Raw genomic sequence first — 107,240 nt, 5'->3', positions numbered from 1 at the left:
CATAGAAAATAAATCACCTTGGCCACTGCCTACATCTTCGGTAAAGCTTTCCAGGTCGATGCATCGGGGCACGTGACGTATGAGCACTGTACGAGCAGTTGGGATTGTTGCTGCGTGGAGCCAATGGTAGCCACTCCGGACCGTGTACATCCCTTTAGTTCTCTAAGCCCTTGAACAGTAAGTTTGGGGACTCATTAAAAAAATATATAGTTGTTATTGGGCCTAATGATATATGAGAGAGCACTAGGCTACTTGAGAATGAGAAAGACCAAGATATTGGGCCTACAAGTCAGCCCAAAGACCTCACTACCTCGATAATGAAGATGACTGCCATCGAACAACTGCTCTGAGCCTTATATTGTTTGCCGGCAAGAAGGAGTGCATAACTTAAAGTACTGTCCGACCACTCAAGGCAGTTGGTAATCCAAACAAATTTTCCGCTCTAACAAAGCTCCAAGGGTAAGTTTGCCCAGACATTAACTCAGGGCCACGCGTTGGCCATCGATGAGAACAAAAGTCTTTGAAGATGACATAAATGCTGTCAAAGCCTAACGCTCCACTAAAGTGCTTTTTAACCACTCTTTAGAAGAGTGAAATTACATTACTTTATTTAGAGAGCTATTGCAATCTATATTAGATATACATATCAGACCACTGCAGTGGACGTACCCCATTTCTTAAGGTGAACCGCTTAAAAGTTAAATCTTGTTGTCAATTATCTAGCTTTATAGTCTCAAGCCCATCAAAAATTAAGCATACTGATCATTGCTGATCTCCCCATTTTGAGTAGGCACTTGTCCAACCTTTCCTGCCAATACAATGACATCATTTTCTTCCCTAAACCAGGTGTACTTTGGGCCAGTGAACTCCACGTCAAAGAGATTATTAGCATCGACAAAATCTCTTAAAAATCTTCTTCTGTTTGGGCTCCATGGGGAGCCCCATCCTTCTCATAATACCACTCATTTCATCGAAATCAACCAGACATATCCAAGGACAAGAGATGTTGTTGCCAAAATCTCGACTTTTCTTGACGCCACAAGTACCGGTGGCCATAAACAAAGACCACCTCCAAACGCATCTACTTTGCCTGACTTCCCAGCCAACAGTCGTCCCGCAATTATACGAGCTTTGTGCGCTGTCATTCGGCCAACAGGGATGCCATGGGCCTGTATCCAAAAGGTGGCCTCGCAGGGAACAATTTCCTGCAGTGAGCACTGCTCTGGCCAGTGGCCATGGTTGCAGCGATAACACATCTTCAAGAACAAATCATGTTCCACGTACGATTGCGCAATCTTCAGCCGAGCCACCCTCTTTGGAGGGCAAGTTCAACACCACGTAAGAGTGGGTCCTTCTCAGCAATGTGGAACCCACCAGGCTTACCCGACAGCGAGTATCATGTGGATTGAGGGGGCTTTCACTTCGTACTGGTATGATATGAGGTTGGTCTTACTAATTAGGCACTCAATTGATGAACTGATAAAGTTAGTCTATGTTCAATCTCACCATGTGCTCAACACTCATAGTAGAAGATCGTGCTAACTTTGGTGCAATATACATCAACTTTAATAAAAACATTTTCATTAAAAACGCTTTTGTTCATTTTAAAAACACATTCGAACGACCTAAAAATATATTATCGGTGTATGCCAGAATCTCCGCAATTGATGTCCAAAATAAATGAATGGACACCTGAGGAACGTGGCCCCATTAGAACAACATACAACAAAGTGGCCTTTCTTTCTTTCTTTCCTTCCTTCTTTTTTTCTTTCATTATCACATTCACACACACATATATCGTTGGTAGCAGCAAGACGACGTCGGCGCATCACGTGGAGCTAACCTACGCTTGGCTCCAAGCAACCAATACCATGTGCCATGTGGTGGTCCCTACGTGATTTGTCCGTTAGAACCTTCTAACTAACATAGATTTTTCAGTATGACCGTCACACATAATGGTATATCACATGTCATTATATAAATTGTGGGATATGTGTATTAAAAAGTTAATAACTTAAAAAATAAAACTTTCCACCACTTACTTAAAAACACGTGATGTACCACTCATGTTCCCGTTACAACTAAAAATTTCTGCTAACTATGACTCGTGGTGCAAAATCGCATAGGGGCTATTTAGTCAATTCAACGTTCCTTACATCCCACTATTCCATTTTCCGACCACACCTTTGTCACGCGCCTTTTGTTCGTCGGGTCCAGTCGGGTCGGGTCCCCATTAGGATATTGCGTGGTTGTGTCATCTGTGTGTCATCATGTGCGCGAGCTGCGTACTTTAGCATTTGGTGGACCGTGTAAGTGTGGGCCCACTTCATCATTACGGAAATGAGTCAGATCATATGAGCTGGCTCCGCCATAACAGAAGGATCCCACAAACGATCCGGAGGGGATATGGGTTCCACAAACCATATATAGAACTTTTTATTTTGCACTTTTTGGAAGTAAAATTACCTTTTTTTTTCTTTTTTTTTTGTGTTTAAATTTTAATGCGAATTCAAACTTGAATGTGTAAAAGAGCACATTTTTTCTGATCAATGTCATGTCTAACAACTAACGATGTGTACTTGTATGATTTCAAGCTACTTTCTGTGTGTTTGGAATTACTTTTAAAATAATTGAAATCGTATTTAATGAAAGTGTTTTTAAAACTAATCTTTAATAAAATTGCAGGCGAATCTTAAAATAACACTTGAAGTGCCTCCTAAGAACATTTTGACCAAAAAAGTTTTCAGTAATTTTAAAAACATTTCCAAACGAACCATTTATTTGTTGATACAAACCGAGCGACAAGCAATTGATTTTGAATCCCTCAGTCAACCTCAATAAGGCTCACAAATTAATTGTCCTATTTCTTTTGCGTTTGACGATCACAATTTTTTTTCTTTTTATAAACCATAAAGAATGACCTCTCGAGACTTTCAGTGCAATAGTGAATTCTCGTAATCAACTGAATACAAGCACCTTATAATTGTCTATTTTAAGTTAAGAAGACAATATTTCAATTGAATTCAACTATGGGCGATGCTCATTAAGGCATCTCAAATGCATGAACTTGATCATTGTAATTTAGTAAAATATCCAAATTGGGTTACATTGTTTTCCCTATTTTGTTTTGTTTTAGTTTTGTAAAACACGCTTAAATGCTTTTTATTGACAAATGGAAATATGGGGTCAACCGGTCAACACCAAATTGGTGGCTTTCATTCTTAAAAAAAAAAAAAAAAACACTTAAATGCTTTTTGTTGACAAATGGAAATTTGGGTCAACGCCAAATTGATGGCTTTCACACCAAATTAGGAGATTAATGTTCGCTAAATAAGATCACACTTCAAAAAAGTAGAAGATAAAAAGATCTAAAAATTTCACAAGCCTAAAAATCAACAAGTAACACCATTACACAATAGACACACGGTTGGTCATAAGACCGATTTTTAACGTTGGTGAATCACACAATGTGATGAAAAGAGATTAAAATGCTTATGTTAATTTTCCCAACCTTTTCAAAAAAAAAAAAAAAAAAAAAAGTAACAACATCACCGAACTTAAAGAGAACGTTTTAACTTTTCAAAACACAACCTAAAATTGCAAAGTTTTGGAGCACTATTTTGCAATTTCTGCAAAATAGGTCACGAGCCTCTCTGTGCAAATTTATGGATTTTAATAGCAAACATGCTCTGTACGACTGTGTGGTTCAATCAGTTTAGTTTGGCTCCTTTCTCTTCTTATAATTAAGGCGCTTTTTATATCTTTTTCCTCCTTCTTTGACTTAAATGTGGGTTCATATTGTTGTTTTCTAATGCACTACGTGCCTCAGCACTAGGCAATCACAAACAAAGCAACAAATAGACAGATTGACACGCTAAGAAATGTAAGACCATGTCGGTCAATAAGGCGAAATTTTGAGCGTAATAGTCGCACCGTGAAGTCGTATTATATATTTACATGTTATAAGAACAAGTCTACTAAGTGGTGAAAAGTAAGAGCAAAGGCAACAATAATGTCCTATGGCTCTAAAATCATCTCCACCAGTCTAACAAAGCAAGAGTAAGTGGTGGACCAACCAATGCCTACCCAAAAGTTCGTGCATCTTAGGTCCGGCCTTGTGCCAGCGGCAAACTGATGTCGGCCACGATTTATTTATTTATTTTTTCTGTCAGGCGCATATAACACCTGCACGAAGGAGAGTGGCGCCGATAATGTTGATATATTATAAAGAAATAAACTCAAGCATATTATCCGATATCTATTCATTGTATCCCTAAACCCCATATGCTAAACGTCTAATCGAACAAACAATATGTTATGCAAAATAGTTAAACACGCATGACAGTACTTATTAGATGAAAGTACTGCCATAGCGGTGTCCCAATTGTAGGAAAATTCTTTTTATGGTGTGACACAAGTGAATTTGTAAAAGTCATTTTGTCAAATAGTGAAACAAAAAGGTTAATAGTATCAACCCAAAAAAGAAAGAAGCAAAAGGGAGAAGATTAGGTGGGGTTTAATGTTAAAAGTTAAAACACACCTGTAAATGACAATAAAAAATACTTAGCATATATAATACATATTACAAATTAATTAATTAAAAAAATAAGTAAAAAACTATCAATTTCTTGCTTTTTTTTTCCAATTTCCCACACTCATTCTCTGTCTTTTTGTTTCGCTTCACTCCCAACCAGTACATCTCCTCGCTGGCCATCTCCAATCTCAAGCAGCTTATCTCGTATATTTCTTCCCCATTAGATTTTCTTCTATATTTTCGGGATTTTAATCTGCAAATTAATGGTGCCGTAGCTTATCTTCCACAACCATTAATCCCAAATTTTCCGCTCAAGAAACTAGATGTACTGATTACCCGGGAATCGGTTTCCTTCCTTCTTCTCTCCGATCCCCGAATCGGATTCTGCAGTCGTGAAACCGCGGCTGAATCTTTCTCTGTGTTTTCCCGTCGGATTTGGTCAAAATGCAGGCGTTTTCAGAACCCCGTTAAAGCTCTGATTCTTTCGCCACCTAATTGTGTCTCGGGGTTGTTGGGAAGCCATTTACTGCTGTGATCTTTTTTGGCGAGAGAATTCAATGGCGAGATTCTTGAAGAGCGTCGGGTTCTCACGTGCCTTCTGGTTGCGAATTCTTTTGAGGGATTTGTATTTCCTCGTGGGTTTTTGAGGTGCATGCTCTTTTTACACTCAGCTGTCGAGAAACCCAGAAAGCTCCGCCGCAAACCGACGCAAATACGTCAAGATTTAGGGCTTTGCGCTGAAACCCAGAAAAGCTCCGCCGCAAAGATCAGGTATTTAGCTGCCCCTGTTAAAATCTCCACCTGGGTTCTTGATCTTTGTACTGAATCTACTGTTTTCTTTCTCCTGTTATTGGTCTGAATTACGATAGTGTGATAATCTCACTGCTCAAATTTGACCGTTTGAAGAAGAAAGAGGGGAGAGATTCTCGGGTCGCTTTCAATTTCTATTTATTTCGTTCGTATTAAATGGGTTTATTGCGAAGAATCGGGGTTTTTATTTCTTCGAGCTGAAAAGATTCGAAGGCCAAGCCCTTTGAGTCTCTGAGAGATCTTCTTTTACAAGGATTCCAAAGGGAAAAGCAAAATCTGAAGAATTGCAACGGTTGAAACCTTCAAAGTCGCTTTATAAAAAACACATTATCTGAGCCTGACAAATCATTCTTTCCTTTATCAAGTATCCGGTGTTTCTATTAGTTGGAGAGATATAATGGATTTACAAGTCGAAAACCAGAGGTTTTGAAGCTTGAATTTGCAGAATTTTTTGCACATTCTCAGTTATCGTTCTTTGGATCCGAAGTGTTATAAATAGGAAGTCTTCTGGGTGCATATTGTCATCCGGGAATTGGGTTTCTACCAAATTGGATTTGAGTGGCACTGTGCTGATTTTTAAAGTTTCGAAGCATTGATGGGGCTTCTTTGCCGAAGTCTCTTGATGCTGTTTTTTGTGATATGTTTCTCCCGGCTGCCTGATGTGTCTGCACAATCCTCAAGAGGCTCAGCACGCGGTCTTGATGCGCTTCTGCAAGATTATGCCTACAGGGCTTTTGTTCATCCCAAGACTGGTGTTATATTTGATGGTAGTGTTCCCTCAAATTTGACTGGAATTCAGATTGCAGCAATGAGGCTCAGGAGTGGTAGCTTGTACAGAAAAGGTTTTGACATGTACAAAGAGTTTGAGATCCCCGAGGGTGTCACTGAGAGTCCGTATGTGGAGAGGCTTGTTTTGGTGTACCAAAACTTGGGCAATTGGTCAATGTTGTATTACCCGTTACCTGGTTACTCTTACTTAGCTCCAGTACTCGGTCTTCTTGCTTATGATGCTGGCAACCTATCAGCGAAAAATCTGCCCGAATTGGATATCAGGGCATCTGGTGATCCCATAATGATCGAATTCCAGGATGTGAAACCGGCCCCTGCAGGGACAATGGCAAAGTGTGTTTCGTTTGATTTGGACGGTTCAGTCAATTTCAGCAATGTGGAATCAGGCAATATGTGCTCAACAGTCCAACAGGGGCACTTCTCTATAGCGGTCGAGTCCACTGCTCCTTCTCCAACACCAGTCTCTCCAAGTCCTACCCCTCCAATGCCTAGTGGTAAACGAAAGAAGAAGAGTAATACGAAAGTGTGGATAATTGTTGGGTCTGTGGTGGGTGGATTAGCATTGTTGGCATTGTTGTCGTTCTTAGTACTATGGGCAAAAAAGTACAGGGAAAGGAAGAATTTACAACGGATGGAGAAGGCAGCAGATGTAGGAGAAGCCTTGCAAATGACCTCAGTCGGAGATGCAAAGGCACCTGCAGCAACATTCACGCGAACGCAACCAACCATCGAGACTGAATACGTTCCTTGATTCCTCCCACCATTTTGTACAAGCTTCCAGTTCTTTCCGACCACCATTCAACAATTAAAGTTCAATTCGTGCATTCAGAAATTCGTCCAGTCACACCTTTTTATGGTGGTGCCTCCTTCATCTGCGCTCTACGCTTTGCTCTTCTTTGGTAGATTCTTTGTGTCACTGTGGGTAATCCAGGATTTTTTTGTGTAAATCTGTTGTCACTCACTGATAGTTTACTACGATTCATTGTTGGTGTGAAACCGTGAAATTTAGCCGAAAAGTGATTCCTATATGTCATGAATTTAGTTGTTTCATTGAGAAGAAATCATAAGTTTCATTTGCACATCCTCTTGTTTTCTCTACTGTCTCATCTTTCTAGCATTCCTTCCTTCCAACATGTTGGCAATTTGTAAGAACTTGATTCTGTCTTGCAAGTTTTGGGTAACTAGTTTATGAGCTGTGTGAATTGGGATTTGACTTGGAGCAAAAGTTACGGTAGCTTTTCTGATATCTGAGTAAATTCTTTTGGATGATGCTTCCACTTTCCAGGCAATTAGGGATTTGATGTGGATGTAACATTTTAACCATTAGATGTGACCGGTTCAGCAATCCCCTCCGATAGTACGTCTTACCTACACTCTCGGCACACCAAGTTGCATATAAAATAAATAACGTCATATTATGTGTTTCTGCGCTTTAAAATGACATTGCATTATCGGTTTGGGATGTCGGTAAGTTGCAATCAATCGTTTTCTGCTCCTTTTTACTGTGAGATTACATCTTTTGATTATCCTATGAGATTGCAGATGGCTGCGGAATCCTTACTTTATTTTCTGCCATGACTAATGACTAAACGCACCGTCCAATAATTTTGTAGTTTTGTCATTTTCTTTGTTCAGTGCTGTCAGCTGTAGCTTTGTCTTTGCTCTCCTCCACCTGCCATTATTTTCAATAAACATACAAATAAAAGACTATTATATTTATTTATTTATTTATTTTCCCAGAGAAATATTAAATAATGTAGTATACAGTTTACTTTATTTTTTATATGAATTTCAGGTCCAAAGTTTTGTGTATTAATTGGAATTCTATATTCTTTGGCTCCTCTTTTTGTTTTAAATGAGGGTTTTAATAAAAATAAAATAATAATTAACAAAAGTTTTACTAAATAAAAGTTTCAAAAAACAATAAACAATAAGAGAGCAGTAAACAAAGAATAATGGCACCCAACACCAACAGCTCAAATTGCAAGAGTGGGTGTCAAGGAAGCAAGCTCCAAGCTCCAAAACAAGTAGCACCAATCCTTTCCTTCCACCTCCTCATTTCATAATTCAGATCCTATGATGGATGAAATTTTTTTTTTTCAACTAGAAACTTTTATTAATTAAAAAACGATTACATGAAATAGAAAGCTCAAACGCAATCCAAATACAAACATAGCTCATAAGAAAATACAACAAAAAAGGTAAAAAAGAATGAGCCCACAACAACAAAAATCTTAAATTTGAAAGACTGATGTCTCCATCACATCAGCTCTTTTAAATAATAAGAGAGCAATAAAAATAGGAAATTGTTATTAGCATTCCAAAAATCTCATTTGGTACTCTATACTTTTTATAATTAGAAAGAAAAATACACTTATGTTATGATGAGTGTAGAATAAGACTTTTAAAGTGCTAATAACAATTCCCTAAAAATAAAATAACAATTGAAAAAAGTTGAAAAGAAATAAATAAATAATAAGAGAGGAATAAACAAAAAATAATGGCACCCAACACCGACACCAACACCTCAAATGCAAGAGTGAGTGCCAAGGAATCAAGCTCCAAACACCAAGACAAGGTAGCACCAATCATTTTCTTCCACCTCGTTTCATATCATGTAAGGGATGACTATATGATCAGTTGCTCACTCATTGATGATAACACCATATTTATTACAGTTAGATGCATTTAAATGTTGAAATCTATATAATTTAAACTAATTCAATAGAAGTAATAAGTAAAGTAGTGAAAAAAATGCACCCTCGTTAATGGCCATATTTCTATTTGACATTATTTTAAAAAAGTACTAAAAGCTTTCCGACAAATTTTGATTGCGTCTGGCATAAAAAGTTACAAGTACTTGTAAATTATAGAAGAGCTTTTTGACATGCTTCTAGTGAAAGCACTTGTGATAAAAGTGATCATGCGCAGAAATGCTTCTTACGGAAGCAAATCCCCAAACAAACACTAAGCCAAGAGGGATTCATGACGTGTTTTATTAACATGGAATTGTGAATTGTGATAGTCATGTTCCGAGAAAATTAGAATACGGAAGATACCAGAGAGCGTTCTCTGAATGCAAGAGCAGCTCCTACTCTCCATGAGTAATTATTAGCAACGAACAATCTACCTTCGGCGGCATCATTGTATTTCTACTGTATAATCGTATAGATATCTACGGAGTAGATACGGTCTCACCTACTGCAAATAATTCGTGTGGACGATAAAAATCGCTGGCACTAACTGTGTGACGGGAAAGACATACCCGAATCACATCCAAAGGTTAACATTACAAATAAAATCACTCGAGTACATAAGTTTTCCCATAACCAGTCTGACAGCTTATGCAAGTTCTTATACAACGAAAAGACTAGTGATTGGAGTTGCTCTTAGGCTCTTTCTGAATGGGGTCTTGACTTTATTGCTTCTCCAAATTCCATTCACAAAGGTTCCTGCAGTTTGAAGCACACAGTATCATAAGATTCATAGTCGAGAGATATTGTAAATCATACACATGCTTACACAGAGTAATGGAGGCACTGGAGTTAAACACGAAAGGATCCCGTTCAGTTCAAGTTTCAAGTCCTAGCACATGAAAGCTGCCAAAGCCTCTAAATAAAAGGGTTCCTGAAAGGTTGAAACTATCCCTCAAGAGAGGACATTGGTATATGCATTGCATGTATCCCTTTAAACGTCTCTTAGTTTCTTTAAAGCTGGGCTCTTGTATCGTGAAATCACAATGCTTGTTCCTCTAAAGACCATACACAAGCTAGTAACTATAAATTAGAGGAGTACTAAACATTATTCACACAATATCTGATACTGTTAGACTTGTATTTTGTGGGACGTAAAAATATGTGAAACTTTCCAAAATAAAATTATATCATGATTCTTGCAGCTCTCACATCGACTGGGATGCATACAAAAACCTGAAAAGCAACCCTTGTTGAAGCTTCCTAATTGCATTACTTTTTCAAATTCACTGTATTGAAAACATATATCAATCAACTCCTATGATCATAGTTTCAAATCCTACAAGCAAAGTTTAAAACCCCAAACTATCATCAAAGGTTATGCTGCAACCGATAGCTAAATCAAAGACTAGTGTTCCTATGCAGGAAAGAAAAAAACGAGGCTAGTCTTTGCAATAAGTAGCAGACAAATACGATAGAAAGTTAGAATCACTTATCGAGTTTCCCCATATAAACATTCTGGCTTTGTTTGTTACAAGGGACTGTCTTGGAGTGGACTGACTTGGCTTGGACGACACAAGGCCGATGCACCAAAACACTGGATATTTTTCCTAGCCAAGTAATACCCTCTTTTACACGGTGAAACAAAGAGGGGCTCTAAGTTCTAACAAGGCCCCAAATCCAACCAAGGAAAATACTACAAAGAAAATGCACCATCTGTATCACCTACAATACATGTATATCTAACATCACATTATGTATCGTGCAACTCTGTTGATAGGGTCAAGATTCCCGCACAAATTGACCTTTTTACAATCCATTGCAATTCAAAACAGCAAGCATAAGTCCCATCGTCTAATGTCAAATTCCTATGAATCTACCCAACTTAATAGGATGCATCATGTATATAGTAGCTCAACTTCTCAATCCCAAACGACACAATCCTACCCAACATAGGTTCTTCGAAGCCTCTTTAGTCGAAACACAAATATATGCACCATTGCATCTATAACTTCCAGTTTGACTCATCCTTATACCAAAATTTCCTATGATTTCCTAAAACCATTACGTCTATGCAGTCTTAAACAATTGCATCTATGCAGATACGTCACCTTAATTTGTAGATTAGCATTCAGCTAGAAAGAAACATAATTTACCCTCACAAAGTAGTAATTGGATTTAAGTTTTAACCTCACTAACCACTATAGCAAAGACAGAAATGAAGTATGAAAAACCCTAAATCAAAAGAAACGATCCCAAATCGAAACCCAAAATTGAAAAAGATGAGTACCGGAAAAGGCAATCTACTTCTGGATATGGGCAAACGCCTGCTCCACGAGCTTCTTGTCCCTTCTCTCCATGGCCACGTCCCACATGTCGTTCCCGATGTGCTTCGGCTGCCCAAAACATCACAAATTTCAACTTTCCCAAATCACAATCGCATAAAAAATTTCAACTTTCGAAATCAGAATCACACAAATTCAAACAATTTCTAGAGAGAGAGGGAGGTGGAAATGGATCTGAGAGAGGAACGAACCCGGCCGTGGGCGGCTTTGTGAATGTAATACTGAGCATTCCCCATGACGCAGAGCATTCCGGCTATGATTCCGAGAGGAAGTAGTGCTTCCATCCATACCAGCGACATCTTTCTCTCTCCTCGGCTTTACCTCCAGTCTGTAACAGAAACGATAGTCGATATGCGAGAGACGGAGACGGAGACTCCGTCTATTTTTATTTGTCAAAATAGCACGGAAAGTTTTCGTTTTGTGCAATTACCACCTGAATAAAGTATTTTTTACAATTAACCATCAAAACTTTATGATTTTTGGTTAAAATGGTATTTGAGATTGACATAATTATTTACTTTAATCCGTGAGATTTGAAATGGTCATAACTGGTTCCTAAGTTTCCCATCATCAATCATTTTGGTCTTTAAATAAAGGGCCAAAATAACAAAAGTACTCTCATTTAGTAAAATAGACGGAAATGATTTGACAAAACTTGATTGTATTTTTGTCCTTTTATACATATTAAATGAAGATTTTTCACAAAAAAAAAATCAAAATAATTGATAGTGGACAAATTCATGATCAATTCTATTTATTTCAAATTTCAGGAAGTAAAATAAGGAGTTATATCAATCTTAAAGAGTATTTCGGTTAAAAAAAACCAAACTTTATATAGGTGCTAAATTGCTACACATTTCGACGGTGGGTGGGTGGGTGGTTGTGTAAAATTACCAGTGAGCCCAGTTCGAAAACGCTTGTTGGTCCAGTGGGCCAGATTGTACTTTCCGGATGTCGGATCCTGTTTTCTTCTCATCTTCCCAATTTTAAGTGAGTTGTTCAAGTGACAAGTAAGTTTGGTTCTACGAGTTTCGAGCTAAATTTGGTTAGTGTGTGTAAGTATAAAATTGACGAATTATAGTTTATGTTAATAGAGTTACATCTAAGTAATAATTAAACGTTAACTATATTAATTACGAGTAATGCAAAACTCGGAAAAGTCTTTTGACATAATTAGTTGTTTATGACAAAGCGTGAACATGTCTTATAGTTTGAGATGTGCTTGTGTTTTATAGTGTGTTGTATGATGCGCACAACTCGAATATAAGACAACTGATGACGCACACAACTCATATGTAAGTGAGTGGAGATTTAATATAAAACTGACGAGTTACGACAACAATTACTAAAATCATGTCCGTTACTAACGTAATGATGTAACAACGATAAGTTCTTGTACATAGCTTGTCTTTTTTCCTTTTATGATAATGCTTGAAAATAATTGATTGTTTAGAATGATAAACCCTAAACCATATGCTGAAAGACATAAGAAGGCAATCCTTTTTTATCCTTTCATCTTCTTTCTTTTGTAAATTCTTCTTACCATATTTGGATTGCAACATGCACAAAGTAAATGAAAAGTTCGATGTGCTGTCAATAATCTTAAAACTAATGATCTAATACCAACAAACCTCAATGTGTAATATACGCCGATGCATATTTATTAGGAGATTCTGTTGTCTTTGCATCCATATAAAACAGGTGGTAGACATTTCTTCTTCCTTTTGAGTTGAGTTCATACTTCATTGAGTTGAGTTGGATGCAAAGACTGGTAAAAATCTTGGCCTGCATCAGCATCACAATCATTTTTCATGGAGCTTTCGAGCGCCACTGTGAGTTTGACAATATTTACAGATATTTATTCGTATTTGCGATTTTTTTCCCCTTTTAATTTCATATTATTATTATTATTCTTCTGTATGTTAGGCTTAGTGGCAGAGACAATGATCAATATCTATCTAGGGTTCATGATCCTATAAAAGCAGAGCTAAAAATAATCAAACACAAAAGCGAGCTCAGGTTGTAATGTTCTGTGCCTGCTAAAAATTCAATGTCTTGTCCAGCATGAAAGTAAGGCAGTAGCTTAGGGCATGTTTGGTATTATACTTGAATCTAACTTTTTAAACTTAAAATAATTTTCAAGTTTTAGACCTTAAAAACTTGTTTGGTAGGACTATTTTAAAAAACTGAACTCAAGACTAACTCAAAAATATAGTCTAGTCTCTCAAAACATAAAAAGTGAGTTTTTAAACTTAAACTCACTTATTTCTCTTCTCTTCCTCCTCCCCTCTCACTCCAAATCTATGTCTCTCTCTTTTCTTCTTTCTTTCTCCTCTTTTTTTTTTTTTACCTTATTCGTCTCTCCTCTAATCCACTCTCTTCATTATCTTGGTTTTTTTCTCACTCATCTTCCTCTCTATCTCGCCAATCCTCTCTATTCTTTCTCTTTCCTTCAATCATATCTTGCTTTCTTTCCTCATCTCTCATCTTTCTCCCTCTCACGCGACCCCTTCTTTTTAGATTTTTTTGTTTAGTTTAAGTCGTAAGATTTAAAAATATTAAATCGCAAACCAATCAAGTTTTTGAGTTTTAAAGAAAATTATTTTTAAGAAATGTTCTTAAGAAATGATAATGCTTGAAAATACCTGATTGTTTAGAATGATAAACCCTAAACCTTATGCTGAAAGACATAAGAAGGCAATCCTTTTTTAACCTTTTGTCTTCTTTCTTTTGTAAATTCTTTTTACCATATTTGGTTTGCAACATGCACAAAGTAAATGAAAAGTTCGGTTGCAGCAAATCTCAATGTGTAATATATGCTGATGCATATATATTAGGAGATTCTGTTGTCTTTGCATCCGTATAAAACAAGTGGTATACATTTCTTCTTCCTTTTGAGTTGAGTTGGATGAAAAGACTGGTCAAAATCTTGGCTTGCATCAGCATCACGATCATTTTTCATGGAGCTTTCGAGCACCACTGTGAGTTTGACAATATTTACAGATATTTATTCGTATTTGCGATTTTTTTCCCTTTTAATTTCATATTATTATTATTATTCTTCTGTATGTTAGGCTTAGTGGCAGAGACAGTGATCAATATCTATCTAGGGTTCATGGTCCTATAAAAGTAGAGCTAAAAATAATCAAACACAAAAGCGAGCTCAGGTTGTAATGTTCAGTGCCTGCTAAAAATTCAATGTCTTGTCCAACAGGAAAGTAAGGCAGTAGCTTATGACATGTTTGGTACTATACTTGAATCTAACTTTTTAAACTTAAAAATAATTTTCAAGTTTTAGACCTTAAAAACTTATTTTGTATGATTATTTTAAAAAAACTGAACTTAAGACTAACTAAAAAATATAGTCTAGTATCTCAAAACATAAAAAGTGAGTTTTTAAACTTAAACTTACTTCTTTCTCTTCTCTTCCTCCTCCCCTCTCACTCCAAATCTATGTCTCTCTCTTTTCTTCTTTCTTTCTCCTCTTTTTTTTTTTACCTTATTCGTCTCTCCTCTAATCCGCTCTCTTCATTATCTTGGTTCTTTTTCTCACTCATCTTCCTCTCTATCTCGCCTAATTCTCTCTATTCTTTCTCTTTCCTTCAATCATCTCTTGTTTTCTTTCCTCATCTCTCATCTTTCTCCCTCTCACGTGACCCCTTCTTTTTAGATCTTTTTGTTTAGTTTAAGTCGTAAGATTTAAAAATATTAAATCGCAAACCAATCAAATTTTTGAGTTTTAAAGAAAATTATTTTTAAGAAATGATAAAAATGTTCAAATATGATATCAAATAGGTCCTTAAAATCTTCACATTTATACAAATACTTTTGCATTTTTCTTTTCTTCTTTGAGAAAATTTTGGTTAACAATAACATGGATATGAAAGAGGATATAAACCCTAACACGTGAAGAGGAGGTGTTATTGACCTTTTCAGTTGTTCATATTTTTCATTGTTGCGCACGATGAATACACAGTTTTGAATTTGGTTAATTTTCGTAGAATTAATCTTTCAAGAGTACGTGACCTAAAATTATTTACAAGATGAGAATGAGAACCGAGAATGTCTAAATGAGAATATTGTTGACATTACTTGTACGAAAATAAGTGAGCATCAAATACAAATTACTTCAATCTAACTAGCTACGAGCCAAGCCTAATGACACGGAAGAGAATCTGAATCAACTTCTACCACCAGAGTACTGCTGCTCAATAACAACAAATTGAGTCCCATCAAGAACCAGGGTACCAACGGTTTTTATTTTTCAAAAACTAATAAAATTCTATGTGACATAATTGAAAGGTAAACGTCAAACGAAGAAGTGACGACACCACACACTAATCAAATCATCATAAAAACCAGATTGATTATTTAATATTTGGATACTTCCAAAGTCCAAATACATGGACATACACACACATATACATATAAGGTCCTTTATGCAAAAGAATTTTAATTTTTTTTCTTCATAAAATAGGAATTAGGTGTAGGGCTCACTCCACATCAAATTTTAACGATATAAACCGTCTATTTTGTAAATCTCTATTCATGATTATCCTTGCAAAAATTCAATCCGAAACCATTTGCCTATTTAATTATCAAGATCAAATTTCATTATTTCTTATATAACAAAGTATTCGTTCATTTATTTGAATCCAATTAGATGTCTTAAACATTTCCGATTTGGCTAATATTTTATAAGGATGATCTATGAGGTACAACTTGAAAAATAGATAATTCGGATCGTTAAAATTAAATGTGATGTGAACCCCACAACTAATCCTTATTTTTATAAAAAATAAAATAAAAATCCCTTTCCTTCAAGGCTTTCTATACCTATATATATATATATATATATATATATGAAAGTTGTATAAGTCCTGTCAAACCAAACCAGCATGCATGTGTGAGTGGGGGGTGGGTTTAAGCTTTATACTAATCGCCATTATATCACTAATAAGCTGTTGAATACAGCTGCATGTTTCCTGCAACAAGTCCAACAACCACCACCACAACAATATTAGCAGTAACCTCTGCAGACTGTAGCTGTAGGTACCACCACTCCACCACCATCACTTTTAACCCTCACCTCCACCTCCATTTTATATATCCTTTTTGCTTCCCCACCAATCATCAAAAGTGTTAAATACGGTTGTAGCAATATTACTGTGCATAAATTTGGCCGTTGGACATATTAAAACTGCTTTTCACACTCTTTTCATCTAAAAAAGAGATCGTAGATTAAGTTTGTATAATTTTTTTTTCTAGGTCGCTAATTAAAAATTAAGAGTATAAATTACCACTTTAATCCTACCAACAGTGCCTACAGGGCGATGCTATTTTTTTAATCGTTAATTAAAAATGACTATGTTTGGTGGAGCGAGAAGTTTTATGATGTGAGTAGAGACCGATGAGTGAGAAATAAAAAAATAGGAAAAACAAGTTAAAAAAAATAGGAAAATGACTTTTATACACTCTTTTATTCTTTAAAGTACATTATGTTTAATTTTAGCCTTTAGATTGATTGAATAACAGGAAAATAGAATGGTAGAAATAAACATATGAGTGTGTAAAAAGAGAAAAAAAATAGTGTATATAAATCATTTTCCGAGAAGGATAATGCATGAGAAGTCTTAGGTGGGAATCACGTGGATGAAGAATTCTATACAAAATTAGGTTGCCTATTGTGTGATTTAGCCAAACTTCTACTTTGGTGTAAAAATATCGATGTATTACAAAAAAAAAAAATTTCCGAAAATTTTGAGCGTTGAGGTGAAGGCTATACAAATGCATGAGTGGGGAAAAATATTGTGGTTGTTTAGTAAAAAGCTGTTATTTTAATCAACAACAATTTGTAATCAATAATTGAATGATTCGATGAAATCACATATGAAGAGAGATTTTCTTTTGACAATTCACGTGCATGTTGTTAATAAAATTTCTTTCTATAGGAAATGCTTTGGGAGTTGTTAACATGTGTGCGACCGTTTACTGTTAAAATCTCCTCGAAGGGAAAATACATCGAAACTCATTTTTTATGTCTCTTTAATGAGATTTAGGATATTAAGAGATTGATTTCACAACGTAAAATTGAGATAACAATTTAGTTATAGAAGCTAAATAGGTATCATATGAGGAAGGAAAACGAATCAATATTTCACTTGGTAAGAAACCTAAACAGGAAAAATGAAGGGGCAAAAATGAAAACAAACATTGGCTTTGTATGGATGATGATTGCCTCCATTTTTTCAAAAAAGCAAACACGTTTTAAATACTTGAAAGGCAAGAAGGGTAGGAGGGTCTCCGAGTAAATCAGTGTTATCTCTATCTGTCGAAAATTCTCTATTTCCTTTCTTGTCACATCTGTTTGAAATGTCATTTGTTTTGATTGAAAATATTTTTCTTAAGAGAGTTGAAAATTGAAGAGATTTTACGGCGTATTTAAAAGATTACTATCGTTAATCATGTGACAAATGTTCCAAATACACGTAAGCGAGATGTTTGAAACAGAGTAGGAAGCAGTAAGATCAGTCATAAAAGCAGTCAAACACTCCCACTAAACATGGTAAAGTGTAGAAAAACCAAAACGACGTAGTTGAACCAGCTATGCTTCCGTTGGCAGCATCATGGTTGTCATTGTCCATCGAGGCTATTTGCTTCCCTGGGACCTCTCCGTTGAAGTTCTGCACAGCTTGATTCTCTGCATGGCCGACACGTGTCCCTCGTTTCCATTGGTCTTCCTCCTCGTTACATATAAACATGGAATTTCCACAGAAACTTCAACCAGCAGTAAAAAATGCCTCTCTCTCTCTCTCTCTCTCTCAAGTCTCGGTCTTTCTCTCTCTAAACTGTCTTTCTGAGATCATGGGTCACCGTGAGATGAAAAGTCACCTGTGAATCTTTACCACCTTAAAAACCAAAATATAGAGCCCTATTTTTTTTTTTTTTTTGAACTCACTCATCAGTTTCTCATTGCCCCAAAACTCTTCATTTTTTATTTTTTTCCATTTTATTTAATTGAATTTCCTTTTTCTGCATAGACAAAATAATTAAAGATTTTCTCCTTTCCTTTCTGCAAAATTCAGAGAGAGAGAGCTGTCTCTGACCCTTTTCTTTTTATTTTCCATCCTTTTATTTATTTATATAATTTCCTTTTCGTTTTATTCTCCTATCACAAACCCTCCTTTAGGTTGATGGCTCTTTGTCTCTCCTTTTTCTTCTGCAACACCAGCACCACCAACTAAAACCCTTTTTCCATTTCTTTCAATTTCTTTGAGAAAAAGCCATGTCAGGCTTGTATAATCCCAACTTCTCACCTGCCAGAGCTGCTTCTCCTCAGATTAGAAGCACCCCGGATGTTGACAGGTTTGTTCTTCCCTTCTTCTAGAAAAACCCACCTCTCTAAATCTTTAAAAATTCAACTCCCGGAAGAAAAAAGTTAGTCTTGCCAATGAAGTTTGTTGTAATTTGATTTTTGAAAGTTTTGCTTTGATCTGTTTGTTTTTGTAGTCAGTACTTGTCGGAGTTGTTGGCAGAGCATCAAAAGCTTGGACCGTTCATGCAAGTTCTTCCGATATGCAGCCGCCTCTTGAATCAAGGTTTTGCTTACAAATCTTAGTGTTTTGGATCTAGATTTTTGTGGGGCGTATTGGGTTTGTGCCCTTTTGGTTTGGTTTTGCCCCCTGTGAAATGTGCTTGCTTTACCGGACAGATCGGTCTGATTGTTTTTTACTGGATGACACTTTTGGCTGCTAGTTTCCGCCGTCGAAAAGACCTGTTTTTTAACTGATCCTGCATTAGTTTCTGCATTTCGTTGTGAAATTGTGTCTGCAGCCCTTGTTTTCTTTTCATTCTAACTCTTAATTGTGGGCTCATGTGTTATTAGTGGTTTTCCAATGGGGAGGTTAGAGTTTGTGTTGAAATTAGGCTCGAAAGGTTGCGTATAATTGAGTCATTTTCGATGATTCATATGATTTGATGACAGTTGGATAGAGTACTACTAACCACTCTAAAATTGTGCATCCATTTTCTGGACTCATCAGTGTGCTTGCATCAAGCAAGCATATGATAACAAGGTGAGGACCCATCTAAAGGTCTTTAGGCATTGCCCAATTGTGTATTTGAGTGCATTGAAGTGTGTGTACTTCAATTCGTTTGAACTGCCAATGCCGGTGTATGTTGGTGACTAGTAAAAAAACAAATAATGAAGGGGGAATTTAAAAGTAATATATTTTGAGATATACAGATTATAAAAGCGTTAGGAATGTTAATTTTGATGGCTATTTTAGAAGAAGAGTTGGCTAGGGGTGGATTGGCTTTGTTTCATGAGTAGATTTCCAATTTACAGTGATAACTTACTCTTTGCTTGGGTAATTGGGTAATTTGTTGATGATTGGAATATCTGAAGTTGCAAGTGCAAGAAAGTAGTCATCCCGATGAATTATTCATGATTGCACATCTTAGTCTTGTGTGGTATCCACAATCAAGGTGTGGGTGTGCGTTACATTGCAAAGACTAGGTCCAGGTTATGCTGTCACGGTTTCTTCCCATTTTCTGTTGAAGATGGATAAAATGGCCTTTTTGCTCAGTTCACTTTAGTTTCTTATTTCTCGACCTTGGAACAACATTCTCTCTAGTATTGTCCTTTCTAATAGTGTGGGCCGTTTCTCATGTGACATTCTTCTTCGTGTGCAGAGATTTTACGGGTTTCTGGAATGATGTCCAACCAAGGTTTTGGCGACTTTGACAGAATGCGACATAGAAGCCCTAGTCCAATGGCTTCTTCAAACCTTATATCAAATGTTACCGGGACAGGAATGGGTGGCTGGAATGGACTTCCTCAAGAGGTGATTGTTTATTTCTACTTTTATTTAGACATCCTGTCTTTTATATCCCTCAGGTTGCTGTGATTTTATACCCTTTCCTCATGCTTCATTCAGTACATAACGACCCACCTCGCATGTGATGCTGTCTTTCATGTCTTCATTTAATTGTGTCTTTGGGAACTTTCCTTGCACTGAGGGCTTATTACTGAAAGGTTATACAAAAAATTGTTGGGACCACAGCAATTAAATGATGCTGCCAATCTATTGTGCAAGAATCCCTTAGAGATTGGTCCTCAACTGATATGGCGTCTTTGTTGTTTATGGTTAATCTTCATGGATCGGGGAATTGTTAGAACATCACATTTTAAAGCATTTCCTTGGGGACCCATCTGCTTTGTGTTATCTTGTACCAACTCCATTTTTCATCACGAGCTGAGTTGGCCCCCAACTTCAATGTGAAATTGGGTTCTAGTCCATACAAATTCTTTATGTGAAATTTCAGAAAGCTGTTCTTAAGCATGAACGCGAACTGAAAGTGTTGGAATTACAGATTTTTCTTATTTTGATAAACATTTGGACTCGTATAATGTCCATTTCACCTAAAATTAATTCATAAAAAAACACGGATTCTGCATACCTACCAATCGAGTTTGAAGCTTCTAAGAAGTATGCATGTAAGGTGAGAAAGATAAAGAAATCAACATGATTGTCTTGGGATGTGACTTTATGACCGGCAATATGGGCAAGATAAACTATGCTTATGTCCTGTAGTATGCTTTTGGTTTTGAAGCTAGAAGTTGCAGTTAGTTATTACCTTAGTTATTACCTGAAGTGTGAACGATAATCCTTTGTATCTGTTTTCTTTTTAAACATATATGTACTCCTATTTCTGATTCTGCCAGAGTTTCATACTTTTTCTCATTTTACTTTTCAGTCATCCATCCCTATCTTTTACCTGTGGTTTGTATTACGCCTGTTAAATATCTAAGATGGCAAGATCCTTTATTGTATAACAGAGATTAGGTGGACCGCATGGGATGACGATGGACTGGCAAGGTGCGCCTGCGAGCCCTAGTTCCTTCACTGTGAAGAGGATTTTACGTTTGGAAATCCCTGTAGATACTTACCCCAATGTAAGTCTTTTGCATACTGTCAGCATTAGAGTCGGTTTGATTGGTTGCCATGTAATAAATAACTGAACATTTTGGTGCACAATGGATGTCAGTTCAATTTTGTTGGGCGACTTCTTGGACCGAGAGGTAATTCTCTGAAACGAGTTGAAGCTACGACAGGATGTCGTGTTTACATCAGGGGCAAAGGATCTATTAAGGATCCTGACAAGGTATAACATACTTGTTCATTCTTTTCTAGTCTAAATACTATTGAATTGCCATCAACCAGATCTGACTTTGGAATGTAGAACATTTTCCATCGTTTATATGTTTAAGATATTGGTTCTGGTTTACAAGCTTAATCATTTCAATTTTCGATATCAAGGAGGAGAAGCTCCGGGGAAGACCAGGCTATGAGCACCTGAATGAACCACTCCACATCTTAATTGAAGCCGATTTACCTGCCAGTGTGGTTGACTTAAGGCTGAGACAGGCGCAAGAAATTATAGAAGAATTGCTCAAACCTGTGGTAATTATCTCCAATCTTTTGGTTATCTTGCTGGATATTTATGTAAAACATCAAGAATGGCTAATCCTCCTTACATTTCTGCCCTGTAACTTTTTCTTCGATGCAAATGTACTTGTATCTAGAGAGGAAATATGATAATATTAGAACACCTACTTTTAATGCATGGGAGTCATATTCCCGCTTGATCGGAATACTACAAAAGTAGCTGAATGAAGCTGGAATCTCTCATTCACTGCACGGGAACTTGTTCATAGATGCTAACACTGACAATTCTATATTTATTTTAACTACAAAACACCTTTTTCCTAATTTTGACATTAGCTCTTTATTTCCTTCTTTCTCGATATAAACCTTTCGCTTGCAGGATGAGTCACAAGATTTCATTAAGAGGCAGCAGTTGCGTGAGTTGGCTTTGCTAAACTCAAACTTCAGAGAAGAGAGTCCCGGACCAAGTGGTAGTGTATCTCCTTTCAATTCAAGCGGAATGAAGCGTGCAAAAACCGGTCGATGATTGCTCATATTACTCCTGTTCTAATGTTTGCTACTCCACCTTAGTAACTCCATGGCCTAGAAGGCCTTGAAATACAGATTTCCATCAGCACGGCTACAAGAAAATTGTCTAACAATTCTTGCTGGTGAGCTTTTCTGTTGGTTTTTGTTTGCTTTGTTTATCTTTCTTTTTGGAACAACAGACAGACAAAGACCCGAAACAGAAAAATCTCAGAAAAAAAACCGAAAAGGGATGGAATTTATATGGTTGGCTCTTGAGTAGGTTTGGTGAGGTCAGTTTTCTGTGTAAACCTAATGCATTCATTGGATTTATTCTTGTGTTAGTTACTTCTGAGATAAGTGTGAACATATATGTTAATTAATTGTTCAATCATTAGAGCTTAATTAAGACGATGGGTCCGTCGAGTTTAGTTTTCGTAGCGTATGTCGAATGCCGTTTTCATAAGCATATAAACAGGAGTGTTTGGATTCTTTACAATGTGGATCTTTATTACTTAAATTGTGTCATTTGAAGACAATGCATATGTTGTTGAATTGATACAAGACTACGGTTGGCTTTGTCGTAAAGCAAGCGAAAGCGGATTAATTAAGTGCTTAATGACTTGATTAGTATGATTAGTATGTTTCTGGTAGGGCCATTGCTGGATTCTAACTATGCTACTTGGTTAATGATCCCAAAAGAACCACCCACATGGTAGACCAAGTGGGAGGATTATTGGTTCAATTTTTCTATATACTATTTGTTATTTTGTTGTCTAGTTACATAAATCCGACCGTATTCGCTTTGAAGCTAGGGCGTAAGAGTTTGCAGTTCGTCGTATGGTTAACGTTGTAAAAGTACAACATTTTCTTGTTCCTTATTGATTGATGCAAATTAATACGTCTTGTAATCGATTGTGATCCGCCTAATATGGTTCTTGGAGCATCTCTTAGAGACTCTTCATATTACTATTTTATGAGGTTCTTTTATCAAAAGAGTAAATTGTAGCAATGGTTTAACTTTAATTAAATTGGAGTAATGGTCATTCAATTAAAAATCCACTACCATTGCTGCCTTAACTCTTCAAAATGTATAGCTATCATTTTCGTCAACTTCGTTAGAATTTTGTTAAAATAAGTTATGTTAGAATGATGATTGCTACAATTGAGGTCCCTCAACTCATCAAAAATTGTTGTGACAAAAAAAAAGCTCATAAAAAATAGTAGATATGATCATTTTTGTTAATTTTGTTAGAATTTTGTCAAATGAGTTATATTGAAAGGGTTATTGCTTTAATTGGGTTAAAGTTAAATAACCATTACTCTAATTGAGTTAAAGTTGAGGGATCATTTTTCCAGTTGGATTAAAGTTGTGAGACCAATGGTAATGAATTTTTAGTTGAAAAACCATAGATGCACGTTTTGATGAGTTAAGGGACCAATGATAATAAATTTTTAGTTGAGGGACCATTGTTCCAATTGAGTTCAAGTTAAGAAACTATTGCTATAATTTACTCTATCCAAATTGGTTTATGAGATTGACCAAACTTCTCATTTTAGTCTTTGACAGTGAAAATCGATAGAAAGTTCTTGAGTTTGTTTATAGTAAATCATTTTAGTCATTTTATGAAAAAAAAAATCTTAATATTCTTGTTAAATTGTCGTGTGAATTATCATCTGATCACTTTTTAAGGGTATTTTTGTAAATTAATCCTCACTTATTGAGGGTATTGACAATTTTTTTATGAAATGATCAGAATGATTTACTATAAACAACGATCCATGTTTTCTCAATGCCCAGTTCTTGTCTGCTTTCATTTAATTTTTTTATTTTAGGATTAAAGATTGAAAACTTGTTTGCTAATTAATTCTAGTTTTTGGTCGGTTGCTCAACTCTTGTATTACACCGGTAGCAAATGCCTGGTGGACTGGGGACCTTTTCAACCCAATCCCCTCCCTTTCTTGCTCCAGCCCATGCGGACGATTGGGCTAAGGGGGTCCCGTGTGAGAGGGGAGGCATAAATCCAAGGCCCAATACCTTGAGGGCAAGCTGATGCAAAACTGATGTTAGGATGACGTCAGCAACATTATAAAATTAATAAAAATATATTAAAAAAATGTAAAAAATTAATAAATTTTTTAAAAAATGTAAGCAATTAAAAAAAATCTGATTTAAAAAAAAAAGATTGATTTAATTTTTTTATAAATATCTTATTATTATCTTCCAATTTACACCATAATTTTATATTTTTTCAAATACTTTGGATTATAATTTTTTATTTAATGAAACGTGATACAACGAGACCAATTAAAAATTCTATCCGAATTTTGAAATAAAATTATTTTTTAGTACTTTATAAAATAAAAAATATTAATATTTAATTACCTATTACCATGACTGTTAAGTTTAAGGGCAATGCTAGAAAGTGGGACTAATCGTATCCACAGCCCGACCCGGTGGACAGTGGGGCACGAACCAGGACCAGGCACCCTCTAATTACCAAAAAGCCCCATCACTAACCGAGCCAAAATATCCGCCAACCGATTCCGGGCCCCAAATACCAATTACCAGATTCCGCAATTGCGTCCAAGTTCAACCACAACACGTGTCACCGTCCCAATTACGTCTGGAAATGGAAATTCACACGCGCGCGTCGCAGTAAAACACTAAATACTCTCTCTCTCTCTCTCTCTCTCTCTGCTTCTCTCTGTCATTTGTTAGGGTTTTGGGATTTGGGGGGAGGACAGGGAAGGGGCCGGCCTCAGTATTCCTTTTTGTAATTTTCCTCTTGGTCTTGGAGTTTTTTCCAAATTTTCCACTGTTAGGTTTAAGTTTCTCATTGCATCACTGATCACTCAGTAGGTTGAGATTTAGATTCAGATCAAACATGGCCGCCGCCGCTCAGCTTCGCTGCTCTACAGTCGGCAGACACCACTACAACCCTTCCGACAACCGCAGATTCTCCGCCAACCCTAATTCTTCGATCTCCTTCCCCTACTCCAAGACCCAGAATCGCCCTCTCTCTTTCGTCCCAAAACCCATCTGGGTCCAAAAGCCAGAGCATTCGTTTTCCGGCGGAAATGACGGTGGCGGCGCGGGAGCGGGAGGAAATAGCGGCGGATGGAGCCGAGGCGGAGATGGGAATTCCGACGACTCGTCGTCTTCCTCGTCGGTTTCGGGATTCGGAGTTCTGGGTATGTTTCTCAACGGGTGGAGATCCCGTGTCGCCGCCGATCCGCAGTTCCCCTTCAAGGTTCTGATGGAGGAGGTGGTCGGCGTCAGCTCCTGCGTCCTCGGCGACATGGCTTCCCGCCCCAATTTCGGCCTCAACGAGCTCGACTTCGTCTTCTCGACGCTCGTCGTCGGCTGCATCCTCAATTTTACGCTCATGTATTTGTTGGCCCCCACTCTGTCCGCCTCCGCCGCCACACTTCCGTCGATCTTCGCCAGCTGCCCGGCCAGCCACATGTTCGAACCGGGTTCCTATGGCTTGATGAATCGATTGGGAACTTTCGTGTATAAAGGCACAGTCTTTGCTGCCGTTGGATTCGTGGCGGGGCTTGCTGGAACCGCATTGTCGAATGGGCTGATCAAATTGAGGAAGAAGATGGATCCGAATTTCGAGACCCCGAATAAGGCGCCGCCTACGCTGCTGAATGCGCTCACTTGGGCGGCTCACATGGGTTTGAGCAGCAATTTGAGGTACCAGACGCTGAACGGGGCGGAGTTTTTGCTGGAGAAGGGGCTTCCGCCACTGGCGTTCAAGTCGTCTGTGGTGGTTCTGAGGTGCCTGAACAATGTGCTCGGCGGGATGTCGTTTGTTGTGCTGGCGAGGTTGACGGGGTCACAGAGCGTTGCGGAGAAACCGGTTGAAGTGGAGGTGGGATCGGCGGAGGAGAAGGAGAAATTGGTGGTGGTCGAGAGTGAGGATGAGCAGAGCAATCAGTCGACTTTCAAATGAGGATTTGGTGGTGTTGTTTTTTGTGTGGCTTGCTGTCATTTCTGTTCATAATTTTGAACTACAACTTGGGTGCTTAGTGTTTTTTTTTGGTAGCAAAAATAAAATCTTAGGGTTGATGGAACTTTAGGTGTTTGTACAAGTTTATCTGGAAATGCAAGTGCTGGCTCACAACTTGAATGTGCTTGCGATTTGCATTTGTTTGCAATCCCATATGAGATTTTCCTGTTTGCAATTCTTGTTCGTCAATCTATGTTCTAAACTAATCTGATCTGCCGACAGCGATGTGAGGGGATGTGAACTTGGGCTTGAGGTGGATATGAACTTAGGTGGCAGTGGCACTTAGCTGATTGATTTAATTCACGTAATTAGAGTTTTAAAATTTTTATTCTTATCAGATTTAAAAATTCAAGTTAACTGATTGATCTAATTCACGTAATTTGATTTTTAAAAAAGAACTTGGGCTTGAGAGTGGATGCATTTTGTATTTTCTTAGTTACATTTGAGACAATTTCGCATGAAATGAAACAGTGTTCTTGATGGATGATGAAGTTTTTGTCTTTATTTTTTTTTGTCCTTCTTTCCGGGTTAGGCAGCGCGAAATGGATCTTCTAAATCAGCATAGATTTGTTGACTATCTTGCCGGCCAAAGAAAACATGATTTGTGATGTCGTCCTGAATGTGGTTGGTGTGTGTGGTCCACTTCACCTAACTATTGGTAAAATACTAAACGACATGTCGACCCACATTTGGCCCCTCTTCCGTAAGATTTCCTTCCTTAGCACTTCTGTCTTTTCCACAGAACAAATATTTAAGTTTGGACCCACCGAAGCACTGTGCCAGTCTCTTTCCATTGACGTAGATTATAGTAATTTAGAATATCGCCTTGTTAAAAAAAAGTTAGGAGCGATGGACAATGTCCATCGGCAGTTGCCTCCACTGTTTCAGATCAGCTGTCTGAACAAGTACTGCTTAAAGATAAAAATTCAGCTTCATCCATCTCATTTCTTTTCTGTAACATAAATGAACATAATTTTATTTTCTAATGTTTGTACACGACGAGACAAGCTCCGCTATCACGCAAAACCTTCTCTAATCCATCCTTTGATGTCGGCCACTATTCCGGCCTCTCAGCATCTCTCCAATTTTTCAACAGTACACTTCTCCGAAGCAGAGGTGCCGAACTCGTACGCTACGGAGCATGGATGATGTTCTTTAACCTAAGAAGTTACATTGCATGAACTGCAGCACGATCTCATCTGACGGCCTCTGGTGCAGAATTGCAATAAGGTGTGTGCAAGCACACCAACTTCGTGCAAGTCAGACACAGAGTTGCAAACCCCACACCAATCAGAATCCCACAGCTACTTCTACGTGTATCCAACTTCACCGCTCTCTTTACTACATTTGCAAAACTCGGGAGCAGTCCCCCACAAGCAAAAACCATCACATGGTCTAATCCGCTATAATCAATTCCTGCGAGTATTACTTTAGTCTAAAGAAGGCTTTTCAATTGCACTGTACCAATGAACAGTGTTTTGCACCACATTTCACTCTATTTACGAACATGCCATTATTCTTAGCATTTGGCCTGGGCTTTTATTTTTTCAGGTTTAGTTGGATGGCCTTTTGGGGTTTGGGCTGTGACTTGGTGGCTTTTGTTTGTGGTTGTATTCTTTGGATGGATGGCCGACACGGGCAGCCATCGGATGACAGAGAGAAAAGCAGGGGTTGTGCGATGCCAGAGAGAAGAGAGAAGAGAGGAGAGAGGAGGACTCCTGGAAGGAAAAATTGGAGGAGAAAGGGAGGGGTAGGATGAACAAAGCAATAAGTAGGGTTGCCCGGAATTTGGGTTTTGTTTTTCTCGGTAAGATCTGCTTAGAGAATCGGTGAGGCATGAAGGGACGCCTAAACCTAGGGTTGGATTCAGAGATTTTGTTCCAGCTGGAAGCTATCTCTGCAAGCATTGATGAGGATCTCTCCCAGCTGGCAGCTTCAATTCCTTTCAAAGCTAAGTGTCCCTTTTGAACCGATTTTTTCCCTTATTTCACTGTTTCTGGTTTGAACCTGCTTAGAAACCTGTTTTTTTTCCTGCTTTGTTTTCTATCTGGTTCTGCTTCTGGTTCGGTTATTCAACTTTTAGATAGGGTTGAAAGATTTGTTTTTTAATTATTAAATTGGAACAGAAAAACAGATATTTTGTGCTGCCTTCTTCACTGCCTGATAAAACCACTTCCTCCTCATTTCTCTGTTTCTTCATGTTCTGTTGGTCTTTCGGTGTCATAGCTTCTCTGCTGAAATCAAACTGTATGCATTTTGCCCCTTTTTTTTCATTACCCTATTATTTGTTTTTGTCCTCACCCTGTCGTTTCCTAACAAATATGTTTATATATGTTATTTTCTGTTTGGTTTGATTCACAGGGATAGCTTTTTTTTATGGTTGTTGTTGTTAGAAATAGATTTAATTTTTTATGCCTTTGAAGAAACCCTGTGAATCAAAGGCTCAGCTTTTTTATGCTTTTTTATTTCTTTATAGATAACTTGCTCAAGTCCAAAGGCAATTAAACATGATTAGTAAAGCACCATAATAAAGCATGAGAGATATCTATTTTAATTAAATCCGTTGTGGGCTCACTGTGATTGTACATCATCATCATAAATAATGCACGCTTGAACCCCATTTTAGTTTCATGCCTATCATAATTAAATCATGGATGATCAAGAAGCATAGGACTGAGAAATCAAAGTCTAATTTCCAATATCAAAAGAGTACGAATTATTCAACTTAAATGCTAATTTCGTTACCGAAGATTAAAATAGGCACGAAATCCATAGAATTTAAACGTTACCATTGATTCAAGTTCTGGTAGGTATCCATGGAAACTATCCGTTGCCGCTCTCTCAGTTCCCATATTTTCTGTATATTCCATTAAACAATATAAACTTTCGATGCTCTTTCATCCGAAGCTAAAACAGACTACCAATAATAACAAAGAGGTCTAAATAATAGAAATCAAAATTTTGGTGACTTTAGAGAATCTCTGCAAAATTTAGCCTAACATTATGTGATTGCCTCACTTCTTCAGTAACTCAGAGGAGGTGAATTACTCAAAGTATGGAGGACTTCTGCTAACATATTTCAAGCACTTATAACATTAAATGTAACATTTTTTTTTTGTAAAGAATTGTTGCAAGAAGTTTGACCCTTTGTCTTTTTTATTTCTGTAAGGATTTATAGGTACATATAAAATCCATATTATATATAGTTCACAGATGAGAGTACTTCAAACACCAAATATTTATTCATGATTGGCGAATAGAAAGCTTACAGAGAGGCAATTGCCTTTGTGATGTTTACTTTTGTGCTTATCCTTTGTTTTCTTTTCTGAGGCAAAATATGTCAATGTGATAAGTAATTTCCCATAAAGAATCTCATCCTCAATAGGCTAAAAACACTACAATGGTTAGTCAAATAATGTACTTTCATGTTCACCAGTGAAAAGAAGTGGAGGGGTCATTTAGAATACTAATCCCTAAATTTATTAAATTTATTGACCAGGTCATTTTTCTTTCAATCCCGAAGTTCGTATTTCAGCAACTTGGATCGTTGGGCAGAGCACTTCACCCCTTGGCTTTTGAGGTATATTTATTTGGTGTTATGGTGGAATGTGCAACCGTTATGTCATATTTTAAAGGGGCACCATATCATTTATATTTTGTTCTTTCATTCAAATTGTAATGGATGTTTATAAATTTTTGAGTTGGGTGCTAGGATTATGTCTCGGTTTTTGTGAATTAGGGTCTTCCACTGCTTTAATTTGTTTGTTTCTTGATTAATTTTTGTCTGATTGATCCTTTTTCTGTTTTAGAATTGTTACAATTTTTTTGTTCCTTAATTAAAATTGTCATAGATCTTTGCAGATTGTTTAGCTCACCTTAGGGTTAACTCTTTTTCAGTTTATTGTTTTTAATTGTTGTTTACTGTTTGATTAGCCATTCCATTTATTAAAATTGTCATAGATATTTTTTCTATCATTAATGCTATCATAGATGTTTTATATTGTTTACTTAACTATTAGGGTTTGCTCTTAGTCTTTTCTAGGTTGTTTAGATCGCCTCTAGGGTTAGCTGTATGTCCACATATTTTCCTACAACCTAATCCGTTCTCCTAACAATCATAATGTAGATAAATTTGTGGTGCTCCATTGCACATGGTCAGCAAGCTTCATTAAAGGTGTCATGGATATTTTTAAATTGTTTAGTTAACTATTTGAGTTTGCTCTTAGCCATTGTGAATTAAGGGACTACACTGTCTTCGTATTTCTGTTTTTCAGATATTTTTGTTCCCTTTGCTTATAGGTAAACAAAATGAAAACTCCTTTTTAAGTTTATTGTTTTTAAATTTGGGAGTTTAGGTTGTTTAGTTAACTGTTCAGTTCACTATTAAGGTCAGATTTCTGTCTTTATAAATAAAGGGGTTGCACTGTGCTCATTGTGTGTTTCTTCATACTTTCCCACTAATTGCTTCTCACCAAATCACCTTCAAGGTCTTTTTCCATTTCACATCATTCGAATATCTCTATGTTGGTAGGTTGTTTTTCCATTTCTTGGTTGCTTCTGTATTTGTGTGATGCACTTTTTAATTTTTTTTCTTCATATGCATGCAGATCCAACACAAGCATACAAATCAAACATTTCATTCACACAGCAGCCACCAAATCAACCATTACTGAGGTGTTTGTCTATCCATTTTAAATTTTTGTTAAGTTTTGTTAACTTTTATACAAACAAAATTATAATACAAATCTCTATACTATGTTTGAAACTTTCTAACAACCAGTATGGACAGCAAGTTTAGATGTCTATTTGTTGTTTATAGAAATGATATTTTTTCATTTAACTCGACTTACTATGCATCACAGACTATTACATCACCACAATGGATCTCTTTGTTCCATCCTTTCTCCATGTTCTGCTACAAACTTTTTTGACTTAGTCAATTTAGAAAGTTGGAGGGTTGTACACCTCATTTGCTTTGTGCTAATTTTAGTTGTCATCCGTTTTTCTCATTATGACAATCTTATTTTGAATGTATACTTATTTGATTTGTGGCTTCTGTGTGGTATGTTGTGTATTCTTAGTGTGTACGGTTTGTCTTAATGAATAAGTACATCGTTTGTGTGTACAGTTGAGAATTTGGATTAATGATATGATTATTTAAATTATCCTTAATTGCTTGGGGTTTGGGGGGGGGCGCGGGAAGAAGCAAGACAGAAGGGGGCGGAAGACAGAGAAAAAAAAGGGCGAGAGAAACAGGCTGCGTTCTTTGCTTGGATTTTTGTTTGGATTTGTGGAATCACTATTAATGAATATATATGCAATCATATATATATATATATATATATATATATATATATATTATGTACGAATGTCCATGAAAGCAACAATAACCAATTTGTCGATTATTGCTCCCTGCTTCCATTATCTGTGATTTTATTATTTTTATTTTATAAAACCATGCATCCATCATAACTTTTCTCCAACCTACCTGACCCAATGACAAATAATATTTTGTATATGTTTACAATGATGTAATGTGGCCATTGAAATGCTCTCAGAATGAGAAAGTGATCAATTTTGTTTCCGAAGTTCTGTGTCATGAAAGATAATCCTAAGATTCAACAATTTTTAAACATTTTTACATTTATTTGGTAAAGGATGAATCCAACTTCATTCTTAGCTTTTTCATTATTTATTATGCTGTTTTTCTATTTCCAAGTTCTGATTTGTTTTACTTAGCTTTAATTTCATTTGATTAGCTTTAATTAGATTACATTTAGAGTATGTCTATGCTTTGAAGCTCTAACATTTGCAGGCTGTGATTTGGTTTAAGGTTTTGTACTTGCCTTTGCTTCTGTGCATATAGAAATTTAAGTGTTTTTCTCAATTTGTTTTGTTCTGTACATTCAATTTAATTATTTTTGTCAATTTCGTTTCGTAATTTGTTTTTCTCAGTTTGGGTGATTTGAACACCTAAATTATGTTCTGTTTTATATCCTGTTGATTCAAAGAATGACCCTTTCTTCTGCCAATCATTTGAACCTGAATGATTAAAAACAGTTCACATTTGCTTCCATTTCCAGGCTGTCATTTGGTTTAAGGTTTTTTAAATTTCCTTTGCCTCTGTGCATTTCAATTTCAATGTTTTTGTCAATTTACAGTGCTTGCTAAATCTATTTCAAGGGTGGAAGTACAGCTAAAACCCTCAAGAGTTTTAGTTACTTATACTATTTCCCCATACTTTCTAGATTTCGTTTGGATCTTAATAATAGCTGCTATATTGCTTGAAATTGTCAATGATTTCAGTTATTCGTTTTATTTTCTTTTTGGAACTCATGAGTGTGCACTTTGATCACTGAGTTTGACAAACAAATATATAGAACTTTTCAAATAGACTTTAAATTTATCCCATAGATTTTCTCCTTTTCTTTTTCTGATTGTTGTTGCCATGCTGAGAAAAAAAATCTATTAATGGTTGTTCATTTGCCTCTTTAGTATTTCTTTTTGGAACTCATGACTGTGCAGTTTGATCACTGAGTTTGACAAACAAATATATAGAACTTTTCAAATAGACTTTAAATTTATCCCATAGATTTTCTCCTTTTCTTTTTCTGATTATTGTTGCCATGCTGAGAAAAAAAAATTATATTAATGGTTGTTCATTTGCCTCTATAGTATTTCTTAGTTATTCTAATCTCCACTGGTTCTCTACATGGTGTGGTTTTTCAATTAGTTAGCAGTTTTTAAAAATTGAAACAACATTATAGTTGTAAGCGTAATCATTTGATTAGTCTGCCTTATAGCATAATTCCTGGACACCAAGGATCTAACCATGTACGAGTCCAACTATATAGTTTGTTTCTATTTGCACCTGGTAGGCTTTCATTTCGGTATAGCCTTTCATTTCGTTTCATATAGGTTAGGCTTCTTTTTCACCATTAGCTATCTTCTGATCATTGATAGTTTAATAGCACTTGGGAATTCAGCGCAAATAAGTTATCTACTCTATTTATTTTTGCTGAGCAATATATCTTTGCCGAGTAATATAGTTGCCCGTTTCTCTGTTTCGATTATTTTATCTGATAAGAACTCATAAGTTGCCTATGTTTAAAGCTACTTCATTTGATTGGTGTTTTGGTTTGTGTGGTTTACCTAGAAGAAATCTAACACTGTAAGAAGCTGGATTCTGGTGGAAATTGGACAACTTTGTGGGGATTTCAAGGTCTTTCTGAGAGGTGAATGTTTTGGAGGGTAATATTTTGTGTGTGTTTATATATTCTCATTGCCATGTAATATTTTGTGTTTAATACTTTTGATTCTCCTTTATGTTTTAGTTGATTCTTACCCACTATCACTCTGCCCTAGACTTAAAATGCCTAAAATCAAGTCAAAACTTACGAAAACTCACATATATCACTATCTTTTTAGCTATGTTAGTACCAATCTGTGAACATTTAACAAATACCTTCCTCGCTGCCAGTTTTGATTGATGTTCACCTTTTGCACCAGTGCATACCTAAAGTACCATAAAGATTAAAATTTAAATATCTTAACCCAAGGCATCCAAGGTATGATGGGTGCATAACTCAAGATTTAAAATCATAAATAAGGGAGAGCGGAGAAAGGAGAGGGTGTATATCAAGTTGAAAAGGGTCGACAAAATAGAAAGCAGTAGTTACCTGGGTTGTGGCATGAGTAAACTTAAAGCCAAATTTATTACCATAGAAGTTTAGTAAATCAACATGCTCATAAAAGGATCAGTCCATTACTAAATATATATCTTAAGCATCAAAATTTAGGAAGACTGATGCTTGCTTTTTAGCTCTTGAAGTATTGATTTTAGGTGGTTCCACCTTTAGGGCTTGGGTTAGCAATGAAATAGATGAATAATAGCTTGAGTAATTACAAGAGCTAATGTTAGTGATTAAGACGGGATTACATGCAAAAACTTCCAGTCTTTACAAATGTGACCTTTTTCAGTAGGTATGTTTTGTAATTCATCATATTTGTAAATTTCCTTTGTTTTTTGGTCTGTCTTTGGTCATTTAGCTACAATTTCTTTAGATTTGCTCTTTAAATTTGAAAGTCTCTAAGTTGCTGACGGATTTACATTGTTTTCAGATTTTATAAATTTGGATCATTCAAGGAAGAAGTTGGTTCCATCCTGTTTTGAGGTATATGATTATGCGCCATCATTTTTGTTCAAAACCTATTTAGCTATCTACCTTTTTTAATTTATATTTGTGAAGCTTTGATGCTTAGATTTTAAATATATAATTCAATTTTTTATCGTTTGAGCTTACATTGGAACTGGGTTTCTTTCTATTTAGTGTGCGTATCTGTATCTGTTCATTAATGTCAAGGCTGAGATAACTAAGCATCCATTGAAGTTTGATGAATGCTTATATATACATTTAAGATTTGAAAGGGATGGAATTGTTTTCTTATTTAGTAATCGTCCTACATATATATATATATATAATGTATGTATGTATATATACTTTTGGTAGTGTGTCATTACCATATGCTTTTGGTCCAACGATTCTAACCTAGATTATATCATTTATATACTTTTGGTAGTCTGTCATTGCTATATGCTTTTGCTGGAAATGATGTATCCCTCCTTGCTTTTACTTCAACTACTAAAATCATCTGCTACCCCATAATTTTCACCAATCGTACTCCACAGTGAACCATTATTTGCTCTATTTAACCTATTCCTTCTGAAACCAACGTTCTCACACTCTAACCCCTATACTAATTCAGAACCGACTCGGATACCTCATGCTTGCTTTAGGCCTTTAAATTAATATGGTGACAGATGATGCATTCCCGTTGTTAGCAGCTTTTCTTTCGTGAAATGTAAATTTGTCCTAGATTAAGTCTGTTGAACTCTCACAGGTAGAGTCCATTGCACTGTCGCAGATTGAGTTACTTTTCCTGTGTCCATTTGTTTGCGCTTTGAATTTTGACTCTCAATCTCACTGATTTGTTGTGGTTTAGATCAAAGTCTCATTACAACGTCGTGATCTGCTCTTCTTGCTGCCTTTGATCTAGGGGTTCGGACCTATTGCATTTGAATCAAGGCTTTGGTATGTCACCTAAACTAAGATGCATTGTTTCCCCATGCTTTCCGTTTGAGTTAATGCAGATTTATAATTTTTCAATCGATTGTTTCGTTTTATCAGCTTATGTCATTCGTTTGCTCTCTGCTTTGTTCTCATTCTTGGTTATCTCTGTGATCCTTTGATGCTTCTCGAGTTCATTGGTTTCTTTGTTTTTGTTGGTTTTAATTTAGTCTCAACCATTCTATTATTGTTCAAAGGTGCATTGATGTCATTTGTGATTTTGCTTTAACCAGGTGTTCCTAATTCTTAGTCGAATGTTGTTGGCCATTTTATATGTTTTTTTTGTCAATTGCTTTCTTTCTTTGTTGCGTTTTCAATTTTCCAAACCATTCTTTAGACATTAGTTACTTTGGTTGGTGTTTTCGTTAGGTTTTCCTAAGAGTCAACCCTCTCATCCCTCCCAAAGTACTTTAATGAGTGCTGTTAATAACTACTCTCTTCGAATAAACCTAACTTATATCCAAAAAACTCATAGCTTCTATGTTTGAGTTTTAAAAATCTTTTACAATGTTATTTTAAGACCTACAAGCTAACTAGATTTTTCTTTCTAAAATACATAAATATTAACGTTCTATTTAATTTGTCATTCAGGGTTAATAAAATGGTGAAAGACATTGATCGAAGCGAACAACAAATTCTAGGAGGCGTTTTGGTAAAAAATTTAAGGGAACTGATTAAGGCTCGACACGATGAAAAGAATGAAGGAACGTTAAAGAAATATTCCGATACTGCCCCAGGACCCAATACAAAGAAATCAGTCAAAATAGAGAAAACAAGGTTCGGTTTGCGTGTTTATGGTAAGGGCCCAAACCGAAACAAATTGGTGGTCCACACTATCTATCCACCTGAAAATCGTAGTAATTCACCAAAAGAACAAGTTCCGTTGGATGAAGCGGTTTAGCTTTTGTTTAAAAAGGTTTCTCAGTGGTATCTGCACGTTTGGTTGCTGCAAGAAGATTCTAATTTTTTTGCTCTTCCTTTCCTCCACTGTAAGGGCTTTTTGGGCTTTAACTGTATAAAGACAGAACAATAGTTAGATAAGATAAAGGCTGTGTAATTCTTTTTTGTTGGGTCATGATGCCAATTATGTAAACAATTAACCTTTTTACCGTTTTTATAATAAACTATTGGCATTACTCTTTTTTGCACCTCTTTGTTACACTCCTATCTCGCGAATTAATTATTTTTGCCTAACAAACCTAATCGATCTGGGATTATGATTCTTTGCTTATATATTTTTTGCATTTTTGTTGTTGTTAATAATATCATTTGACTCATGCTTCTTTGTTAGGTATAAACTTTTAAGACAGTTGTTATATTTATGTTTTGGAATTCTTGGTGAACATGCCGTTCTCATAAACAAAATGTTTATTTCGTTATGTGCTCTCATGGCGAAATTGAGAGAATTTGTTTTAAAATTCCAACTTTAGTTGGTATTTATATCAATTCTATTCTCTTTTTAAACTCTTCAGATTTTAGTTAGTTCCTCAACAATTTTTAATTCGTTTCTCCAAAAAATATATTTGTGTGGATCTTTGGCTTTGTAAGTTTTGTTTTTGCAGCCATATCTAAATTGTTAAAAACTATGTTAATTAATGTGGGTTTTCGGTTTGTTTTTCAAGTGGGGAAGAAGTGAGCGACAGATTTATATTGTTACTTTCGGTTACTATGTAATTATTTCAATATGGAAGTCATGGATATCAAGTAAAAAATGCAACAATTTAAAATACAAAAGGTACGTACGGTGTGAAAAAGGTGCGTTTAAAGATGGTGACGTTTGAATGCATGTCAAGATTGATACTCATGGTTTCGTAGTTGTGTTGATAGTCGTAAAAAATGATGACAATGGTCACCTGACTATTCCTTTGTAGTAAATTTAAATGTTTTGTCTTTAGTAACTACTCAACTTAATACTTTTTAACTACAACAAATGTGATTCATAAAGTTGAATTTGATTCTACTCAAGGGTGTCAATTTAAAATATAAATTGGGGGTTTACATTTTTAGGATCTTCACCTATGGTTAAAAAACGGTTGATCATTTTTGAGCGGAATTTCAACTTGAATTACTACCATGATAAAATGTTTAATATGCTTACTCACCTTGCACTGACATAAATCCATTTATTCAACTCTTACAGATTTTCATGATTGTTTTCATTTTTTGTTTTCCTTATAAATGAATTTGTTCCACTCGACTTATGGATGTGTTCACATGTTTATGTGGTGTTGCTTAAACTCAAAACATCTGAGACTATTTCTATCATTATTAATATATATCAAACTAAACGTTTAATAAGAGTCCGATCTAAAGGCGCTTTGTGGACAGGAACGATGAAATCGCATCATGGATTTCTATAAATCTCTAAACATATTTAATGAAACTGTTTTGAAGCATCTACGAAATCAAACATAAATTGAATGCAAACTTTAATCCTCCGACTCTCTAATAATGCATATCCTTTAGGATGCATGACAATTGTTTTCTATGTATGTTGTTAATGTTTGAAATTAAGGCCTTACACTTTACATCTTGCATAATCTATTGGTGTTAAGTAAATCAAACCTAAATCATTTTTTCCTTTTTGTCAATTTTATGAATGCATGTCTTGCAATATTAATGTTGTTGAGTTGTGCATTAGTTTTTATAGTTTGATATTTGTTCTATTTTTGACTTCTCTCTAATTAAATATATTTTTATATTTTGTCTTTCTCTTCGTGTAGGTTCTGTTTTTATCGTTACAGTCCTTTATTCTTTTTTGGTGGCATTCATACACGTCTACGCTTTCGTCTATATAACGGTTAGATTTCTATCACTTTTAAGAAGCTTCACCTTTTTTATTTGCTTTTACTTTTTCTCGATTTTCATGTCCAATTGTTGATGCATGTTTTTTTTTAGATCATAATAACATCGTTATTCAATATTTATGCTGGTTTCATTTATCACAATTTTTTAGCAATTGTCGTTCACTTAATTTGTTCATTTTCCACTCTTTTTACTATTATGTTCACAAGTGGTTGCGATTTTGAAGACCTCTTGCTTTAATGGGCTATGGTTTACCGCTTATTTCATATGGTTAACATAGTTGTTCACCATCACATTACTTTTATTAGAAAGTAAACAACTGCCGTTTGTTTTTTTCCGTTTATGTAGAATTATGTCTAGCAGAATAGGGGTATCCAAGCATAGCAGAATAGGGGTATCTAAGAAGGCCACTAGAACTCAACGCACCGATTTGCCTACATCTACTGAGATTGTTAATCTCAATGATATGGTGTTGCAAGATGTTCCCACCGTTTATGATGATGAATACAACAATACTTCAACCTCTTTAGTATTCTCAAACAAAGGAAACAACAGTCTCCAAACATTTGCACCAACTTTTGAACAAAATACTCATGTTGGTGGTGTTTTTAGGTCATATTTGGCAGCTGGAACGAGTTCTCATCAAGTTTCTGTACCTCTTCTTATCGCTGATCGTGCCACTGTGCACTCTCTGTTGGCCAGAAATACTCCAAGTATTCATTATGTTACAAACCCGCTCATTATTGAGCAGGCCACCTATCAGAAAAAAAGAAAGCGTATGCACTCTTTCAATATAACTTTTTGTATTTCCTTACGGATTGCAAAATTTGACTTTCCTCTGTTAATTAACTTCAATCAATTTGTTTGATGTAGCTTCTATTACTCTTTCTTTTTATAGGGATTGATCTAGAATACATTGATTTTGGATTAAGAAATTACCAATGTCAGTATTGCAGTGCTCTATTTTGGTCTGCAGAACTGACAAAAAAAAAATCATGAGCGTCCTTCTTCTATTTCTACCCTGCAGTTTACTGCGTGTTGCATGACTCAAAAAGTGCAATTCCCACGTCCTAAACCCACTCCCGCTTTTTTGGATCATTTGTTAAACCCCATAAATTCTCAAAGTTTTTTGTAGTTCAAAAAAAATATTAGATCATATAATTCAATGATGGCGTTAACTTCAATGGGGGCCAAAGTTGATGGATCGATCAACAAGGGTCGAGGTCCATATGTTTTTAAAATAAATGGTCAAGTGCATCATTTGATGGGTTCTTTGTTGCCTCTGGAAGGCAACGATCCTAAATTTGCACAACTGTACATTTATGACACTCAAAATGAAGTCAGCAATCGTATCAGTTGTTTCAACAGATCAGGACAATCCTTGAAATTTGTTGGCCTATTTCTATCACAAACTGTTTTTTCTCATGGCCAACTATATGTCGCGCTATCCAGGGTGACCTCAAAAAAAGGTCTCAAAATTGTTATTACTCACAATAGTGACATGCCTTACGGTTATACAAAAAACATAGTTTATAAAGATGTTTTGAAACATTTACATGAAGGTACACTTTCAGCTTAACATTTTGTCCTTTGCTTATTTTTGTAAACATACATCCACCATATATTTGATAAATCACCTTATTCAATGTTTAATTTGATTTACTTCTTAAATTTCATTATTGTAGATTGATGGAGTTCATGCCAATTCGTTTGCTAAAGGCGTATGAACCAGGAAACAAACTGCAAATCAGGGTTTGCAGGATGTGGATAACAAACAGCATAGGAGATGTTCCTCAACCTACAAGTTTTGATGTTGTCTTTGTTGATAAACAAGTAAGATTTTTACGCCCTTTTACTTTTTGTCAAATGCTCATTTTTTTTTATCGCAATATGTATACGATTTGTTGAACACGCTTATATCATCAACCTTATTCTAAAGTTCGTAAACTAAATTATCTATTAATTTCACTACTCAATTATACATCATTTAAAATAATTAATATTTGTTTCATAAATTGTTCTGCTATCTACGATGTTAGGCCTCAACATTCATTTTTATGACAGATCTAACAAATTCATGCAGCTCGACAACAGATTTTCTTTTCCTTACTTTATTTTCTTTGTTATTACATCTGTACAAATGAAAACAAATTTGTGTTTTTACAACGTTGCTTCAATTGCCGGCAATTTTAACTTTAAAACAATGTTCACTATTATCTTCCATATGATCTTACATAATATATCTATAGCCACAACTATGCTACACTAACTACTTACATGCTTCCTACACCATCAACATTAAATGTTCTCCCGCTCATTTAGTATTATGGCCTCCTTTTTCTTTTTTCTTTTTTTTTCCTAAAAGGGGGATGCGGTTCATGCAACCATGAACGCTCGAGACATCCAGTTTTTTAAGGAGCACCTCAAGGTTGGTGAAGCATACGAAATCAACAAATTTCGTGTCATTCACAACAGGACATCAAGCAAGATTGTTCCTCATGCCGCCATCCTTGAATTGAATAGGAAAACCGTTATTGTTCCTATTAGCAAAACAAGCCAAGATATTCCAATGCAGTGGTTCAATTTCATCGAGTTTAAGCAGCTTCACAACAAAATTGATACAGATGTTGAGCTTACAGGTAACCAAGTTAGTTTTAAATGTTGCTTCAAAATCTAAAACAATCGATCTTTTTTTCTTGCCTACAATCCACACTCACTCTCGATGCTAAATATCACATGCAGATGTATTTGGTTGCTTGACGGCTGTGCAGCCAACTGAAGAGATCACCATCCAACGCACAAGAATTGCAAAGAAGAGAAATCTTAATTTGCAAAATATCAGGTTACAACTTTGTACATTAAATTCTAAATACAATTTACACGTTTGATACAATATTCATGGAGTATTAAAAATAATCACCTTTTAAATTACTTACAGAGGTGAAACAATAAGAGTCACCTTATGGGGAGAGACTGCCACAACTTTTGATGACAGCGAAATACAAACATTGTTGCCACCTGTGTTTGTTGCTTTGACAAGCCTTAAAGTAAAACTATACCGAGGTGATAACCCAAAATGCCTTATCTAGCTCTTAAAAGTTTCAATTTCTTTATTCTTATCTTTTATGTCTAGGAAACCCTGTTCTCGGAAGCACAGGAGCAACTGTTTATGTGTTCAATCCAGACATTCCACAACTCTCTGAATATAAACTCAGGCAAACCAACAACCCTTCTTTAATATTTTTCTCATTTATGTTTCTTCATTTTATTTTTATCACCCAAAACATTTACAAAATAGGTTTGAGCATTTGAGATCACCTGTTCGGATCCTGCCTACCTCAGCAGATATGCATGCAGGCCGTCCTACCGGTGGTGGTGCTGAGTCAAAAACGATCGACGATTTGCTTTTGCTTAATCCTGCTTTACACAAGGTTAGTCTTTCATCACCAACCTATTAACAAAAATCATAACTTTTTAAAAACATAAAGTTTGTGATGCATCTTGAGTAATTGCTTCTTGCTTTGTTTCTCTATAAATTTATTCTCCATGTTTCTGAGGTGATGGTTTAATATCTTTGACCATTTGAAAACCTTTTGATTCAATAACAGAATGAAAGTTTCACATGCAAAGCAACTATTGTTGACGTCGACTTGGCTAGGGGTTGGTGGTACAAGTCTTGCCCATCTTGCCACAAAACCGTAAAGAAAATGTTTGAATCATTTGAATGCAATGAACATGGTTTGATAAACAAACTACCCGAACCTTGGTAATATTCTTTTCCATCTATTTTACATTTTTCCGTTATATTCAGTTGTTAAGTCATTTTTACATTTCTTATCGCTATAAAATTCATAACTAATAACATTTTCATACCTATGGTATCTCAACAATATCTTTCTATATATCTTTATACTTCAAGGTTCAATCTACAATCTTTTGAATTCACACTCAGCTATACACACAAACAAAACGGTTTCTTGAACCAACATATACTTTTACATTCCCTCTTATGCCTCACTTCATCTTTCATTCATAATCTCAATGCATACATACAAATAATTTTCGAGTTTTTGCATCTCTATTACAATTTAACTAATGTTGCTGTTATCAAAGATTGTGATAATCTACAACTGCACAGTTTTCCCTAATTTTAACAAAGAAACGTTAAAGTTCCCAAAACAAGCATATTGATGATACATGAATCATACTTCATATATGAAAAGAATTTATACCTAAATAATTTGTCTATCTTTATGGCAATATTCTTCATGCATGCCCAATATTACAATGGTTCTACTACATTTTATAAATTGCTCACAAGATTGGTATTAATAGTAATGATTGCCTAACAACAAGATATTCTCCTCTTGCACAGGTTTAAGATCGACCTTATCGTAGAAGATAGCACGAATCAACACAACTTCCTCATGATAGGAAGACATGCTGAAAAGATGCTTCGTGTGTCTTGCCATACTTTGGTGATAGAGGACGGCTATGACGATCCTTTCATCCTACCACCACTTCTTAAAACTTTGGTCGGCGAGACAAAACAATTCCAAATCTCTTTTGGAAATCAAAACACCGACTTCGGCAAAACGGACTTCATCGTTAATGGACTACTCCATGACCAAGACCTCTCCAACCCAACGATTGCCTCAATCAAGCCACAAACACCGACTACCACCGCAGGAAAACAAGTTATGAGCCAAACAACCCATGCTCCGTTAACGCCTTCCCAGCTGCTACAACAACGACCCCAACCAATTGAATCGACAAAAACCTCAAAGAGAGTGTTGTTCACTGATGAAGCCAACAAATCTAACAGGTAAAGATTACTCTTGGTTGTATGTTTTGCATTTAATAAAAAACTATCAACCAATCTCTTTGCACCATTGTTTCACCCAGTTTTCCATAACTATCACATTTCTATCTATCCTCATATATTTTCCCTTAATTCACAGCAAGAAACCTCACAACGAGCGAGCAGATACAACCAATTTTGTTAGAATTGCTGGTGAATTCCACAATTTGGTTGTCCCCAAAATTGAACCCACCGACAAAGTGCCGATTGCCACACTCAAGACAAAATCTCAGGCAAAAAAATCAAAAGAAAGGTAAACTACAATTTGTTTTCCACCCACACACCTAAATGGCTTCCATGGTAAGAACGTTTCTTATAATGTTATTTCTATTTTTTTGCTGTAGTGTGGAAGATGTCTGCTCTAAGAAGAAATGAACAACCAGAATCTCCGTCATCCAGTCGTACAAAATGTTCTGCATGTTTTTTGGTTTGAAATCTGTGGTTGAAAAACTTCGCTACTAGAACAAAGGCACAACACTTTTTATGTTTTTTGTTAAGTGCTCAAACAGATGGCTCACCTGCAGGACATGTATTTTTCCGCCTTTACTACAGGGAGAAAATATGTGTGACCTGCATGTTGCTTATGTTTTTTATATGGCTTATAGAAACAACCCTTCTATTTGTTGCTTTAAACGTTTTGCCTTCACAAATTTCCTACTTAAACAAGTACAAAACACTTTCTATCATTTTTGTTCCTCTGTTACATATATTTCCCTATCTTCACTACAAGGGCAAAAGATGTGTAAATTGCATTTTGCTTCTGTTTCTCCTGTTTATAACAGAAACAAAGCATTTTTTGTCCCCACATCTTTAAAATAAAAAACGTTCAATTCCTTTTCATATAAGCTTGCTTAAATCAACATAAAAAACAAGTTACTTATCTTATCAACTTCATTCACTTATATATCCCTTTGTTCATTTATTATTATGTTGAATTTATTCAGATAAGTGTTTCTTACTCATCCAGTTACGATTAGTACACTGATTTCCCGCAGCATAGCGCGGGCTTATTTTCTAGTTGCTCCTATTGCAGATATTGGACCCACGAATCCAATTAAAGCAGCTGCCACAAGGGCCGCATGCCAGTTATCAGTAGCCCCAAATATGCAGCTAGCCACAGCTGCACCCCGAGGGAGTCCATGTAGGGAGACAGGAAGGACCATGTGTCGCCCGAGTCCATAAGCTTTTGGTGCAGCGACCCCTAGTGCAAGCCCTTCAGCCAAAGCATGGAAGGCAACTGCTCCACATGACAAGAATGCCTGGAGGGTGTGAATACTCACTGGAAAACCATTTGCTGTGGGTAAGTTATGAGCCGAAGTTTTTTTGCGACCTGCGAGCTTCAGAATACTAGAGCTCAAAATGTGGACGGATCCAGCTCCCATTGCAAGCAGAAATGTAGCAGATAGAAATCCCATCTTTAACGAAAAAAGTAGCTGCAATGGTCTCCAGGCACCAAGGACAAAGGCAATGCCAGATGCTGCACCCATCAGAAGAGCATGCTGAAGATGGAAAGCTAATGCAAAGGCGACAAGAACAGTGCCACCGAGCAATGGTCCAAGACCAAAAAGTAATGACACAAAGAAGCCAGAAGCATCCTCTGAGCTGCAACACAGAACATGTCAAAGGTAAGAGCACTTCCACAGGTCAGGTGAAATGTACATTCTGTATATCAAAAGAGCATGTCGAAAAAGAGGTCGCAAAGTCTAAACTACAACACAAAAGTGACAAAATTTCCCTCAACATTAAATGAACTCACTTGTAATCATGGGTGAAGTTCTGAAAAAGAGTGCTAAGAGCTTCCATGAATGCAACAGAGAGAGTAGCTGCTGACGCAACCTGTGATGGAGAGGCTTCCTACAAGCACAACACAAAAGAAGCTAATTTGTTAAAAATGGAAAATAGAACCTTGCGGAGCTTTGATATTGTAAATGGAAAAGGTTCCAAAAGTCTACTGCAAATGATATAAGCAAGTGAAGAATCAACCAGCATAGAGAAGTCTCGTGAGGAATATTACCTTAAATGCATCAGGAAGCACCTCCGCAACAACCATCCAGATCATACATCCAGCAGCAAAGCCCGTACAGAAAGGAAGGAACTTGCTAAATGCATCGGCGCATATGAATGAAGGAACTGCTACCAGGGGCTGCAACAAAAATATATATGTAGGAGACCATTAAGTTAAGAGGCACAACATGTGATTCACCAAGAGTTAGTTAGATATTCTCAAATGCCCTGACTTTTAAAAACTAACAAGTTACCTGTGGTAATGATGTAATTACGCTCCATAACATGGCATTCTGCGGAGAAACACCCCTGGATGCAAGCACCATACTCACAGCTAAGCCTTCTGGTATATTGTGCACAGCAATAGCCAAAGTAACCAAAAGGCCCTGAGTGAAACCCTTTGAGCCAGCAAAGGAAACCCCAACACCAGAGCCCTCCCCAAATGAATGAAGAGTCATTATTCCAATCACAAGAACGACTTTAGTTGCATCTGCACCTTTGATGTCTAACATACTAACTTCTCCGTATTGCTCAAGAAACTGAAACCATAATATAACGATGTAAAACATAATGAGAACTTGTTGCATTCTAGCATTATGTAGAAGATAAGTCCCTTAATTGATAAAATCCAAAAATTGAAAGCCTAGAAAACATCTTACCATTTTTCAACATGCATGTCCTCCCTCGTAAAATGATAAATAAGTGAAAGGAATGTTTAGGCATATTTATTCAGATTTCTTGAGATGTCGCATTTGGCACCAAAAAATCTATAATTTTTATTTTTAAATAGATAATACTACTGGTTCAGAGAGTAATCACACATGTTAACACTGAAAATAAACATCTTGGCAAAATGCAATTGAAATGTGTATTCGATGAAACAGGAACCAAATTTGGTATAAAGGGAAGAAGCAACTACATTTACCAAAATGGAAAAGACATAAACGACGGAGGAAATAAAGGATTCAATTCAATACCTGTTTGCATAGCCAAATAAAAAGGCCCCCAGCTAAAAGCCCAATAACAACCCAATTCCCAGCACCATGACCTTGTGCACCATGGCCTTGTCCTTCCTGTACAAGATCAAAGCTTGCAGCCAACATTACACCAGCAGCCATCCCATTGCATAATCCTGCCCATTGTGGATCAAGCTCAACAAAGAAGAATGGAACTGCACCTAAACCTGTGGCAGCAGCCATTGCCAACGTAAATAATGCAACAGTAGAGACTGAGACTTTGCTGTTTGCGCTCTTCACCTCACCCAGTCCATTATTTGAAACCTCAAAATTTATGGTATTCTCCTGACCAGTGCCATCAATAACATTACTTCTCACATTTTTGTGTGGAGCAGATCTCAGCTTTTGCGAAACTTCATTTTCAATCTCTGATGTAGCGTACGCAAAGAGAACTAGGGAGAACAGCGAAAATAATAGAGCTTTTCTAAATGTGAACTCCATTTTCACTAGTACAGATTTCACAAAATTGTCATAACTTCAGCCTTCAGGATATTAAGAGATTCCGCCTGTATTCTTCTCTTGAATGCAATCAGAAATACTGGGCTCTATTGAACCATCCGATGCCACTTCTCCACGATAGCGCAGCAATTACAAAGCCACCATTCCTAGCTTGCTGTGTGCCTTGTGGTCAACCCTGCAGATTGCCAAAGGCCTCACTACACTAGTAATGCAATAACACTTCCACATTCCTCAGTCACACACTAAAAACACATTTTGATCCGAAATTTGTTGTGAAACTATAGCTCACAATTAAACAAAATAAAAATCTCCTAAAATACGTAAATTACTGATTAGTTTAGCACTAAACAACACACAAAAGATGAACCTTCACTGATTAACATTACAAAATTCCTAATGAAACCCGAAAATTTAAGGCCTCAGTAAAGGACGTTGGCTTTGGAGATCATCACAAGGTCAGAGATATATAGCCCACCACCTTCACAAACAATGTGATAATTCAGAATCCAATCGATGATCAAACTTTAAAACTACAGAAATTACTAAAGTAAATTCAAATTATTCAAGCACCCTTAGTATCAATGCCCAAAACAATAAACAAATAACAATTAAAGGCCTTAGTTTTGATATTAAGCAATTCATCAAAGTACCCTTTTCCGAAATTTCAACAAATTCCTATCCTTTCTGACGAAATCACAGCAATCAAACAGCGCATTACCAATCAATCAGAACAAAATATAAGAACCCTACATTCAAAATTGGGAATCAGATTAAGGAAATTGAGAAATCAAAAAGCTCACCGATAGAGCAAAAGAAGCTCAGGAAGGAAGGAAGGAAGGAAGAAAAGGAGCAGAGCGCGGGGGCTTGACTGAGACGTCAGTCAACCGCAATTCAGACGGCGACAGAAAAGGTTTCCCGGGAATGAACCCCTTCCGTCGAGTTTGGCTTCGAAATTAAATTAAATTATTTGATTAAATAAGTAAGGCAACGTCGAATTCGGGTATAAAGAAATAAATTCGAATTCAACGTCTTGGAGTTGTGGGAGTAAATTGCTGGTCCAATCCAGTTCCTCTCCGGATCTTGAACCTAGGATCAATTGATTGTTCCGTTGAAATTTAATCAAATGGTTATAATTATTATAACTTTTAATGAAATCTCTATTTATAATCGTTGGATCAAATTTTAACAGACCGGATCAATTCATCTCTGGGCTTAGATCCTTAGATACGGAGAGGATCTAGAACCGTCCTCTTTGGGTGGGATTTGGATTTAATAGCACATAGAAAAAATAGTGGGACTTTATTGGAATTTTATTCAATTTTGTGGGTCACGTCAGGGGACTCAGCACGTTGGTTTTGCCCAAAACCAGGGACTCAGAACATAAACTCAAAAATGTAAATTTCTTTGACGAATGCTGGGACGACTCTTTTAAAGCGGGATTTAAGATTATGCGTAAATTATCTGTCATATTATAGTTCAATATCAATTCTCCTTTTAATAATATAAATATTATGTAAAAAGTAAGATGATCGAGAATTTATAAAAAATCTATCTTTTAAAATAATCCTCTTAGCTTTCTCAAATTCTTTTTGCCAGAACATGTATTTAGAGTAGTCCTTTTTGGGCTAAGTAGTAGATTTAGATTTAGTTATGTTATGGGAATAGGTTTTAATTTTCTTATGCATTTAAAGTTTTGACATTCAACAAACTTACAAACTCCGTTAACTTCGTCGTCTAATTAATTTGTTAACTGCTAATGCATCAATGCAAGATCCATCTCCAAACTTCTATGTGGTACAGTTAGTGGATTTGGAGGAAATTAACAAGTACACATAAATAAAACAAGTAATTTTTTTTTTTTTTATGCCACTTAGTACTATGGTCTAGTAATATTTTTCTTTATTTATAAGTGAGATGTCTTAGGTTTGATTCTCACTAAAAGCGAATTTGAACCATATTATTGTTAGTTCATTGTAAGGCTTAGCTCATCACATTTCCCTTAATGTAGATCATTCTCTTTTTCTTAATGTAGATAATATCGTTTGTTCAAAAAATTTAACCATCGTCAAATTAATTACTCTCTAGAAAACACAAGCAAAAAAGCCCGTGCGACGCCGCGGGTTTACAACTCTAGTTACACATAATTACAACAATGTTTCCAATTCAACTACTACATATATACAACCATACTCACAATCCTATTTACAGATATCCCAATTAGTATTTAAAACTATGTTAAATGGGAGGAGTTTTACCTCAGTACAAAACTTAATAAAATTAAAGAAATCCCCATGTCCTTGGTTTTCACTTTGACCCCTGCTTTTATAAACTGGGCTGAATGCTAACACATGGACCGTCGATTTCCACCGAAAAGAAGGGTTTCTCCTTCGTCACCACCATTGGTGTTCTCTTCCTGTTTTCCTTTGCCCAGACATTGAAAAATCCAATTTTGAAGTCATTTTCTCACACTAAATAGCAAAAAATTAAATTTAAAAATTAGAGAAAAACAAAGAAAAGCATCTAAAACTTATATTCGGAAACGCAGATGAGAACTCACCATAAAATACCGAACTTTACCCAAGAAAACTCTAAAAAAAAAAAAAAAAAAAAAATAGAGACTGAGCATGTTAATTTTATTTTAAAGGATTCATAATTTACCTAATTCTTCTGATTAGCAGTCACTAATTACAAATAGATTTGTAGATGTGGGACTAAATTAGTTCGGGATTGGACTGCAATTCACACAATTACCTATATTTTTCCCAATTGTTATAATTTCCCAAAAAAATTCATAGGAAAAAAAACAGACTTGAATCAAACCCACCTCCCAGCTTGAGTGAAACGACGCCGTCTTCAATGGAGACAGCATCGACGTTACCGCCATCGGTGATGAGATAGGGGCGGACGTCCTCTAGAACCAAGTCGACGTTGGGAACTGTGAGTTCGTACTGCTTGGTGGAGTAGAGTCCCGGAGAAGAAGACTTGGCAGCAGCGCTCGGGTTTGAAGTTCTAATGGCGGTTTGAGAAAGATCGGCCTTTGAGAGGTGAGACGGCGCGAATTCCAATACCCAAAACGTAGCCGATTGGTATTTGAAATCGAGTTTTTGGTTTGAGGGTTTGGATTAGGTGTGAGAGATTGCGAAATTGAATTGGTTGGTTTGAAGGTTTCAGGGGGTTCTTGCGATGGGAGGCAGATTGTCTGCCTCCCAATATCATATCCTTCCCATCTCCTTCTGCTTCTGCTTGCGATGCGATGGGAGGCAGCCTTCCAATATCTTATTTAAATCACGTAAATATTTTTATTACTTTTTATCTTATTATCTTTATAAAAGAAAGTACACGACACGCACAGCAGATGACAGCGCACTATCGTATAAAAGAAACAAATATGTCTTGGCTTCTTAGACATTTCATTGTGCAAGAAAGAAAAAGACAGAACAATCTAAACAGAAAAACGAGGGCAATGCCGTCTTTACACTGTTCTTATGAACAATATTTTTGGGTGCAGGACTTTAGTATATATAATTTAAAATTAGTTATAAATATGTAAAAGTTAGAGAGATAACCTTTACTAGTGATAGGAATGAGGCAGGTATAAAATATCACACGGTAACTATAACACAAAGAAATGACAAGTAAAAGTGAGAGGAATCAATACTGATGTTATTGACATTTTCTTTCTTCTCTGTATATATTGATAGCAGTCGGAACACTCTATTTATAGAACAACTTTATACGAACAGATTCTTACATTTTGAAATTTACAATACATAACTTTGAAAATACGATTATTTTGTTTCCAAAGTCTACATCACATTTGTGGGCATTGAAAAATATGTGTGGGCATTCATTAAATTGCCAACGATTTCAACATTGCCAATGTTTTCAATTGCCAATGTTTTCAACTGCCAATGTTTTCAAGGGGGAGTGTTGTAAACATTGGTGGCTGACCACTAAATGATGTAATGGATGACTATATCAACCACTTTAGAGCACTGTAGCTTAGCTGGCAGCAAGGCAACAAGCACTATCATATGTGCCTATAAAAAGGAATGTTGAGGATGAGAGCAATATATAGCAGCCACAAGGCTCACGAGAGAGAGAGGTCAGAAGAGGAAGGAAGAAAAGAGAGGAGAGATGAGAGATAGAGAATAGAAAGAGTTATTTTTGTACTCTTATTATTTCACATTATAATGAAAGCTCTACTACTGCCGCGAGGATGTACTCCAGTTACACTGACTGTAGAGGAACCTCGTAAATTTTGTGTCTTATTTTGAGCGAGGCAGGTGTAAAATATCACACTGTAACTATAATACAAGGAGATGACAAGTAAAAGAGGGAGGAATAGATACTAATGTTATTGATATTTCCTTTCTTCTCTGTATGTATTGATAGCAGTCGGAGTGCTCTATTTATAGAGCAACTTCATACGAACAGATTCTTACATTTTGAAATCTACAATACATAACTTTGAAAATACAATCCTTTTGTTTACATTGTTGAAAACATTGGCAATGTTGAAATCGTTGGCAGTTTAATGAATGCCCACACAGATTTTTCAATGCCCACAAATGTGATGTAGACTTTGAAAACAAAAGGATCGTATTTTCAAAGTTATGTATTGTAAATTTCAAATGTAAGAATATGTACATATGGAGTTGCTCTATAAATAGAGCGCTCCGACTGCTATCAATACATACAGAGAAGAAAGGAAAGATCAATAACATCAATATATATTCCTCCCACTTTTACTTGTCATCTCCTTGTGTTATAGTTACAGTATGATATTTTACACCTGCCTCGCTCGTGTCACTAGTAAATGTTATCTCTCTAACTTTTACATATTTATAACAAAATTTCAATTCTTTTTCTTCATCAATTCAATGGAGCACCTGGACCCGTTCCCCCAATGAAAGACACTCCTGAAACCGGGAGTAGCTTCGAAATTCAGCGGCTTGTCGGGCGGTATGCTGTTCCCACAGATCTGTAACTCAGTTTCTTATACTTTCAGATTGTTAGTAGTACAAAAACAAGGGCAAGAGTGCACTTTTTGCCTATAGCTATATTTGTCTTGGTAAACACTGGCGTGCAAAACAAGCAGAGAAATGACCATTCTTCTGTTACTACAACAAGATCTCGGATCCTAACTTATGTACACTACCACAAGACCATGTTGCTTTTGTTTCTACGTCCCGATAAACAGAGACAAGGAAACACCGGAAACTCGTGTTTTGTTGTCGTCGTCGTCGTCGTCGGAGAAGGAGCTTTATTCAAAACGAAAGAAGCACGATACGATCAAACATATATGAGACTCTCGAGGCTCTACTTCTCTGCGTACCACCAATATGTGCAGCGTCACTTGACCAGCGTGCGAGGGGAATTTTTCTTTATCGAGGCACTATGTTTGGGACAGTACCACTGGTTAGATCACTTCCTGCCAGGCTGGAGGACACGTAGGATCGGTCTCCAGTCAATAAGGACGATGAGGTTGGTGATTGGTCACTGTACGAGGAAGTAGGTGGTGAAAATATGGTGTCAGTTGCCGGCGTGATTTTGAGTATGTTTTCGAGCTCCCTCACCACTTCCAGCATATGAGGCCGCTTGTCTTGCTTTTCATTACAAGATCTGAGGGCCAAATCTAGAAGCCTTTCAACGCATTCAGATGGATAGGAACCCATTCTGCTGTCTATGATCGAGAACACCAGCCCTGCCTGATGAGCCAGATTCACCTGAAAAAAATGAATATAATTTCATGATTATTAGCTAAGATATTAGTGCTCGGTGTGCTGAGACATAATCTGTATCAGCACGCCAGTGTTGGTGTTTGAAATTTATACAAGCAGAGGCATTTTGTTACATCAGACACAATCTTAGCAACAGAAATCCTAAAGAAGTGATGTTTCAATGGTACCTCTCGAACTATGTTTTTGCCGTGTGAAATTGGCTGATTGCCCGTAAGGAGCTCCAGAAACACGATTCCTAGGCTATAGACATCGCTTTTGTCTGTCAACTTATTGGTCAGGAAATACTCTGGATCAAGGTAACCCTGCAATGTATGATTAAAAAAGAAAAGAAAAGAGTTATTCATAATTGTACAGTTAGCTCATTAGCTTTGCTTGATTTTAACATACCGGCGTTCCTCTCACAATTGTAGATACATAAGCAGGCCCGATCCCTGCATCATCCTGCAGAGGTGCAAGTCGCGAGAGTCCAAAATCCGCCACTTTAGCCACGAGGTTGGAGTCCAAGAGTATGTTGCTGGCTTTGATATCCCGGTGGAATATTGGAGGATTTGCTTCGGTATGAAGATAAAGGATGCCTTTAGCGGAACCTAATGCAATGCGTAACCTCATAGTGAAGTCCAGACTTCCTTTGGCTTTAACTGTCATATCATAGCGAATACAGAACTTTAAGAAGAGATGTTGGAATACAGTATCCAAAAACACACACATGAATAGGAGTAGGCATTTAAGAAACTGGGAATGCTGGAAATTTTCGTACCACAAAGCCAGTCGCGTAAGTTACCATTAGGCATGAACTTGTAAACCAGCATCTGGACAAGCAACAAGAACAAACAAGTCATATAAAAAAGGAGCTGCAACTTGCACTGCAAGCGATAGCAATGAGTAATTGATCATGACTGCAAGCTTCGTACCTGCTCCTCCTCTTCATCACAATATCCAACCAAAGAGACTAAGTTTCGGTGGTGTAGCCTTGATAGCAGTTCTATCTCAGTCAAGAACTCCTTTTCACCCTGTAAGGATCCTTCTTCTGCACGCTTTATGGCTACAGCTGTGCCATCATACAAAATACCCTTGTAAACTTTCCCATAGCCTCCTTGTCCAAGTTGCGTTGAAGTATCGAAATTCCCAGTAGCTACTGTCATTTCTTTGAAAGTGAACGCCTTTACACCTTCAATTCTCATAGAGATCTTTGAGGCTGCAAAGAGCGGTAAGAATTTCATTCTACTTTCTAGGATGATAGTCAGACCAGAATAGCATCTTCAAAATTTGGTCTTAATCAATTACAATTAAGAACTTACATGAATGTCTCCGTGAAGGTGGGTAACGGTGTTTGACACATCTTGTGGTCAGAAGCATTACTATTGCAGATATAATGACAACAGCAGCGATGCATCCTATTATAACACCTGCTAAAGCTCTCTTGCTAATGCCCGTCTTTTGCGGCTCAACAATCACTATACCAACGAAATAAGTAAGTTACTCAACCAAGAATAAGAAACATGTTCTTGTCTTTATGACATACTATCAAGGCAATCAATTTGTCAAAGTTAGTAACACATAAAATTACGGGAATCCAATGCCAAGGATAGAAAAATGCAGCTAAATATCCAGATGACTTTGGAAAAAAAGAAAAGATGATTGGGATAAAATACATACTGTTCGAATAAGGTCCCAGCAGAGTGAAGTTGAGAATCTCATAAGGTCCAAAGAAATCAACTAGAGGTACTTCCCATGATGTAAAAAGGCCTCTCACTCGCCGAACCTCACTTACATTAAATATATTCGAGTGTGGATTGATGAACATAGGAAAAAGCTTCAAATGCATCAGTAAACGAGGCCCTTCTTGCCAGACAAATGAATCAATTGATAATTGATAAACGTGCAGGTTGAGAGAACGAGTTAAGTAGATCTCAAAAATCTGTCTATGAGGAGGAAAATATGAAAAACTAGGACTTTTCAGACGATATTTAACTCTTAAAGGTGATGCACAAAAGCATGGAACTGGGGAAGATGGGACATATTCGTAAAAATAGTCTGTTGGACATGCTTGACTAGGGCAGGTCATTGGTTGAGTGGAGTTTATCGAGTTATCAGAAATCCCGTCCCCAGCTTCAGGTCGACAGAACTGCCCTATGTTTGGTATTGTTACATTCTTGCAGATAGGATTTCCTCCAAGCCTGAGAAAAGCTGCTATAAGTAAGAATCTGAAATTACAGAAGTAAAACAAGGTGTAACTTTGCTAATAATTTTCATACCTCAAGGTGACATTTGCAGGAGGATTTAGCTCTCCCAATATGCTAGAGAGTGAATTGTTCCGAAGATCACTGCAATATTTAGCTAACATATAAATAAATACACTAAAAATATAAATGGGAAGGCACTCCAAGAAATCAAATAAAATTAATTCAAATGGTTATGTTAGTCTTTTGCTAAAGGAACTTACAGTGCAAGTCTAGCTTTTCTACTGAAAGATATGTTCCGCCAGATAGTAGGGATAGAACCGGTCAAAAAATTGTTGTCGAGCGATCTGTAATAGAAATTATTATAAGAATCAGATCCAGAGTTCATATAACCGCGCGGTAATATTCTTCCAGTAGAATCATAAGAATATCACACTTGAATGTTGAAGAGACATCCGAAGCATCTGATATAATACCATATGCACCCGGCATTTTAAAATACGGAACAAAGATTTGGGCAAGTAAACAAAGTCTTACACTTTCTGAAGAGCAGGAAGTTCTGAGAAACTCTCAGGTATGGAGCCGTTAAGATGGTTGTCTGACAGATCGCTGTAATAAATACAAAGTATTTTAACAGGATAAGTTCGTAAATCAAACAGATAATTACAAATAGTAAGATTTTATAATTTTCATATGTAGCATTGATTTGAAGTTAGCATACTGAATTACTGATGAAGCAATGGGAAGTATGAATATGACAAGTTACAAGTTTAGTTGGGCCAGATAAATACATTGTTGTCACATTTTCAGAAAGTCTAGGCGATGGTATGCGTCCACTTAGTTGATTGTGGCTTAGATCTCTGTGGCAAGAACTCGGTAAAGGTCAGAAAATAGAAGCATAAATTGAAGGGTAAACAAACGCATTATAGCGTCGATTCAAGTTCTTTGAACCATATCTGTACTTACAGATAACTAAGGTGAGGTATCCTGCTAAAATCAGGAATTTCTCCCTGCAAACTGCAATTCCTAAGACTTCTGCCAAACCAGAAAGAGGAAAAAAGAGAAGGAATCAGCAATCCTTCCGAGCAAATTTATGCATAACTAACACGAAATTAAAGCACCAAAAGCATCTCGAGAACCAGAATACTGATTCAAAGAAAGGCAAGATACTAATAACATAAACTTACATTTTTGCTAATCTGGAAAGCTTTCCATAAGAAGATGGAATCTCAGTCCCCTTGAAGTTGTTGTTATCGAATTGACTGAAAAATGGAAGGAACGACATACAAAGAAAGAAATGATTTCCGTCAATGATGAAGAAAATCTGGTCAAAGGGAAAAAAAACATTGCCAATGAAGACTGTATAAAAGGAAACAAATGTGCTCCAAATTAAAAATCCGGACAGTGATTGGATTAGGACGTACAGAATGCGCAGGTTTGGTAAGTTGGAGAATTCTGGTGGAAGATATCCGGACAAGTTATTATTATCAAAGAGCCTGTAAAATTTTGTGTCAAATAGACACAATTAGGAATCAGTCAACAAGTATAAATACAGAACAATTTCCAAAAACAACACAATGAAATTATGCAAAAGTAAGACGATATAAAAACTCACAGGTGAAGAAGAGTGGGTGCTTCAGAAAGCTCAGGCGGAATTTGACCGCTGAAGGAGTTGTTGTTCATGTGGCTGCGAAGCAAGGTACACGAAGCTGTCAAACATGAGAAACATAAAACGTAACCTGACATTATGTAGCATTTAGCTTGAACATGTGCTTACAGATGTTTTACACTGCTCATGTTAGCAATTGATTTTGGAATTGGACCTGACATATTGTTCTGATCGACTTGTAGTCTATTTAAATTTGCAAGATAGCCGAGCTCAGGAGGCAAGGAACCGGATAATTTGTTTCCACTCAAGAGCCTGCACACAAATGCATCACAACAAAAAGATAATAAATTGTGTACAGTAAAACAGTGAAATCCGTTGATATATCTTTACATGAATGCATATGAAAAAGGGCAGATGTACAAAAATATGTCGAGAAAACAACATGAACTCAACTTACAAGAGTGTCAAGGATGTCATGTTTCCAATCTCCTTAGGTATAGTGCCACTTAAGTCATTCCACATGAAATCTCTGCCAGCAGAGCGAAAAATAAATGGCATCTAATTAGAAAATAACTAAAGGTAATCAGAAGAACCCTTTGAAAAATTGGAATGGGAGGGATCGGTTTATGAGATGACACAACTCACAATATCAGAAGTTGGGATAGTTGGCCAAGCTCAGGTGCTAAAGTTCCTGAGAGATTCATATTCAGCAGTTGGCTGCCCCAAATTAAGATTACCAAAAATATTCAGCAAGACAGCATTTATGTTATTTAAAAGCGATTGAGCATATGAAAACAAATACATACAGTTCCTGGAGGTGCAAGTATCCATCACCACCAACAGCATTGAAACACAAAACTCCGGTCCAATGAGATTTGCAAGGATCCCCATCTTCCCAATTCCTTAGATGATTTCTAGGATCAATTAATCTGCTCTTGACTGCTCTCAACACATTCACTGCAAAAGGGCACAAACCATAAGTTACACTCTTCAATTGCATAATATAAAGTAGCACCGATAGAACTGAAAATTCACCTTCTGAAGGATTTGTAACTTTTGCAACCGCAACGAGGAAGAAGCAAGAACACAGAAGAGCAATAACACATCCAGAAGCTCTCAGCTTCGACATTCTAACACCCTATGGAATTAACCCAAATGAGCAATCTCCAAATAAGTAACTGCAACCTACAAATTACCCAAAAATCTCGACTTTCTTTCATAAGAAGTAAACTAGAAAAACATGCAACAGAACAAGATAAAAAGAGATAAGGAAACTGCAAACAGTTTCACGCTCACAATTTCGGGTAAACAGAAACAGTAAAAGCTTTCATGTCGATTTCAAAAACAAAACCATACCTCTTAAGTGTGAGTGGTGGACTTTGAGACTCGTTTGAGACCTATGAGTTATGAGACAGGCACTTAGGGACAGGAACACAGTTCCGAAATCGAAGCCGAGTCAACGGGGAGGATTCTAAGGATGAAGTACATGAAGTCCTGATATATATTTGTCTTCATGATAACCTTGATCATGAATTCCAACGCTGAATTATGGCGTTGTGGATCATCACAGTTGGTTGGAGTAAGTTTGGTTGTTTTCTTTGGTTTAATGTTTTTTTAGTCCAAAGTTGTGAAAGGGATCAAATGAAGATATGAGACATCTGCTTTGTCTTTAGGGCTGGTGGGTGTAAAGGCAAAGACAATTTCCACATTTAGGCGACGTGAAGGGATCGCTGACTTTTGTGTACCAACATTACCTAAGATTTCCACGAACCTTTTTTTTTTTTTTTTTTTTTTTGATGGTCACCACATATCCAACTGACCAGATTCAGATCATTTGTTTTATGCTTATATGCTAAGTGCAGAGAGAATCGAATGTGAGAATTCGGAAACGGATGTAAATGCTCTAAACTACTTGAATTATAAGTTCTTTATGTCGGTGTTCATGAACATTAAAAGTTGTATCTGCTTTGGGGTTGCATATTCTCAATATTAAGGCCCTATTCAAGACTGTTTTTTGAAACAGCTAAAGGTGGCTTACAACAACCAAATACTTATGGTTATGTTGAACATAAAAACTTAAAATACTCGTAAACATTAACAGATGATTCTTTAGAAAGCACTTCTAAATACTTTTTTTTTTCAGAATTACTTGAATTTTTAATAAAATTTTGGTGGCCTCAAAATTGTTTTAAATACCCATTTGTACTAACAACTCTGGCTATAAGTTTATAACTCAAAAGATTTTAATGCACAAAAATATAAACAGAAGATTAGAATACATTGGCAAGGTGCATGCCTCAATTGGGAGGAACTACTTCCATGTATCTTAGATACCGATGGTGGTTATTTCAATCCAATCATGCGTTATTGGCATGAGATATAATTATCGTGTTGTTCTAAGTATAGTGAAATTTCTCTCCTCGGTCCTTAAAATTTCATTAAATGCAGTTGAAAATTACAACCAATCCATTTGCCTTTAGAAGAAGTTTCTAATTCTTTCCTTCCAATCACATACAAGTCCCCATTTGCTATTTAATAATGAGGTATTGGCGGATTCTTCCCAGGACCGGAACTTGTAAGAAGCTGACAATTTTATCCTTGAATTTTAATTTTAACCAATTACTCCACTGAATTTTTAAAATTGGCCAATTTCCCCATGAATTTTAATTTTAGCCGATTACCCCCTAAACTTATGTAATTGATCAATTTCCTCTCTTAACCTTAATTTCCCCCATAAACCCTAAAATCCAAACAAAAATTATACAAAGTGAACTAGCGGAAGAGAATAAGAAGAAAAAACATATTAGGGATAAAATTACATTTTTACAATTATAAAATTAAAGTTCGGGAAAGATTGGTCAATTATAAAAGCTTAGAGAGTAATCAGGGGATGAATTGACCATTTAAAAAAGTTTAGAGAATAATTGTCTAAAGTTAAAATTTATGTCGAAAATTGATAACTCTTTATAAGTTTGAGAGGAAATTGACAAATACTTCTTTAATAATTTCATCCAATTGCATTTAGAGAGATTCCAATTGCTTTGCTTACGGTCCATGCACATGTTTTTCAGTCAATAGCGTTTCTAAATCCAATGCTGACATTTTGTAGGGTTTATTGACAAAATAAAATACATGAAATAAAACCCCAAAGAAACGAGAGATTTTTCAGTATGACCGGCACATCGGATGATACATCATGTGTCATTATACAAATGGTGGGATATGTGTATTAAAAAGTTAATAACTTAAAAAATAAAATTTCTCACCACATACATAAAAACACTTGATGTACCACCCGTGTTCCCGTCATAATAAAAAATTTCTCCAAAAGAAACAAAAGATGTGGATGGGACGGTTCCACTTCCACCAATTGCAAAGGCAGCCGACCTCCACAAAAGTATCTTGAAAATTTCTGCTGTCCTTTCTTACAAGGATAACAAACTTGAAGAGCTCCACATTGTGCATTAATACATGGTGACATGAGGACCTATCCGAATCCTGCATTTATATACAACCTCCCATGGAACTTGTACCTGTACCCGGCTCGGATTGTACACTGAGAGATGCCAACTTGTTTGGGTGACCTATACGTTCGTTTGGTATTTGGGATTGGATTGGATTGGATTGAAGAACTCATAAAGTTTAAGGTATGTTGATGGTGGAGGTGATTGAATTTTTGTTTTGAGGAGATCGGAAGGGATCAAACATGAAGGAAAATTCTCACTCTCGACCCCTACAAAAGTGAATTGGATTGGCTACCTCATAACGTTGAAGGTATGTTGCATGCAAAAGGTCAATGCATTTTTTGTTTTGAGGAGAGATTTTTCAGTGTGACCAGAACACAGGTGGTACACCAAATGTCATTATACAAATGGTGTAATATGTGTATTAAAAAGTTAATAGCTTAAAAAAATAAAATTTCTCATCACTTATATAAAAACACGTGATGTATCACCCGTGTTCAGGTTATAATGAAAATTTTCTCGGGTTTTGAGGAAACATACCCTTTCAAATCCTTATAAAATAAATTGGAGTGAATACCTCATAAAATTCAATGTATGTTAAACGTAGAGGCGAATGATTTTTCATTTTGAAGAGATTAAAAGCGATTAGACAAGTACAAAACTTATTCCTTCTAATCCTACCCTTTTTGTTGGTATTGGGAGGGATAAATTCCCTTAACAACTAATCCATCTTCTATCTTCGACATGGACAAAATTTCTTTCATTTATTCTCTTGACACCCTTGAATATAACAGTCATGCAATCTTAGGCACCAAATGAACCCCATATACCAATTTCAAGTTTAAAGTTTATCTCTCTTTTTTCTCTCCACCAATTTATAAATTCATTATATTTTAAGAAAACTAATGAAAAAGATTTGAAAACTTTGAGTTTTAATCAAAATGACAAAAATGTGTTGTAAGTGAATAGTACCATGAGTGTTTTTTTAGAGTAAAAATGTTCTTTTTCGTTAAAGTGAACAGTACCGGAAGTGTTTCGATAAAACTATAATTTTTTCCCTTCTAATTTTTTTTTAATATTTATAAAATTTAGGTGGAAATTTAAACATAGATATTGAATGTTACCTTAGAAAGATACTGGAATCTTGACATTGTGGAAACTCACCATCCAGGCATTCAGCTACCTAGTCAAGGTTTGAAATAGTGTTCCAATCATAAGCTGCTTATTTTCTAACTTCAGAATTCACAAAGTAAAAATAAAGGGATAGAGCCACAAATTTGGAAATTATAGACTTTTACATCGGATTAAGTGATTAGCCACTTGCTCAAACCAATTTATCATAGCACAATCATGTTACGAGCTTGACCTTTTTGAAGTGTGAACTCCAGATCCGGTTTAGGCCTGGTTTGGTACAGATGTGGTTCTGAAAAAAGTTAGTATAAAAAAAAACTATGAGCTTTTTTGTGTTTGGTAAACATTCAACTTCAGCTTTTTTTTCACAGTTTTGGGTGAAAAAAAGCTAAAAACAAGAAGCTGCAAAACCCAACTTTGAAAAATCGGTTTTTTTTCACATCTGTTTTACATAAAAGTTTACCAAACACTATAATACTGCTTTTTTTTTTTTTTTTTTTATCAAAAGCATTTTTACAAAAAAGTTTACCAAACACTCTACAGCTTTATTTCACAACCGTTTATTCTCACAGCACAATAGAAGCAATTTTTTTCAAAGCACAGCAATACCAAACCAGCCTTAGTTTGCGTTGGGGTTGCATAGTCTCAAATATTAAGGCCCTATTTAAGATTGTTTTTTGAAACAGCTAAAGGTGGCTTACGACAACCAAAAATACTTATGGTTATGTTGAACATAAAAACTTAAAATACTCGTAAACACTAACATGTGATTCTTTAGAAAACACTTTCAAATACTTTTTTCATAATTACTTGAATTTTTAATAAAATTTTGGTGGCCACAAAATGGTTTTAAATACCCATTTGTACTAACAACTCTGGCTATAAGTTTATAACTCAAAAGATTTTAATGCACAAAAATATGAACAGAAGATTAGAATACATTGGCAAGGTGCATGCCTCAATTTGGGAGGAACTACTTCCATGTATCTTATACCGATGGTGGTTATTTCAATCCAATCATGGGTTATTGCCGTGAGATACAATTATGGTGTTGCTCTGAGTATAGTGAAATTTCTATCCTCAGTCCTTGTTTCATTAAATGCAATTGAAAATTACAACCAATCCATTTGCCTTTAGAAGAAGTTTCTAATTTTTTCCTTCCAGTCACATACAAGTCCCCATTTGCCATTTAATAATGAGGTATTGTCGGATTCTCCCCGGGACCGGAACTTGTAAGAAGATCACAATTTTATCCTTGAATTTTAATTTTAACCAATTACTTCATTGAACTTTTAAAATTGGCCAATTTCCCCATGAATTTTAATTTTAGCCGATTATACCTTGAACTTATATAATTGATCAATTTCCTCTCTTAACCTTAATTTCTCTCATGAACCCTAAAATCCAAACAAACATTTTACAAAGTGAACTAGCAGAAGAGAATAAGAAAAAACAGATTAGGGATAAACTTACATTTTTACAATTATAAAATTAAAGTTTGGGAAAGATTGGTCAATTAAAAAGTTTAGAGGATAATTGTCTAAAGTTAAAATTCAAGTCGAAAATTGATAACTCTTTACAAGTTTGAGAGGAAATCGACAAATACTTCTTTAATAATTTCATCCAATTGCATTTAGAGAGATTCTTATTGCTTTGCTCCAATGCTGACATTTTGTAGGGTTTATTGATAAAATAAAATACATGAAATAAGAATTCGGATCCTCTTTGTGAGGATTCTGGGGATCCGTTCATAGTATATCGTACGGTCAGAAATTATTTTAAATATTTTTATTTAAAATTAAATACAAATAGACAAAAACTGATCGCACGATATACAATGAATGAATACAATTTACAGATCCCTAAAATCTTTACCAAAAAGATCTGGAAAGGATCCACCCAAAAGAAACAAAAGATGTGGATGGGACGGTTCCACTTCCACCAATTGCAAAGGCAGCCGACCTCCACAAAAGTATCTTGAAAATTTCTGCTGTCCTTTCTTACAAGGATAACAAACTTGAAGAGCTTCAAATTGTGCATTAATACATGGTGACATGAGGACCCATCCGAATCCTGCATTTATAGACAACCTCCCATGGAACTTGTACCTGTACCTGGCTCAGATTGTACACTGAGAGATGCCAACTTGTTTGGGTGACCTATACGTTCATTTGGTATCTAGGATTAGATTGGATTGGAATGAAGAACTTGTAAAATTTAAGGTATGTTGATGGTGGAGTGGATCGAATTTTTGTTTTGAGGAGATCGGAAGGGATCAAACATGAAGGAAAATTCTCACTCTCGATCCCTACAAAAGTGAATTGGATTGGCTACCTCATAAAGTTGAAGGTATGCTGCATGCAAAGGTCAATGTTTTTGGTTTTGAGGAGATTAGAAGGGGTTAGCCGTGGAAAAAAAAAACTTTACCCTTCAAAATCTACTACTTTTGTGGAAACATGCCCTTTCAAATCCTTACAAAATCAAATTGGATTGAATACCTCATAAAATTCAATGTATGTTCAACGTAGAGGTGAATGATTTTTCGTTTTAAGGAGATTAAAAGCGATTAGACAAGTACAAAACTTATTCCTTTTAATGTCACGCTCCGATCCCGACATACGTTTAAGATCGACACGCGATGTCATCAAATACCCGTAAATCTAACATACCCTGCCTCCGGGATATGTACCAAATACCCTCAAGCCTCGAATTGCGTAGTGATTTTTTGTATACTTTATGGCTACATCTAATCTCCTCGTTAGACTGCTTACGTACCCTCAATAAGGATCAAGTCATTCGTAGTTCACCGTTCGCTATACTCGAACATTCATCACATAAATCACCATCTTTCAACAATATACCAAAATGCATATCATGCAATATTCCAAAGAACAAACGACAAAGTAGAATCATATTCTCTATATTGATCAGCAAGCCTAATCATAATGCCAACAATCACAACAAACATCATCCAATAATCTTACCAAACAATAACACGTACAATACATCAAAATGTAGGGCTAGAGCGACACAATTCGGCTGAAGCCTACATCTCTGAAGCTAAAATTGAATCCGAGGAACCAACAAGTTAAATGATACGATTTCGGACCATTCAACGAAATCCATCAACATCGGGTTCCGGACCATTTAACGGAACCAAGATACCAATGGGGATTCCGGACCACTCAACGGAAGCAAGACACCAAAAGGGATTCCGGACCACTTAACGGAATCCAAACTAAATTATGATCGCCTATTGAAATGTACCAAGTACAACTAGTCAGCATCACCTCTAGAATGCGTATAGTTCCCCCTCATGGATATACCAAGCAGAACCATATGCATAATCTCATCATGCAGGCAGTGATCACCCATTGCGGATATACCAAGTATGATCATCCCTGAATACATATGGTCCTCCATTGCGGATATTCCAAGCAGAACCATATGCATAGTCTAATAACATAGGCAGTGATCACCCATCGCGGGATATACCAAGCACGATCACCCCTAACAGTCTTTCATCACGGATATACCAAGCATGACTGTATTCTATAGCTCTAGGTAATGATCACCCATCGTGGATATACCAAGCATGATCATCCTTAACAGTCCCCCATCGCAGATATACCAAGTAGGACTGTATTTTATAGCTCTAGGTAGTGATCACCCATTGCAGATATACCAAGCATGATCACTCATAAGATGCGTATGGTCCCCCATCGTGGATGTACCAAGCAGGACAGTAAGCATAGTCTAATCATACAGGCAATGATCACCCATCGCAGATATACCAAGCATGATCACCCTTGAAATACGTATGGTCCCCCAACGCGGATATACCAAGCTGGACCATCCATGTACCTCTGCTACATGGTGCAGTAACTTCAACACACAACTTATCCAAACCCCAACCCCTATGAGTTACAACGTAGTCACCTACACCATCAACTTCTCAAGGCCATCTCTAATATGTCACACAAGCATATAAGTGTTACATCATACTTCTAATAGGATTCTAGGATCACATTGTCATAAAAATAATCATACACATCATTCACATTACTAAAAAGATAATTAAACCTACATATATCACAACCACCATCAGAACACAAGCCAAATCATGTTTAATAAATATAGGTCTATGGCTAAATATATAAAAATCACATTTCAATAGAAATCACATTTATAAAACCAATTCATATTCACAAATGATACTAATATAAGAAATTAAGATAATAACCATATCCCATATATTCAAGTTACTCTCTAACCAATGTGGGTCCACTAGACTTCACTTAGTATCCCGTAGTACCAATTTTAGTATCTAGAACGTTTCGAGACATGTTGACCAAAAGTCAACTTTCGGTCAATGGTAGGGTCCACAACTATACATAATTCGATTCGAAAGATTTGCTCATCAGATTTTAGATTTGTAAATTCCTAAGGTTCGCATTATTCTCATAGAACATCATACTAAAATCTCACCACGGTCCAACGGTCGGATCTCCGCCAATCACAATTTCCGGTGGCGGTCAACATTTTATTTTAACAACTTACAAATCCAATTTGGGAAGATCCGTATGTTGGATTCCTGATCCACAAGTTCCTATTGTCCTCAAATATTATGTACTATAACGTATTAAAGTTTGGTGACGATCCAACGGTCGGATCGTAGATTCATTTAATGTTCAAATGACGGTCTCTATCGAAACTATAGTCATACGACAAGATTTCGTCAATCGAACGTCACATATGGAATCAGGTTATCCAAATTAGTCTAGGAAGGGAAGGTGGGGTCTCAGCCCACGTGCCGCCGCATGTGGCGGCTGGCCGCTTCATCTCGCCAAAAAATTCAACTATTTTAAAAAATTACCAAATTTTATAGGAAAGTAGTTCTCGGTGAGAGGAGAAATTTTCATACCTGGGGCGAAGTCCAATTTGGCCGGGAAACAACTGAAATCAGCCTTGATCCTCTAGAATCCTAGAATTAAGTGTTCTTTGATTCGTCCTCAAATCGACTCCGACGTTCCAACCAATGATTGAACATTGTTCCTGAGCTTAAGGGAGGTACTTTGATGGTGAGGATTGAAGGAAATCATTTCACAAATGGCGGATTCCGCCACCGTGAACCCGCCAGTGTTATCTCACAAATTCGAGGTCAATTCGTGTTAATTTTTGAATGAATATGGAAGAGAATATGATGTTTAGTTGGTTCCAGGTAGTGGGTGGCTGCAATTTGCCAGAACAAGCGCCTAAAAAGGCGTCGAAAATCATGGAGAAGTCGAGTCCAGGTTACGGGTCAAAGGGGAATCTGGGTTTTCCCCTATTTCCCTATTCTCTCATTTCCCTCCTTTCTCCCTCTTTGATTGGGCCATCCTCTCCTCTCCTCTCCTCTCCCGATTCGCTGCACCTTCCCCCTTTTCTCTCCTGTACTATCTTCCTCTTCCGTTCATCTTCTTCTCCCCCTTCTTTTCTGATCTCTCCCCCTCTTCCTTTTTCTTCTTCTTCTTTAGTTGCCATTTGGCAGCTCTAATTTCTTTTTTCTTTTTTCAACCACTCACATGGCTTCCTTTTTCAACAATATGCGATCGAGGTGCTTTCTAAAAAAAATATACGTCGTAAATATAAACATCTTCAAATTAATAATACGAAAATACATAATTTTAAATAGTGAAATCCGAGGACGGGATTTCACATCTAATCCTACCCTTTTTGTTGGTATTGGGAGGGATAAATTCCCTTAACAACTAATTCATCTTCTATCTTTGACATTGACAAAAAAAAATATCATTTATTCTCTCGACAACATTGAATATAGTAGTCATCAAATCTCAAGCACCAAACCAACCCTATATACCAATTTCAAGTTTAAAGTTTATCTCTCATTTTTCTCTCCACCAATTTATAAATTCATTATATTTTTCCTTCTGATTTTTTTTAAATATTTTATAAAATTTAGGTGGAAATTTAAATATAGATATTGAATTTTACCTTAGAAACACACTGGAATCTTGACATTGTGGAAACTCACCATCCATGCATTCAGCTACCTAGTCAAGGTTTGAAAGAGTGTTCCAATCATAAGATGTTTATTTTCAACTTCAAAATTCAAAAGGTAAGAATGATTGTCGGAAAAAACCAAGAGTCCCCAAGAGACAGGTGATAGAATTTGGGAGTCGCTCAACAAAGGCCAACAGAGCTCCTTCAACGATGCTAATCGTGGATTCACTCACACGATCAACCCAAACCCTTAATTTTAGAAGGAGAAACAAGTCACTTCAATTGCACAAAGCAAATAATATTTTAAAAGGAAAACTAAAGAAAATAACTTCAAATATTTACCTTTTAATAAAAAATCACTCACTAACTTTATTTAATAACAATGACAAAAGACTAATAAATAAATAAACTCCTAAAAACCCCAACTTGCATTGGGGCACGTACCCCCTCCCAACTTCACTTTGTTCTCCCATTGTCAGCTACATTAATAGATTTTTTGTTTTGTTTTGTTTAGAATAAGAAAAATACTTCAAATTGAATTACATTCTCCAGTTTTACTTTTGTGGTGTTGTTTTCCAATAGTAGTCATGATGACGAGAAACTTTTTAATGTGCCCAGAATATAGAGTGGTACACTTTATACAAGTTGTGAGATTCTTGTGTTAAAAAATTAATAATATAAAAGATAAAATTTTCCACCACTTATGTAATAACACGTGGTATACCATTTGTGTTACGGGCACAAGGAAATTTTTCTTCAAGATGACACCTAAGCTCAAGAAATTGGATGGAGAGCTACATTTATTATTGTAGGTATGTGAATAATATGAGGAAATTTTAATTTGGTAATTGAAAACAGCTTTTTAAATATAATTATTGAGAACATAATCTTCTCAAGATTTTGATCTAAAGAGTCACTTCTAGGTTCATCGTTTTCAGAGCAATGGGTGCTTTTACAGGATCAAAAAGGGTCTAAGTTTCAAACCTTATGAAACTGAACCAAGAATTAAACACTATTTATAAAACTTCACCAATAAGTAGACACTATTCATGGTACTATACCAATAAATAGACATTATTTATGAAATTTGACCAATTAGTAGACACTATTTATGAAACGAAAACAAGAATTAAGTATTATTTTCAAAACTAAACCAATAGGTGGAAACTATTTATGAAACAGAACTATATACTATTTATGAAACAAGTGTCAGAATTAGACAATATTTATGAAACATGATCAAGAACTAGGCATTATTTATGAAAGTAGACCAATAACTAGACACTATTTATGAAACTGTACAAATTATTATACATTATTTATGAAACTGGACTCAATAACTAGACATTATTTATGAAACATGACCAAAAACTAGGTACTATTTATGAAAGTGGGCAAAAAACTAGGCACTATTTATGAAATTAGACTAATAAATAGTATAGTATCATTCAGTTTCATAAATAGTGCAGTTTCATAAACAGTGTACAAATCCCCCTGCATCATGGTTTTTTTTTTTCTTTAATTGTGTCATTTTCATTAAAATTTAAGGGTTTTTCATTAAAATATTTTTTTTTCATTAAATAAAATTATAGCATGATTTTTTGTTAAAATAAACTCAGCCCCAAGCCCTTTTCATGAAAGTTTCCGATTTTTATTTCATTCAAGTCTCCTTTCTCAAGGGTTTAGTACGTGATATTTATAAGGTATACAACACAATGAACGGGATAGGGCCACAAATTTGGAAATTATAAACTTTGACATTGGATTAACCACTTGCTCTCTAAACCAATTTAACATAGCACAATAATGTTACAAGCTTGACCTTTTTGAAGTGAGAACTAATACTTTGGGTACCAAAACATGCCTTTGATGCCCTCCGGGTCCGGTTCAAAACGCAAATTTTGATAGAACTCTACAACTGCAATGACAATGAAAATGACCACGTTAATACAAGCTGAAAATGCTAAAGCTGGCAACAGCCGAGGTGGAAATGAAAAAGCTCGACGAGTCATAAGAAGGAACATCGATGTAGAGTAGGGTTGGTGGAAAAAGATTTGTGATGTCACCGTGCAGTTGTAATTGTATGGCAATGGCAGACAAGCTCATCAATCTTGAACAACTTAAATAGAACAATGGCATGATACCATAATAGACTGAACGCTACAAATAATTGTTGTTTTACCCTGACTATCTGCAAAGAGTGAAATGCTTCCGATGTCCCTCTGCAGAAGAGCCCGTATAATCTTTTCAACAAGAGCCTTTCCGAGGCCTGGGCCCTGAATGATAAAGACATCATGGGTAACAGTCATGAAAACATGTTACGCGATTAGTGCTTTAAGTCCAACACACAATGTATAAGCGTACCTGATAGCTGGGATCAACAAGGACATCCCAAATTGTGGCATTGAAGGCATGATCTGATGTAGCTCGAGCCATGCCAATTAACTTCTTCTGGTCATTCCCTTCTGTCATATAATATAGACTGCAACACCAATTGTGTGAAAAAGGACTGCAACAATGCTCTATCCACTATGTACGTGTTCCAGGTGATTTCCAAACTGAATGCAATGTGGCAACCAAGTAGCTATTTTTCAAAGATGCAGCTAGTTTCGACAGCGGCCTCCGAGGCCAACCTACCTATAAGAATTACATTGAAGTTACTTGACTTTCGCAGTGGATATAAGATAGCATACTATCTCCACATGTTGCAATTGGATAAATAGAGAGAGAAATAGATAGCATTATATGTCATATACAGTAAAAGAATGACAGAACAACTTCACTAAAAGGTCAATCAGGTAAAATGCATCCAAAAATAAGTAGAGTCCGGACCTATGAAGAGTGACTTAAACACAACTGGGAGTTCAAAAGACATTGACTATTAGAAGAATGTGCAAAAGAAGCACCAACAACAGCATAGTTACCTTATCACAAGGGGCTTGAAGATCGTACACATCAATATCTCCACCAGAAGAAAATATTATTTCTTCAAGTGTTCCATCCGGTCCAGTCCTCTGAATGAGAACTAATTCTTGAGGCAGAGGTTCTTCGTCTTCCTCCTCTTCTGGGAGCGTGGACGGTGATTCTACTACTTGTGTGGTGGTGTTGTTTAAAATACTGCAACAAGAAGTGAGTTAACGACAATCATAACTTTTCTCTGCGTGTGTGTGATGATATCTAATTTCTCGCTGTTTTAGACTTCAATTAGTACCAATTTCAAAACTGCAGAAGTGGTACAAGCATTGAGCATGCTGCCAATAGGCAACCTTTAGATGCACCAATTTAAGCTTTGAAGCCCAACAAAATGTAAACTCTCTTTCTACGAAACGTATCATTAATCCATAAAGTAACATACTTTCTAAACAAGTTCACTGATTAAGCGCTCAAACCAATCAATGGCTTCATATTTGCCCGTTTCAACAATCGAGCACTAAGTGACATGGCAAATTCAACATTCTAAATCAGTTCACCTGGATTTAATGGATTGAATCCCCAAAAGCCAGCCTTGGGTCGATATCCCTTATGCATCCTTCTTGCTGCAAAAGATACAGAAAAAGATCAAAGAAACTTGGATCATGGTTCACTATGCAGACATGAGCAAGTGTACATCAATCGGTACATACCTTTGGCAAGCTGCTCTCTCACATTGCAAGGAAACAGTAACTTATCCGATGCTTGACGACACGATTCAAACGAAACAATCCGGCATCTGCCACGAACACAGCCGAAAAGGTACATCATTTTCTTCAATCCACCATCATCAAGTAATTAACTTTACACGCAAATGGTTACTTTCAACACATTCTTTTGTGCAATTAAACTGTTTTCGAACTAAGAATGCTCGTTAGAATCTTGTTTTCTTGATACATAAGCCTACCAATAAGTTATTAAGTGCAAAGCTACCAAAATTTTCAAATTTTCCAAGAGACAGCTCGATAAACAGACATGGGTTGAAGCGAAATTACAAAAAGACTGACTGATGGGTGGGAAGGGAAGAACTTACAGAGGATAGGATGCGCAGGCAGCACTCAGCGTACGCATCGTCTTCTTGCTTGTTCTTCTTCTTGTTGTTGTTGCTGTGGAGCTGTGTGAGTGACCGCAAGCTCTGTTGCTAGGGAATTCGGATAGTTTGCGCTTTGGGAAAACCATACATGGCGAAAGCAAAAGCAAAAGCAAAAGCAAAAGCTCTTTTGGCCAATCGGTTATGGCGCACACAACTTTTTGTTTTCCCCCTTATTGGCCCTGCCTCCATGTGAACTCTAAATTGTTCATTTTAACGAAAAATCATATTTTTATATTAAAAATTCAATTCTGGTACTATTATATTATTCTTACTCAAAGTTTTCAAGTCATTTTCATTAGTTTTCTTTTTTCTCTTTCACCCTTTAATCTCCTTTTATCAATTTTTTTTTATATTTTTATTCTTCTATTTGAAGTTTAGAAAAATAATAAAAACACTTTTTTTTTTTGGCCTTTTACACTCTTATTTAATAGGCGTTTAAAAATCACCACTGAAAGAATAAGGGTCAAGTCATATGTTAAAATGGGGGTCGTTCTCAGCGCATCACAAAAGAATGGTGTGCAGTCCATACACCCAACTAGGGGTGGATTTTTTTGCCAAATTGCCATACCAACCGAATTGCCAACCGTGCCATACCGATTTTGTGCCAAATTTTTTGTGCCAACGGTAATGGTACGGTATTGTACCGTACCGAAAGTTCGTGGTACGGTATTGGTAATGGATACCATTACCACGGTATTACCATACAGTACCGAAAATATAATATAATATATAATTTATATAAATTATATAATATATAATTATAATATAACACATATTTATAAATTATAATACATTTTCTTTGTTTGTTAAATGGTTTTCAACTTTAATTCTTCTTACTACTAATATGTTTTCTTCGTTTGTAATATAGGCTTGACACAAACTCAATCTTCTACAAGTTCAATGTCTCATCCAAAAGCTTCGACATCTTAAACTTGAAGAATTGATCAATGAATTTTACCTTTTGAAGTTTAGTTTCAATTTTCCTTTGGTTTGAAACTTTAACTTCTATTTGGATTGTTAACTTCTATTTGTTTTGGTTTGTAACTTCTATTTGGATTGTAAGTTTAATTTTCATTTTGATGCATAATTTGAATTATTGTGTGTGTGAATTATGAATGATGAATAATAGATGAATTTAGGCTACAATTTAAATTACTGCTTTATGTTTCCATTCTTTGTTTTAGGCTTATAATTTTCAAGTAATTCATCAACATTTCATGTGGCTGTAAATCCATTTGAAGGTGGAAATCCAAAATTCATGTGGGCACTTGTTATGAGAATTTTCTTCCGTCTATGCATTTGGTTTATATATCTTTGTCTTATTATAGAGGCACAAAATATGAAATGTTGAACAAAGCAAAAACAGATTTTGTCTCAAAATAAAGTGGCAATTACCATTGCCATACCATGCCAACCGAACATTTGGCAATACCGAAAGTTTGGTATGGTAATGGTAATAGATTTTACCAAACCGAAAATTTGGTACGGTAATTGGTATGAGGGTTTTGGTACGGTAACCGTACCGAACCCACCCCTACACCCAACCTCATTTAGTGAAATTTTAACCGTTTACTCATGAAAAAATTGTGCGGGGGAGAAATTACAACTGTTAAAATTAGGCTGAGGGCTTTTAATGGATATGTATCCGTGGCCCAAACTGTTTCACCAGGCCTTTAAGTTTTATAAGGCCGGTTGGTTTCATTTGGGCTTTTTATCTTTAGCACTGATCCATATTAGGGTTCGAATATGATAAACAAATAATTGAAGTAAAAAGAGAAGAATATAGTACTTGTAATAATACCATCTTTATTGAATTCCGTGCCAATTCTGTCGCACCAGTACAAATATGGACTTGGATTGTCTGCCCTTCAATTTCTGTGCCCTCCTCGTGCCCTCCTGTTTTTGTGGTCACGGTTAAGCCACGTCAACATTTTATATTACTATTTCCTTTTGTTTTATTATTTTTATAAAAAAATAATACAAAATATTGACGTGGCTTAACCGTGACCACACAAAATAGGAGGGCACGGGAAGGGCACCTAAATGGGAGGGTAGACAATCCAAGTCCTACAAATATACATTTATGAAAAAATTAATTAAAAAAATAATATTATAATATTGGTCCCAACTCTTCTTTTTATACCGTTACGATATTATCTACACGATGAGAAAATGAGTTAAGCTTATAATGAATTAATCTAATATTATTTAGTAGGAATTCGCGTTTATCCAGAATCGATCTTAAAGTTTATTAAGAAAATTTTAAATTTTAGAATAGAAGATGCTTCTCTCATCGTTTAAGAAAATTTGCTGAAAAAAGTATAATAGGTCTGGATAAAAAAATTACTGTAATTCAATTTTAAAACTATAATTTCTACCCAAGAAGCTACATACTCACTACAAATTCAAAATAAGTTGCAATTTAATCCGACTTGAAACTCTCCCGAATTAAAACCAAACAACTTAATGGAAAAAAACTGCAAACGCTTTTCTTGGGTAATTTACTTTCAAATACTTTAATAAAAATTAATGTAATTTTAAATTTGTGTACAAATTAACTTTCATGAAATCTATTTATTTGAAAATTAAATATTATGAAACTGATGTACTGTTTTTGAAATTCAACCAAACAAATTATTTCTTTTCGAGTAATGGTAAGGAGATTAAATTTAGAGATTAAATTTACAAACTAAATGATGTGTCACCAATAACAATAAGCACGTTTGTCAAGGTATAAGTAATAAACCAATTATCAATTTCCACGTCCTTTAATTTTTAAAATTTTATTTACAAATTTAATCTGCCTTACATTACTCTTTTTTTCTTGTTTATCTTGAAAATAAAAAAATAAAAAAAACCCTAAAAACAGAAAAAGAAGAACGCAATACAAGAAAAAAGAATGATGAAGAAGCAAAAGCAAAAGGTGGCTGCTGCAGCACCAGCGACCATGTCCCCATAAAAAGAAGTAGCAGCGGTCCAACCGTAAATTTCTCAACGCCACCGGGTTATTTACGTAAAAATAAGAAGAAAAAGGAGAGAAGGAATGATGAATATGATCCGAAAACACTGTTTGAGATTCAGCAGTTGGCGGTGGTGAAGAGAATTAATGGGGATGGTTTCTGAAAACCCTTTTTCTTTTTCAAACCGCTCTCCAACTCCTAAGCTCTGCAGTTCCTTCACCACTCGGTAATCTACCTCTGTAACTCTACAACTCTTCTAATCTTTTCTGTTTATTTTCTTCGTCTAACAATGCGATGTTCTAAACTACTCAAATCTAGAGAAATAGAGGTTTTAAATTCGGTTGTAAGGCCCGAGTTAAACCGGCCTAACTTACGTCTGCATGCTTTCTTCTGTTTAGCTCTTAAGCTATCAACTGCATGCTAATTATGCGATGTTTCATTAAGTTTTGTTAGTGTTCATCACTTGCATAATATGATGCACGATATGTTTTTGTTTTCTTTTGATTTTCTCAACCCTGTTGTGTTGTTATTTTAATTTTTCAACTGTTTTTTTGTTCTATATTCCTGGATATGGGGGCTCACAGAGTTCGTTAATTATTTAGCATATTAGACAGGACATAGCATTTTAAAATTAATTAATTAACATAATAGACAAAAACATATAAACATTTGGAAAAGTACTTTGTGGCGCAAAACTGAGCGCAATAGAGTTCTAGGATTCATACAGCTGACTTTAGAATTTCAATGTTTCATGTAGTATCTTTTCAGATGTTGCCGGGGACATTACAATCGTCGTGGATGGAGAGTCTTTCTTGCTGCATAAGGTACACTCTTCTGTTTTGCCAATGTGAAGTTTTTTTGTTACCTATTATTGCTACACACTAGGTCTTAAATTGATTATAATACAAGCTGTAGCATTGCATTTTTCTGTTTTGCTAATCACACATGGTTCTATCCTGTTGAAGTTTCCACTGGTGTCTAGAAGTGGAAAGATTCGGAAAATGGTTGCAGACACCAAGGATTCATCGGCAAAATTGGAGCTCCTCGACATACCAGGAGGGGCGCAGGCATTTGAACTTGCAATGAAATTCTGTTATGGCATAAACTTTGAGATCACAACTGTAAATGTAGCCCATCTGCGTTGCGCTGCAGAGTACTTGGAAATGACTGAAGACTACAGGGATGAAAACCTCATTGCACGAACGGAGACTTATCTGAGTGAAGTTGTAGTTGAGAGTCTCGAAAAGTCCGTAGAAGTCCTTGCCACGTGTGAGACGCTACCTTCTATAGCGGAGGAGGTTGAAATTCCTAGTAGATGTGTGGAGGCTATTGCCTTGAATGCTTGCAAGGAACAATTAGCATCAGGGTTATCAATGTTAAGTTGTGGCGGTGAGTCTACAGAGCTTAAGAGTGATCGTCTTGAGTGGTGGGTTGAAGATCTCTCAATTCTGAGGATCGATTATTATCAAAGGGTTATATGTGCTATGACAAGACTAGGTGTTCGACCGGATAGCATTTTTGCATCTTTGATGCATTTTGCTCAAGCATCCTTGAAGGGAATCGGAAAATGTCAAATTTGGAATCCAGGAAAAGTGAAGCCAATTGCTGGCATGGCAGAACATGACCAGAAAACCGTTGTGGAAACCCTCGTTAGCTTAATGCCAACAGAGAAAAGTTGTTCGGTGCCATTGAGTTTTATGTTTGGAATGCTGAGAATGGCAATAATGGTGGATGCAACAATAGCCTGCAGGCTTGAGCTCGAAAGGAGGATTGCTTTACGGTTGGAAATGGTTTCGATTGATGATCTCCTTATACCCTCAATCCAAGCAGGGGGTTCGTTGTATGATGTTGACACCGTTCATCGAATACTGGTGAATTTTCTGCAGCGGATTGAGGAAGAAGAAGAAAGCGAAGATTGTGGATATGAGTCCGAAGGCCTTGGTTCTCCGAGTCATGGTTCATTATTGAAAGTTGGAAAGCTTATTGACTCATATCTAGCTGAAATTGCTCCTGATCCTTACCTGAGCTTACCAAAATTCATTGCCATGATTGAAATACTGCCCGATTATGCACGTGTGATTGATGACGGGATTTACAGGGCGGTGGATATATATTTGAAGGTAGATTTTATTCGATTTTGTGTTGCACGATTTTGGATTGAGTTCCCTTTATATTTGAATTGATTTTGTTTCGATGTTTATTTATTAGGTTCATTCAATGATCACTGAACAAGAATGCAAGAAGCTGTGCAAGTTCATAAACTGCCAAAAGCTCTCTCAAGAAGCCTGCAATCACGCTGCACAAAACGATAGACTCCCAGTCAAGATGACAGTGCAAGTCCTGTACTTCGAGCAGCTCCGCTTGAAGAATGCATTGTCTGGAAGCTCAGGAGACGGGTTCCCCTCGCAGAGAATAAGCAGTGGTGTGCCAAGCGCAGCCATGTCCCCTCGAGACAACTATGCTTCGTTAAGGAGAGAAAACCGAGAACTGAAGCTGGAGATTTCGAGAATGAGAGTGAGGCTGAGTGAATTGGAGAAAGAGCAGTTGTTTATGAAACAAGGAATGATGGATAAAACAGGACACGGGAAGACTTTCTTGACCTCACTCTCTAAAGGGATCGGAAGGATTGGGATTTTTAATGGCCAAGCGGGAGGCAAACCGAAGAAATCAGGTCGGAAGTCCCGGGGATCTGAGGGGAAAACTGGTAGGAGTAAAAGATATTCTGTTTCCTAGGTAGCTGCTTTGCTAACAAAAATATTGTCTTCAGAAGTACTTCGGAGGTAGCTTAGAAGGTTTTGAAGGGATCCTGAAGTTTGTATCACGTATGCAAAGAGTAATGCTACATGTATCACATTTAGTGACCGCATTGTTTACGGAGATGGATTCTACTCGAATCCCGCTTCATGTGTTCAATAATGTGGTCTAAATGTTATACAAGTAGTCTATTGATCTTTGAAATAACAATTAGAATCTCTTAAGTCTGTTTTATTTTCCTAACACATGAATTCGGAGTTTTTAGTAAACAATGTAACATATTATGAATTAGCTTACCCTAATTTAAGAGTAAGCTAAGAATCGTTATTTTCTGGAAGCAAAAGTTCATCATCTCAGAAGTAAACTGCTAAACCAACAAAGAACAAGTCTTCTTCTCACTTGTAAGAAAGTACTCCTCTGGTTTAACCTAAAAGGCGCTTCCGAATCTGCAGAGAAAGAAACCAAATAAGTGAACTGATCATGCAAGGTAAAGTTGAGTTTTGTTCTTCTTCCTAGTTTCGCTTTCTTTTCGATTCTGTTGTGCTGAATGAATGTCCAGATGAAACTTCATACTTTGCTTAATCTTACCTCAGGCAGTTTCTGTCTGTACACGACATCCAACCGCGCATCAAGGGTGTTTTCGCAAACAATCTTCCCGTCTTGGGAGGCCACCACCACTCCACCAGAACTTCCAAACAATCCAACCAAACAAAATGATAATGTGCATACAGCAGCCTATTGCATATATGTGCACAAATCAATGCAAGAAGAAAACTGAGGTAATGAGCAGAAAAGAATACCAATAGGGTTCGTGGGAATCGCCACTCTTCGGAGGAGGTGGGAGAAACACACGATCGTCGACGGTGATTTTGGGGGCAGGAACATTGGCTTTATCAGCATAAGCTTTCTTTGCTTCCTCCAACACAGACTCAACAACCTTTTTGTCAACCTCTCTGCACCTCAGCAACACTGCTGGCTCCTTTAGCCGCAGTAAACTCTATATACATACAAGTTCAAGAACATTTCCGGCACTTTAGATTAATACGTACAAACACAACCGGTTACAAACATTAAAGAGGACCTAAATCGGGGTTTATAAGCGATGATTTAAAGTTATTCTTCTTACGATGGTTAAGTACCTGAACAATCAAGTCTTCGAGGAGCTTCTTGTATGCCTTCTTGCCATCAGCAACTTTGAGAAGATCCTTGCCAGCAGATTCTTTCATGGAATTTACAATGTCATCTTGCGCTTGAAGAACTTTTATACGCGACGCGTTCAATTGCATCGAGTATTCTCTACGTACACCAAAATCAAACCCTTAATTAATTACTAATTCCAATAATCTTTTCAAGAAAAATGGTGAAGATTAAGTGATGGATTAGCTTAGTGAGGATGAATGAAATAAATAAACTCACATTTTCTTTTTGACGTCCACCTGCTTTGCCTTGCGGTCATACTCTTGTCTGATCTTTTTCTTTTCAGCTTCAACTATTTGCAATTTCTCAATGTTAAACTCCTGTCAACAAATTACTGAAAACAAATTAAAATCCCCATAAATATCAACTATTTATGCAATCAAATGTAAAAAAAACAATGTTCCGATTGCTAATTTAATTTTCTAGGAATGAATCGAAGCGATGCATGACTGCCTACTTCTCCATTACGTGTGCTTGGGTAGGAGTTTTGTACAGATGTATCACCATGCTATTAACGACTTTGAATAATAAGTTATTGTCTTTCAGGGAGATGGAATAGAATAACCGATTGATGCGTAATGATCATACGTCTCTAATGCATATTGTATGCCCTCTACCGGGAGTCTATTCATAGCTATTACCTTGACGGTTTCATTTGACATTATTAGTATATCTTCCGTAAATTTGTCGGTAGATATTGCAGATTTTTTATTCCATCAGTAGATCGTGACAGCAAGACCACACTACACCACTTAGAATACCTAAGTACTCAAAATTAACAACATTATTATGATCACAGTCATGAAAATTGCAGTTGGCATGCTATGCAAATTGCAGTTGAGTCGAGTGTAGAAAAAAGAAATGCATTATAAAGTACCTCCTCAGCAGAGACAGAAATCTCATTGGCTTTCTCTTCGGCCTCTTGGCGAATGAATCTGACCATCTGCTGAATCTGCTTCGACACATCTGCATCGTTCATCCTGTCAAGATTAAGATTGTACGTACATGAATACGGATACGAATACAGATACGAGGTATGTGCTTATAGTGTGTTTAGAAGACTCTTGAGAAAAGCCCTTTCAGAAGGAATAATCTTGAATGCAAGTTAGGAAATGGGAGGAAAAAAGTGGAGTTGTAGTTTGTGCGACAAGCATTGCAATTAATCTGTGTTGAATAATGCCTATGTGCGAAGTTTCGTCCGAACTTTTTGGAGGTTGAATACTTCCACGTTTCCTCCTTGTTTCCCGAATATCTTGTCCATTGTTTGAGAGTTATATAACATGTACCAAAGATTTGGATTTGGATCCTCTCCTGAGCTTGGGAGGCGGAGCCTCCTAAGCAACTCACATGGGCCGTTGTTACAATTATTATAACTTTTAGAGGACCTCCTGTTTGTAACCGTTGAATCAAAATCCAACGGTCCGTGTGATTTGCTTAGAGGCTCCGCTTCCCGAGCTCAGGAAAGGATCCAAATCCCAAAGATTCACATTGTTGGGCCGAAATTCATGAATTTATATATTTTGTGAACATGGATTTATAAATGTGTTTACTATTTCTCACCGAAATATATATCTATGTATGTATATTTAAAAATTGCGAACTGAGAGAGCTAGTATGGACCGTTGCCTTGTATACTTCCTTTCTAATTTCATGCGTGGATATGATATCCCACCTAGAGTACTCTTTTTTTTTCTTGATTTCATGAGTGTTTTTGGAACCCTACTTTACTTTCAGTAGGTTCCATGTCGTTTTGGAACACTGCTTTTGTTTGGTTCCATGAGAGGTTCTAGTTGCCTACTTCATGTCAAATTTCATGAGAGGTTGCGGAATCTTGCTCTATTTCTTTGAGAGGTTTAGGAATCATGTGCATAACTTCTATCTGGTTCCATGACATGTCCTACTACTTGTGTATCCTTGCTATCCAGTCCCATGAGGTTATGGAACGCAAAGTTTATGACGTCGCCCTAACCCTATTATTTTATTATATAAATATGTGAAAGAAAAGCACGTTGAATTCTTGTGGGGATTCAATTGTGACTTGTGAGTGAGGATTATTTTATATGCAAAGGATTGTGAAATGTTTTATAAATGAGATCAATTGACTTTATTCACATACGTCATATTACTGTCACTCACATCAGGTTTATTTTTAGGAAACTTTAACGAAAAGCACCCGGTACTGTTCACTTTAACGAAAAACCACATTTTTACACTAAAAAGTCAATCCTGGTACTATTCACTTTACCCTTTATTTTGTCCTTATCATTAAAACTCAAAGTTTTAAAGCATTTTTCATTAGTTTTCCTTTATTTTTATCTCTTCTTTGTAGTTATGCAAGGAATGCCTTGCACTTTGATAACTCTTATACTGGATGCCCTAAATACTTTTCTGTTTAATTTTATTTTTCTTCTAAAAAAAATTAAATAAAGAGCAATTGAAATCTAAAATTACGAAATTGCCTCTCAAAAATGTAAATATCAAAATTTAGAATACGAGTAAATAATGAACGACAATAAATACGGCGACATGCATCCAATTTGAAAGTTAGGGAAAAGTAAGCTGAAGATGCAAAATGCAAAAGTTTGAGATACTCGAAAGTATTTTTTTTCTTATGCGAGTCATATTATATCATGATTTAAGGCATAACGTAAATGAGATTTTATATAATTGCACTTTTCCGATAATATATTTAGTAAAAGTAACAAGACTTCCACTAGTAACTCTGATAATTTAAGGGTTTAGGGTTTGGTAATTCAGTTAATTAAGGGACAAAGTACATGGGATTTGGAAGCTTAAAAGTGCGGTTGCCAACACAATCTCCTTGAAGATCAGTCCACTGGTCTCCTATATTTCCCCAAATTCTGTAACCTTGTTCTACCAATTGCTTCCGAACGTTTGATTTGTACACAACTGCGCTCTGCCCTTTGTAAACTGGAGTCCTGCAATTAGGCACACAAACTAAATTCGGTAGTGACACAACACTAACAAACTAACTTTAGGTAGAGACACTACAATAATACGTGCCAATGTCCAATTATTTTCTTTAATTACTTAATCCCCAACCCATTAGAAGAATATATCAAGTTATTGAAACCTAGTCAACATTTGGTAGGTGGTATTTGGTAGGTAGTGACATGTATTGATTTTGTAATTAAGCAATAGGATTACTTTAGAAGTGGAATTTTATTGTGACAATCACACTGTCAAACAACTAACAATTTATGCAATAATATAAGTGAATGATTTATCTGATACTTTATGGACATATATATAACCGCATGTGTGGATTGACAACATAACGTGTATAACACTTACGCCGGATGTATTCCCAAAAGTTTGACACTTCTTTGTTATTGACTCGGATAATTCCAATGAATCCAATCATTAGGCTAAATTTGATACGGCTGGTTTGGGGTTGGTTAAATTTTTTAAAAGCAGTTTCTTATAAAAGTTGGAGCTTTAATTGTGTTTGGTAAATGAAAAAAAATAGAGTACTTTTTTTTCTTTTCAAAATCATGGAGATAAAACATCAGAAAGCAGAAGCTTCTCTACGCATGCTTCTAAAAAAAACACGTTTTTCATTGGAGATAGGTGAACAGTACCAATTAATAAAATTTTCATATTGATAAACTCATCCCCATCTTTTTTTTTTGTTAAAAGCACTTTTAGCATTATAGTTTACCAAACACTTACATATTTATTTTTCACAACTATTTATTTTCACAATACAATAAAAACGAAGAAAAATCAGAGTAACCCTAAAATAGTCGTAAACATGCTTTTGACTTGGATTGCTTCTAGTACAACGAATCTTTTTGGTCTTTCAAACCCACTTATCCAGTCAAACATGACGGAAGATTTTTTTATCATGAGATTTTCCTTCTCTCGCTCCTGTTTTCTATTGAGCCAATTATTGAACTCCTATGCGGTTTGACAAAATCATCCATCGTGATCAATGAAAGAGGGATGCAGTGCACATATAGTACCACACATCACAATATTCTTACCTCAAAATTAGCCGTTCATAACCAACAAATCCCTGATCAAGCAAGTTTGCGGTAGTAATTTGGCCTAGGGTCTCTTCATCTCTTCCTGTGACCATGAACACCTTAAAATCACTATTCACCAGCTTGCTAAAAAGTCCCAGCATACCAGGAACTGCTGGGCACCCTCCAGTCCTTGCCCATGCCTTGAACCCAGATGAATCAAAAGGATCGCACCTGTATATTACAAATTAGTCATGGCAAATTGAACTAGTAAATTCATTGGCTTAAATGTAAGCAGAACGTTCTCTTGACCAACAATGTGCAAAATCTATGATACTAATAGACTTTTGAGAATCTTAACCACGCATTTTAACAAGAAAGTTCTAAACAGTATGCATAAATGAATCTCTTTAAGGTTTTAAAAAACGCTAGGTGTTAGTCGGGAGGAAGGTAGGGGCTTAGCGGCTAGATGGTTAGACGGGGTCTAGGCGGCCTGAACGGATTTATGTAAATTTATTATATATCTTGTAAATAAATGACTATTTACACTTAAAAAAACTATACTTGTATGAATAATAGAATAATGATAAAATGTAAAATATAAGTAGAAGAAAATATAAAATACATCTATCCAACAAGTTCAATATTTAAAAATCAGTAAGCATATATAGATAATGTAACACATTATTTAAAAGAAAAAAAAAAGAAGAGATATGTATAGGTAATGTAAAGAATTTTAATTACATAATTTGAAAAAAAAAAAAAGATAATAATATATAATATATTTGTTTAATAGTGCCTGCCTTTTGTCAGCTTTTGACAGAGGGCAGTGACTTTTGTCACATTGGAAATCGGTAAGGCCTTAATTTGCAGTTTCTCGTTTCCTCTCCCTCCATTCTTCTTCGATTGCTCCGCCTGATTTCCCATCTCTCCGCCTAATTTCCATCTTCTTGCTCTGTATAATTTTCCAAAACCTAATCATGAGTACAGTCAATTTCCTCAAGCACAGCGAAGAAATCCTCTCCGGCAAAGAAATCTGGGCTTCCAGGTAAGAGTTCTTGTTTTTTTTTTCCTGCAATTGCACTGTTATCTGATTCCTTCTACATCTCTCTCACGTTTACTCTTCCCTCACGCTCTCTCGGCTTCTCTTTCGTCACCCTCGCTGTGTAGTGAAACGGAATATTTTAACAGAACCGCCGCAGAGGCCGCTTAGCCCGGCGCCTAGTACCCTTGCCGATTTCCCGAACGTTTTGGAAATAATCGCGGCAGATGCCCGACGCCCAGCGCCTAGGCGCCGCTAGACGGTCGCCCAGACCGCGTTTTAGAACACTTAGCAACACAAAGTGCTTATATTGTTATACTGTGAATCTGAACCATACATGATTGATGCATTTTTACTTTATTTGACAGTGTGACAATATATTTATCTGACAACATAACTAAAGATTACCCTATAAGTTTTGTAATATTTTAACATATATATTACGTACCCGTATCGCCTGCTCTTGTAGTAGAAGAGATTAGATAAGCAAGTGTCATCCACGTCCAAAATCCAAGCATCCATGCCATCATTAGATAAAGCTATTCCAAACGCATAGCTAAGAATTTGGCCAACGATAAAATTGATGTCCCGTTCATACTGACCTCCGATCATGTAAGTTTCGACGTAGCGAAAGCACTGAATTGGCACCGTGCGCCACCCACGCATATTGTTGGTCTCCACCGCCAGTCTCCAACTCAAACAGAAGTTGCTGTCGGACTGCGGCAGGCTTGGCCTGGGGCAAGGCTTCACACTAGTTGCCTTGGGGAGTAAGGCCAGAAACAGAAGAACAAACGCCTCGCGGGTCCGCTGCATCATTGCTCTAATATTCATGTGTGCTTAGTTTTATCTACAAAGAGAAGCAAATAAAATGGGAAGCATATAACAAATTAATGAATAAATATGAAAATTTCGGGTTTAGGTCAGTAAATGGGAAACATATATACAGGAAAACCTTCTCCCGAAGACGGCGACAAGAAAGTGTATGGTTGCCGGCCGGAGGAAATAACAAAGTAAGTTTCCCAAATCAACGCAAATTGTTCTGGAGAAATTACAATCAAAAGAGCTTAAGAAAGAGGATAGGGTTGACGAAATCTTTTGGGTACATTGCATGCCATTTTCGTGGCTTTAACAAGGAAAGTGTGTTTTGGGCAATTTAAATATTTTGTTTCAACTTGTAAAATACAACAGCTCAACTAGTGAATTTGTGAATCAATTGCATGAGCCAAGTCAACTCATGAACTAAAAATCGACGGAGACCGAAGACTTATATAAGTTGTATGGCTGAACAACCTGGAAATTTCCAGGTAAAATATCCAAATTATATATTTTTGATGGAATATATTCATCTCCACATTATTAAGCAAGGAGGGAACAAATGTTTTGATCGAACCACCAAAAATAGGATTTGAGGGTTGAAGAGAAGTTATACTTAAAAAAATATTAAAAAATATTGGACTAAGAGAGACATCGTGGAAGCTTAATCAGCACAAAAAATCTGACTTTAATTAGGTCTCTGCTGTTGTGATTTCAAAGGAAGGAACTCGAACTGTACGTAAATCATTTTATATAGGATAGGAATTGAAATATTTTCTTGCCAAAGTACAGTAATATATATTAAAAAAGAAAAGAAAAAAAAAAGACTCTTGTGCTGCAGATATGACATCATTTGTGTATACGTATGAAAGACTACGTAATGTCATTTGTGTATACGTATGAAAGACTACGTAATGACCAACAATTGTCATTGGTTCACATTTTGATTACGATTGATTTGTAGAAGTACAATAGGTTTCCAATAATTAGAGCGGCTCAAAGTGTACGTAATCTATTAATCCACATTTAATTACTTTTAATGCAAGTTTATTTGTAAGTAGCTTGTAATTTAATTGGTTAAGAACATTCGCATATCCATTCGAGATTCGTGTTTGAATTAAGTGTAGATTATTCTATATCACTTATAAAAAAAACAACGTTATTTAAATTTTGATTACAAATTTTAAGGACAAATACGTGGAAGGAACCGAAAAACTTAGAAATAGGGAAGATGAAGAAAATGGAATCTGGAGCAACCAGATCCTTCTAGTTGATTTGATTCTTGATTTTTAAATTTTGATTACAAATTTAAGGAGAAATTCATACTTTTAATATTTTTATCTGTGTTAATAAATACATAGAAACAATTGAGAAGTGAAATAATTCTCATACTTTAGTAAACACGGAAAACTCAAGAATCAAAATAGTTCTAATTCATATTCCCTATAAGTAAACATGTATTAATTGTTAAGGACAACTAATATATAGATAATACATGAAAATGTTGCGATCAATCTCACACAAGTCAACGATAGACAATTAAAAATTAAAGCTCATAACATGTGATAATTAATGAGAAAGAATGTAACCTACATGCGTTGAGAATAAAAAAATGGAAAATATATACATAATACTCAAATGTATGTCATGTAATTGTAACAAAAAATTACCATGGTTTTAATAAAACACAAAAAATTGCAATTTGGAGCTTCTCCTTCAGAAGCTGCTAGCTTCCAACTCCTTAACTACTACTGCAATAGCCAATATATAGCTGATCTTCAGCTGCCCACAGACTAGTAAACTACTACTACGCGGGTAAGAATTTGAAGGTGAGAAATGACATCAAGAATCATGATAGATTTAGACAAAGAATGAAAGAACTGGACCCTGGTAGATCCTTAAGTAGCAAAAATGTTGGGTGGGATGGCGTCATAAACCATGAATAATTGCGATGGTGGAGAGATACGTGTTAGAAGAATGGCATGTATGGTCTAATATACTGAGATCAACCCTGGAGGTTTGTGGGGAAGGGTTAAGAGCAAAAGTGGGAATATAGTCACAGCCCACATGTCCTAACAGAACTAGTGGATCTGCCGTCAGATTACTATGCACACACACAAATATACTGCCCCATAGTACACACCTATTGCATTTCTCTGTGTTGGGACAAATTATATCAGACAGTTTCAATTGGTATGTATATGCCACTTCCACAATGCTCCGACCAACCAAAAGTCGTTGTGGGGCATTATGTAGAAGAATGCACATGCACAGTGCAAGTTAGAAAACGATTTATATTTTTTTAGAAAACTTATGAAAATGACTTTAAAACTTTGAGTTTTAATCAAAATGATAAAAAGATGTTGCAAGTGAATAGTATCATGAGAGATTTTTTAGAGTAAAATTATCATTTTTCGTTAAAGTGAACAGTACCGGAAGTGTTTCGTTAAAACTTCCTTTTTTTTTTAGGTCCATTTGCTACAGAAAATACTTCACTTTTTCGTTCTTGAAATGAATCAATTATTTCTTATAGACAAACTATAATGTTATATATTTTATGTATTGCATTTTTTTTAACAAACGATATTATCTTGATGTAAACTATTAGAATTGACCAAATTGGCGTTCCATCACAATCTAATATGAGGTGGACTGATGTATTTTTGGTTTTTCATGCTAAGTGTATACTTTGTGGTTGGGAAAACTTTTTTTTTTTTTTAAGAAATCTCGATGGTACGAGGGGAGTTTTATTGATATATAAAATAAAAAAAGGTACACGATATAAACCTAACCCCTCATAATACAAGAAAAAAGATTAAAAATACATGAAAAAGAATTGTGGTTGTGGAAACTAACGTAACGCATACTGTAATTAAGCACATTTTCAAAGCACGACTTATGGAGCATAATTAAGAATCTTCAACTTTCGTGTACAAGGCATCAATAGGCCAGTGGGACGGAGTAGCCTCGGGGATGTACTTTATGAATTTCTATTGAAATGACAGGTTAGAAAAGGTCATAGCAATACTCGTGGAGCACACACCAATTAGAGGTTATCAAAAAAATCAAAGGCCATTGGAAATGAAGGTCAAAAGGGGATCTAAATGAGAGATTGGTGGGAGATTGTGGAAGTTCTTCAGTGAAGGAGATCCTACGAGATAAACTCTTGGGTACGGCCACTATATACTAGGGGTGGAATTTTTTCCCGAAAATCCCGAACCATCCCGATCCTGTCCCGAAATTTGATCGAAAAATTCCCGAATCGAATTTCCCGAAACATTCGGTACCTGAAACCGAACCCGTCTCGAAAGTTTCAGGTTGGGATTCGGCCACAGCTTTGAAAGCTTTCGATAATCCCGAACCGAACCGATTATTATATATATATATATATATTTATTTTTAATTTTTAATTAGAAATTACTTGAACCATTGGATTTGTTAAAATCTAATCCAACCGTCCATTAGTTAGGTCATTTTATTAGGTTGGTGATCAAATCTCTCGGACTCACTCACTCTCGGTCTCTCCGCTCCGCTCTCTCGCTCACTCTCTGTGCTCCGCTCTCGTTCACTCTCTGTGCTCCACTCTCACTCACAGTCTCACCGCCCGTGCTCCCGCCGCTCTACTCCTCCGTCGAATCCACGCTGCTTCTCATCCTCCACGACTCACGCAGACAAGACACAGGAAGGAACCAATTGAGTCCCAAAATCCAGGTTAGGGTTTTTTATTTTCACTGGGGTTTTGTCCTTTCTCTCTCTTTAACTCTTCAGACAACATTTCACAGAAACCCAATTAAACATATGAAAATATACAAGCAACAACCTGTAAAATTTAACATAAATAAACAATGGTAAACTACAATTAACATAAAAATTGCTCAGAGAGAGAGAGAGAGAGAGTTCTTACATGAGGTGCTGCAATTGCTTGAGAGAGTTCTTACATGTGGCTTTGTAGCTAGTGTAGATTGTGTCCTACTTATTTGTGTGTTTAGATACGCAAGCTAGCTGCTTGGTTTTGTATCTGTTTGAGATTTTTATTTTATTTTATTTTGCTGTCATAATGTGCAGGACAATCCCAATTTCAAGGGTGAAACATGTAGGATATGCATGAATGCAATAATCGACAGGGGCCTCGATTGCTGCTAGCATTGGTATGTGCTTTAGTGTAGCTTTGTGTGTGTTTGAGAGAGAGACAAGAATTTTGTTTTATGACATGGTCACATGGGTTCATCTTGGGGTTTTCAGGTTATGTTTCTCATGCATTGACAATTGGGCTACCATTACAAATAGGTAAGTTAAGTAACATCATTTACATCTTTTAGATCATTTTTTAAAATTTATTCGAAACTACCAGGGAGATTCTTATGCATTTTGGTTTGATGAAGGTGCATGCTTTAATCTCATTTGGACTTTTTTTTTTTTTTTTGGGCAGTGGCTGGCTGCAATCTTAAAAGCCCAACATTTTGGGCTTCAAGGCCCAATCCCGAAGTATCCCGAAAATCCCGAAACACTTTCGGGAATCCCGAATTTCGGGAATCCCGAATTTCGGGAAATGCACATTTTCGGTTCGGTTTCGGGATATAAAATCTCATCCCAAAATGTTTTGGTTTGGGATTTGGGAAAGGAGTTTCGGTTCGGGATCCCGACCCGAACCATATATAGTATATACAACATCACACTCACAAGATAATGAAGTTAAGGAAAACATTTTTTGTGGCATAACTTTGTGACGGATAATTTTGGCCGTCTCAAAAGAATGACCTTTCGAAACAGAACTTATGCCCTGTCAAAAGCATCGAGTAGTTACAACAACGGAATCGGGTAATCTCGTCGTCGCAACCTTGTTAGCATTTGCGACAATGGCATGTTGTCTGAAGAGAGGTTTTCCCTAGTAATGTTTACAATCTCTTGTAGCAAGCCCACCATGATTGGAGCAAACTGGATCTGAATTAAGGCATATCCTAGCTAGTTTAGGGTTAGGCCCCCCAAACAATGAACCATTATATTAGCATGACACGTGGCTCGGGTGTTTGTCCAAACTAACGTTGCTTTCTTATTGATTTTATCATATCGTTACAGCCTTAGAGAAAAAAACGTCAAAGAGATTCATGCATGTGAAGAAGGTACGGAGACAAGTTTTTGAAGATGAAATAGTATTACGTTGTCGCTTGCCAATTTATAGTCATGTATCCTTTACTTTTGGGGCACGATTCCTACCCAACCTCACATTCTTCAACTCGAATACCACCAACAGATTTTACTTTATATTATGATGATATAGCTTTGCTTCAAAGCAAAACTCCGATCTCACCAAATTTAATCCACCATAAAAACCTTGGCAGTGATAACTATATTTAATATATAACACTAAGAAGCATCATGGATTAAAAAGTAAATCAATTGTAACTTCCTAAGTCCTACAATCAAATCATGTAAGTGCATATATTCATAGTGAACAACTTTTTGCGATGAACTTTACGTTTTTGCCCGAAAATTAATGTGTATGTTAAATTATTGTATGAGTGTTCATAATTAAGCTTGGGTTTGGGATTTGGGACAGATACCATAAAGTTCATGTAGCAATTTTAGCGTTAACAATTTAAACTTTAAGAAACTGAACTCCTTACTTATACACAGACTTTCATCGGTCTAGTAATGTAGTCTAGTATTATGGATGTAATTGATAGATTTTTCGAAAATAATATTTTAAAAATTTATCACTTACGTAATATTTCAAGGACTAAATCGACATTTCACGCTACATGAATTGATAACATGTACTGAAATGATCTTTTAAGTGGTGATGTGTGATTTTAGAGCATTTCCAATAACCTAGCTAAATGACGCTTTTTGGCTTTGTAGCTAAATGAGGTTTTTTGACTTAGTACTATGGTGTAGTGGTATTCCTCTTCACTTGTAAGTGAGAGATCTTAGGTTCGATTCTTACCAAAGACAAATTTGAACCACATTATTGCTAGCTTATTGTGAGGCTAAGTTCACCCCCTCCTCTTTAGCGTTATTAATATCGTTGGTTAAAAAAAACAAAAAAATAAAGGAAAAAAAACAAGCTCCAACATCTTAGCTAAATGACTAGCTATTTTAACTTTGCAAATAGTAATTAAATTTAGCTAAAAAGAGAGGGTTAAATTTTTACCAAACATTATTGCATTGTTTATGGGCTTCATGAGAAGAAATGGGTTGTTAAGTTTATGAAAAAAGATAATATCACTATATTTTAATTTAAGCTAAAATAGCTAATAATGTCCCGTAACTAGCCAAATTAATTAATTTGAGTCAATTGGCCAACTACAATAACAAAAATTTGGCTAGTATTGTTAGGTGTTCTTCCATCATCGTTTCAGTCTTTCTTGCGATGATAAGATGGTGACTTGCTATCAAGCCTTGTGATCCATCTTTGTTGTGTACATGTACATAATTAAGAAGATAAGTCAACACTTGTCATTAACCAACTGCATGTCAACTCTTTCATTTCGAGAGATTTTTAGTGTGACTGGAGTACAGGATGGTACATCACGTCACTATATAACTAATGGAATATGTGTGTTAAAAAGTTAATAACTTAAATATTAAAATTTCCCACTACTTATATAAAAACACATAATGTACCACTCATGTTTTAGTCATAATGAAAAATTTCTCCTTCCTTTCACTGTTCAGAATTGACTCGCCCATGTGATGTGGATATATAATGGGAGACCTTGAATCCAGTCCCTAGCCACTAATACTTTTTGACTAAAATCTTAATGGTATTCAATTTTTTTTTTTTTTTATCAAAGTCCCTTGACTTTGTACATCTCATTATTGCTATTAATATGTATTTTGATATGTTTGATATTAATAACTTGACATCTTATGGGATTTAAAATCCCATATTATACGGCATATAAATTAAAAACGATTACAATAAAAAAGAAAATACTCAAAATTTTTGATTGAATAAATAAATAAAAATAGGTAAATAATAACTGGCAAGTGGCAAACGAATGTACCCATAGCGTTCGAAAAAATTGAAAAAGGGTACAATTTATTATAAATATGTACACATTCTAAATAAAAAATAAATAGATTTTACATTAAAAAATGGGTACATTTTACATAAAATGTAAGATTCCACATCGCCCAGGGGTGGGGATCCTGTAAGCCTTATATGTATATTTTCATCTCTACCTAGTACGAGACATTTTGGGAACTCACTGGTTTCGGGTTCCATCGAAACTCTGAAGTTAAGCGAGTTGGCGCGAGAGCAATCCCATAATGGGTGACCCACTGGGAAGTTCTCGTGTGAGTTCCTAGAAACAAAACCATGAGGGCGTGGTCGGGACTCAAAGCAGACAATATCGTGATACGACGAAGTTGGGCCCAGGATGTGATGGGGGCCCGGGCCGGGATGTGACAATTTGGTATCAGAGCCAATCCCTGGCCGGAAGTGTGCCGACGAGGACGTCGGGCCCCTAAGGGGGTGGATTGTAAGATCGCACATCGTTCAGGGTGATGATCATGTAAGCCTTATATGTATATTCCTATCTCTACCTAGTACGAGGCATTTTTGGAACTCACTGGCTTCAGGTTCAATCGGAACTCTAAAGTTAAGCGAGTTCGCGCAAGAGCAATCCCATGATTGGTGACCCACTATGAAGTTCTCGTGTGAGTTCCCAGAAACAAAACCGTGATGGCGTGGTCGGGGCCCAAAGCGAACAATATCGTGCTACGACGAAGTCGAGCCCGGGATGTGGTGGGGTCCGGGCCGGTGACACACCCCGACCTAAATCAAGGCGTGCTGGCCATCACGAGAGGGTAACGTAGCCATGTGCATAGTGCGGAAACAATAAGGATAAGAAATTTACGAATAAATAAAAACCGAAAGCTACTAATGTGCACTAATAAGCAGAAAGTGCTAGGAATGAAATACAAGTGTAAATACACCTAATCAGAGCATAGAAAGTCTAGGTGCAGTCTAGTAGGACAAATACTAGTTATACAGTACCAGAGATATCCTATGAATATTATATTCTGTCAGAACCGCTGAGATCCTCGAACGCCACCAACAGCAAGTCTACCTAAAACCTGGAGGGGAGCAAAATAGAAAGTATGAGTGGACAAAAACAAAGTTTTTCAAAATCATTTCATTTACAAACGCTCTAACCTCTTGCTGTAAAACATGTATAATTTTCCCAGAAATAAAATATAGATATATATATATATATATATATATATATATATATATATTCAAATCATGCTTCACATATCCATATTCATAAGTATGCCATGCCAAAACATAAAATATAATAAGTAACTCAAGTGAGAATAAATTCATGGAAAATAACATATTAGCCGGAACCCCTGCAGAAGTCTGTACGGCTAAATTCATAGCTCATTAGTCAATCAAGCCGGAGTCACTACAAGTGACCTATACGACACTACACTGCACACGAATTAGAACCATTGTAGGGTCTGTACAACAAGACTGGATGTAATATAGTTATGCTTAATACTACGCTCTCATAATAGCTGTGCAATAAATCGCTAGTCACCTACGAGTCGGAACCACCTATGATGGTTTGTACGACAAGACTGTGCACCTAAATTTGATCCAATGTGAGCATATAGTGCAGGAGGTGACATTATAAACAGGCATGTGCCATATCTCTGGCTAAATCACTAACACTAGAGTGCAGGTTTATGAGCACAAGGTTTCTCAATTAATCACAACCGTTATTCATATTCACAATTCATAAACTCACCTAGGACTTACCTGAGTGTCCTCATCATATGCATATTCTAAATATAAAACGTTTGGCATGGCAATTCAAATCATAACTCATTTAAATGCATTTTCTGGGAAATTATCAAGTATATAAGTATATACTGAAAACCAAAAGCCCACTCACTGGTATGTCGAAGGTTCATAGCCCCCGAGTCGCCCTTGACTGCACTCGTCCTCGGGATAAGTCTCCCCTATATGCGAAACAACTATAAAAACGTTAATTTAAAGCACATAACTGATACTAGCTAATAACTTCTCATACATTGCTCAAATGAGATATATAAATATGCCATTGTGATCTACACAACTCCACGAACATGTCCATATTTTTAAAATAATTTTTGGAGCCTTCACGCACTGTCACATGCCGGTAAAGGCACGGCCCTGCGTGCAGGGACCTTAATGGAATCCCCTAACCCCGTCAGGAATATTTCGTTAAAAAGTAACATAAACCGTTAAATCTACCTGATATTTGATGGAATATTCCGTCGTCATCCACCTTCAAATTCCGATAACTGTTGCCGCCACTAGAAACTGCAAAATTTTCAAACCTTCATTTCTCATTCGTTTCTCAACCAAATTTCATGGAACTTAAACCAATTTGAAGCTTAAGACGAATAGAACACAACCATACCTTTCAAAAGCCCTAAAATCCACGGAACTCGCCGAAAAATCCCTCGATAATCCGGCTAAACTTGCAACTTGTCGAAACTCAACTTTCCGACGTCCAAATCACTTCATTTTTCTTCTCCAAGCTTCGTGAAAACAATCTAAAGCTTCCTATGCCCTTAAAAACTCCTAAAAACCTCACATTAATTAGTGCATGAACAATACCTAAATCAGAGTTTGTGAGAAACTAGGGTTTTTGAAGGTTTTGAGTCCAAATAAAGGTATAAATCGACTTCAAGGCTTGCAAAGAGTTTGAATGTTACCTTTAAAACCTCGATACGTGCCCAAAATGGAAGGTTGAAGATTTGTCCGTATGGGTTGTACGGAAATGCCAGAAAATGCGAGAGGAAGGAAAGAGAGAGATCTGAGTGTTTGTGTGTATGGTACGTGTGAGTGTGTGTGTGTGTCCAGCTTGGTCACCAACCAAAAACCACAAAAAGCTAAGTTCTAATTGGGTTCAAAAATTAAGGAAGAACATAAATTTGGACCACCACTAACATGCATAACACACACCAAACCACTAACGTCCAAGGGCAAAATAGTCATCTCACGTCATCGATAAAAAATTATTCCTGGATGGGGGGTGTCACAGCCGGGATGTGACATAAAAAATAGTATATTTACAAAAAAAAAATAAAAAAATTGGTACATTTTACATATAACAAAGTGGTATATTTATAAAGAAAAATGGGTACATTATAAATAAATTATGAGTATAAATAAAAAAATTTAAAATATGGGCATAAAATGAAATTAATATATGGGTACAAATTAAAATTAAAAAGAAAATTGGTAAAAATTAAAAATGGGTTGCCAATTAAAAATGGTACAAACTAAAAATAGAAATATATGATACTAAGTTTAACGATAAATAGAAATATACCAAATGTAATGTTTCTAACACTAACTAAATCTATTTTAAAAATAAAATTTAATTATGTTCATATATAAATAATTTATAACTGAAACAATGACGTTCATTAAAAGTTAGGGACCTTGATAAAAAAATTAAAAGAATAATATTTTAATCAATGCAATAGAAAAAAAAAATTGAGAACCTAATTTTTCCATATATATAATCCACGATTCCTACTTTAACCAAACTTAGGGTTTGCATCTCTTCCTCCACATGATAGCCTTATTTCAGCATTGTGCTTCTCTGAGCCATGCAGCCATTTAATCGGTCGTACATGGACCACGCATCTAGTGCAAAGACTACCAGAGGTTTGCAGATTCGGAAAGATGTTTTAGTGTGCCAAGTACGAGTTCACTAAATAAAATAACTTCGAAGCAGAATATTATAGAGTTAATTGACAGATTATTAGTATAAGGATTGGTTTCTAAAAAAAATATTTTAAAATATTTTAAATTTTTTTACTTAAGTAATAATTTAAAGACTAAATCGACATTTCACGCTAACACATACTGAAAATTTTCTGACAAACGAATAATACTTGGCTACTCAAATAATGAGTATGAGCTTCTCTCCTACTCAAAACTCTTTGTTTCTGATTCAAACTGTCGAGTTTATAATCAAAACGGTTCACATTATAAATCACTCTATAAATGTCATGTTTGAGAAAAATCATTTAAAACTAGGTCATTGAATTGTATAAAAACATTGGACAGATAGTAAAAGCAAGGTCATCGAATTGTACAAAAATGTTATGAGTCGTCTATCTATTTTCTACAGTTGATCAACTGAATGACCTTAGTTTTAATTCACTTGTTGCATATGTGAGCTTTACAAAATGATTTATAGTATGAACGGTTTCGATTATAAGCATAAAATTCTGTGAATCAGACACGAAATTTTAAGTAGAACTCCTACTCAGCTCTCAGTATTCAAACATTGCTCCTAAAAAAATTAAATGGAGAAATCTTCAAGTTGCAGTAGAGTCAAATATATCGGCCTATCACGTTATGTAGTGGTTGTTTTTTGTCGGATTATTCGTCTCCAGTGCTTCTGCTTGAGGAAGCATCACGTGGCCAAGTCAAGCTGGGCTTCGTATGTCGGCCGGTAAACGTCGCACCATTCGTTTTCTCACATGGTCCAGCACTATTGGGAGCTTCTGATGACCTGATGGGTAAGTCAGTCCCGGGACTATTTCATTGGGGAAGCTTGGATGCCATGGGCCACTCCTGGCCCATTTGCGATTTCGGATTGCATAATATTAATGATTACGATATATTTGACAAAAATATATAACTATGATTATGATATAGTACCATGGTTGGTACCTCCTAGAAAATATTGTGTCACGTCCCTTTTCTAAATAAATAAAGTAATTAAATAAGGTGTCACGTTACATTTCTATTTAAACAGGCCGAAAACTTTAGTACTCTCATGTCTATTCTATACGCCAAGATTTGCGGTCATTAAATCTTGATCTCTAAATATAAAAAGCTATAACGATTTCACTATTAAGATGTATGGTAATTTTTTTTTTAGTACATCAATATTTTTACATTAGGGGTGGGGAGTTCGGTTAAGTCATACAATGGACAACCTAATTTGATATTGAATTCATCATCCACGAGATTCGAACATAAGACCTCTCACTTCCAAATGAAGAGGAATATCACCAGACCGTAGTATTAAGTATCAAATTGTATGGTAATTGAATGAAAAAACATGAAATATTTCGATCATAAAAAAATTAATTCAATATTTTGAGAGGGGTTTGATTAAAAGGGGAACATAAAATATGATCTTGCATGGATTATACGTGGGGGGTCCCTTTTATGAGCTAAAGTTAATCAATCACCAGAAAGCGTGTAAAAATTAATATACATCGGCAAGCACATGAATAAAAAGGTAGCTAGAATTTTTCCATGCAAAGAGGATTATACGTTATTATATTTGTTGATGCACAAAATCGGAAGGTCTTGGAATAACGTAAATCCGACCATGAATCATGCAAACGCCCAAGAACACAAAGATGTATCGTGGTTCATCCTAATGTTTGGGCTACGTCCACATTGATGTTGATTGTATTTCTCTGTATGAATGTATAGATTATAAGTGTGAGGGGGAGTCCCCCAGAGAAAGAGAGAGTTTGAGAGAGTTTCTCTGTTTGTGAGCTTTGTGGCTTTTGTATGTGAGGATGAGACATGAGGATTGTGAGGGCGAGGAGGCCATTTTATAGACTAAGGGCTCCTCCCCTTTTACATAAATCATGAGCTAAATGTCTGGAAGCCCAAGTAACAAGGCCCAATATAATATGGTACCAACAATATTTCCGTCGAAAACTTTATAAATAAATGACAGGAAACGTAATGTGTCATTCATTTTATGAAAGATAAGATACGTAAAACAACATACTTTTTTTTAACAAACAATATTACGTATATTAAAATGGAGGAGGTAAACTGAACCTCATTTTAAACGAAGTAAATAAGATAACACCTACATATGATGTTAGTTGTAAATGCATGTGAGATCCACAAATGAAGTCTGTGTATGGTGCACACATAGGTAAACAACTCTTGCAAAATATCGAAATGGCAAATGAAGTCTGTGTATGGTGCACACATAGGTAAACAACTCTTGCAAAATATCAAAATGGAAACCCTACATTTCAAGTTAGCATATGCCACTTCTTTGTTTAATAATGGGTTACTTAATGCTAAAATGGAAAAATAGAAACTTAGCAACTACCTACTCAAATAAATATAGTCTAAATAATCCAAGTCCTCAATTGTTAGGTTGGGGGGTTGGCCCTTAATCTTCCTTGAAAGATATACAATTACCAAGAAAATTGAGGTGGGTCCAATGATATGGTTTGATGATATGAATAGGGACATATCAATCAAATAGATATATAATCATGGACGAGCATCCCATCCGGATCCAAATAGTGGAGATACTAGGGATCCTCACATCCTAACCGTTTATCATATATCGTACGGTCAATTTTTATCAGTTATTATTTATATTTAATTTTAAATAATAAAATTCAAATGATTTATAACCGCACGATATACGATGAACGATTAGGATTTAAGGATCCTAAGATCCCCACCAGTTGGATCCGGATGGGATCCTCATCCTTTAATCATAATCATAATATAGCTTCCAATTAGATAAATCAATTCTCAAAGTCCCTTCAAAAGATTTCCATAAACAAGATTATAGGGTAAAGCAAAACATAATTAAGTAATTAACAAAATAATTAGCAAAAAGCCCTTTTTTACCACAAAAATCATGACAAAGTTTGTTTTCTTTGAAAAGGAGATCAATTAGTGGCAAAAGCACGTTGATCCACTTTTTTTTGGAGTTTAGAAGATTCACATAAGTATTTCAGCTATTTTTTTATTACATCAAACAGTTTATTAAAGCCATAACTTAAGGGATATGATATCCACACATTCCATTTTACTTCTCACATATCTTTTTAATTTTCGGCCGTCGAATCGGATGAATTGAAGAAGATCAATGGACATAAATTATTAAAGGATGTGTGAGAAATAAGATGAGATGTGTGGATAGCACATCTCTAACTTAAATCCCAAAAGAATCGTGTGGAATACGGATATAAAATCTGCCCCAGCTCCAAGGAACATGATGATATTGATGACCAATGGAGTAAAATCATGTGGCTAGTTTTGTTGTTGTTTGGTGTGTTCCTGTTGTGTGAATGACATATGAGGTTTATGGTTGTTTGATGGCTTTTGCCTTTGGTCCACTCACATGCCCTGAACATTAGATGGGGACCCACACTAATGGTGAAAAGTGACTCTCCTTCTGCTTGTAATTTGTTCGTCAGTCTCTGACACACCACCATGAATGGGAATGAGCACCTATTGGCCACACTTTGTGTATTGTTATTCCACTGATCGGACAAGGATTGTCAGCCTTTTCATTTTTAGTGTCATTTCGTGCCCCTTTGTTTTATGCGATCACGGTTAAATCACGTTAATATTTTATATATATATTTTTTTATAAAAATAATAAAATAAAAATAAATAGTAATATAAAATATTGACGTGATTTAACCGTGACCACACAAACAAAAGATAGGAGGGCAAACAATCATTGTCCCCACTGATCTCCTCGGCAGAAATTTATCGGTGTTTCAGCATATTAAGTGTTATAAAAATGTAACTGGAACGCAATAAAATCTTTCAACTAACGGTTAATTCTCTCGTAACAGACCATAACTTGATATGGAACTTAACGTACATATCTTCAAAGTTAAAAAACAAGAAAGCAAACAAAACAAAAAACTAGCCTTTCTACACCCAATTTTCTTTTACTCCGGAGTTAAAAGAAAATAAAAAACAGGGAGGTCACGGGTTGGAGGTAGGAATGAGCAATAGTTATGGCGAGCGAGTAATCGCGGTTATTTACCCATAATCGTTTATGTTCATACCCGTATAATCATTTTTTCGTTGGGTAATTGCATAAATGGTTATACTCATACCCATAATCGTTTATAAACGATTAATCATACACATAACCGTGTACCCATTTAACTATAAACATTTACCCGTTTATCATTTTTTTACCTATTTACCTTTTTTTCACCCGTCTACATGTTTTTTTTAACAACTTGAAAATTACAAAAGAATTTTTTTTTCATAATTTTCATTTTCTGACAATTAAACAATGTTATAGGTACATTTTAGCATTCATTTCCCTATTTTAATTATTTAAGTCCTCATACAATTCCAATAATTGAAATAATAGTTTACGAATGATATTTTTCTGCTACACCCAAGCAAATTTTTAATTATAATTCATAATATTACAAAGTAAGGCTTATAAAAACAAAAAGTAGTCATTATCTTGAATACTAGATGATTCAAAACTCCAAAATATTCCAAAACTAAACATTTTCGAACACTAATGCTTTAGAATGTTCAATAACAAAGTCTCATCGACTCATTGTCACCAAAAGAGGTCTACAAAAGAAATGTATAAATTGAATTAGTATCCCATTTAGGAACACATACACCAATTAGCATAAGAGAGAGGGCGGCGATGATAGATAGAAGAGCAGTGGAGATGAGAGAGAGGGCAGCGAGGGAGAGATGAGAAGGGGGATGGGGTGTTTGAGACTCTAAGTCTGGCAAAGAGATTGAAAATTTAGGATTTTTTTTTAAATTTTACATATATTAAATTAAATGGGTAAATGGATACCCGTTATAATCACGAGTAATACCCATAATCGATAGATATCCGTTATAATCGCGGGTAATACCCATAACCTCATATTTAAATTTCACAGATAAACAGTTGTACCCATAACCATTTGTTCTTATAAACGGTTACCCATAACCGTAACTGTGAACTTTAAATTGATGGGTAACCACGGTTATCTAAACCCATGAGTATTTTGCCCATCCCTAATAAGAGGCTTTAAGTTAGTGAGTCTGCTTAACTGTGATCAGGAAAGTTAAAATGTTTCTATGAATCTTTTCGACTCCAAAATAAATGAATAACCGTGAATTAATAAGGAAACTTTAACGAAAAGCACATGGTACTGTTCACTTTAACGAAAAACCACATTTTTACACTAAAAAGTCAATTCTGGTATTATTCACTTTACCCTTTATTTTATCTTTATCATTAAAACTCAAAGTTTTCAAGCATTTTCATTAGTTTTCCTAATTAATAACCGTTATTCACATTTTTAAAAAGAGAAAATAAAAGAAAATAAAAGGCCCCCCGAAAATTGACACAAAAAGAGTAGTAGAAGAAGAAGCATCTTCCCATTACCCAATGCTCCAATGACCCCCAAAATAAAAAATTCAGAGTGAAGTTTGGATCTTTAACTGCACTGTTGCAATTCCAGTTGCAATTCGACAGATCTGAAAAGCTCCAGCCTCCTCCTCTCTCTTTGTCTCTCTCACATATGACGTAAACGTGATAACAAAAGAGAAGCTCGATATGCTGTCTCTCTTTGCATCTACGACACTCTCTCTATGCACCATTAGATCTCACTCTCTCTCTCTTACTCTCTCTCGCTCCTCCACTGCATACAATTTGCTGAAGAAACAGAGAGATATGGTGTGAGGGGCATAGAGGAATTGGGGAGCGATGATGAACAGGAATGTGAGGGAATCTCTGGCCGGAGGGAGGAACTTTCCGATGGGATCGCAGCACCGGCGAGGTCAGAGCTTGAACTTGGCGCCAAAGGACTCCGATGAAGGCGGCTTGGATCTCTTCTCGAAGAGCCGCCGGACTCTCTCTGTAACTTCCTCCGACGAGTCTTCCGACGGTACGTTTTATCGTGCTAGTTATTTCCGTTTTTCTCTTTGGACAGAAATGTCCTTCCGTGTTTCATTCAGTTACGTGTACAATCGGTCGTTGATGAGGAGGGCAGTTCGGTCATTTAAGTGAATCATAACTGCCTGAACCAACAACGAACCAATAGGATTTGTCGGCATCTTGTCCCTGAGGATATAGATTCTCGATTTTGTTCACGACTAACCGCTCAACGGCGCCGTTGGTAGTTAATCCATCAAACGGCAGCGTTTTGATTGGAAGATTTAATTTTGATAATTTAGTTGAATTTGGAATTTCTTTTAATTGATTTGATTTTTTGCACAAACAGTTTCTGTGAAATTGGGGAGGCTGTCAGTCGGATCGGCCAAGGTGGGAAGAACTGGCATTGATGATCTGTTGTCATCTACAGATGGCGGAAAGCACGATTACGACTGGTAAGTCTAAAACCGTTAGATTAGATTAGATTAGAATATCGCTCGAATAAAAGAAGATATCTTTACTCGTTTTCGCGTTGAACCAAACCTTTTCTGATTTATATGTTTGTGTACATCTCTTCAACTGCATCACGATCCAGGTAAAATTTTGTTAGATTTAATTTTAATTCGCATTCGATCATTTTTTCGCGGCGGAGATGTCGGATTCAGAATGATTCCTTGCTTGAAATGTTAATACAGAATCAACACTCAGACTCTTATTAGTTATACTTGGTTAAGCATCACTGTAGAATCAACATTGATTTGATTTGATTCCTTTGAACCTACGATGCACGGACACGGTGGTTTACCCCCGTATCGCGTACCTGACACGCCGGGGAAACGATAGATATAGCATGGGGAGGGATACGTATCGATGCGAAGTAGTTGGATTGAATGTTTTGTATAATGTTACCTGTATGATGTCAAATATTGTTGGTTTAAATTGTTAAATTATTACCCCATGAAATTTGATAGTAATTAAATTACGTCTCTCTGATTTTTTTTTACATTTTTGTGTCATCAGGCTTCTCACTCCTCCGGAAACTCCGCTTTTTCCTTCATCGGATGGAAGTGAATCTCAACCGTCCTTGGCTCCTCCACGAAAAAGTTTAAGCAGACCAAGTTCTGCAGCTAAGCCTTCAAGGGTATGTCTTTGCCAGTTGACTTCATCCGTGTCGAGCAAGAAAACTTTATGCTTTAGGGGGTTGTACTTCATTATTTTCTTAATTTGTATTTCTCTTGCAGCTTTCAGTTTCGCAATCCGAGAGCAACCATTCATCAAGACCTGCTAGAAGCAGTTCAGTGACTCGCTCTTCGACCTCTGCCTCACTATACAACAACTATTCTTCCAACAGATCCTCGAACATCCTTAACACGAGTTCAGCTTCGGTTTCTTCTTACACTAGACCGTCATCCCCCATTACCCGCTCTCCAGCTACGGCAAGGCCTTCCACTCCAACCTCTCGCCCAACGCTGTCACGGTCCACAACTCCTTCTAGAGCCCGTACAGTTTCAACCACCTCTTCCATCGAGAAACCTCGGCCAGTGCAAAGCTCATCAAGGCCCTCAACTCCTAGTAGTTCCAGGCCACAAATTCCTGCAAACTTGAATTCTTCACATAGTTCTCGACCAAACTCTCGCCCATCTACTCCCACTCGTCGGAGTTCATTGCCTTCTTTGTCTCCAGCATCGAGTCCTTCACCTTCAGTTGGTCGCGGTGTTCTGTCAAATGGACGCAGTTCAGCTCCCTCATCCCGACCAAGCTCCCCTAGTCCACGTGTCCGACCCCCACCACAACCAATTGTACCTCCTGATTTTCCTCTTGACACACCGCCAAACCTTAGAACAACATTACCAGACAGACCAATTTCTGCTGGTAGATCCCGTCCAGGCACTGCTTCCACAATGAAGGGGAAGCCAGAACCCCCAGCTGCCACAATTGTGCCAAGAAGACAGTCATCACCCATTGTCTCAAGGGGAAGACTGACAGAGACCCCTTCCAGGGGACGTGTACATTCCAATGGTCACCTTCCTGAAGTTCACGAGCCTCCTCGGAAGTCTACCAATATCCCTGATATGGGTATGCGGAAACCTGTGAGGTCTTCAACACCACCTGCAGACAGCACCGGGTTTGGGAGGTCTATCTCGAAGAAATCCCTTGACATGGCTATCCGACATATGGTATAAATCTATTTCCTTGGCATCATATGAATGAAGTTTCAGGTTGTGAAAATATTCTTCGTATTGTCTTGTTATGCATATCATTGTATTAAATTCGTATAATGGTTGCTATCGCGGTATGAACGTAGATGACAACTTTAGTCTGCCGTATACCATGTGAGAAAAAGAACAGTAATTTGTCCAGTCTGTTTGTACTAATTGTAGCAAAAGATTTAATAACTTCTTTTCAAATTCGTAAGACAAATTTTGGAACAAGGTAATAGATTCTAATGGTTGATCTACCATCTGATGTAGGATATAAGAAATGGATCAGGAAATACTCGCCAACTTTCAGGCAGCACCCTCTTTCCTCAGAGCATTCGATCATCCACTTCCGCTCCCAAGGCCCAGTCTGTACGCGCGTTGAGCACGCCAGCATCCGCCCACATTAACGGAAGCCACCAAACCAACAGTAACGGATTCATCTCAGAGAATGGACACATTGTGAATAGGCATGTAGAAAACGGAAATGAGGCAGACAGCAGACGATACTCTGCGAAACTGAGTGAAGTGGACATCTACGAGAGCTCGCGTTATGATGCGATATTGCTGAAAGAAGACATGAAGAACACGAACTGGCTGCACAGTTTGGATGATAAACTTGATCAAGGACCCATCTTCGATAACGGATTCGAGCATCTGCCTGAACCTTTTGGACTCTTATAACACCTGGTGAGTAAGTGATGTTATTGTTTTTTTCTTCTTTGTTTTAAGTTATCTGGTTTCTTAATATGGGATGAATCCGCTTTAAAACAGAAGAATGAAGAGCCAAGTACCTTGTATTTTTGCAGTGAAATCAATGCATTTTGTTAGTGTTGGTCTTCTGTATTTGCAATTAGCCTCCTAAATTGGCTGCTCAAAAAATTTAAATTCTCGAATTCTTTGAATTGTGATGCATCATTTACCTGTCTGTCGAAAGAGCTTTGAGAATTGAAAGTCTTTCAGGTGCCATAGTTAATCGACAATGCCATTGTTGGAACTTTTATTTCCTACTCTAGTTACGGTGAGGGGATTCGAACCTGATGAAAGGAGACGACATACTGTTCTAGCCAATTTACTTAATCCACGACTGTTGCCATTACTAGGAACTTAAGTGGGCCAAGAAATGGAGACTCAAATTTGGGTTGAATTAAAAGCCCAAGAAGATTCAGTTGTGGGTTTATTTAGAGGCCCATTTGGGTTTATGGGCCAAAACATTTTTAAAAAAAAGTTCTTTTACCTTGATTAAGATGAATATTGGACCAACCAATTCAAGGGATGCTTAGCGACTGCCTATGTTGAAGTACTTTTGTTCATAAGCGGTTCGGCATACATGTTTCAAATTTCAATTAGAAGCACGTTGAAATTTTTATTAAAAGTAATGTTTCAAAAAAAAATTCTTGAAGTTAGCACAATCTCTAGAAAGCGCAATTGAAACCGTCCAGAACAAGCGTTAGCCGATGATTAAGTAGATCCAACTACGGTTTGGACCTTTTTTTTTTTTTTTTTTTTTTTTTGGGTGAAAACTAGGGTTTGGACAATACAATATTTTTCGCTTCGATTATACGTAAGAATTTCTCGTTTATTAGAATTTAACGTATTTCGCTTCAATGTACGTCTCTCAAACGAGAACCAGAGAGGGAAGGGGGAAGGTATGATGCAGCAGCTGATGAGTGTACTGATGAGGACCCCTGAAACAGTCCACGGTACCAAAGAAGGGAGGGGACCTCTTTTCTTTTTCCAGATTTTTTTAGATAATATGAAAGCAACTATTTTTTTTGGAATTTACCAACATATATTCATACACCACCAGATCTGAAGTCAAGAGCACAGCAAAGGACTTTTCTTTGTGTCATTTATTTCTTGAAAGAAAATTCAAGATTCAAAAAATTGCATCGAACATGCCGTTGAATTAATATTTTCTCCCTAATTTATAAGTAGGACGATTCAAACTTGAATCCAAGAAAGCATGCACACTGAGCGACTAGTCCAACTCACGCTAACTATGTATAGGTATATGCCTCTGAGTTGTTTGTATTGATTTTCTTTTGAAATCGAAAAATGTCATTGTAACAGTATTAAATAGATTTTAGAGTAATCATGAACAAGGGTGGGTACAATTTCGTGAATATCACATGTCTGTGGCATTTTCAACCCACATTTGTCAATTTGTAATTAATAGCATGCATATAATTTTATTTAATATTTTTGGATTCATAATAACGTGCATGCTCCCATAAGTTATGGTTGTGGATGAATCATTGCATTTTCTCATTCGTTCTTAAGCGAGTTCAAATCTTCTGCACTCATTTTATGTGTGATCTTTTAATTTTATATTTGATTGATATGTATTAAGTTTATAGACAACAGGTTAAGGAGAATTAAGTTTACGAATACACGTCAATTAATGATAATTGCCACATAAATGTCACAAACAAAGTAAGCGTAGAAGATTTGAACTCTTTTCAAGCAATAGTGTATTTTAGGTTGGTGGCTTATGACCCAGAATTTAATAACATGTTTGGTTTCTTTTAATACGTATGGACCTATGATTTGTATATGTTTGGTGTATAATAATATCGCATACAACCACCTTTACCGACGCCAAAATATTATATTTTCTAATTTTCTACTTGCATCCATTAGTCAACGCTTTGGTGGATGCTTTCATATATGGAATTTAAATGTTCGTGACGAGAAAGTGATTATCAACCGTTAATACATCGTGAATGTGCATTGACGTTTGAGATACGTTCACTCACGCGTGAACAACTATCCAATTACGGCAGCTCTTCCGGTGATCATAAACAAACGTAATGAAGACACGTATAACATGGGCTTTGGCAAAAGTCGCTGACCAAATTATTGCTTTCAGCCAATGACCATTCACCTTTCTTCTTCTTCTTCTTCTTTTATTTTATATTTTTTCGATAACATGGAAGAAGAAAAAGAAATACTAAGAAACAACTAATCTAGCTAGAGCGACTCAAGAGCAGTCATCTGAAAGAATTTGAACTAAACAAGGAGAAGGCTCCGCAAGCTCTTGAAACTCCATCTTGATGTTTAAACCCAATTTGGCTAACCCGTCAGCTACAAAATTACACTCTCTACAAACATGTTGCACATTACAACTCAAGTTCTCTATGATCAAACTTTTGCACTCCGAGACAAGACTATATAGAGGATGATTATTAAGGCTAGGCAAACCATGAATCAAAAAGACCACCAAAGCAGAATTAGCCTCCACAATAAGATGATAGAAATTTTTAGTTTTAGCTATTTTGAACCCATAACACAAAGCCCAAAGCTCAGCATGAAGAACTTCCCCAACTCTTTTTTAGCAATAAAACTAGTGATCCAGTTACTGTGTAATTCACTCTTTATATTTCCACTTTTTTTCTTTCTTTCTGAATTTAATGAATTTATGGGTAGATTTTGATGTTGTGCATGCAAATGGCCAACAAAGAAAATTAATAAGGTATGGCTTATTGTACCGACTTCAAATTTTTTTTGTGTTGTTTATCATTTATTAACACGTGTTAAGTTTATATACTCTGTCTATCAATAATAAAAATTATAAAAAATTATACACACAAAATAAGTGCAGAATATTTGAACTCGCCACCAGACCCATCCATCCTCGGATCCTTTTTTAGAATTTGGAAGGAGCTGCATCACGTGAATTCCTGTATAAAAATAAAATAGTTGACATTTCATTAGATTTTTCATGACAGGGGTAACGTAATTTTTGGACTTTGTCATAAATATTCAAATGTAAATTTCACTATCCAGTATCCACTGTCTTCCACTCTCAATCCTATATTTTAGGGTTGAACAGTAAAATTGTAAATAAATAAAAGAAAACTTTAATGAAAAACTTCCGGTACTGTTCACTTTAACGAAAAATCATATATTTACTCTAAAAAGTGAATCTGATACTATTTACTTTACCCTTTATTTTACCTTTATCGTTAAAACTCAAAATTTTCAAGTTATTTTCATTAGTTTTCCTATAAATAAAAGCTTTAACTTGGGTCATGTTTGGAATTTCGAAGTGTATTAAAACAATTTGGAGTGTTTATGGGTTGTTAAAAGCACTTAAAGAGTATTATAGAAATTCTTTAAGAAGCAATTCAAAATATTTGTGTCTGGTTTGTAGCAAATATTTCTGATTATAAACGCTTTTGTTAAAAATATTTTTATTAGAAATACATCACAATTTTCATTAAGATTTGAAGTTCTTTCTACAAGAGCAATTGAAAGTCCTTGCTTCTCCAAAAAACCACTTCTACAATTCTTAAATACTTTTAATTTTTTTTGTCAAACATGATTAAAAACATTTTAATTGTTAAAAAACGCTTTAAACCCTTGCAAACGAGTTTTAAAGATTTCAATGCACTTTTAGTAAGTATATCGCTTTCAACAAATGACCATTCACCTTTCTTCTTCTTCTTCTTCAGGGTGAAATTCACTCTTTATAATTCTATTTTTTTTCTTCTGAATTTAATAAATTTATGGGTAGAGTTTGCTGTTGTGCATGCAAATCGCCAACAAAGAAAATCAATAAGGTATGGCTTATTGTACCTGACTTCAAATTTTCTGCACCTATTTTATGTGTGTCGTTTATTATTGATCGACACGTTTAATTTTAATAAAGATTAAGTTTATAAGCACATTTCAATTAATTGTAAAAACTAAAGAAATATTATACACAAAATAAATGCAGAAGATTTAAACTCGTTGCGGACCATAAATCCTCGGATCCATTTTAGAATTTGGGAGGAGCTGCATCACGTGAATTCCAGTAAAAAATAATATAGTTGACATTTCTTTTGCTTTTGCATGACAGGGGTGACGTAATTTTCGGATTTTTGTTAAAAATAGTCAAAAGTAAATTTCACTATTCACTGTTCCATTCTCAATCCTATTTTAGAATTGAACCGTAAAATTGTAGAAAATTAAAAGAAAAGCCTTAACTTGGGTCATGTTTGGAAGTATATTAAAACAATTAGGAATG

General features: G+C 36.1%; 10 protein-coding genes, 2 long non-coding RNA genes, 1 other non-coding gene and 1 pseudogene across 29 annotated transcripts; 8 read left to right on the top strand and 6 right to left on the bottom strand.

Annotated features, from left to right (window-relative positions):
- Positions 1–4,623: 4,623 nt before the first annotated feature.
- Positions 4,624–7,212, top strand: LOC103433781 (uncharacterized). The gene is made up of 2 exons (XM_008372069.4): positions 4,624–5,305; positions 5,404–7,212. Exon 2 carries the CDS (start codon positions 5,940–5,942, stop codon positions 6,882–6,884), a length of 945 nt encoding a protein of 314 aa, XP_008370291.3. The 5' UTR covers positions 4,624–5,305; positions 5,404–5,939; the 3' UTR covers positions 6,885–7,212.
- Positions 7,213–9,350: 2,138 nt separating this feature from the next.
- On the bottom strand, positions 9,351–11,728 carry LOC103433780 (uncharacterized). Its single transcript, XR_011580174.1, has 3 exons — positions 11,363–11,728; positions 11,117–11,222; positions 9,351–9,585 (listed from the first exon to the last, which is right to left on the bottom strand). It is a non-coding gene; the product is annotated as an uncharacterized protein (transcript).
- Positions 11,729–17,952: 6,224 nt separating this feature from the next.
- Positions 17,953–26,320, top strand: LOC103419416 (KH domain-containing protein At3g08620). The gene is made up of 7 exons (XM_008357521.4): positions 17,953–18,536; positions 18,681–18,769; positions 19,866–20,017; positions 21,013–21,129; positions 21,222–21,338; positions 21,494–21,637; positions 22,002–26,320. Exons 1-7 carry the CDS (start codon positions 18,457–18,459, stop codon positions 22,146–22,148), a joined length of 846 nt encoding a protein of 281 aa, XP_008355743.2. The 5' UTR covers positions 17,953–18,456; the 3' UTR covers positions 22,149–26,320.
- LOC103433779 (protein RETICULATA-RELATED 3, chloroplastic) lies at positions 25,015–26,320 on the top strand. Its single transcript, XM_008372067.4, has one exon. It carries the CDS (start codon positions 25,015–25,017, stop codon positions 26,086–26,088), a length of 1,074 nt encoding a protein of 357 aa, XP_008370289.3. The 3' UTR covers positions 26,089–26,320.
- Positions 26,321–27,860: 1,540 nt separating this feature from the next.
- Positions 27,861–43,625, top strand: LOC139194917 (uncharacterized). Of its 6 annotated transcripts, none has more exons than XR_011579701.1 (6): positions 27,861–29,725; positions 30,753–30,819; positions 33,305–33,380; positions 34,267–34,319; positions 35,149–35,237; positions 35,865–36,415. XR_011579701.1 is itself a non-coding variant. In XM_070819988.1 (5 exons), the coding sequence occupies exons 1-5, from the start codon at positions 41,426–41,428 to the stop codon at positions 43,312–43,314; spliced, it is 876 nt and encodes a 291-aa protein (XP_070676089.1). In that variant the 5' UTR covers positions 41,323–41,425; the 3' UTR covers positions 43,315–43,625. The 6 variants fall into 6 exon arrangements, 1 of the variants encoding a protein (XP_070676089.1); XR_011579699.1 differs by having other exon boundaries at positions 33,305–33,396; XR_011579698.1 differs by having other exon boundaries at positions 33,302–33,396.
- Positions 43,626–43,816: 191 nt separating this feature from the next.
- Positions 43,817–49,688, bottom strand: LOC103433778 (putative zinc transporter At3g08650). Of its 2 annotated transcripts, none has more exons than XM_070819986.1 (7): positions 49,243–49,688; positions 47,219–49,006; positions 45,921–46,593; positions 45,198–45,482; positions 44,954–45,082; positions 44,696–44,793; positions 43,817–44,541 (listed from the first exon to the last, which is right to left on the bottom strand). In XM_070819986.1, exons 3-7 carry the CDS (start codon positions 46,398–46,400, stop codon positions 43,947–43,949), a joined length of 1,587 nt encoding a protein of 528 aa, XP_070676087.1. In that variant the 5' UTR covers positions 46,401–46,593; positions 47,219–49,006; positions 49,243–49,688; the 3' UTR covers positions 43,817–43,946. The 2 variants fall into 2 exon arrangements, with proteins under 2 accessions (XP_070676087.1, XP_070676088.1); XM_070819987.1 differs by lacking the exon at positions 49,243–49,688 and adding an exon at positions 46,786–46,896 and having other exon boundaries at positions 47,219–47,642.
- Positions 49,689–51,133: 1,445 nt separating this feature from the next.
- Positions 51,134–57,631, bottom strand: LOC114824522 (probable LRR receptor-like serine/threonine-protein kinase At1g06840). Of its 5 annotated transcripts, none has more exons than XM_070820725.1 (21): positions 57,308–57,631; positions 56,987–57,089; positions 56,758–56,908; positions 56,597–56,668; positions 56,409–56,480; positions 56,120–56,263; positions 55,958–56,029; positions 55,767–55,838; positions 55,530–55,604; positions 55,309–55,377; positions 55,134–55,202; positions 54,880–54,951; positions 54,606–54,689; positions 54,418–54,486; positions 53,819–54,339; positions 53,461–53,616; positions 53,074–53,357; positions 52,920–52,971; positions 52,550–52,800; positions 52,330–52,464; positions 51,134–52,147 (listed from the first exon to the last, which is right to left on the bottom strand). In XM_070820725.1, exons 2-21 carry the CDS (start codon positions 57,078–57,080, stop codon positions 51,806–51,808), a joined length of 2,856 nt encoding a protein of 951 aa, XP_070676826.1. In that variant the 5' UTR covers positions 57,081–57,089; positions 57,308–57,631; the 3' UTR covers positions 51,134–51,805. The 5 variants fall into 5 exon arrangements, with proteins under 5 accessions (XP_070676826.1, XP_070676828.1, XP_070676827.1 ...); XM_070820727.1 differs by having other exon boundaries at positions 52,944–52,971; XM_070820726.1 differs by having other exon boundaries at positions 56,987–57,136; positions 57,308–57,611.
- A 10,547-nt stretch (positions 57,632–68,178) lies between these two features.
- On the bottom strand, positions 68,179–70,760 carry LOC103427652 (histone acetyltransferase TAP1-like; annotated as a pseudogene).
- A 2,771-nt stretch (positions 70,761–73,531) lies between these two features.
- On the top strand, positions 73,532–76,571 carry LOC103427650 (BTB/POZ domain-containing protein At3g08570-like). 2 transcript variants are annotated; one of them, XM_070820723.1, is made up of 4 exons: positions 73,532–73,798; positions 74,341–74,396; positions 74,538–75,692; positions 75,781–76,571. In XM_070820723.1, exons 3-4 carry the CDS (start codon positions 74,574–74,576, stop codon positions 76,303–76,305), a joined length of 1,644 nt encoding a protein of 547 aa, XP_070676824.1. In that variant the 5' UTR covers positions 73,532–73,798; positions 74,341–74,396; positions 74,538–74,573; the 3' UTR covers positions 76,306–76,571. The 2 variants fall into 2 exon arrangements, with proteins under 2 accessions (XP_070676824.1, XP_008363940.3); XM_008365718.4 differs by having other exon boundaries at positions 73,535–73,798; positions 74,330–74,396.
- Positions 76,537–78,664, bottom strand: LOC103427651 (V-type proton ATPase subunit E2-like). The gene is made up of 6 exons (XM_008365720.4): positions 78,401–78,664; positions 77,743–77,843; positions 77,466–77,622; positions 77,127–77,323; positions 76,915–77,014; positions 76,537–76,772 (listed from the first exon to the last, which is right to left on the bottom strand). The coding sequence occupies exons 1-6, from the start codon at positions 78,500–78,502 to the stop codon at positions 76,749–76,751; spliced, it is 681 nt and encodes a 226-aa protein (XP_008363942.3). The 5' UTR covers positions 78,503–78,664; the 3' UTR covers positions 76,537–76,748.
- A 1,493-nt stretch (positions 78,665–80,157) lies between these two features.
- Positions 80,158–87,550, bottom strand: LOC103433774 (acid phosphatase 1). Of its 6 annotated transcripts, none has more exons than XM_008372060.4 (4): positions 87,269–87,550; positions 83,000–83,398; positions 81,531–81,743; positions 80,158–80,462 (listed from the first exon to the last, which is right to left on the bottom strand). In XM_008372060.4, exons 2-4 carry the CDS (start codon positions 83,380–83,382, stop codon positions 80,285–80,287), a joined length of 774 nt encoding a protein of 257 aa, XP_008370282.3. In that variant the 5' UTR covers positions 83,383–83,398; positions 87,269–87,550; the 3' UTR covers positions 80,158–80,284. The 6 variants fall into 6 exon arrangements, with proteins under 6 accessions (XP_008370282.3, XP_008370281.3, XP_028957178.2 ...); XM_008372059.4 differs by lacking the exon at positions 87,269–87,550 and adding an exon at positions 85,035–85,332; XM_029101345.2 differs by lacking the exon at positions 87,269–87,550 and adding an exon at positions 85,035–85,225 and having other exon boundaries at positions 83,000–83,358.
- On the top strand, positions 82,416–82,911 carry LOC139194915 (uncharacterized). The gene is made up of 2 exons (XR_011579696.1): positions 82,416–82,557; positions 82,680–82,911. It is a non-coding gene; the product is annotated as an uncharacterized lncRNA (long non-coding RNA).
- On the top strand, positions 86,939–87,923 carry LOC139194916 (uncharacterized). Its single transcript, XR_011579697.1, has 4 exons — positions 86,939–87,075; positions 87,430–87,512; positions 87,607–87,651; positions 87,794–87,923. It is a non-coding gene; the product is annotated as an uncharacterized lncRNA (long non-coding RNA).
- An 11,559-nt stretch (positions 87,924–99,482) lies between these two features.
- LOC103427646 (flocculation protein FLO11-like) lies at positions 99,483–103,065 on the top strand. The gene is made up of 5 exons (XM_029101342.2): positions 99,483–100,041; positions 100,378–100,483; positions 101,049–101,169; positions 101,270–102,205; positions 102,500–103,065. The coding sequence occupies exons 1-5, from the start codon at positions 99,861–99,863 to the stop codon at positions 102,908–102,910; spliced, it is 1,755 nt and encodes a 584-aa protein (XP_028957175.2). The 5' UTR covers positions 99,483–99,860; the 3' UTR covers positions 102,911–103,065.
- The last annotated feature ends 4,175 nt before the right edge of the window (positions 103,066–107,240 follow it).

The sequence above is a fragment of the Malus domestica genome, chromosome 04 (assembly GCF_042453785.1).
Source record: "Malus domestica chromosome 04, GDT2T_hap1".
NCBI classification, from domain to species: Eukaryota; Viridiplantae; Streptophyta; class Magnoliopsida; order Rosales; family Rosaceae; genus Malus; species Malus domestica.
The sequence above is the reverse complement of the archived record's forward strand: the minus strand, read 5'-3'. Positions and strand labels throughout refer to the sequence as shown.

Bases quoted from the DNA above. Each gene is read 5' to 3' on its own strand.
- LOC103433781 (XM_008372069.4), top strand. From the start codon at position 5,940: ATGGGGCTTCTTTGCCGAAGTCTCTTGATGCTGTTTTTTGTGATATGT.
- LOC103419416 (XM_008357521.4), top strand. From the start codon at position 18,457: ATGTCAGGCTTGTATAATCCCAACTTCTCACCTGCCAGAGCTGCTTCT. The intron at 18,537-18,680 runs GTTTGTTCTTCC...TTGTTTTTGTAG, and splicing joins AGCACCCCGGATGTTGACAG to TCAGTACTTGTCGGAGTTGT. The intron at 21,130-21,221 runs GTAAGTCTTTTG...AATGGATGTCAG, and splicing joins CTGTAGATACTTACCCCAAT to TTCAATTTTGTTGGGCGACT.
- LOC103433779 (XM_008372067.4), top strand. From the start codon at position 25,015: ATGGCCGCCGCCGCTCAGCTTCGCTGCTCTACAGTCGGCAGACACCAC.
- LOC139194917 (XM_070819988.1), top strand. From the start codon at position 41,426: ATGCATGCAGGCCGTCCTACCGGTGGTGGTGCTGAGTCAAAAACGATC. The intron at 41,845-42,453 runs GTAATATTCTTT...CCTCTTGCACAG, and splicing joins AACAAACTACCCGAACCTTG to GTTTAAGATCGACCTTATCG. The intron at 43,193-43,283 runs GTAAACTACAAT...TTTTTGCTGTAG, and splicing joins GCAAAAAAATCAAAAGAAAG to TGTGGAAGATGTCTGCTCTA.
- LOC103433778 (XM_070819986.1), bottom strand. From the start codon at position 46,400: ATGGAGTTCACATTTAGAAAAGCTCTATTATTTTCGCTGTTCTCCCTA. The intron at 44,794-44,953 runs GTAATATTCCTC...TTGTGCTTGTAG, and splicing joins TGCTTCCTGATGCATTTAAG to GAAGCCTCTCCATCACAGGT. The intron at 44,542-44,695 runs GTGAGTTCATTT...TCTGTGTTGCAG, and splicing joins AACTTCACCCATGATTACAA to CTCAGAGGATGCTTCTGGCT.
- LOC114824522 (XM_070820725.1), bottom strand. From the start codon at position 57,080: ATGTCGAAGCTGAGAGCTTCTGGATGTGTTATTGCTCTTCTGTGTTCT. The intron at 56,669-56,757 runs GTATGTATTTGT...AATTTGGGGCAG, and splicing joins TACTTGCACCTCCAGGAACT to CCAACTGCTGAATATGAATC. The intron at 54,340-54,417 runs GTATGAAAATTA...AGCTTTTCTCAG, and splicing joins CCTGCAAATGTCACCTTGAG to GCTTGGAGGAAATCCTATCT.
- LOC103427650 (XM_008365718.4), top strand. From the start codon at position 73,719: ATGGGGATGGTTTCTGAAAACCCTTTTTCTTTTTCAAACCGCTCTCCA. The intron at 73,799-74,329 runs GTAATCTACCTC...TGTTTCATGTAG, and splicing joins TGCAGTTCCTTCACCACTCG to TATCTTTTCAGATGTTGCCG. The intron at 75,693-75,780 runs GTAGATTTTATT...TTTATTTATTAG, and splicing joins CGGTGGATATATATTTGAAG to GTTCATTCAATGATCACTGA.
- LOC103427651 (XM_008365720.4), bottom strand. From the start codon at position 78,502: ATGAACGATGCAGATGTGTCGAAGCAGATTCAGCAGATGGTCAGATTC. The intron at 77,015-77,126 runs GTATTCTTTTCT...ATTGTTTGGAAG, and splicing joins GATTCCCACGAACCCTATTG to TTCTGGTGGAGTGGTGGTGG. The intron at 76,773-76,914 runs GTAAGATTAAGC...CTTTCTCTGCAG, and splicing joins ACAGACAGAAACTGCCTGAG to ATTCGGAAGCGCCTTTTAGG.
- LOC103433774 (XM_008372060.4), bottom strand. From the start codon at position 83,382: ATGAATATTAGAGCAATGATGCAGCGGACCCGCGAGGCGTTTGTTCTT. The intron at 81,744-82,999 runs GTACGTAATATA...TGTAATATACAG, and splicing joins TACAAGAGCAGGCGATACGG to GTGCGATCCTTTTGATTCAT. The intron at 80,463-81,530 runs GTAAGAATATTG...GCCTAATTGCAG, and splicing joins TATGAACGGCTAATTTTGAG to GACTCCAGTTTACAAAGGGC.
- LOC103427646 (XM_029101342.2), top strand. From the start codon at position 99,861: ATGATGAACAGGAATGTGAGGGAATCTCTGGCCGGAGGGAGGAACTTT. The intron at 100,484-101,048 runs GTAAGTCTAAAA...TTGTGTCATCAG, and splicing joins GGAAAGCACGATTACGACTG to GCTTCTCACTCCTCCGGAAA. The intron at 102,206-102,499 runs GTATAAATCTAT...CATCTGATGTAG, and splicing joins ACATGGCTATCCGACATATG to GATATAAGAAATGGATCAGG.